The sequence below is a fragment of the Pseudophryne corroboree genome, chromosome 2, assembly GCF_028390025.1.
Source record: "Pseudophryne corroboree isolate aPseCor3 chromosome 2, aPseCor3.hap2, whole genome shotgun sequence".
Taxonomy (NCBI): domain Eukaryota; kingdom Metazoa; phylum Chordata; class Amphibia; order Anura; family Myobatrachidae; genus Pseudophryne; species Pseudophryne corroboree.
In genome coordinates, this window is record NC_086445.1 from 885,608,402 (window position 1) to 885,752,580 (window position 144,179).

The window sequence follows — 144,179 nt, forward strand, 5'->3', positions numbered from 1 at the left end:
GCGATTGCGCTGCGCGCCATGCTCCCATACACAGCGGCACGGTAGGGTGCAGGGCGCCGGGAGAGGGGGGGGGGGCCCTGGGCAGCATTATAAACCTCTGTTTTGGCTGGCAGACTGGAATTGCACTAAATTCATACCCCTGCAGGCATAATTTATTTAAAAAAGAGCGGGCTGAAGCGCGCCATGTAGGGGGCAGGGCTTAGCCCTCACAGCTCACATCAGCGCCATTTTCTCTCCAGAGCATGCAGAGACGCTGGCCCTTCCTCACCACTGATATAACAAGTAACAGGGTGCAAAACAGGGGGGGGGGGGGCACAGTATATTTGGTGAAATATTAAGTGTTTTTAAAGTGCTGCAGGGTCTGAGGCATTATATTTATAGCTTTCTGAACCGGGACAGGCGCTGGGTTGTGAGCTGTCAAACTCCCTCTGTGTTTCTCTGACAGGCTTTACTCTGGGTCTGTCCCCCTTTTGGCCCAGTGTGTTTGTGGGTGTCGGTACAGGTGTGTCGGCATGTCTGAGGCAGAGTGCCCTTCCCAGGAGGAGACTGTGTTGGGGGGCAGAAACGGCTGTGGGAGTGACCCTGTCGGCACCGCCGACTTCTGACTGGGTAAATGTGTTGAATGCTTTGAATGCTAATGTGACTCTTATTAATAAGAGATTAGATAAATCTGAGTCTCAGAACCAGGTATGGAAAAAATCCGTGGAGGAGGTGTCATCACAGGTACAGACCCCCTAGGGGTCACATAAACGTTCGTTTGCGCAGTTAGCAGACATAGATACCGACACGGACTCTGACTCCAGTGTCGACTATAGTGATACCAGATTAGACCCAAAATTGGCAAAGAGCATTCAGTACATGATTGTGGCAATAAAAGACATCTTACACATCACTGAGGACCCTGCTGTTCCTGATACTAGGGTCTGTATGTATAAGGGAAAGAAACCTGAGGTAACGTTTACTCCCTCTCATGAACTGAATGCCCTTTTTGAAAAAATGTGGGAAAATCCTGTCAGAAAGTTTCTGATTCCCAAAAGGATTCAAATGGCATATCTGTTCCGCTCTGGGGATAGAGAAAAGTGGGAGTCACCTCCCGTTGTAGACAAGGCACTGTCACGTTTGTCTAAAAAGGTGGCTTTACCGTCTCCTGACACGGCAGCTCTTAAGGATCCTGCGGATCGTAGGCAGGAAAATACGCTGAAATCCATTTATGTCACCACAGGTACACTACTCAGACCAGCTATTGCATCTGCGTGGGTGAGTAGTGCTCTCGAGAAATGGGTAGATATCTTGTCATCTGATATAGATACCCTGGACAGGGATACCATCCTTTTAACGCTGGGTTATATAGGGACGCTGCAGCCTACCTAAAGGAAGCGGCGAGAGATATTGGCCTCTTGGGATCAAGGGCCAATGCCATGGCAGTCTCAGCTAGGAGGGCATTGTGGATTCATCAATGGAATGCTGATGCTGACTCTAAAAAAGCTATGGCGTCTCTACCGTATAAAGGTGGTGTATTGTTTGGTGAAGGTCTCGCTGAACTGGTATCTACGGCTACCGTGGGTAAGTTGTAATTTTTGCCTTATGTTCCTCCACAACAAAAGAAAGCGCACCACTTGCAGATGCAGTCCTTTCGGCCGAATAAATACAAAAAAGGTTATTCCTTCCTTGCTAATAGAGGAAAAGGAAAAGGTAAAAGATCTCCGGCCATGGCAGGTTCTCAGGAGCAGAAGTCCTCCCTGGCTTCTGCCAAATCCACCGCATGACGCTGGGGCTCCTCTGCAGGAGTCCGCACCGGTGGGGGCACGTCTCAAGCTCTTCAGTCAATTCTGGGCTTGTTCGGCCCTAGACCCGTGGATTGTAGAAATAGTGTCCCAGGGGTACAAACTGGAGCTTCAAGACGTTCCCCGTCGACGTTTTATCAAATCAGCCTTAACAGCTTCTCAGCTTACCATACTACCTCTCGAACAGGGAGGTAGTATGCGATGTAATACAAAAGTTGTGTCTAAATCAAGTTATTGTCAGGGTTCCCCCGGCACAACAGGGAGAAGGCTTTTATTCAAGCCTGTTTGTGGTCCCGAAGCCGGGCGGCTCGGTCAGACCAATTCTGAACCTAAAGTCCCTGAATCTTTACCTGAAAAAATTCAAATTCAAGATGGAATCTCTCCGAGCAGTGATCTCCAGTCTTGAGGAAGGGCATTTCATGGTGTCGGTCGACATAAAGGATGCCTACTTACACATCCCCATATATCCTTCGTATCAGGCTTACCTGAGGTTTGCTACTCAGGATTGTCATTACCAATTTCTGTCCACAGCTCCGAGGATTTTCACCAAGGTAATGGCGGAAATGATGGTCCTCCTTCGCAAGCAAGGAGTCGCGATTATCCCATACCTGGATGATCTCCTGATAAAGGCGAAATCCAAAGACAAGCTGGGCCCAGGAAGAATGGTGAGCATGTGTATTTGCATTAACATTCTATGTTTTTTTTTAATTTAATTCTAATGTGTGTCATGTGACGTTGCATATTACTCCCATCTTCAAGTGTGTGTCAGCAAATACCTTGTTTTTGGTTATGTTTTCTACAAAAGCCAATGTAACATCTTACTTTATTGTATGTCATGTTTTTTCCCCCACTATATTTTCCATGTGTAGTTTGGACTTGGTGTGTCATAGAATTGTCCTGCAATAATGTATTCCTTTTGCACATTTCGAAAGTTTACATTTTGACTAGGTTTGAGATTTATGTTATCCATGTGCAATGTTGTTAAAACTGTGGTTGTCATGTTAGAGGCTGGAGTAGTGGAAAGTGGTTTTAAAACCACTTACATGTGTAATGTCCTTATTACTGAATGTTTTCTTTTTTGACAAAAAAACACTATTTGTTTGTTCAGTTTGAGGCTGTATTTGTATCCAGACACAACACTGTTTTTTATTTTTTTTTATTTTTTGGTGTTGTATTTTTGGTTGCCTCATATAGTGGTAATGTGTGTTTGGAGTGCCACATCACAGAGCAATTTCTATATTGCATATGTAATATTTGACCTTTCATTACCAAATGAAGATGTGTGTGCATTTGGTTGTTATTGACTGTATTTTGACTTGTGTCCTATGTCTGTGTCCTGTACATGTTTTCCTGTGTTGCACTTTCCATAGTGCATATGGCTATTGGACAATCTTTATTGTTTTATGTAGTGGTTTCTTGGTTTACGGTCCTTATGTTTTTTAAAAATGCAAAACACGCTCTTTTTATTTATTTAATGTTTATAAGCATAATGGGTGGATGTATCCACAATAGCATGATTACATGATTTCTTATTTTGGTTTTACAGTGTTGGAAAAAAGCAGTACTGGTTGTCCGACAGTAACTCCCATTACATTTGATGATGTTGACGCGGCGGAAGCAGGTAAAGTGTCCATTGTAGTATAGGGTATGTTTGTAAAGGAATGGCCATAACAACATTTCACTTTCAATACTAGGTCCATCAAAAGAAGTCTGGAGCAGCAGAAGTTGGACTTCAGTAACACAACAGGCAAAAAAAATGGGGCAGCAAAGAAAGCAAGGTCTGATGTCCAGGGCCAACCACAGCAGGCTACCCCGCCACGAAGATTATCGACAGTATGTTCGGGCCCCACACTCCAAATTTTGGACACACCTCCTAGACATGAACCACACTCCCCTCAGCTTGATTGTGAGTATCAAACTGTAAAAATTAAAAAAATATATATTAATCAAACTTTTACTTAAACGCATTAAGTCCAAACACATCAAAATATGATATACTTACCGAAGTCAGTAAAAGATGAAATGGAATCCGAGCAAAATGGCCTTGTCCACATCCTTTAAATATATGTATGTCCACTTCAGCCATACAGTAGCACATTGTGTGTAAGATGCTGCAACAGAAACTCATGTTTATTTTGTGAAAATAGTACGGTAATTTTACAATTTAACACATGTGTGTTTGAACTAACATGGCCAAATACATATAAAACATTACTATGTTTGTTTAAATACAAATATAAGGTAACACATTATGGATTTCAAAGTGTTTTTATGGTGGAGTATGTGTGATCTACAAGAAAACTAATGTGTTTGCTTTCACAATGAAGTAACCAGACCCATTTGCCACAAACAGGCATATGTATGTATTTAAGTTAAGAGTGATGATGTTGCTATGCAGGATATCTGGAAGCAACAGTCAATGACATGTGTTCCATGTGTAGTGATTTGTTAGAATTGATCAAACATATGGCTAGCTAATGTGTTTTTTAAAAAAATTCTGCTTCTAGTCCTGGTAACAGCATCCCTCCACAACATCAGCAAACAAGCAGCAGTTCTGGTACGACTACTCCAAATATCACGCCAATGTCATCACCACCAAGACGCTCCACCAGAGCACGCCAACATGACAGTGGTAAAGGCAAAGGGCAGGACAAGCAGCCAACCAAAATCAATTAACATTGAAAACTCACATTTTTTATTTCAGAGAAGTAAATAAAAATACTTTGTAAGTGTGTTTGTTAAAAAAGATATAACACTTAGCTCCTTGACAATTTGAACAACATCATTAATTAGAAGTGGTACAAACAGCAACAGGAAATTCGTATGCACATTTATTCTTTACCATTTTTGCCATTTTTTGGAGGAGGGAAATGTTTGTGATGCACATAGATGTTAGCAGGAAGTAACCAGACCACTTGTTTTTTTTCTAATCATTACTCTTTCTAGATTCTAATCATTCTCCGATCCTGCACACACAATCATTGCCAGGCAGCCACATAGATATTAGCAGGAAGTAACCAGACCACTTGATTTTTTTCTAATCATTACTCTTTCTAGATTTCAATCAATCTCAGATCCTGCACACACAATAATTGGCAGCCAGCAAGAATGTCTTTAGCAGGAAGTAACCAGACCACTTGATTTTTTTCTAATCATTACTCTTTCTAGATTCCAATCAATCTCAGATCCTGCACACACAATAATTGGCAGCCAGGCATAATCATCCATGACCAATGCAACTTACAATGTGAATTAAAACTGGTTTACATTTCTTCTGTAGATGACTTTACAAGCAAAACACAATAGAGTTGTGTAAAAGTGTCCTAATATGTTTGTGTACATTTATAATTTTTCATAACCAAAATGAATGACATTATTGTTGTGGCATGTTTGTGTGTGTAAAAAATGAGTAATCATATTTAAAAACCTGAGGCACAACCCACAAAATAATAAGAATTTACTTACCGATAATTCTATTTCTCGGAGTCCGTAGTGGATGCTGGGGTTCCTGAAAGGACCATGGGGAATAGCGGCTCCGCAGGAGACAGGGCACAAAAAAGTAAAGCTTTACTAGGTCAGGTGGTGTGCACTGGCTCCTCCCCCTATGACCCTCCTCCAGACTCCAGTTAGGTACTGTGCCCGGACGAGCATACACAATAAGGGAGGCATTTTGAATCCCGGGTAAGACTCATACCAGCCACACCAATCACACCGTACAACTTGTGATCTAAACCCAGTTAACAGTATGACAACAGAAAGGGCCTCTTAGAGATGGCTCCTTAACAATAACCCGAATTAGTTAACAATAACTATGTACAAGTATTGCAGATAATCCGCACTTGGGATGGGCGCCCAGCATCCACTACGGACTCCGAGAAATAGAATTATCGGTAAGTAAATTCTTATTTTCTCTATCGTCCTAAGTGGATGCTGGGGTTCCTGAAAGGACCATGGGGATTATACCAAAGCTCCCAAACGGGCGGGAGAGTGCGGATGACTCTGCAGCACCGAATGAGAGAACTCCAGGTCCTCCTTTGCCAGGGTATCAAATTTGTAAAATTTTACAAACGTGTTCTCCCCCGACCACGTAGCTGCTCGGCAGAGTTGTAATGCCGAGACCCCTCGGGCAGCCGCCCAAGATGAGCCCACCTTCCTTGTGGAGTGGGCTTTTACAGTTTTAGGCTGTGGCAGGCCTGCCACAGAATGTGCAAGTTGAATTGTGTTACAAATCCAACGAGCAATCGACTGCTTAGAAGCAGGTGCGCCCAACTTGTTGGGTGCATACAATATAAACAGCGAGTCAGATTTTCTGACTCCAGCCGTCCTTGCAATGTATATTTTTAAGGCTCTGACAACGTCCAACAACTTGGAGTCCTCCAAGTCGCTAGTGGCCGCAGGCACCACAATAGGTTGGTTCAGATGAAATGCTGATACCACTTTAGGGAGAAAATGCGGACGAGTCCGCAGTTCTGCCCTATCCGAATGGAAGATTAGATAAGGACTTTTATAAGATAAAGCCGCCAATTCAGATACTCTCCTGGCAGAGGCCAGGGCTAGTAACATAGTCACTTTCAATGTGAGATATTTCAAATCCACCTTTTTCAATGGTTCAAACCAATGGGATTTGAGGAAATCTAAAACTACATTTAGATCCCACGGTGCCACCGGAGGCACCACAGGAGGCTGTATATGCAGTACTCCCTTGACAAAAGTCTGGACCTCAGGGACAGAGGCCAATTCTTTTTGGAAGAATATTGACAGGGCCGAAATTTGAACCTTAATGGATCCCAATTTGAGACCCATAGATAATCCTGATTGCAGGAAATGTAGGAAACGACCCAGTTGGAATTCCTCCGTCGGAACCCTCCGATCCTCGCACCACGCTACATATTTTCGCCAAATGCGGTGATAATGTTTCACGGTGACTTCCTTCCGTGCCTTAATCAAGGTAGGAATGACTTCTTCTGGAATGCCTTTCCCTTTTAGGATCTGGCGTTCAACCGCCATGCCGTCAAACGCAGCCGCGGTAAGTCTTGAAAAAGACAGGGACCCTGCTGTAGCAGGTCCCTTCTCAGAGGTAGAGGCCACGGTTCGTCCGTGAGCATCTCTTGAAGTTCCGGATACCAAGTCCTTCTCGGCCAATCCGGAACCACTAGTATTGTTCTTACTCTTCTTTGCCGTATGATCTTCAATACCTTTGGTATGAGCGGCAGAGGAGGAAACACATACACTGACTGGTACACCCAAGGAGTTACCAGTGCGTCCACAGCTATTGCCTGTGGATCTCTTGACCTGGCGCAATATTTGTCCAGTTTCTTGTTGAGGCGAGACGCCATCATGTCTACAATTGGTCTTTCCCAACGGTCTATTAACATGTTGAAGACTTCTGGATGTAGACCCCACTCTCCCGGATGAAGATCGTGTCTGCTGAGGAAGTCTGCTTCCCAGTTGTCCACGCCCGGGATGAACACTGCTGACAGTGCTATCACGTGATTCTCCGCCCAGCGAAGAATCTTGGCAGCTTCTGCCATTGCACTCCTGCTTCTTGTGCCGCCCTGCCTGTTTACATGGGCGACCGCCGTGATGTTGTCCGACTGAATCAACACCGGCTTTCCTTGCAGGAGAAGTTCCGCCTGGCTTAGAGCATTGTAGATTGCTCTTAGTTCCAGAATGTTTATGTGAAGAGACTTTTCCAGACTCGTCCATACTCCCTGGAAGTTTCTTCCTTGTGTGACTGCTCCCCAGCCTCTCAGGCTGGCGTCCGTGGTCACCAGGATCCAATCCTGAATGCCGAATCTGCGGCCTTCTAATAGGTGAGCCTTCTGCAACCACCACAGAAGTGACACCCTTGTCTTTGGTGACAGGGTTATTCGCAGGTGCATCTGCAGATGCGACCCTGACCATTTGTCCAACAGATCCCTTTGGAATATTCTTGCATGGAATCTGCCGAATGGAATTGCTTCGTAAGAAGCCACCATTTTTCCCAGGACTCTTGTGCATTGATGTACTGACACTTTTCCTGGTTTTAGGAGGTTCCTGACCAGATCGGATAACTCCTTGGCTTTTTCCTCTGGAAGGAAAACCTTTTTCTGAACCGTGTCCAGAATCATTCCTAGGAACAGCAGACGAGTTGTCGGGATTAAATGGGATTTTGGAATATTCAGAATCCACCCGTGTTGTCTTAGCACCTCTTGAGATAGTGCTAAAGCTGTCTCCAGCTGTTCTCTGGACCTTGCCCTTATTAGGAGATCGTCCAAGTATGGGATAACTAATACGCCTTTTCTTCGAAGAAGAATCATCATCTCGGCCATTACCTTGGTAAAGACCCGAGGCGCCGTGGACAATCCGAACGGCAGCGTCTGAAACTGATAGTGACAGTTTTGAACAATGAACCTGAGGTACCCCTGGTGTGCGGGGTAAATCGGAACGTGTAGATACGCATCCTTGATGTCCAAGGATACCATAAAGTCCCCTTCTTCCAGGTTCGCTATCACTGCTCTGAGTGACTCCATCTTGAACTTGAACTTTTTTATGTAGAGGTTCAAGGACTTCAGATTTAGAATAGGCCTTACCGAGCCATCCGGCTTCGGTACCACAAATAGAGTGGAATAATACCCCTTTCCTTGTTGTAATAAGGGTACTTTGACTATCACCTGCTGAGCGTACAGCTTGTGAATGGCTTCCAACACCCTCTCCCTTTCGGAAGAGACGGTTGGTAAGGCAGACTTCAGGAAACGATGAGGAGGATCCGTCTCTAATTCCAACCTGTACCCCTGAGATATTATCTGCAGGATCCAGGGGTCTACCTGCGAGTGAGCCCACTGCGCGCTGTAATTTTTGAGACGGCCCCCCACTGTCCCCGAGTCCGCTTGAGAGGCCCCAGCGTCATGCTGAGGTTTTTGCAGGAGCCGGGGAGGGCTTCTGTTCCTGGGAAGGAGCTGCCTGTTGGTGTCTCTTCCCTCTTCCTCTGCCTCGTGGCAGGTACGACAAGCCCTTTGCTCTCTTATTTTTGTAGGAGCGAAAAGGCTGCGGTTGAAAGGTCGGTGCCTTTCTCTGTTGGGGAGTGACTTGAGGTAAAAAAGTGGATTTCCCGGCAGTAGCCGTGGCCACCAAGTCTGATAGACCAACTCCAAATAACTCCTCCCCTTTATACGGCAAAACCTCCATGTGACGTTTTGAATCCGCATCGCCTGTCCACTGTCGTGTCCATAAGGCTCTTCTGGCTGAAATGGACATAGCACTCACCCGAGATGCCAGTGTGCAAATATCCCTCTGTGCATCACGCATATAGATAAATGCATCCTTTATTTGTTCTAACGACAGTAAAACATTGTCCCTATCTAGGGTATCAATATTTTCAATCAGGGATTCTGACCAAACTACTCCAGCACTGCACATCCAGGCAGTTGCTATAGCTGGTCGTAGTATAACACCTGCATGTGTGTATATATTCTTTTGAATAACTTCCATCTTTCTATCTGATGGATCCTTAAGTGCGGCCGTCTCAGGAGAGGGTAACGCCACTTGTTTGGATAAGCGTGTGAGCGCCTTGTCCACCTTAGGGGGTGTTTCCCAGCGCGCCCTAACCTCTGGCGGGAAAGGGTATAATGCCAATAACTTTTTTGAAATTATCAACTTTTTATCAGGAGCAACCCACGCTTCATCACACACGTCATTTAATTCTTCTGATTCAGGAAAAACTGTTTGTAGTTTTTTCACACCATACATAATACCCTGTTTTACGGTATCTGTAGTATCAGCTAAATGTAACGTCTCCTTCATTGCCAAAATCATATAACGTGTGGCCCTACTGGAAAATACGTTTGAATTTCTACCGTCGTCACTGGAATCAGTGCCCGTGTCTGGGTCTGTGTCGACCGACTGAGGCAAAGGGCGTTTTACAGCCCCTGACGGTGTTTGAGGCGCCTGGACAGGCATTAATTGATTGTCCGGCCGCCTCATGTCCTCAACTGACTGTTTAAGGGAAGATAAACCATCACGTAATTCCACAAATAAAGGCATCCATTCTGGTGTCGACCCCCTGGGGGGTGACATCTGCATATTTGGCAATTGCTCCGCCTCCACACCAATATCGTCCTCATACATGTCGACACCACGTACCGACACACACCGCAAACTCACAGGGAATGCTCTAATGAAGACAGGACCCACTAGCCCTTTTGGGGAGACAGAGGGAGAGTCTGCCAGCACACACCACAAAGCGCTATATATACAAGGGATATCCTTATATTAAGTGCTCCCTTATAGCTGCTTTAATATATATATATATAGCCATTAATGTGCCCCCCCTCTCTGTTTTACCCTGTTTCTGTAGTGCAGTGCAGGGGAGAGACCTGGGAGCCGTTCTGACCAGCGGAGCTGTGACAGAAAATGGCGCCGTGTGCTGAGGAGATAGGCCCCGCCCCTTTTTCGGCGGGTTCTTCTCCCGCTATTTTTCCAGTCAGGCAGGGGTTAAATATCTCCATATAGCCCCTATGGGCTATATGTGAGGTATTTTTAGCCTTGTATAAGGTTTATATTTGCCTCTCAGAGCGCCCCCCCCCAGCGCTCTGCACCCTCAGTGACTGCCCAGTGAAGTGTGCTGAGAGGAAAATGGCGCACAGCTGCAGTGCTGTGCGCTACCTTATGAAGACTGAGGAGTCTTCAGCCGCCGGTTTCCGGACCTCTTCACGCTTCAGCATCTGCAAGGGGGTCGGCGGCGCGGCTCCGGGACCGGACTCCACGGCTGGGCCTGTGTTCGATCCCTCTGGAGCTAATGGTGTCCAGTAGCCAAGCAGCAAATCCACTCTGCATGCAGGTGAGTTTACTACTTTCCCCCTAAGTCCCACGTTGCAGTGATCCTGTTGCCAGCAGGACTCACTGTAAAGAAAAAAAAAAAACCTAAACTAAACTTTCTCTAAGCAGCTCTTTAGGAGAGCCACCTAGATTGCACCCTTCTCGTTCGGGCACAAAATCTAACTGGAGTCTGGAGGAGGGTCATAGGGGGAGGAGCCAGTGCACACCACCTGACCTAGTAAAGCTTTACTTTTTTGTGCCCTGTCTCCTGCGGAGCCGCTATTCCCCATGGTCCTTTCAGGAACCCCAGCATCCACTTAGGACGATAGAGAAAAAAAAGATTTTAACTTTTAACACTAATGTGTGTAGTAATGGATATATGTTGAAAAATGTGTATTGACTTTTAAAAGTCCAAATTTACTCCAGCAAACATAAGGCAATACATTATTTTGGATGAGACAAGTTTGTGTCCCTTTTATAGGCATGATAAGTCAGGTGTGAATGATTTGTAAGTGTCAGCACATGTAAACACGGCTGAAAAAAGCAGGTCTATTTTTTTGCAGATTTTTTTAACGAATCGCATAAAAATACGACCGCATTTGACCACTCAGAGACTAACACCCAAATACGAATGAATAGTGAATTCCCGTATTGTATGAAATAACAGCCGCGTTTGACCGATGGTCTATTCATTCGTATTTCTGAACTTTGCTAAACAAACCATTATGAATAGTCAAAACACTGCAGAGATTGGTGCTTAGTGAATTCCCGGATTGGGACTTAGAAAAAAAAACACAAATCGGACAAACTCGAATTCTTAGTAAATTTTGGCCTTGGTCGGGTTCAAACACTTTTGCAAAATTTTACAAGTTTGATACCCTGGCTGATAAGGACCTCATGTTTGGTCAATCGGTGCTGCAGAGTCATCCGCACTCTCCCACCCGTTCTAGAGCTTTGGTATAAACCCCATGGTTCTTGAAGCATCCCCAGCATCCTCTAGGACGTATGAGAAAATAGGATTTTAATACCTACTGGTAAATCCTTTTCTCTTAGTCCGTAGAGGATGCTGGGTGCCCGTCCCAGTGCGGACTCTATCTGCAGTTATTAGTTATGTTTACACACGGGTTGTGTTATATTGTAGTCAGCCTGTTGCTGATGTTGTTCATGCCGTTGACTGGAGTTTTGTTTAATGCCATGTTGTACGTCGTGTTTGAGGTGTGAGCTGGTATGTGTCCCACCTTAGTTACCTATAAATCCTTTCCTCGAAATGTCCGTCTCCCAGGGCACAGTTCCTATAACTGGAGTCTGGAGGAGGGGAATAGAGGGAGGAGCCAGTTCACACCCCTTCAAAGTCTAAAAGTGCCCATGTCTCTTGCGGATCCCGTCTATACCCCATGGTTCTTGAAGCGTCCCCAGCATCCTCTAAGGACTAAGAGAAAAGGATTTACCGGTAGGTATTAAAATCCTATTTATTATTAATCTTTACTGTGCCATTGTATTTCCTCAGTGCTTGCAGAAAATGGCTATTTGAGTTGTATGCAGCTATTAGTGTCTGCTCTGATTTGCTGCCTTTACTGTATATTAATTAGCCTTGTAGAAATAGCTTAGTCTCGTCACAATGGCAATTAATACTGTAGCTGAGAGGCTCACAGCTTTTCTGGGTGTCAATGAGCTGCATTTAGCTGAATCAGGCTGACTGCTCCCTGAGCTAGCTAGTTACTCTGCTTTCTGCTTGGCATAGCTTGGCTAGGGTATCCTACTGTTTCCTTTCACAGGTGCTGAATTAGAAAAGTGTGACCCATTCCCTGTGTTGATCACCGGCTGTTGCTCTGAAGAGGAGGCACCTACAGTCCCACCTATGCTGGGAGGGAAACAGCTGTGTCCACCGCTTCTGGGTTAACTGGAATATGGCTCTTTCTCAGTCTCAACTATCACTGCCGCTATCACTTGCCACAACTATTCCCAGTGAACTGCACAGCTACACACCAGGTTCCTCATCTGCCACTATCAAGCTCTCTCTTCTCTGATCACTGGGGGCACAGCCACCACTCGCAGTACCACTCTTCCTCTCCAAGATGGCTGCCTCACCTCACAGCAGCAGTTTTTAAACCTGGCAGTTAACTGACCCAGCACATACTAGGTCCATCCCATGTGACATGCGACTCTCACTGAACCAGCAGTGTCCCTATGCCACCCCTTTCCCTGCTGCATGTCACAAAGCCTTCAGTCAAGCTGCGTTTGGTTGGGTGAAAAGGGCACAAAAGTCTATAACACATCCATAGAAGCACTGATGGGTGCCACAAGAAGAAATACTACATAGGGGCATTACCACTAGGGGCATTACTACTGGGGGCACAACTCATTTTCCAAGTCTAGGCTTGGGATTGACATCAGTAGACTTCCCAAAAATCTACCTGAGGGCGGGCTCAAGCGGTCACATGACCTTTAGCTCAGAGAGCAGATGTTTGGCTCCGCAATCCTCTGTAGAACAGTAAGAGATTAATATACCTGAATTTTTTACTGTTATTAAAAACACAAATTATTACAATACATTAATAGAACACCGGCCGGCATTTAAAATACATCAGTACAAAAGAAGAAAAATTATTAGTAAATATAAAAGCAAACACTCATCCAGTCCGCATATTTAGAGGCTATTTCAACTTTATCCACTGGGACAAATGCTTAGTAAAATTGATTTTACTTTTGGACAAAATATTAAGTCAAGATTTACATATTGATGACAAGGTGAATTTTAGGAAATCATCCAGTAAACCACCTGGGTTTCATAGATGTGGGAGATTAAATTGTTTAAGCTGTAAACATACCCTAAAAAAGACTATAGAGTTTAGCTCTATGAAAAACAATGAAGTTTTCAAGATCAGGGACTACTTAAACTACGGTTCATCCTTTGTCATATACAGAGCCGGCCTTAGGCATAGGCAAACTAGGCAATTGCCTAGGGCATTTGGTATGCCTAGGGGCATCAACAGCTTCTGCTGATTAAAATGATATGCGGCATGCCTATATTCTGTGTGTAGCATTTCATATGCAGATACATCCACAGTCTCACACAGTATATAGGCATGCTGCATATCATTTTATTCAGCAGAATCTGCTTGTGCATCCTAGCCACATAGCAATGCAAATAAGATGCATTTTCATTAAAAAAAAGGTGCCCGACGTTAGCATTGAGGCAAGATTTATGAGGACACATCTGTATCCAAGTAGAGGCAGAGGTCACAGTGTTAGTGGCAGTGTGAGTGCTGTGTGCATGTGAGTGGGTTGGTTGTGCAGTACTGTTCAGAATATGTGTAAGGAGCATTATGTGTGTCATGTAAAAATGCATTAATAATGTGCGGCATATGTGTAAGGGACATTATGTGTAAAAGGACATTAATAAAGGTTGTCATAATGCATAAGGTAAATTATGTTTCTAAGGACATTAATAATGTGTCTCATGTGTAAGGGGCATTACTCTGTGGCATTATGTGTACAAGGTGCTCTACTATGTGGCATTGGATATAGAAAGGGCACTACTGTGTCGTCTAATGTGAATAAAGAGCAATAGGGTGTGGTGTAATGTGAATAATGAGTAATTCAGTGTGATGTCTTATGAATAAGGGGCTCTACTGTGAGGAGTAACGTTTATAAGGTAAAGTGATACTACTGTGGGATGTAATATGAATTATGGAAACTATCGCATGATCAAATGTGAATAAAGTTGCATTACTGTGTGGCGTAATTGGAATTTGGGTTACTATTGTGTGGCCATGCCCCTTGCCAGCAAAAACACACCCCTTTTTGGGCTGTGTGCCAAATGTGCGAACTGTTCCTATTTAAAATATAGGGGGTACAAACACCAAAATAAGGACTGCTATGGGTGATGGGTGATGGTGCTGGGAAAGAGGTGCAATGACAGAGGCGGAACTAGCGGTGGTGCTAGGGGGCACCAGCCAAAATCTTGCCTAGGGCATCATATTGGCTAGGGCCGGCTCTGGTCATATACCTATTAACATGTGGATGTGGGAAACAGTTTGTGGGCCGTACTACTCGTATAGTCCACATACGTTTCCTAGAACATCAAAGAAATATTATAAAAGGAGTAAGAACACACCCACTTTCCAAACATGTGTCCAGCTGTCAAAATAATGGAATAGAAAAGTTAAATATAGTAGCAATTAAGCACATAAAAAATACCCCAAGGGGTGGAGATAGGTTCAATAAGCTATGTACACGTGAAGTGTACTGGGTTTATAGGCTGGGCACCCTGTTTCCAGGTGGTCATAATGACACAGTTGAGTTAAATAATATTTGAAGGATCTGGGTCTTAGGTCTTGGTATTCTCGGTTTAAGCTCCCCTAGTTGGGGTGGACAGTGACACGAAATCATGAGGTCCCTCTGATCCGTGGAACCTCCTCCCCATCATTGGGGAAGAACAATCTGAGATTAGGGTCCTACATCTCTATTTTGGATATATGTTATAGTATCCATTATGCACTAATAAATTTGACATTGTAGTAATGTAATGTATACAAGAATAACTGGTTTTGACTTGTGTGAAGATCTAAGTTTCCAAACTTTGATAACTGGTTTCAAAATATGATAATAGTAGCTGACTATGAACTGCAATAAGATTGTTACGTAACTCTCTCCATTTCTACTAATATATAAGAACACCCTCTAAATGATATATTACCTGTTAATATTATGTTAGTTGATAGGATGAAAACTATTCTGTTCATTTCACTCTATGCTTTGAGTACATATGTGTGGATGCATCATATGAAAGTGTTATTTGTAATATTATTATTATTATTATTATTATTATTATTATTATTATTATTATTATTTGTAATGGTTGCCATGAAATGGCCACTTTATGTAGAAAAATCTCTGGTCAATATTATTTTAGTGTGTCTGGAGATATATTTTAGAGATTAAATATATTGAATTAATAGGTGATATCTTATAGGGTCTATAGATTTAAAATATATCCGTAGATACCTTCCTGATGATATATTTGCATACATGTGTGTGCAAAAGGGGAAGGGGGATAATAAAAAATTAAAAAATTTAAAAAATTTGATTTAAGGGGCATTGTAATTGTAGGATGTATGCTTCTTGTGATATATTAATTGGTAATTTGTATTCTTTTTTATATGTAGTAGTATTGTTTATATTGACTGTATACAATCAATAATAATGGTAATAAACAATATATAAAAATATATACTATCCGCAAAAATGAGAGGCTAATATATAAAGAGCTTTGATATAAGATCTATATTATTGTACCGCTCCATGTCAGCAAGGTAACTGAAACACTAGTACCTGCATTAAAGAAGGCTTCCAAAACAAGGCTTGACACTCAGGAAGATGTCTGAAATGCTGTACAACTAATTAATATTAGTATGCATGAAAACTGTATAGGATAAAGTGTAAGTCACAGCGGTATATCTGAAATTGACTTCAAACCTGTATAAAGTGGCTCTAAATAAATTAAATATATAGCGGGACGCCTGGGACTAATATTGGCACACGTGTGTTACTGATTTCAAAACGAGGCTTGGTGATCCTGGAACGCAGATGCCTATGCTGATGACAATGCACTGTAATGGCAATGAGCGGAAGTGAGGTAGCGGATCCCGTGGTGGGAGAGCGCCAGTGCGCAGGTGCATACTGGCGAGTACCGGTATTTAAACCTCACAGGGAGACTTACACTCTACAAATCTCTGAGGAAGCCGCTGAACCCCCTAGGAGGTGGAGAAACGCGTTAGAGTCCTAATTCTAACTACCACAAGCCATCACAACACTGTCCACGCTGAGGAGGAGAACATCCCTGAAAAAATCTCTCTCACCAGGTGACTGAATTGGATCCAGAAGGAGCTGGGAGATATCAGGACCCCTCAGGTGGAAGTGAGTGGGCATTTGCCTGACAGTAATCTAAATATTTAAAGTCCTGGCTAGGACTAAGGACTAGTGCGATACCCGCAAAGGCACAGAAGTTTACTTAGCATTGCACTATTTGTCCCAGTGGATAAAGTTGAAATAGCCTCTAAATATGCAGACTGGATGAGTGTTTGCTTTTATATTTACTAATAATTTTTCTTTTTTTGTACTGATGTATTTTAAATGCCGGCCGGTGTTCTTTTAATGTATTGTAATAATTTGTGTTTTTAATAACAGTAAAAAATTCAGGTATATTAATCTCTTTTTGGCGCTGTCTCTTTATATGTGATTTTCTATTTTGGTATATTTAGGTAACAGTATTGCCCTAAAATGGACGGCTGCAGATAGGACATTCAGAATTATCCTCCTTACACACGTATCCAATAATTTCCACTATCTGTGGGTGCAGAGTCTTTTTTTTTTTTTTTGTGGTTTTTCTGTAGAACAAGCTATGAAATTTTTATTTTCACTTAACCTTGTTACAGCAGTAATCGAAAGGCTTGCTCATCCTCCCACCAGCTGATGTTAGGTGGCAATCCTATTCCCTAGAACAAAGAAAGTAACTGTTTTTATTGGTATTGTGTAATGGATTTATGTTGGATTCCTTTAATTTGTTGACATCAGTGTGTTTAGTATTCTGCGGTTTCATATAATAATGGTAATCATGTCATTGTCAGGGGAATTTTCCCTTTGTGTTTTTAGTGTTGTACAGATTTGGTTCCTTTGGTGGTGTGGTTTGTGTTATATGTGCAACTTCTTATATGGTATATTAATATTTGTGTGTTGTTTTTGTGGCTCCTATGTTAGGATGCAGTTATACATCATGTGGATGTGATTATATTGCTGTGTTGCTTTTGTTTTGCCACACCACACATACAGTACCTGTACAGTATGTGTGAAATGGTGAAATTTGTAAAGTTAAAAACCTATGCCGTTTAACATTATTTCCTAATGTCACCTATTATCTTATATCTTGTAAAATGTCATATGACTAAGTAATCATTGCTTAGTATAGGCCTACACCACCTGTGAAGTGTTATGTGCTGTCTCAATACTTCTGTCAGCATGCCTAAACTCAAATTACTAATTAACTTACACAAATAATCTTGATGGCCATGCTGGGACTTGTTGTTTCACAATATCTGTAACTGAAAAGGATGTGTATGGTTGCCTTAAGGCAGTGTTTCCCAACCACGGTCCTCAAGGCACACTAACAGTCCTGGTTTTAGTGATATCCAGGCTTGAACACAGGTGACTTCATTAGTACCTCAGTTATTTTGATTTAACCATCTGTGCTGAAGCCTGGATATCACTAAAACCTGCACTGTTGGTGTGCCTTGAGGACCGTGGTTGGGAATGCCTGCCTTAAGGTGTGTACACACGGTGAAATGCTTGCTATGCCCGATTTTGACTATGCGATTTCCCTTGAACTCCCCAAGAGCTCAGATAGCACAGACAGTACAGATTTTGATTATCTGTGCTTGAGATTTTGTCTATGTACGATTTTGACTAATGGTGTGTACACACGGTGAGATATTTTCTCATGATTTTGACTATATAGTCAAAATCGTAAGAAAAGTTAGTGCAGATCGCAAGGTGAAAGTCACCTTGCGATCCCGATTCAATGCCGATGCGCGGTCCCGCGCGGTCGGCATCGCATGACTAGATAGACTGTTCAGGCAAGTCAATTTTGACTATCTCTATAGAAGAGATAGTCAAAATTGACACTTAGCCAACATCGCACAGTCAGTATCGCAAGCACAGTCATTATGTGCTTGCGATGCCGACCTAGCCCCTGTCGCATAGTGAGAATCGGGCATAGCCCGAATCTCACCGTGTGTATGGGCCTTAAGTGACAATTTTGACTGTACTTAGATAGTCCAGGCTGCCTTGCCTGCACAGTCTATCTAGCCATACAATACCGACCCCGCGGGAGTGCGCATCAGGATAAAATCTGTATCGCAAGCTGCGTAACACCATGAGATATGCACTAACTTTTCATAAGATTTTGACTATATGGTCAAAATCTTACAGATTTATCTCACCATGTGTACACACCTTAACTTATTGCTTACATGTATTGTGTTAAAACCTTACCTATGTTTTTTTAAATAAATTTCTTAACTAAAAATATTTTTAATATAAAGAAAGCCTTGGTTCAGAAATTTGTGTAATACAACCATGCAAGTGTGCATTGCCCACATGGAAGATTTCCGGTGGGCCAAAGTACATGTGGGGCCTATTTTGTTTGTTGGCATGTGAGGGGTGGTGCTGCTGCCATGATTACTACTTCTACTAATGTTTCCAGTGACAATTTAAGTTCCCAATCCGCCCCTGCCCAACTTTGAAAGAGAGTGCAATGAAATATGCTAGCGCTGCATAAATGTTAATAAATAAATAAATAAAAGAGTTGATTAATATATACTGTAGATGTTGCAGTAAAAATTTGAAACAAATTGTAATGCCAAAAGGTATATTTTACATTCATTTTTTTCCCATGTGGGCCAATTTGTTTTATTATTTTCTGCGGCCAATGTGTGTGTGTGTGTGTGTGTGTGTGTTGACAAAGCCTATTCTATACCTTGTATAAAACACGCTAAAAGGTTTAAGAACACAGTACGCAATTGGCGCACGAGGTACCGTAAGGGTACGCTCTTAGCGTAGCGGACACAGTATCGGGAGCGAGCCGCTCGAGCGACACTAACGCTCGCGAGAATACGCTGTTGGTATCGGGCACACTATAGGTGAGCGACTACCGGAATGCTATGCTATCAGCGTAGGGGACGCTCGAGACCACGAGGAGATCACGAGCGGCGCAGACGCTCACAAGATAACAATCAGTAGACCTTGAATGTAACACACAGAAAGGATATTCTTATACTGTAGACCTTGTACTGAAACACTGTAGCGATATAACGCTGCTTAACCTTGTTTATACTAAAGCTGTTTGAGCGATAGAGACGCTCCTATTACCCTCTTCAATATAATGAACACACAATACCGGTCTAAGGGTCTTACGCCTTTTAAGGGAATGAATGAACGTTCAATTGCAAAAGAATAATACAATACAAGTTATACACTACCAAGATAACATAAAATACCTAACCGGATAACTACACATAAAATACAATACAGATACACTTACATTTAAAGGGGGGGGGGGGAGAGAGAATGGCTTATAACATAAAATAAGAGACAATATAGTTGCAGAGAACTTACGCACAAAGGGAAACAATCGCATGTGCCTTCTGGATATCCAGCTCCCGATTATCAGCAATGAGAACCGTTGAAGAGAGTAGAGAGCTGGCCCAGATCGGCTTGTCTTTATATACACTTACACACAGTACAGTACAATGGTCCCTACATTCTTATTGTTCATTGGACACAGGAATTCGTCTTCGCATTATAACAAAAGGTCATAGGTTGATTCATACAGGTGGGCTGTGACTATTTCTAACTGCTCAGGTGGGTGGGAAACTGGGTTTCCCGCCGCATGGATAATAAAGTGCAAATACAGTAAAGTCCATAAACTTCTTATGTCCATAACTATACGCACGAGCGATTAATCTGCTTCAAACCAACACCGGAATATTGCTAATTAAATACTCTTCCGATGGACACTAAACACCACTGTATAACCCCTGTCTGACCCTTCGTGTCAAACAAAGAGGGATCTCTCTGTCTATGAACATGCTACATTAACTAAACTTTCAGATTCTATCAAAGGGACCATAATCTACAAAATACATTATATGGTTAAAATATGTTACGATTGAGTCGCACGCTAGGCGTATACAAACTCTACCGTAAATGCACATACCACGCGCCAATGCGCACGGCCGTAGAAGCTTCATTACGCAGCTGCGAGTATCCGCACGCACGGGAGAGAATGTGCACGTGCAGCGGGCAAGCGCATGAGGTGAATATATGGCAACGTGCAGCATGATATTTTTCTGACTTTGACAGTCCACCCTTTGGCAGTCACCAATAACTGCCACTTCCTAAAACATTTCAAAAAGAGAAAAATATATGTCATGTGTAAATACATTTCTATGGTTGGGTAGGGGAGGAGAGGAGAAGGTAGGAAAAAGGTATGACCTAGTGAGATAGCAGAAGCATGTGTGTATGAATCCATGTTTGGGGGGTCATGTATCATCGTGCCGTACGTGTTTTAAATCAAGCTTCGAGGTATTGCGAAGTATACATTTGAATTCCTTCTTATCCCGTGGTACGGGTCTGTGGATGGGCTGTCAAACTTTACCGAGCTCTTTTCGGCTTTTGGTTGCAACAAAATGGGGGAGCACATTTTAGTTGATGATACATGAATAGGGGAATATGTGAGTGCTGATATCTGTGCCTATATTCCCTATCGACTATGTGTGTTATTACCTGAAGGTTGTAGAGATGAAGATAAAGAACAATTATGGTAAATGCAGTGATAAACTATGTGAGTTTAATATACATTTGCCGATTGAGGTCTTGTCTGGTGTCTTGTCTGTCTTGTCTCGATGTACATGTTGACTGTAGTCTCTTTGTGCTTTTGCCAATAAACGCAAGCAAAGCTTTATCAATGTCCATAGACTTACAAAAAGTGTTGGGCTAGCGTAAAATTTAACGTTACTAGGGATAAGGGGGGTCTATGGCATAGTCCATCTGTTGTCTGTGTACAAGGTTGTCAAACTTCTTCTTTAGTCCATCTGTTGTCTGTATACAAGGTCGTCAAATTCCTCTTTCAAGCGGGTCTTTTTACCTTGGAGAAAAACAAAGGAGAAACAGGTGAAAGAAACGGACCGTGGAATCACATTTTCATCACAACATTGTCTCTATCGTTGGGTCATAAACCAAATCAGTCGTTGTTATTACGGTATCTTCACTCCTTAAACTCATCACTCGGGCGCTACGTTTACACTTTGTTAAAACCCGAATGCATCTAAATATCAGACCGACCAATATGATGACACCCAGAACACACAAAAGAAATTTCCCTACATCCATGATAATTCCTTGAGTCCATTCTCCTAAACCAGAGAACCAATTTCGTGGGTTCAACCATGACACCCAACTGGTCAGCTCATTACCCACAGCGGCAAGGGTGAGATTGTGTTTCCTTCGGAACTCCCATTTTAATTGCAAAATGTCATCCATCTTTTTGTCTATGACCTCGACCGGATCCTCTGTGCTGTTTGTAATATATGTGCAGCACTTTATTCCATACTGAGTCGCTAGGGTAACACAATACCCGCCTGTCACAGCTGTGAGATAATTGAGAATCATCCTATGCTGAACCAGTTCTGTTTTATAAGCTTGGAGCTCCCTTCCGGTATACCTGAATGTGTCATCATACATTTCAGTGATATTGTCTAATAAATTTGCAAGCGCAGATATATATTTATAATTTATCACTCCTCTGGCGGTACGAGTGATATCTAACGCGATTAGGAATTGAATCCCGGTGGATTCATGGATCAGGTCAGAGGCCGGATGCTCTGTTCTTTCTATCAGGTGCCGCTTAACGATGTGTTCGTAATGAGTGTGAGTGTAAGGAGCTTGGGCACTGCGGTGAATATCCTTCATTTTAGTGTGGGATACGGTCATTACCTCAGGCAGTACTTTTCCAATATAACATAACCCTTCTGAGTTTGGGGCAAGCCACTTATACGCCTTCCTCCCGCATATGAAATATGCATCATCGGGGAGAACATATGGGACGGAGTAGGACATTACCATATTACACATTTTCCATATGAAATCTCCTAACCCTAATTCTCCCATCTGTTTAATACATGTATCAGTTTGTATGATACGTGCACAGTATCCTGGTGATACCTCTCCAACTCTCATGGTCCTACTTCCTAGGGTATACCTATATGGGAAATATTTTCCACTACCGGCTATGTGGCGTATAAGTTCTGTATCTGTAGGCATTCTATCGGCTCTGTATGAAAAGGTCATGGTTTGGTTATTCCATGACACTACCCAATTTCCCGGCTTTCGGGGATTGGAAATGTTAAAACATACTAGGGATCTATCCACATGATATTGGTGGAGCTTCAAACTAGGAGGACTGGAGATATTAAACCTCCTGTCCACCGGCCTCCCACCACTTAGCTCAAGTACCTCCCCTATAGTTAAAGGGAAGGGCACTAATCCTGATTTGCTATGGCCTTGAGGTACTTGAGAGCATACCCAACAATCTGTCTGATTTAACACTTTACCCACTAAGGAGTGATAGTCACTCAATGGATGCCGGTCCATGTGGATATTAAAACTGGATTGGCATTTCTTGATACACCCATCCTCAACTACACTGTCACAGAGTCTACAGATACAGTTCTCTTCAGCTAACAATCCTTCACAATTTCTTCTATTGTCAATGCTACCAGATCGTTTTCTGATACTCGCCTTTACTCGGTGATTATGTTGTTCTTGGAAATCTACGCCTCCATCTCTGTCATCAGAACCCATTCCAGAACCTCTCTCGACCTCCATGGTACTCTCGCCGGAACAGACTGCTCTGGTCAACATCATGGTCAACAGGAAAATCTGGATCACAGTCTCTTGGGGCAAGTCCATCTTATAGGAGGAAATGGAGAAGAATGAGAGGGGGAAAGAAATAATTGAGGGAGATGGGATGGGAAGTGGAGAAAAACAATAAAAGGGAACAGGGGATTGACAACTGCCTCCGATCTTATTATTTTCAATGCTCAGGTGCCGTCTCAGTCCTCCTGAAACAGACACCCCAGTGATACAACTTCCTCTACCATCTGTTCTTTATCACGGGACCTCTCTGGATCAGCAACCTTCTTACAATGGGACGAATGGACCCAAGTCTCTCTCTCGGCAACCTTCAATGCTGTCGTGCTAATCAATAAGACTTGGTATGGTCCTTCCCATCTGTCAATAAGGCAACCTGAGCGTAGAAAATTCCGTATCATTACATAATCCCCAGTTCAATGTCATGACAATTACTATCTGGCAAATCAGGAATCGTTAACTTCAGATTGTCATTCTGATTCCTTAGCTGTTTACTCATGTTAACCAGGTATTTTACAGTCACTTCATTGTTACACTTCAAATCATCCTGAGGGTTAATCATAATATGCGGTTGTCGACCAAACAGAATTTCAAAGGGGGACAGATTAAGAGGGGACCTGGGAGTGGTTCTGATGCTGTATAGTACAATGGGTAAAGCTTCTGGCCATGTTAATCCTGTTTCTGCCATAACTTTGCTCAGTTTATTTTTAATCATGCTGTTCACTCTTTCCACCTTCGCACTCGCCTGGGGGCGGTACGGAGTGTGCAGCTTACTATCAATTCCCATCAACTTACACATTACTTGAAAGACATCACCTGTAAAATGGGTACCCCTATCACTTTCAATTATTCTAGGGATACCGTATCTACACACAAATTCCTGCACAATTTTCTTAGCAGTAAACATAGCGGTATTTGTGGCCGCAGGAAATGCTTCGACCCAATTTGAAAACACATCTATACAAACAAGTACATATTTCAAATTTCGACAAGGGGGTAATTGTATAAAGTCAATCTGTATTACCTGAAAAGGGCCGCCTGTAGGTGGGATATGAGATGGTTCTGTTGGTATTGCCTTTCCGATATTCTTCCTCAAGCAGGTAAGGCATGACATTGCTCTCTTACCTGCATGGGATGAGAATCCTGGGGCGCACCAATATGCTCTTACCAACTTGCACATTCCTTCCTTGCCCAGATGAGTCAGCCCATGTGCTGCTTCAGCTAAACATGGGAGGTATGCTCTGGGTGCCACTGGTTTACCCTGTCCATCTGTCCAGAGTCCTGAGGACTCCTGGCCATATCCTTTTGACCTCCAAACTGCCTTTTCCTGTGTGGAACACAAATTTTGCATGTCACACAATTTCTCTGTGTTGACGGTATTAAATACCATCAGTTGTGTGGTGTCTGTCTGTCTGGGGGTACCAGCTGCTAACTTAGCAGCTTCGTCTGCTCGGCTGTTACCAAGTGATACTGGGTCTTGGCTATATGTATGTGCTTTACACTTGATAACAGCCACTTTGTCGGGTTCCTGTATCGCTGTTAGAAGCCTTTTGATGTTTGATGTGAGCTGCATGCGCTACCGGTGTACCAGCTGCCGTCATGAAATTTCTGAGGCGCCATAGGGCTCCGAAATCATGGACTACCCCGAAGGCGTATCTAGAATCGGTGTAGATATTGGCTGACTTGCCCTTAGCCAATTCACATGCTCTGGTCAGGGCAACCAGTTCAGCAACCTGGGCTGAGTGAGGTGGGCCTAGCGGTTCTGCTTCTATGGTGCCTTGGTCATCTACGACTGCGTATCCAGTACACAAGTCTCCCGAGTCCGTCTGTCTGTGACAACTACCATCGGTGTAGAAAGTAAGATCTACATCTTCCAGTGGGTTGTCACTGATGACAGGCCTTGCCGTGAAATTTTGGGTCAAATACTCCATACAATCATGCATGTCATCTCCTGTATTAAATCCTCCTTCCCCATCACTCTCATCCTCCACCCTTTGTGCCTGTGCAGGCACACCTGGGAGATACGTTGCAGGATTTAATGCACTGCATCTCCTTATGGTGATGTTTACGGGGGCCATTAATGCCAATTCCCATCTTGTAAACCGCGCTGATGAGACGTGCCTGGTTTGGGCAGAATTTAGCAAGGCTGACACTGCATGCGGTGTATGGATTGTGAGGTTGTGTCCTAGCACTACATCTTCGCTTTTTGTAACTAGCAATGCTATCGCTGCAACACTTCGCAAGCATGTGGGGAGGGATCGCGCTACCGTATCTAGCTGAGCGCTGTAGTATGCTACCGGCCTGCTGGCATCACCGTGCTTTTGGGTTAGGACTCCTGACGCGCAACCAGCACTTTCTGTTCCGTACAGCTCAAAGGGTTTCCCATAGTCTGGCATACCTAATGCTGGTGCCTGCGTTAGGCACTGTTTAAGTCTCTCAAATGCCATCTCGGATTTGTCTGTATGCGAAATCCGATCAGGTTTGTTTGATGAGACCATCTCCTGCAAAGGTAATGCTAGAATGGAAAAACCTGGGATCCAGTTACGGCAATACCCACACATTCCTAGAAATGTTCTGATCTGTTGCTGGGTTTGTGGCAGTGTCATGTCTCGAATTGCTTGAATTCTATCAGCGGTCAGGTGTCTCAGTCCTTGTGTCAGACAGTGTCCCAGATATTTTACTTTAGTCTGGCATAATTGCAACTTGTCTTTGGAAACCTTGTGTCCTGTGTCTGAAAGATGAAACAGGAGCTGTTTCGTATCTTTCAGGGACGCTTCCAGTGAATCTGAACATAGTAGTAGATCATCCACATACTGTATCAATACTGATCCACTCTCTGGTTGGAAAGACTGTAAACAATCATGCAAAGCCTGTGAAAATATACTTGGGCTGTCTATGAAACCTTGTGGTAATCGAGTCCATGTGTTTTGGACTCCTCTGTATGTGAATGCAAACAAATATTGTCTGTCAGGGTGCAGAGGTACCGAGAAGAAAGCGGAGCAGAGGTCAATAACAGTGAAAAATTTCGCAGTGGGAGGGATTTGCATAAGGATGACAGCTGGATTTGGCACTACGGGGAACTGACTCTCAACTATTTTATTAATCCCCCTTAGATCCTGCACTAGCCTGTAACCCCTCCCCCCACTCTTTTTCACAGGGAAGATGGGACTATTGGCAGTGCTGGATGTTCTTACCAGAATGCCCTGTTGTAGCAAGCGCTCTATTACGGGGTATACTCCTAACTCCACCTCTGACTTCAGAGGGTATTGTGGGATTTTTGGAGCTATCCTACCATCTTTTACTTGCACAACTACTGGAGCTACGTTTGCCATTAATCCAGTGTCTTGTCCATCTTTTGTCAAAAGTGACTCTGGTATTTGGGATGTCATTTCTTCTACCTGGGATGAACTCCTATTTATCATAACGGTCTGTGACATTAATTTTGATGGGGAGTCTAGCATGTCTCGCACTTCCTGAGCGTGATTCTCAGGTATGTCTAAGAATACACCTTCAGGAGTACAATAAATGACACACCCCATTTTACACAATAAATCTCTTCCCAGGAGATTGGTCGGTGCCGATGCTGCCAGCAAAAAGGAATGCTTGGTATGCAAAGGCCCTATTGTAATCTCTGCTGGTTTGCTAACAGGGTAGTGTTGTACTACTCCCGTTACTCCCATGGCTGGAATTGTTTTACCAGTGGTTCTCATGCCCACTGTCGAATTTATCACTGATTTGGCCGCCCCCGTATCTACAAGGAATTTTAATGATTTACCAGCTACATCAATTGTGATCTCGGGTTCACTTTCAAAACTTGCAATCAATTTCACTGGCTGCAGATTACAGGTGTGGCCACACCCCTATTGGGTATGGTGACCTCCCTGAATTGCGCTGGCAGCAATTACTTGTGGTGAGGGTAGATGGGAACTATCAGAGATTTGCCAGTCTCTTCTTGGGGGATACCTTTTTGTTTCCCCTGCATGTGGCTCATAGCTCCGCCCTTTCGGTCCTTGATCCCAATGTCTCGTGTCAGGTCGTTGTCTAGGGGATTGATATGAATTTTGTATTTGTCTTGCTTTACAATCACGTGCTATGTGTCCCTCCCTGTGGCAAAAATAACATTTTATACCTGTTGACTTACCCACAGGGGTCACAGTTCTGGGCTGAGGTGGCCGGGTAGTGAGGGCCTGTATGCTTACAGCCATTAACTTATCACTCTGTGACTCCCTGTGTCTGATGATATTCCTATCATGCCCAGCAGCAGCCTCTCCCAATGCATCCACCGACATACCTCTCCAATCAGGCCTAGTGGTTTGTATTCTATTCCTTAAAACCTCTTTTAAACCGTCCATTAATACTGAAACAGCTACTTCCCTGTGGTGTACATTTGTTTTAATGTCATCTATACCAGTGTACCTAGCCATATCCTGCAGAGCCCGGTGAAAATACTCTGGTGTGGATTCACCTTCTTCTTGTTTTATTGTAAAGATTTTATTCCACTTTACTACTGCAGGAAAATATACCCCTAACTGTAAGTTGATTCTCTTTACATTATCCTGATTATATTCGTCTGTTAGTGGTACTTCCTCATCTAACTTGCAATCAGCGATAAACTTTAACGGATCAACACTGGGGGGTAAACATGCCCTCAAAACTGTCCTCCAATCTTTGTTATTTGGCTCTGCAGAATTTCCTAGCTCTCTAATATACTTTTGACATGCAACTAAGTCTTTCCTAGGATCAGGGAATTCAGACATCATTGATCTTAATTCCGTTCGGGAAAAGGGACAGTGCATGGCGATGTTCCTGACAGGAGTTGCTCCTGAAGCTTCAGTTTTCCCATTTGGCACTGCTATTACCCTAACGGGATTAAGTCCAATGACATCATTCTGGGTAGATTCTACAACATGTGGTGAAATGGTTTCAGCATAATGTATGGTGCCGTACTTACCAGTCGATACGACCTCACCTGTCCCTCCGCTAGGGGCCTTTGATGCTAATCTTACGGGTTGAGTCGTGCCTACTGCTGTTTCTGATATGGTGGCTGCTAGGGAGAGTGCTGATATTGTTGTGGGCTCATCCTCTTGGTCACAATCCTGGGGAAAGTTCAAAACAGGGTACAACTTGCACGGATTAGTGTTAGCATTAATTACTTTGGTTACATTATCCTTAACTTCTACACATTTAACATGACCCTGAGTGCCATTCTCTGCAACCAATTTCTCTCCAGGTATGTATGGTGGTGGGGGAGCCGTGGCTATCAGTTTCCTGATAGGGTTAGATCCAGTGGCTTGCGCCAACCCCCTTTGTATTTCACCTTCCTGTTGCCACAATGTTAAATAATCATAATGTCTAATACGCTTTTTTGAAGACTTAATCAGACAAACTCTTCTCCTTAAATTCTGTAACACTTCTGGGTTAAAACTACCTACCCGGGGAAACCTTTCCCCGTCATGCACAGTCATCCTCTCCCATTCATTGCACAACATTTCTGTGTGATGACCATATTTCTCACACATGATATACCTTGCCGACCCGATTGGTCGGTTTACCAAATCAACCTGAACCTGGGTTGATCGCCCCTTACCTGAACAACTGGCCCCCATCTCTGCAGGTGCTGCTTTCACTACCTCTGACTTCAAATCAGGGTCTCCGGCAACCCTTACAAAAACCAAGATGCTCGGGGTAAGGCTGCGGTGGGGGTTTTGCCTCGAGGTCCGCCCACTTAACTCCGCCCACGCTGGCCAATACGGCGACCAAAGTTCCCAGAGGTTCCGTACCCAACCTAGGGCACCTAAGTACGTCTACTTGCTCGGGCGTGTGGGAGTGTCTTACCCTCCCCAGCAAGTATCAGTCGCTGGAATGTCCCTGAGTGATCAGGCTACTTCCCTTAAAATAAAAAAATTACACAAATCACGTTAACAATGTGCAAGTAGCGTTCTTTTGAATTTAAGACACGCTAATGCACACAATCACATGCGGTACAATCGTATCTGCACATAAGCGACTAATCTTATGTGCGGAACGATCAGTGGAATCGAAAATTTCGGCTGCAAATTCCTTCAGCAATGAGCTTCTTTGGCCTATATGGGTCTCGCACCAACCCCTCTTCGGTTGTGCTCTCTACTTCTAGTCTGCTGTACCTGAATGACCTCCTGGTCTGTGCCTGGTCTGTGACCTCCTGGTCTGTTATGTACAGCAGACTCTACTGCTCATAATATGTCGAGACTAACAAGGGACGCCTCCCAAGCCACCCCACGATATCACTCTCGCTGGTGTACCTCTTTCTACTGGCCTATGGTTCCCACTTCCGTAATAAAAGAGAAATCTTATATATACACACACTCTTACCACATGTACACTTTAATTTTTTTTATTTCTGCGCAGAAATCCTTTCATTCAGTATTAGCCTAACCCAGAAGAATTGCAACAGAGAAAGTCTTTTTCTTTTAACTTTTAAACTTTTGGATTTGAGATAGATGTGTTATTTTCGCGTTATTTCCTTATCGCTTACTAAACTATCATGCGGTTTGTATCATGTGGGCGTATCCGTACGATCCGTTGCGTAATACACGCTCCGTGCGTCGACCCTTGCTGCGTACGCCCTGCCCTTGTAAGGACACGTGTGCACAGACCAAGTACGTCCACAGTTACACACTACACGTTTATCAATGTGAATGATCTTTTTTAACAGTAATCCTTCACTGACCACCACTCAAATCTCCCTTGTATTCTAGGCGAGATTGTGTGTGTGCCTTTTACAATTATTTCCTTAAATATTACTTTTAACTATTAATAACAACAAATGTCTCAACACGTTTATCACTAGTATGTGGCAATCAGGAGAATGAGGCACGAAAACAATACTAAACAAGAAATACAGATGTATATGCTTATTGCTTATGCGTACGTTCGCAAAACAGAAACTAAACAGGTTTTAAAAGACAATAACGTACTGTTCTTACCTTTTTGTTCCGGATTCCTTCAGCACTCTTTACTAAGCGAAGCAGACGCTTATCTGGTCAGCACTGCGAGGGATAGCACCTTCCCGCCTTTTGCTGATCGATAATGTCTGCTGAAATTACCTAGTGCAGATATGTGAAGAGCGGGCGAGTCCCCAATTGACAAAGCCTATTCTATACCTTGTATAAAACACGCTAAAAGGTTTAAGAACACAGTACGCAATTGGCGCACGAGGTACCGAAAGGGTACGCTCTTAGCGTAGCGGACGCAGTATCGGGAGCGAGCCGCTCGAGCGACACTAACGCTCGCGAGAATACGCTGTTGGTATCGGGCACACTATAGGTGAGCGACTACCGGAATGCTACGCTATCAGCGTAGCGGACGCTCGAGACCACGAGGAGATCACGAGCGGCGCAGATGCTCACAAGATAACAATCAGTAGACCTTGAATGTAACACACAGAAAGGATATTCTTATACTGTAGACCTTGTACTGAAACACTGTAGCGATATAACGCTGCTTAACCTTGTTTATACTAAAGCTGTTTGAGCGATAGAGACGCTCCTATTACCCTCTGCAATATAATGAACACACAATACCGGTCTAAGGGTCTAACGCCTTTTAAGGGAATGAATGAACGTTCAATTGCAAAAGAATAATACAATACAAGCTATACACTACCAAGATAACATAAAATACCTAACCGGATAACTACACATAAAATACAATACAGATACAATTACATTTAAAGGGGGGGGGGAGAGAGAGAGAATGGCTTATAACATAAAATAAGAGACAATATGGTTGCAGAGAACTTACGCACAAAGGGAAACAATCGCATGCGCCTTCTGGATATTCAGCTCCCGATTATCAGCAATGAGAACCGTTGAAGAGAGTAGAGAGCTGGCCCAGATCGGCTTGTCTTTATATACACTTACACACAGTACAGTACAATGGTCCCTACATTCTTATTGTTCATTGGACACAGGAATTCGTCTTCGCATTATAACAAAAGGTCATAGGTTGATTCATACAGGTTGGCTGTGACTATTTCTAACTGCTCAGGTGGGTGGAAAACTGGGTTTCCCGCCGCATGGATAATAAAGTGCAAATACAGTAAAAGTCCATAAACTTCTTATGTCCATAACTATACGCACGAGCGATTAATCCGTTTCAAACCAACACCGGAATATTGCTAATTAAATACTCTTCCGATGGACACTAAACACCACTGTATAACCCCTGTCTGACCCTTCGTGTCAAACAAAGAGGGATCTCTCTGTCTATGAACATGCTACAGATGTAGCCAACTTTATCTTGACTGTTTCTCCGCTGAGACGGGCGTTTAGCCACGCTAAGGCGATAGCTGAGTTTAATCACAGGCAGGCGCGTTGAGACGATCTAGATACTCATCATGCATTACACATCTCCACCACTGTGTGGCTAATGCTCCACTAATCCAGTACTTTCGATCGTACAGTATAGCGGCGGATTGATCTACAGCTCTGGCAATACTGTAGGCGTAACGGGAAGCGGTGGAAAAAGTATGGAGTACAGTACTGTATGTGTATGGAGACGCAACTACAGTAATTGTGTAAAAGGAATAATGTACAGTACAATGTATAAACACCGTGCTTTTTAAAATATAAAATATATGAGCGTCTGAGTTCGCTAATGCATAATGGGAATGGAGGACTAGCAGGAGGCGGAGGAAAACACCGTGCTTTACAAATGCGAGCGTCCGAGTCCTCTAAGGCATAAACCAACAGCAATGGGGCGAGGGCCGGGCGCTGTTTGCAGTACTTTCACACATGAAATTAGAAATCTCTCATGAGGCGTCATGGGCTAGGGGTGAAGGCTCCCACCTCCCTCACTGGGGGTCCAGGGTTCGAGACATGATGTGCTTTCTTTCTTTTTTTTTTTTTTTTTTTTCTGTAATAATGCACTGTATTATTTTATTTACATTGTAAGACAGTCAATGGAAGGATGCACACAGGTTTCACATAAATCAAAGTACATCTGCAGGAGCGATTCTTTACGCTAAATGCACCCAAACAGCGTGAATGAAATGAGTGTATTCTGGCGCTACCAACTAAGCAAAACAGTACTGTAGATCTTCAGCGTTTGTGCATTGCACAGGACCTGAATTTCCTCCCTGTGCAGGCCCCCAGGGGGGAAGGGCGATGGGGGTAGGGGGGAGACGATGGAAAATACTGTGCCTTTGAAATGCAATTACATGAGCGTCCGAGTACACTACGGCATACTGTAAACCAACACCAATGGGAAGGAAGTGCCAACCTTATTTTTAATGTGTTCCCGTGACATTCACTTTAACATTTTTTTTTTTCTCTCCAATACAGTACATCCAATGGAAGGATGCACACAGGTTTCACATAAATCAAAGTACATCTGCAGGAGCGATTCTTTACGCTAAATGCAACCTACAGTACGGTACTGTAAGTGAGCAAAATAGTACTACAGTGGGCGTTTGTGTATTGCACATGACCTGCATTCCCTCCCTGTCTACTGCATGATCTGTGCAGGCTCCCATGGGGGAAGGGCAACAGGCTAGCAGGAGGCGGAGGAAAACACCGTGCTTTACAAATGCGAGCGTCCGAGTCCTCTAAGGCATAAACCAACAGCAATGGGGCGAGGGCCGGGCGCTGTTTGCAGTACTTTCACACATGAAATTAGAAATCTCTCATGAGGCGTCGTGGGCTAGGGGTGAAGGCTCCCACCTCCCTCACTGGGGGTCCAGGGTTCGAGACATGATGTGCTTTCTTTCTTTTTTTTTTTTTTTTTTTCTGTAATAATGCACTGTATTATTTTATTTACATTGTAAGACAGTCAATGGAAGGATGCACACAGGTTTCACATAAATCAAAGTACATCTGCAGGAGCGATTCTTTACGCTAAATGCACCCAAACAGCGTGAATGAAATGAGTGTATTCTGGCGCTACCAACTAAGCAAAACAGTACTGTAGATCTTCAGCGTTTGTGCATTGCACAGGACCTGAATTTCCTCCCTGTGCAGGCCCCCAGGGGGGAAGGGCGATGGGGGTAGGGGGGAGACGATGGAAAATACTGTGCCTTTGAAATGCAATTACATGAGCGTCCGAGTACACTACGGCATACTGTAAACCAACACCAATGGGAAGGAAGTGCCAACCTTATTTTTAATGTGTTCCCGTGACATTCACTTTAACATTTTTTTTTTTCTCTCCAATACAGTACATCCAATGGAAGGATGCACACAGGTTTCACATAAATCAAAGTACATCTGCAGGAGCGATTCTTTACGCTAAATGCAACCTACAGTACGGTACTGTAAGTGAGCAAAATAGTACTACAGTGGGCGTTTGTGTATTGCACATGACCTGCATTCCCTCCCTGTCTACTGCATGATCTGTGCAGGCTCCCATGGGGGAAGGGCAACAGGCTAGCAGGAGGCGGAGGAAAACACCGTGCTTTACAAATGCGAGCGTCCGAGTCCTCTAAGGCATAAACCAACAGCAATGGGGCGAGGGCCGGGCGCTGTTTGCAGTACTTTCACACATGAAATTAGAAATCTCTCATGAGGCGTCGTGGGCTAGGGGTGAAGGCTCCCACCTCCCTCACTGGGGGTCCAGGGTTCGAGACATGATGTGCTTTCTTTTTTTTTTTTTTTTTTTTTCTGTAATAATGCACTGTATTATTTTATTTACATTGTAAGACAGTCAATGGAAGGATGCACACAGGTTTCACATAAATCAAAGTACATCTGCAGGAGCGATTCTTTACGCTAAATGCACCCAAACAGCGTGAATGAAATGAGTGTATTCTGGCGCTACCAACTAAGCAAAACAGTACTGTAGATCTTCAGCGTTTGTGCATTGCACAGGACCTGAATTTCCTCCCTGTGCAGGCCCCCAGGGGGGAAGGGCGATGGGGGTAGGGGGGAGACGATGGAAAATACTGTGCCTTTGAAATGCAATTACATGAGCGTCCGAGTACACTACGGCATACTGTAAACCAACACCAATGGGAAGGAAGTGCCAACCTTATTTTTAATGTGTTCCCGTGACATTCACTTTAACATTTTTTTTTTTCTCTCCAATACAGTACATCCAATGGAAGGATGCACACAGGTTTCACATAAATCAAAGTACATCTGCAGGAGCGATTCTTTACGCTAAATGCAACCTACAGTACGGTACTGTAAGTGAGCAAAATAGTACTACAGTGGGCGTTTGTGTATTGCACATGACCTGCATTCCCTCCCTGTCTACTGCATGATCTGTGCAGGCTCCCATGGGGGAAGGGCAACAGGCTAGCAGGAGGCGGAGGAAAACACCGTGCTTTACAAATGCGAGCGTCCGAGTCCTCTAAGGCATAAACCAACAGCAATGGGGCGAGGGCCGGGCGCTGTTTGCAGTACTTTCACACATGAAATTAGAAATCTCTCATGAGGCGTCGTGGGCTAGGGGTGAAGGCTCCCACCTCCCTCACTGGGGGTCCAGGGTTCGAGACATGATGTGCTTTCTTTCTTTTTTTTTTTTTTTTTTTCTGTAATAATGCACTGTATTATTTTATTTACATTGTAAGACAGTCAATGGAAGGATGCACACAGGTTTCACATAAATCAAAGTACATCTGCAGGAGCGATTCTTTACGCTAAATGCACCCAAACAGCGTGAATGAAATGAGTGTATTCTGGCGCTACCAACTAAGCAAAACAGTACTGTAGATCTTCAGCGTTTGTGCATTGCACAGGACCTGAATTTCCTCCCTGTGCAGGCCCCCAGGGGGGAAGGGCGATGGGGGTAGGGGGGAGACGATGGAAAATACTGTGCCTTTGAAATGCAATTACATGAGCGTCCGAGTACACTACGGCATACTGTAAACCAACACCAATGGGAAGGAAGTGCCAACCTTATTTTTAATGTGTTCCCGTGACATTCACTTTAACATTTTTTTTTTTCTCTCCAATACAGTACATCCAATGGAAGGATGCACACAGGTTTCACATAAATCAAAGTACATCTGCAGGAGCGATTCTTTACGCTAAATGCAACCTACAGTACGGTACTGTAAGTGAGCAAAATAGTACTACAGTGGGCGTTTGTGTATTGCACATGACCTGCATTCCCTCCCTGTCTACTGCATGATCTGTGCAGGCTCCCATGGGGGAAGGGCAACAGGCTAGCAGGAGGCGGAGGAAAACACCGTGAAAGCAGTATAAACCATACAGTAAATGCACTGTTAATAATCCCTTGATACGTGATATAATAATGCCATAAATCATTATACAGAGTGTGTACTTTATACTATATACAGTATGTGTGTGTGTATATACTGTATATACAGTATTCTATCCCAAAAGAGATACCTACTGTATAGGCACTCAGAGACAGCAATGAAGCATTGCCGGCTTATTGTGATGATTACATACTGTATACTGTGTGTGTGTGTTTGTGTGTATGTACAGTATGTATATATATATTACTCTGTATGTAACTTAATGTACTGTATGTACAGTTTAATGTATACAGTAGGTATATAATACAGTATACTGCACATACAGTCTACTGTATATACAGTAATCTGTAAATCTGTAATTTCATAAATGTATCTGATTTCATTATTTTTGGCTCTTCACAGGATATCTCCAATGATAAGAGATGTGAATAAAGAAAAGAGAGTGGAACAGGCACGGCGATGGATTGAGAGTGGTGAAACATTTGATGATGTCATTTTCACAGATGAATCGTCTGTTGCCCTTGAGCGGTTCTCCAGAATGTCATTCAGGAAACGTAACCATATCTCTTTAAAACCACGCCCAAAGCATCCATTGAAAATCCATGTATGGGGAGGCATATCACGATTAGGAGCTGGTCCCCTATTATTTTTCGAAGGTACAGTACAGTACTATACTTTATTCTGTGCCTGTGTTCTGTAAAAATACATGTTGTACTGTAGAGTACGTGTAACTGCACAATAAAAGGAGTTGCTTATTAATGAACAACATTTTTTGATTTCTGTAGGAATCATGGATAAGAAATATTTCCAAGAAACAATAGTAGAGAAATGTATGGTGCCATTTGTGAATAAATATTACCCAACTCACCATAGGATATTCCAAGACAATGATCCTAAACACTCCGCCTCAGCCAAATTTATGGAAGAGAAAGGTATGAATTGGGAACGCACACCACCAGAGTGAGTATTCTTTCAACAGTGTACAAGTAAAATTTTGGATAGCACTCTAGTACTGTAAAAAAAATTTTTGTTTAATAAACAGTACAATATTGTATGTTTAATTTTCTCTATTTACTGTAATGTACTGTAATTAATTTTTTCTATACGCTTTTTTTTTTTTTTAATTAGATCACCAGACATGAACCCAATCGAATTAGTGTGGGCTCAATTGAAGAGGTACGTTAGGAGTGTTGCAAAGCCAACAACAAAACAGCAACTGGTGGATGGGATAAAGAAATTTTGGCTAGAAGTACTCACACCTGAACATTGTAATAATTATATAAATCACCTGTATAAAGTATTACCTGTTGTAGTTGAAAGAAATGGTCAAGCCACAAATATGTAGTTCTGTATTTTCTGTTTAAAATTTTAAATTGGTGCATTATTAAAAAAAATGATAAAATTGCCTTTGTCTGATTATTGCATAAACTAATGTAGAATATTATACAGTAGTAATGTTATTGATGTGTACTGTATGAACAGTTATTTTCAGTTTTATAAGTCCTGAATAAGAGTACTGTACATTTTGATCAGTGCAGTACATGGAATCGGATGTTGTAATACTTTATTTTTACATTAATATTGATGTTTTTCCAATAAATATTCAATTTTACAGTATGGTACGGTACAGTACATGAGGGTACCTGTACAGTATGATACGTCATTATGGGGGAGAAATACTGTATCCACTAAATGTACAGTAAAATGTTTTTTTCTTATTACAAACACACAAATGCATCTCAGATGGAAATATGCTATACACAGCAGACAGCTTATGGTGACAGAACTTCCCTACTGTATCCCCACCCATAGTCGTGGTATATTTTAGATTGCCTAATGAGACACTCCTGCAGCATTGCCAATGATTCATGTAAAACCTGTGTGCAAACAGTATCTGTATTGAATGCAAAGTACAGTAAGAGTACAGTATACAGTATTATCAGAGCCAAACCTGACCAACATGATGCCCTAGGCTAGATTTTGGCTGATGCCCTCTTGCACAGATGCTACGTAGTTCCGCCTCTAACCCTGCACCCCTTTCCCAGCACCATCACCCATTTTGGCGCTCCTACCCCCTATAATCTAAATAAGAACAATGTGCACATTTAGTGCCAGCCCAAAACAGTGTACAGTATGTTCTTGCTGGGAAGGGGCATGGTAACACAATAATACCCGAAGATGAAATGACACAACACAGTACTGCAACTTTATTCACATTATATCATGCAGTGGTGTCTCTTATTCTCATGACATCATATCATAGTACCACATTACTCCTAACAGTAATGCCCCTTATTCACATTACACCCCACCACATTCATCTTTATTTACATTAGACCACAGGTTCTCAAACTCAGTCCTCAGGACCCCACACAGTGCAGGTTTTGCAGGTCTCACAGAATCACAAGTGAAAAAATTAGCTCCACCTACTGTATGGACCTTCTAAAATGTGTCAGTTAGTAATGAATACATCTGTGCACTTGCTGGTTTACCTGCAAAACATGCACTGTGTGGGGTCCTGAGGACCAAGTTTGAGAACCACTGCATTAGACCATGCAGTAGTGCCCTTTCCTTATGTTACACCAGAAAATATTGTAGTACACCTTATACACATACAGTACAGTAATGCCACACATTAGTAATGCATTTCATATTTAAATTTTCTGATTTAATTTCATAGAGCCGCAGTCACTCACAGAATATAGGCATGTACTGTAGCATCTCATTTTATTCTGCAGAAGCTGATTATTCCCGTTTGGCTAGTTTGCCGCCTCTGTACAGTATATCACAATAGAAAAAAGTTATAGTGTCAGTGAAAAAAGCACCTCATGACAGATACTGTACACAAGCTCATGTCTAAATACTGTATACTGTAAGCAGTGACATTAAGGGGTACAGTACTGTATATGCAATTGCAGTCGAATTCCGGAAGGAATACGGAAAAAATGGACACGGGATCCCCCATCTTTTTAGAACCAGCACCGGGCTCTGCGCCTGGTCCTGGTGCAAAAAATAAGGGGGACAAAAAAAGCGTAGGGGTTCCCCATATTTTTTGAATCAGCACTGGGCTCCACTAGCTGGACAGATAATGCACAGCCGGGGGAGACTTTTATACAGGTCCCTGCGGCCATGGAATTAAATACCCAACTAGTCACACCTGGCCGGAGTACCCTGGAGGAGTGGGGGCCCCTTAAATCAAGGGGACCCCCCTCCAGCCACTCGATTATCTCTATCACCCCTGTGTATTGTAGCTAGGGGATTGTGACGCTCCTTCAGCATTGCCCCGTAGCCTGCAAAATCTGTGCTGTTATTTGCTCCATAGCTGAGTGCCTCCTAGGAGCTACTGTAGGAGTCACAGGCGGTAGCCATTTCAATTGAGTCTGCCCTGCTATAGAATTGTACAGGTATGTGTACATTACCGTACGGTGCATAGAACCTTTACAGTAGAAACTCTCCTGCAGCTTTGGCCTGCTTTACTGTATGTACTGTAAAACTTGTGTTTTGTCAGTTTGCTATGCGACCGAGCCCGGTGTAACGTACAGTACTGTAATGTGCATAGACCTCGCTTACAGTATCTCTGTGTATTTTGGCTAGGGGATTGTGACGCTCCTTCAGCATCGCCCCGTAGCCTGCACAGCTTATGCCATTTCTCATTCCATACCCAACTGCTGCCTGCCACGAGGTGGGGGTTCAGGAGGTGGGGGTTCATGGGTAGTGGTCGTTTTGACAGTGTGCTATGCGATTGAGTCCGGTGTACCGTAATACTGTATGCAATCCTACAGTAGCTTATCCCTCCCCTGTGTATTTTGGCTAGGGGATTGTGACGCTCCTTCAGCATTGCCCCATAACCTGCACAAGGGTTCAGGGGCGGCGGCCATTTTGCCAGTGTGCTACAGTATGTCATCGAGTCCGGTGTACCATAATATGCATACTGTGTATTTTAGCTAGGGGATTGTGACGCTCATTCAGCATTGCCCCATAGTCTGTACAATCTGGACTATTACTTGCTCCGTAGCCTAGGGCCTCTGTGGGGCAAGGAGTCATAGGTGGTAGCCATTTCTATTCAGTCTGCCCAGCTACAGAATTGTATGTGTACTGTGTACGGAGCATAGTACCTTAACCTGCATAGAACCTGCACATTATGGTACACCGGACTCGATCGCATAGAACCGCTCATGCAGCTACTGTATGCCCTGGTTTGCAGTATGTGAATAAAAAAAATAATAAAGTGTCTGAAAAAAACTACAGTAACATGCATTCGTACAGTACTTAAGGAATCGAACCCTGGACTCTGAGTATAGGAAGCGAAACACTTCACCACTTCGCCGCAGACAAATGTATAAATCCGTTGGTTTTGATTATGCTGTAATGGCTACGGGATTAGGACGATAACACTGTAGAAAATTCCTAATCTTGAGAGGCAATAGTGAACTTGTAACACACATCCATTTGCGACAGTGTACACTACTGGTTTTACAGTACTGTGTTTTGTCTGCGGGACTTGCACGCTCACATACAGTATTCATAAAGTATTGTAGATGGATCATATACTGTATGCTGTACTACTGTATTTGCGTCGGTGTCGTACTGTATATACTGTACAGTACTGTATTAAATATTGCAGCGTAATGAGTACAGTATTTGCTGTATGCAGCGTAATGAGACGCCTTAGTAAAGTAGTCCTTATTATGTATGTCAGTATTGTATTTTACGGGAGACCACACGCATGCGCAGTGGTGATTGTAAAAAGCGACATCTGGTGGCTGATCGCAGGTATTACACGTAAAGGTAACGCCAAACGTCAAATGTCTGTCTCCGTGCGATTAGATAGCCTCTCTGTGGCTAGGCGCGCCTCGCTAAGCCACAGTACGCTGCGTATGGTCGAACGGGACAACCGCCGCGGCCACTCAAGATAAAGGTGGCTACATCTGTACATTAACTAAACTTTCAGATTCTATCAAAGGGACCATAATCTACAAAATACATTATATGGTTAAAACATGTTACGATTGAGTCGCACGCTAGGCGTATACAAACTCTACCGTAAATGCACATACCACGCGCCAATGCGCACGGCCGTAGAAGCTTCATTACGCAGCTGCGAGTATCCGCACGCACGGGAGAGAATGTGCACGTGCAGCGGGCAAGCGCATGAGGTGAATATATGGCAACGTGCAGCATGATATTTTTCTGACTTTGACAGTGTGTGTGTGTATGTGTGTGTGTGTGTGTGTGTGTGTTTGTGTGTGTGTGTGTGTGTGTGTGTGTGTGTGTGTGTGTGTGTGTGTGTGTGTGTGTGTGTGCGTGCGTTTTCTGTGGGGGGGGGGCAATGTGTTTTATTTTTTCTTATGAAATGTTTTTATCTGTGCTTGCATCTGTGCTGCACCACGCATGCATGCACTGCAATGGTGTTCATACAGAGTTGCAGTAGAAAGTCAGACACATGCAGTGTATTAGAAAATATGTTAGGCATTCCTGTGTTGTTGTTGTTACAGGGGGTGTCTAACTAGATGCAGATATAATGTAGTATGGGCATGTTGCTGAAGGTGGTTACATATAGAAACACTGAATCACTCACATTGGAGGCCATATTCAGATGGATGATTTGCACCTGCATAGGGCTGGTGAAAGTTACAATGGTGCGTCTGATGGCTGCGTCTAAAGATGCACCAAGCATGATCGCAGCATCTGAAGACACTGAAATTGAGCATCTCTGACCTTGCATAGGATGTACACCAGGGAAGGGTATTGTAGCAGCATTAACATAAAGTCACAGACGCAACTGGAGCAAAAGATCCCAGGAAGTCCGTAACTACGCCCAACTCATGCTCAGACCCAATGAGGAGGAATCCTGCCCCCTCAACAGACTCCACCCCCACAACAGACCCGCACCCATTAGGACTTCTTCCATAAACTTTCCAGGCTTTCAATCCCAATCCACCCCTGTGAATCACTACAATTTTAAAGTGATGTATGTTTATTAAAACATAATAGTAGCATCCATGATTTTTGATAACAATAGTATTCATTGATAGTAGAGATGAGCGGGTTCGGTTTTACTCGGTTTTACTCGGATTTACTCGGTTCTCAAAACGGCATCTTATTGGCTCACGGACGTCACGTGTTTTGGATAACCAATAAGAAACATCCAGATAAAACCGAACTGGCGTTAATTCTGGCGTTACATTCGAACCTGCTCATCTCTAATTTGATAGTGATACAATATTTCTGCTGACTTTGTTATGACAGTTATGAGTGTTTGTCATTTTTATGCTGACATCACGTGTGACATAATTTTTATGGATTACTTACAAGTGTTATCAAAAGTGAAATATGAGACCATTTCCCAACTAAAAAATAATAAAAAAAAACACGATTGTTATGTTTGTATTAAAATTTCAATTATTTTCAATTTACAGTCCAGAAGTAGTCTTCCACCACCTCTGTCTCTGCAGAGCCCTAGGTTGAGGAGGGAGATGTTGCTGGTAAGTTAAATGACAATGTGTGTTTGGTGATGTTACAAAAAAAAAAAACAAAGTTGTAATAATTGCGATTCCCTTGTTTTTAGGACCTTTAGCACACATCCCTCCACCCCAGCACAGCATCTCCACCATCTTATCCAAGCCACCAAGCAGGATCATGGTATCCCCAGACCACCAGTCACCTCACCTTGTTCTGCACATCTTTTTGGTGAGTATTTTTCCTATAAAGGAATGATAAGTAAAAAAACACACACACCCTTATACATAATGCAAACAATGTACGGGATGTATTTATTAAGATGTGGCATTTTTAAAGTGTGAATGTTGGCTATAGCAAACAATCAGATGTTAGCTATTATGTATAGAAGGTATGAAATAAATGTTGGTTATAATCAGAATGTTTGCTATGGAGAACATTTCCTCTCCTAAACCACAACATACTAAAGAATCCCCTGGGCCTACATTTAAAAACACATTTCTCCGGCCATACTTTGGGATACATTTACAAAAGGTGGTTAAAATAAAAGTGGAGGTGTTGCCCATAGCAAACAAACAAAATCTGTCTTTCATTTGCTAGTATGCAATAGAGACATGATAGACAGATTGTGTTGGTTGCTATGGACAACACCTCCACATTTCATTCATTGAAACTTTTGTCATTAACCACTTAACTGACATGGTCATATCATATGCGACTGTGCCATCACACTGTGTCCTCCAGTTTATCCGCTTTGCAGATATGTATAACATAATAATTATCATCTAAAAAAAATAGCTTTTAAATAAATGTAAAAACACATATTTTACGAATGGTTTTTAAGGGAACAATAGGCAATTAAGTGGTTAAAAACAAAAACATATACACACCAACTCAGCTAACATTAAAAAATTATACTTACACACGACTGTACTTAAATTCCTGAGGAGGACATTCAAAATAACCCACAGCCAGCAGAAGATGGGAGTCAGAAATGGAGGACACTTATACTTACTTTAACTGAAAAAATCTTTGCCTACACCCCCAAAACCTCCCACCTATTTTGTACACTCCAATACCATACATCAGTCCCACATCTTCTGCCCTACAAACAACCCAGGAGCATGTTTTTTGGAACACCTGGTCCACTCAACAAACTACTCACCTGGAGTGGCTTAAATAGCAGGTGGCATATATAGGAAGCCGGACCCGAAACAAATATAGGCTAAACAAAAATGTGAATAGGCAAAATACGCACCTGACATGACTGGCAAATACTGTGGAACTAATGTGGGACGACCACAACAGATTCCACAACATTTTTGTAAGGCTGATGGATGACAACCAAAAACGACACAAAAACTAAATCCATATGCTTGAGACCAACCTGAGAACCCAACAAAGTATGCTGCAGCTGATGGAATTGCAAAATGCAACCACAAGAGACTAAAATACCACCATTGCAAATTTGACCCAGAAACTGGTGGCACAACAAACTGAACAGCTGTGGAGGAACAATCCCTCAAACAACCCCAATGACCTCTCCTCAAAGGTGGACATCCCGCAGATGCACCTCCACCACAACACCAGCCAATGGGCGTAGTAGTTTCAGAGAGCGGGAGGCAATAGGACTGCGAGACTAAATGCCATCTGATTTTTGTTTTGTTTTTATTTTTTTGTGAGAATTTTTTTTTTTATATATGTAATGTTTGTAATGTTGCATTCTTTTCACGATCAATAACACACTTACAATTTGTATGAAAATATTATGTTTGTGCTAAAACATTTAGTAAAAACTGTTCTAATGTAAAAACAAGTGGTGTTTTTCTAAATATAAAGTGAAATGTGTAATGTGTAGTTAATAGTGATGAGCGGATTCGGTTTTACTCGGTTTTACTCGGTTTTACTCGGTTTTACTCGGTTCTCAAAACGGCATCTTATTGGCTCACGGATGTCACGTGTTTTGGATAGCCAATAAGATGCCGTTTTGAGAACCGAGTAAAACCGAGTAAAACCGAGTAAAACCGAACCTCGCTCATCACTAGTTAGTTATATGGGTTGCTAAAGTAATGTATATACTGGTCAATCACACTTACTGCAGTGTTTATGGACTTACATTTATGTTGAAAAGTGTTCCATAACAAACATATGGGGCTAGATGTAATAGGGTGCGATTTTTTAGGTGTCTAAAGAAATCGCACGTTTGTATTTTGCGGGGTTTTTTTGCTAAAATTCGCAAATGTAATAAAGTGCGAATTTTAAGGTTAAAAACAGAATTCACATGTGATTATTTGTGATTTTTTAGTAAAGGAAACATGATTTTTATAAAAAAAAACGTGTTTTTTAGGTCATGTTTTTATTACTTAGTCAGAAGCACGCACAGATCAGTGAGATCCATGCATGCTTCTGCATGAAAAAGTAAAGAAAGTGTTAAAAGTATTAAAAAAACGTGCAGGTCCCCCCCAAAAGCATAACCAGCCCTGGGCACTTTGAGCCGGTCCTGGTTGCAAAAATATGAGGAAAAAATTGACTGGGGTTCCCCGTATACAAACAACTAGCACCGGACTCTTGGACTGGACCTGGTTCCAAAAATATGGGGGACAAAAGAAGTAGGGGTCCCCTGTATTTTTGAAACCAGCACCGGGCTCCACTATCCAGGGAGGGGATCCCGCAGCCAGGCGACACTTTTATATAGGTTCCTGCGGCCAAAGCTTCGCAAACCCCCCAACTAGTCACTCCTGGCCGGGGTTCCCTAGGGGATGGAGGACCCCTACAATAAAGGGGTCCACCCCCTCCGATCACCCAAGGGCAAAGTTTGAAGCCCAGTGCTATGGCCACCACCCCTGGGCTGTGGGTGGCGACTTCATAGTCCATGAAGTGTTAAAAAAAGAATAAAATATTGTCTTTTGCTGTGAAATTACAGATCCCAGCAAGCCTCCCCCACACGCTGGTACTTGGAGAGCCACAAGTACCAACATGTGGGGCATTAAAGGGCCCGCTGGTACCTATAGTTCTATAACAAAATAAATATTACAATAAATACACTGACACCGTGACAGTAAAACTTTAAGAAAACATACCTGCACACTAACACTCACATACATACACACACTTACACATACTTACCTACATCCAATGTAGCCATTCATGTCCAAAGTGTATGCACAACATTACCAATTGAATAATAAAATAGTTTTTATACATCTTAAACATATATACTTGTCCTGTAGCATCCACGATCGCTGCAAAAAAAAAAAAAAATTTACTCACCTACCCCTTGTGTCTAGTACTCTCCTTTCCCTGTAGGCATCCATGAGTTAGAAAAAAAAATAAACTGCAAAAAACCCGAACCCTCGAACTAAAGGGGATCCATGTTTGCACATGATTTCCCTTCCCCCGAATGCCGGGACCCCCCAGGGCTCCTGTCACTAGAGGACCCGGCAGCCGATCAGGAAGCGCCATGTCATAACGCTCTCCTGATTGGCTGTGTGCTCCTGGCCTGTCAATCAGGCAGAGCGCACCGGCTATAATAAAGGATAGCAGTCCTCCATTATAGTCAATGGTGTGAAAATTGAGGTCTGCAGTATACCACAAGGTTTTTTTTTGCTAAAATTCGCAAATGTAATAAAGTGCGAATTTTAAGGTTAAAAACAGAATTCACATGTGATTATTTGTGATTTTTTAGTAAAGGAAACATGATTTTTATAAAAAAAAACACGTGTTTTTTAGGTCATGTTTTTATTACTTAGTCAGAAGCACGCACAGATCAGTATATATATATATATATATATATAGAGAGAGAGAGAGACAGAGAGAGAGAGATGTTATGTGAAAGCATAAAAAAGTATATATGTTTAGTATGTGTATAAAAACTGTTTAATTATTCAATTAGTAATGTTGTGCATACATTTTAAACTGATTTTTTTTTCTTGGTTGAGATGTTAGAAAACATAATTTTTTACTACTCCATTTATTATAAATCAATGCATAATTATTTTTAATTTTGAGTTTAAATTACTATTAGGCTCATTTATCAATGAGTGATAAGTTTCAGTGTGAGTGATAAATTGCACCAGCTTATCACAAAGTCTGTAACATGGCAGTTAGGAACTGATTTTGTGACCATGAGGTTAATTGCTGTCACCCTAAAAATTATGTTTTCTAACATCTCAACCAAGAAAAAAAAATCAGTTTAAAATGTATGCACAACATTACTAATTGAATAATTAAACAGTTTTTATACACATACTAAACATATATACTTTTTTATGCTTTCACATAACATCTCTCTCTATCTCTCTCTCTCTCTCTATATATATATATATATATATATATATTTACGGATGTATGTGTGTATGGGTGTATATATGCTCTAGCATAACTCTGGAATGCCTGGAGCAATATACAGTACACCAAACTTGGTACACATATGACTTACAATCTGGAAAAAATACTGTGGGGGTAAGACACCCCTAGCACCCCTATGGGTGGGGGTGTGAAGGGGGTGACATGCAAAAATCCCTAGTTTTTGGGGTCGCTGAGATGAATAGTGACACTCCTGATGCCGTTTCAGTCCAAGTTCAGCCCCCATCAGCATGGGGGTTGAGAAGGGATGAAAAATAAAATGTCCAACATGACCGACATTAGTGTCAAATCCATAGTTTTCGTGGTCGCTATGCTGATTGGTGATAGTCTCGATGACATGTATGCCCAAGTTTAGTCGAATAGAACTACTAGAACTATAAATACCCAGGCAATGCCGGGTAAGGAACGTTTGTTTATTTGTTTGGTTGTTTGTACAAGATAAACTCAGGGACTCCTGAACACATTTTTAAAATTGATAAGTTCCTTAGACTGTCCATTAAAACATATGGGCTAAGGTGATCATTCCGAGTTGATCGCTAGCTGCTTTCGTTCGCAGCGCAGCGATCAGGCAAAATACCGGCAGTTCTGCACATGCGTATGCGGCGCAATGCGCACATGCGTTGTACTCTTACAACGAATGATGTCGTTTCACACAAGGTCTAGCAAAGCTTTTCAGTTGCACTGCTGGCCGCAGAGTGATTGACAGGAAGTGGGTGTTTCTGGGTGTCAACTGACCGTTTTCAGGGAGTGAGTGGAAAAACGCAGGCGTGCCAGATAAAATCGCAGGCGTGGCTGGGGAAACGTAGGCATGGCTGGCCGAACGCAGGGCGTGTTAGTGACGTCAAAACAGGAACTGAATAGTCTGAAGTGATACCAAGCTAGGAGTAGGTCTGGAGCTACTCTGAAACTGCACAAAAAATGTTCGTATCCGCTCTGCGATCCTTTCGTTCGCACTTCTGCTAAGATAAAATACACTCCCAGAGGGCAGCGTCTTAGCATTTGCACGGCTGCTAAAAGCAGCTAGCGAGCGAACAACTCGGAATGAGGGCCTATGTACCTTCACGCTAGTTCTGTTAGGGGTTGGGTAGTGAACTTAAACTTGCAGATGGGTACAATGAAAATAGTCGATAACATTTCCATGCGGGCGAAGCCGCGGGCAAAAAAGCTAGTACTGTTTGTTATAAAATGTTAACTTATATATGTGATAGAGTAGGCATACCTCCCAACATGACCCTCTCCAGGATCACAATCCTATTCCCTAGAACAAAGAAAGTTACTGTTTTTATTGGTATTGTGTAATGGATTTATGTTGGATTCCTTTAATTTGTTGACATCAGTGTGTTTAGTATTCTGCGGTTTCATATAATAATGGTAATCATGTCATTGTCAGGGGAATTTTCCCTTTGTGTTTTTAGTGTTGTACAGATTTGGTTTCTTTGGTGGTGTGGTTTGTGTCATATGTGCAACTTCTTATATGGTATATTCATATTTGTGTGTTGTTTTTGTGGCTCCTATGTTAGGATGCAGTTATACATCATGTGGATGTGATTATATTGCTGTGTTGCTATTGTTTTGCCACACCACACATACAGTACCTGTACAGTATGTGTGAAATGGTGAAATTTGTAAAGTTAAAAACCTGTGCAGTTTAACATTATTTCCTACTGTCACCTATTTTCTTACAGCTTGTAAAATGTCATATGAATAATCATTGCTTAGTATAGGCCTACACCACCTGTGAAGTGTTATGTGCTATCTCAATACTTCTGTCAGCATGCCTAAACTCAAATTACAGTACTAATTAACTTACACAAATAATCTTGATGGCCATGCTGGGATTTGTTGTTTCACAATATCTGTAACTAAAAAGGGTGTGTATGGCTGCCTTAAGGTATGTACACATGGTGAGATGCTTGCTATGCCCGATTTTGACTATGCGATTTCCCTTGAACTCCCCCAGAGCCCAGATAGCACAGATAGCATAGATTTTGACTATCTGTACTTTCGATTTTGTCTTGTATGATTTTGACTAAGTGCCAATTTTGACTATACTTTATACTAGATAGTACACTAGATAGTCAAGATTGAGTTGCCTGCAGAGTCTATCTAGCCTTACGATACAGACCCTGTGGGAGTGTGCATCGGAATCAAATCTGTATCGCAAGCTGCCTAATGGCCCATACACATGGTGAGATTCGGGCTATGCCCGATTCTCACTTTGCGACAGGGGCCAGGTCGGCACATAGTCAGTATCGCAAGCACATAATGAGTGTACTTGCGATACTGACTATGTGCGATTTTGGCTAAGTGTCAATTTTGACTATCTCTTCTATAGAGATAGTCAAAATGGACTTGCCTGCACAGTCTATCTATTCTTGCGATGGCGACCGCGCGGGGCAGCGCATCGGCATCGAATCGGAATCGCAAGTTTACTTTCACCTGTGCGATCTGCACTAACTTTTCTTACAATTTTGACTATATAAAATCTCACCGTGTGTACACACCATAACACCATGAGATATGCACTAACTATATATCCAAAATCTTCTTACAAATTTATCTCACCGTGTGTACACACCTTAACTTATTGCTTACATGTATTGTGTTAAAACCTTGCCTATGTTTTTTTAAATAAATTTCTTAACCAAAAATATTTTTAATATAAAGAAAGCCTTGGTTCAGAAATTTATGTAATACAACCATGCAGGTGTGCATTGCCCACATGGAAGATTTCCGGTGGGCCAATTTGCATGTGGGGGCCTATTTTGTTTGTTGGCATGTGAGGGGTGGTGCTGCCGCCATGGTTACTACTTCTACTAATGTTTCCAGTGACAATTTAAGTTCCCAATCCGCCCCTGCCCAACTTTGAAAGAAAGTGCAATGAAATATGCTAGCGCTGCATAAATGTTAATAAATAAATTAATTAATTAATATATACTGTAGATGTTGCAGTGAAAATTTGAAACAAATTGTAACGCCAAAAGATATATTATTATACATTCATTTCTTTCCCATGTGGGCCAATTTGTTTTATTATTTTCTGAGGGCAATGTGTGTGTGTTTTTTCTGTAGGGGGGCAATGTGTTTTATTTTTTCTTGTGATATGTTTTTATCTGTGCATGCATCTGAGCTGCACCACGCATGCATGCACCGCAATGGTGTTCATACAGAGTTGCAGTACAAAGTCAGACACATGCACCAAGAAGTGTACTAAAAAATATGTTAGGCATTCCTGTGTTGTTGCTACAGGGGGTGTCTAACTAGATGCAGATATAATGTAGTATGGGCATGTTGCTGAAGGTGGTTACATATAGAAACGCTGAATCACTCACATTGGAGGCCATATTCAGATGGATGATTTGCACCTGCATAGGGCTGGTGAAAGTTACAATGGTGCGACTTATGGCTGCGTCTAAAGATGCACAAAGCATGATCGCAGCATCTGAAGACAATGAAATTGAGCATCTCTGACCTTGCATAGGATGTACACCAGGGAAGGGTATTGTAGCAGCATTAGTATTAGGGATGAGCGGGTTCGGTTCCTCGGAATCCGAACCCGCCCGAACTTCATGTTTTTTTACACGGGTCCGAGCGACTCGGATCTTCCCGCCTTGCTCGGTTAACCCGAGCGCGCCCGAACGTCATCATCCCGCTGTCGGATTCTCGCGAGGCTCGGATTCTATCGCGAGACTCGGATTCTATATAAGGAGCCGCGCGTCGCCGCCATTTTCACACGTGCATTGAGATTCATAGGGAGAGGACGTGGCTGGCGTCCTCTCCGTTTATAGAGAAGAGAGTGAGACAGTAGAGAGAGACACAGTAGTAATTTTGGGGAGCATTAGGAGGAGTACTAGTTACTTGCTGAAGTGATAGATAGTGTGACTGTATATTATCTGACTTGTGGGGGAGACACTGACAGTGGGGAGCAGTTAGAGTCTGAGAGCAGGACTCAGGAGTACATATAACGTACAGTGCACACTTTTGCTGCCAGAGTGCCACACTGCCATTGTGACCACACTGACCACCAGTATAATATATATTGTGATTGTCTGCTTAGGAGTACTACTTGCAAGTTGCTGATAGTGTGACCAGTGACCTGACCACCAGTCACCACCAGTTTAATATATATATATATATATATATATATATAATTGTATATAATATATATATAATATTGTATACCACCTACCCGTGGTTTTTTTCTTTTTTCTTTCTTCTTTATACATACTACTATAGTAGCTTACTGTAGCAGTCTGCGGTGCTGCTGAGCTGACTGTGTCCAGCAGGTCCGTCATCAGTCATTACATAATAAATATATATACCTGTCCGGCTGCAGTACTAGTGATATTATATATATATATATTGATTTCATCTCATTATCATCCAGTCTATATTAGCAGCAGACACAGTACGGTAGTCCACGGCTGTAGCTACCTCTGTGTCGGCAGTCGCTCGTCCATCCATAATTGTATACCACCTACCCGTGTTTTTTCTTTTTCTTTCTTCTTTATACATACTACTATAGTAGCTTACTGTAGCAGTCTGCGGTGCTGCTGAGCTGACAGTGTCCAGCAGGTCCGTCATCAGTCATTACATAATAAATATATATACCTGTCCGGCTGCAGTACTAGTGATATTATATATATATATATTGATTTCATCTCATTATCATCCAGTCTATATTAGCAGCAGACACAGTACGGTAGTCCACGGCTGTAGCTACCTCTGTGTCGGCAGTCGCTCGTCCATCCATAATTGTATACCACCTACCCGTGGTTTTTTTTTTCTTCTTTCTTCTTTATACATACTACTATAGTAGCTTACTGTAGCAGTCTGCGGTGCTGCTGAGCTGACAGTGTCCAGCAGGTCCGTCATCAGTCATTACATAATAAATATATATACCTGTCCGGCTGCAGTACTAGTGATATTATATATATATATATATTGATTTCATCTCATTAGCATCCAGTCTATATTAGCAGCAGACACAGTATGGTAGTCCACGGCTGTAGCTACCTCTGTGTCGGCAGTCGCTCGTCCATCCATAATTGTATACCACCTACCCGTGGTTTTTTTTTTCTTTCTTCTTTATACATACTACTATAGTAGCTTACTGTAGCAGTCTGCGGTGCTGCTGAGCTCACAGTGTCCAGCAGGTCCGTCATCAGTCATTACATAATAAATATATATACCTGTCCGGCTGCAGTACTAGTGATATTATATATATATATATTGATTTCATCTCATTATCATCCAGTCTATATTAGCAGCAGACACAGTACGGTAGTCCATGGCTGTAGCTACCTCTGTGTCGGCAGTCGCTCGTCCATCCATAATTGTATACCACCTACCCGTGGTTTTTTTTTTTTTTTTCTTCTTTATACATACTACTATAGTAGCTTACTGTAGCAGTCTGCGGTGCTGCTGAGCTGACTGTGTCCAGCAGGTCCGTCATCAGTCATTACATAATAAATATATCTACCTGTCCGGCTGCAGTACTAGTGTGATATAATATATATTGATTTCATCTCATTATCATCCAGTCTATATTAGCAGCAGACACAGTACGGTAGTCCATGGCTGTAGCTACCTCTGTGTCGGCAGTCGCTCGTCCATCCATAATTGTATACCACCTACCCGTGTTTTTTTTTTTTCTTTCTTCTTTATACATACTACTATAGTAGCTTACTGTAGCAGTCTGCGGTGCTGCTGAGCTGACAGTGTCCAGCAGGTCCGTCATCAGTCATTACATAATAAATATATCTACCTGTCCGGCTGCAGTACTAGTGTGATATAATATATATTGATTTCATCTCATTATCATCCAGTCTATATTAGCAGCAGACACAGTACGGTAGTCCACGGCTGTAGCTACCTCTGTGTCGGCAGTCGCTCGTCCATCCATAAGTATACTAGTATCCATCCATCTCCATTGTTTACCTGAGGTGCCTTTTAGTTGTGCCTATTAAAATATGGAGAACAAAAATGTTGAGGTTCCAAAATTAGGGAAAGATCAAGATCCACTTCCACCTCGTGCTGAAGCTGCTGCCACTAGTCATGGCCGAGACGATGAAATGCCAGCAATGTCGTCTGCCAAGGCCGATGCCCAATGTCATAGTACAGAGCATGTAAAATCCAAAACACCAAATATCAGTAAAAAAAGGACTCCAAAATCTAAAATAAAATTGTCGGAGGAGAAGCGTAAACTTGCCAATATGCCATTTACCACACGGAGTGGCAAGGAACGGCTGAGGCCCTGGCCTATGTTCATGGCTAGTGGTTCAGCTTCACATGAGGATGGAAGCACTCAGCCTCTCGCTAGAAAAATGAAAAGACTCAAGCTGGCAAAAGCACCGCAAAGAACTGTGCGTTCTTCGAAATCCCAAATCCACAAGGAGAGTCCAATTGTGTCGGTTGCGATGCCTGACCTTCCCAACACTGGACGTGAAGAGCATGCGCCTTCCACCATTTGCACGCCCCCTGCAAGTGCTGGAAGGAGCACCCGCAGTCCAGTTCCTGATAGTCAGATTGAAGATGTCAGTGTTGAAGTACACCAGGATGAGGAGGATATGGGTGTTGCTGGCGCTGGGGAGGAAATTGACAAGGAGGATTCTGATGGTGAGGTGGTTTGTTTAAGTCAGGCACCCGGGGAGACACCTGTTGTCCGTGGGAGGAATATGGCCGTTGACATGCCTGGTGAAAATACCAAAAAAATCAGCTCTTCGGTGTGGAAGTATTTCAACAGAAATGCGGACAACATTTGTCAAGCCGTGTGTTGCCTTTGTCAAGCTGTAATAAGTAGGGGTAAGGACGTTAACCACCTCGGAACATCCTCCCTTATACGTCACCTGCAGCGCATTCATAATAAGTCAGTGACAAGTTCAAAAACTTTGGGCGACAGCGGAAGCAGTCCACTGACCAGTAAATCCCTTCCTCTTGTAACCAAGCTCACGCAAACCACCCCACCAACTCCCTCAGTGTCAATTTCCTCCTTCCCCAGGAATGCCAATAGTCCTGCAGGCCATGTCACTGGCAATTCTGACGATTCCTCTCCTGCCTGGGATTCCTCCGATGCATCCTTGCGTGTAACGCCTACTGCTGCTGGCGCTGCTGTTGTTGCTGCTGGGAGTCGATGGTCATCCCAGAGGGGAAATCGTAAGACCACTTTTACTACTTCCACCAAGCAATTGACTGTCCAACAGTCCTTTGCGAGGAAGATGAAATATCACAGCAGTCATCCTGCTGCAAAGCGGATAACTGAGGCCTTGGCATCCTGGGTGGTGAGAAACGTGGTTCCGGTATCCATCATTACTGCAGAGCCAACTAGAGACTTGTTGGAGGTACTGTGTCCCCGGTACCAAATACCATCTAGGTTCCATTTCTCTAGGCAGGCGATACCGAAAATGTACACAGACCTCAGAAAAAGAGTCACCAGTGTCCTAAAAAATGCAGCTGTACCCAATGTCCACTTAACCACGGACATGTGGACAAGTGGAGCAGGGCAGGGTCAGGACTATATGACTGTGACAGCCCACTGGGTAGATGTATGGACTCCCGCCGCAAGAACAGCAGCGGCGGCACCAGTAGCAGCATCTCGCAAACGCCAACTCTTTCCTAGGCAGGCTACGCTTTGTATCACCGGTTTCCAGAATACGCACACAGCTGAAAACCTCTTACGGCAGCTGAGGAAGATCATCGCAGAATGGCTTACCCCAATTGGACTCTCCTGTGGATTTGTGGCATCGGACAACGCCAGCAATATTGTGTGTGCATTAAATCTGGGCAAATTCCAGCACGTCCCATGTTTTGCACATACCTTGAATTTGGTGGTGCAGAATTTTTTAAAAAACGACAGGGGCGTGCAAGAGATGCTGTCGGTGGCCAGAAGAATTGCGGGACACTTTCGGCGTACAGGCACCACGTACAGAAGACTGGAGCAACACCAAAAACGCCTGAACCTGCCCTGCCATCATCTGAAGCAAGAAGTGGTAACGAGGTGGAATTCAACCCTATATATGCTTCAGAGGTTGGAGGAGCAGCAAAAGGCCATTCAAGCCTATACAATTCAGCACGATATAGGAGGTGGAATGCACCTGTCTCAAGCGCAGTGGAGAATGATTTCAACGTTGTGCAAGGTTCTGCTGCCCTTTGAACTTGCCACACGTGAAGTCAGTTCAGACACTGCCAGCCTGAGTCAGGTCATTCCCCTCATCAGGCTTTTGCAGAAGAAGCTGGAGACATTGAAGGAGGAGCTAACACGGAGCGATTCCGCTAGGCATGTGGGACTTGTGGATGGAGCCCTTAATTCGCTTAACAAGGATTCACGGGTGGTCAATCTGTTGAAATCAGAGCACTACATTTTGGCCACCGTGCTCGATCCTAGATTTAAAACCTACCTTGGATCTCTCTTGCCGGCAGACACAAGTCTGCTGGGGTTCAAAGACCTGCTGGTGAGAAAATTGTCAAGTCAAGCGGAACGCGACCTGTCAACATCTCCTCCTTCACATTCTCCCGCAACTGGGGGTGCGAGGAAAAGGCTCAGAATTCCGAGCCCACCCGCTGGCGGTGATGCAGGGCAGTCTGGAGCGACTGCTGATGCTGACATCTGGTCCGGACTGAAGGACCTGTCAACGATTACGGACATGTCGTCTACTGTCACTGCATATGATTCTCTCCCCATTGAAAGAATGGTGCAGGATTATATGAGTGACCGCATCCAAGTAGGCACGTCACACAGTCCGTACTTATACTGGCAGGAAAAAGAGGCAATTTGGAGGCCCTTGCACAAACTGGCTTTATTCTACCTAAGTTGCCCTCCCACAAGTGTGTACTCCGAAAGAGTGTTTAGTGCCGCCGCTCACCTTGTCAGCAATCGGCATACGAGGTTACTTCCAGAAAATGTGGAGAAGATGATGTTCATTAAAATGAATTATAATCAATTCCTCCGTGGAGACATTGACCAGCAGCAATTGCCTCCACAAAGTACACAGGGAGCTGAGATGGTGGATTCCAGTGGGGACGAATTGATAATCTGTGAGGAGGGGGATGTACACGGTGATATATCGGAGGATGATGATGAGGTGGACATCTTGCCTCTGTAGAGCCAATTTGTGCAAGGAGAGATTAATTGCTTCTTTTTCGGTGGGGGTCCAAACGAACCCGTCATTTCAGTCACAGTCGTGTGGCAGACCCTGTCACTGAAATGATGGGTTGGTTAAAGTGTGCATGTCCTGTTTATACAACATAAGGGTGGGTGGGAGGGCCCAAGGACAATTCCATCTTGCACCTCTTTTTTCTTTAATTTTTCTTTGCGTCATGTGCTGTTTGGGGAGTGTTTTTTGGAAGGGCCATCCTGCGTGACACTGCAGTGCCACTCCTAGATGGGCCCGGTGTTTGTGTCGGCCACTAGGGTCGCTTATCTTACTCACACAGCTACCTCATTGCGCCTCTTTTTTTCTTTGCGTCATGTGCTGTTTGGGGAGTGTTTTTTGGAAGGGCCATCCTGCGTGACACTGCAGTGCCACTCCTAGATGGGCCCGGTGTTTGTGTCGGCCACTAGGGTCGCTTATCTTACTCACACAGCTACCTCATTGCGCCTCTTTTTTTCTTTGCGTCATGTGCTGTTTGGGGAGTGTTTTTTGGAAGGGCCATCCTGCGTGACACTGCAGTGCCACTCCTAGATGGGCCAGGTGTTTGTGTCGGCCACTAGGGTCGCTTATCTTACTCACACAGCTACCTCATTGCGCCTCTTTTTTTCTTTGCGTCATGTGCTGTTTGGGGAGTGTTTTTTGGAAGGGCCATCCTGCGTGACACTGCAGTGCCACTCCTAGATGGGCCCGGTGTTTGTGTCGGCCACTAGGGTCGCTTATCTTACTCACACAGCTACCTCGGTGCAAATTTTAGGACTAAAAATAATATTGTGAGGTGTGAGGTATTCAGAATAGACTGAAAATGAGTGGAAATTATGGTTTTTGAGGTTAATAATACTTTGGGATCAAAATGACCCCCAAATTCTATGATTTAAGCTGTTTTTTAGGGTTTTTTGAAAAAAACACCGGAATCCAAAACACACCCGAATCCGACAAAAAAAATTCGGTGAGGTTTTGCCAAAACGCGGTCGAACCCAAAACACGGCCGCGGAACCGAACCCAAAACCAAAACACAAAACCCGAAAAATTTCAAGTGCACATCTCTAATTAGTATAAAGTCACAGACGCAACTGGAGCAAAAGATTCCAGGATGTCCGTAACTACGCCCAACTCATGCTCAGACCCAATGAGGAGGAATCCTGCCCGCTCAACAGACTCCACCCCCACAACAGACCCGCACCCATTAGGACTTCTTCCATAAACTTTCCAGGCTGGTCTTCAATCCCAATCCACCCCTGCATAGCAAACAATCAGATGTTAGCTATTATGTATAGAAGGTATGAAATAAATGTTGGTTATAATCAGAATGTTTGCTATGGAGAACATTTCCTCTCCTAAAAGCCCACAACATACTAAAGAATCCCCTAAGCCTACATTAAAAAACACATTTCTCTGCCCATACTTTGGAATACATTTACAAAAGGTGGTTAGAATAAAAGTGGAGGTGTTGCCCATAGCAAACAAACAAAATCTGTCTTTCATTTGCTAGCATGCAAAAGAGACATGATAGACAGATTGTGTTGGTTGTTATGGACAACACCTCCACTTTTCATTCATTGAAACTTTTGTCATTAACCACTTAACTGACATGGTCATATCATATGCGACTGCGCCACCACACTGTGTCCTCCAGTTTATATCGAGAAGATCCGTTTTGCTGATGTGTATAACATAATAATTATCATTTGAAAAAATAGCTTTTAAATAAATTTAAAAACACATATTTTATGAATGGTTTTTAAGGGAAATTCCTGAGGAGGACATTCAAAATAACCCGCAGCCAGCAGAAGAGGGGAGGCAGAAATGGAGGACACTTACACTCACTTTAACTGAAATACCTCCACCTTTGCCTACACCCCCAACACCTCCCACCTATTTTGTACACTCCAATACCATACATCAGTCCCACATCTTCTGCCCTACAAACAACCCAGGAGCATGTTGCGGGACTAAAAGCCATCTGATTTCTGTTTTGTTTTTGTTTTTTTTGTGAGAAAAAAATAAAAAATGTTATATATGTAATGTTTGTAATGTTGCATTCTTTTCACTGACAATTTGTATGAAAATATGTTTGTGCTAAAACATTTAGTAAAAAACTGTTCTAAAGTAAAAACAAACAAGTAGTGTTTTTCTAAATATAAAGTGAAATGTGTAATGTGTAGTTATATGGGTAACTAAAGTAAAGTATATACTGGTCAATTACACTTACTGCAGTGTTTATGGACTTACATTTATGTTGAAAAGTGTTCTATAACAAACATATGGGGCTAGATGTAATAGGATGCAATTTTTTAGGTGTCTAAAAAAATTGCACGTTTGTATCTTGCGTTTTTTTCTCTAAAATTTGCAAATGTAATAAAGTGCGAATTTTAAGGTTAAAACGGAATTCACATGCGATTATTTGTGATTTTTAGTAAAGGAAACGTGATTTTTAGTAAAAAAAAACGTGGTTTTAGGTAATGTTTTTATTACTTAGTCAGAAGCATGCACAGATCAGTGAGATCCGTGCATGCCTCTGCATGAAAAAGTAAAGAAAGTGTTAAAAGTAAAAAAAAAAAATGACGTGCAGGCACCCTCCAAAAGCCGGTCCTGGTTGCAAAAATACGAGGAAAAAATTGACTGGGGGTTCCCCGTATACAAACAACTAGCACCGGACTCTTGGACCGGTCCTGGTTCCAAAAATATGGGGGACAAAAGAAGTAGGGGTCCCCTGTATTTTTGAAACCAGCACCGGGCTCCACTATCCAGGGAGGGGATCCCGCAGCCAGGGGACACTTTTATATAGGTTCCTGCGGCCAAAGCATCACAAACCCCCCAACTAGTCACCCCTGGCCGGGGTTCCCTAGGGGATGGAGGACCCCTACAATAAAGGGGTCCACCCACTCCGATCACCCAAGGGCCAAGTATGAAGCCCGGTGCTATGGCCACCACCCCTGGGCTGTGGGTGGCGACTTCATAGTCCATGAAGTGTTAAAAAAAGAATAAAATATTGTCTTTTGCTGTGGAATTACAGGTCCCAGCAAGCCTCCCCCACACGCTGGTACTTGGAAAACCACAAATACCAACATGTGGGGCATTAAAGGGCCCGCTGGTACCTATAGTTCTACAACAAAATAAATATTACAATAAATACACTGACACCGTGACAGTAAAACTTTAATAAAAACATACCTGCACACTAACACTCACATACATACACACACTTACACATACTTACCTACATCCAATGTAGCCATTCATGTCCAAAGTGATTGCACAACATTACCAATTGAATAATAAAATAGTTTTTATACATTTTAAACATATATACTTGTCCCGTAGCATCCACGATCGCTGTAAAAAAAAGAAATTCTCACCTACCCCTTGTGTCTAGTACTCTGCTTTCCCTGTAGGCATCCATGAGTTAAAAAAAAATAAACTGCAAAAAACCCGAACCCTCGAACTAAAGGGGATCCATGTTTACACATGAATCCCATTCCCCCAAATGCCAGGACCCCCCAGGACTCCTGTCACTAGAGTACCCGGCAGCCAATCAGGAAGTGCCACGTCATAGCGCTCTCCTGATTGGCTGTGTGCTCCTGGCCTGTCAATCAGGCAGAGCGCACGGGCTTTAATAGAGGATAGCGGTCCACCATTATAGTCAATGGTGTGAAAATTGAGGTCTGCGTTATTTTTTTAATGTTTTCACATAACATATATCTATCTATCTATCTATATACGGATGTATGTGTGTATGGGTGTATATATGCACTAGCATAACTCTGGAATGCCTGGAGCAATTTACAGTACACCAAACTTGGTACACATATGTGGAGATTACAATCTGGAAAAAATACTGTGGGGGTAAGACACCCCTAGCTCCCCTACGGGTGTGGGCAGGAAGGGGGTGACATGCAAAAATCCATAGTTTTTGGGGTCGCTGAGATGAATAGTGACACTCCGATGCCGTTTCAGTCCAAGTTCAGCCCCCATCAGCATGGGGGGTGAGAAGGGGTGAAAAATAAATGTCCAACATGACCGACATTAGTGTCAAATCCATAGTTTTCGGGGTCGCTAAGCTAATTGGTGACAGTCTCGATGACATGTATGCCCAAGTTTAGTCGAATAGAACTACTAGAACTATAAATACCCAGGCAATGCCGGGTAAGGAATGTTTGTTTATTTGTTTGGTTGTTTATTCAAGATAAACTCAGGGATTCTGCACATATTTTTAAAATTGATATGTTCCTTAGACTGTCCGTTAACATATGGGCTATGTACCTTCACGCTAGTTTTGTTAGGAGTTGGGTAGTGAACTTAAACTTGCAGATGGGCTCATGAAAATAGTCATTAAAATATCCATGCGAGCGAAGCCGTGGGCAAAAAAGCTAGTACTGTATGTTATAAAATGTTAACATATATATGTGATAGAGTAGGCATACCTCCCAACATGACCCTCTCCAGGAGGGACAGAATGCTCTGTTCCTGTACTTCCCTATTAATATATGATTGCCATTACCTGTGTTGAAGTAGTTGTTCAATAAAGAAGGTGTTTCACCACAGGTGATGGCAATCATTAATTAAGAGCATTCTGTCCCTCCTGGGGTGGGTCATGTTGGGAGGTATAGAGTAGGACTTGCAGTGAAATGGGGTGCCTTGATGTGGGCTGCAAGCTTAAATGCATTGTACAATTCATGAACTAAAACCCCATTATTCATCCAGTTATATATTTAAATATTAAGGTGAATGAAATTACTAAGGAGAGTGCGAGGTTCTCGGTATGTGTGTGTGTATGTGTGTATGTGTGTGTGTGTGTGTGTGTGTGTGTGTGTGTGTGTATATATATAGCAGCAAATGACAGGCGGCACTCCAAGGGTTGGAAACCCTTGGAGTGCCGCCCGTCATTTGCTGCTGTCTGCTGGTTCTTGTAGTGCCGTGGGAAGGCACCCAGATACTTAAGTGTTTAAACGGAGTGCCGGTCATATCTACGTTTATTGTGTGTGTGTATATATATATATACAGTGGGCAGTGGCGTGCGGTGAGGTCAGTGGCTGGTGAGGCATGTCTGCTACCACCGCCGCTATGGCCACTGCCAGTGCCCGCTACTGTACTGCCGCCCATGCCAGCTGCCAATGCCTGCTAAAGTCGCCCCGACAGCTAATTTCCAGTCCGATGCCGCTGCCAATGCCAGCGAAGTCTGGGAAATAGCAGCAGCAGCCAGGGCCGGTTAAGTAGAGCAGTGGAGGGTCTGCCTGGAAGCGGGATTACAGCTGCAGGCCGGTTGATAAAGACAGTAGTAGTAATTGTTTCCCTCTCCTTATACCCCGGCACACACACAGTAATTACCCCCCTCCTCTTATACCCCAACACACACAGTAATCACCCCCCTCCTCTTATACCCCAACACACACACAGTAATCACCCCCCCTACCCTTATGCCCCAGCACATATCCAGTAATCACCCCCCCTCCCCTTATGCGCCAGCACATATCTAGTAATCACCCCCCCCCCCCTTATGCCCCAGCACATATCTAGTAATCACCACCACCCTCCCCTTATGCCCCAGCTAATATCCAGTAATGACTCCCCTTTTCCCCCTGGCACATATGGTGTACTTGCCTGCCCCCCCCCCCCCCCCATACCCTGGCACAGTGCGCACATCTCCTTGCTGAGCGCTGTTGTGTATGGTCCATGTGCTGCCCTGCTATCTGAAGCACAGAGCGCAGGGCAGCCTATGGTCTGTAGTACACAGCAGCGCTCAGCACGGAAACGGGAGATGGCGTGACATCCGGCTCTCTACAGTGGCGCGGACACTGACATGTGGAGGGGTGGAGGATGGTAGAGTTTGTTGGGCTGCGCTGACATGTGGAGGGGCGGAGGATGGTGGAGTATGTCGGGCTGCGGTGCCCCTGACGCTGGCCCTTACCTGGAGCAATGGTCAATCCTGGCAGCAGTGAGAGCGGGACCCGGCAATCAATGAGAGGTGACTCAGGTGAGTAGACCATGGGAACAGGTGCACTGGTGCAGGAGCCTCTCTCAGGGTGGAGGGTGGGCTGGATCCCAGGGAGAGCTGTGATTCTGGTGCCCAATTGTATCTGCCTCAGTGACAGGAGCGTGCTTTGATATGGGCTGAAAGCACACCCCTGTCACTGAGGCACTCACACTAGTGCTGCTTACAGCGCTTTTTAAATGGGCTTTTTACTGCCCATTTCTTACCCCCCCCCTCCCCCCCGATTCCAATCCTTTATAATTGTCCGCGGGAGGCTCTGCTCTCGGTGCCTCCTACACTAATTTAAATCTATTTTTACAATGAAAAAATGAATACAATAATATAAAGCATTTACTTATGACACAGAATGTGTCATAAGTATCTTCGTATTACAGGTTGAGTATCCCATATCCAAATATCCGAAATACGGAATATTCCGAAATACGGACTTTTTGAGTGAGAATGAGATAGTGAAACTTTTGTTTTTTTGATGGCTCAATGTACACAAACTTTGTTTAATACACAAAGTTATTAAAAATATTGGCCCTCATTCCGAGTTGATCGGTCGCAAGGCGAATTTAGCAGAGTTACACACGCTAAGCCGCCGCCTACTGGGAGTGAATCTTAGCTTCTTAAAATTGCGACCGATGTATTCGCAATATTGCGATTACTAACTACTTAGCAGTTTCAGAGTAGCTTCAGACTTACTCTGCCTGTGCGATCAGTTCAGTGCTTGTCGTTCCTGTTTGACGTCACAAACACACCCAGCGTTCGCCCAGGCACTCCCACCGTTTCTCCGGCCACTCCTGCGTTTTTTCCGGAAACGGTAGCGTTTTCAGCCACACGCCCCTGAAACGCCGTGTTTCCGCCCAGTAACACCCATTTCCTGTCAATCACATTACGATCGCCGGAGCGATGAAAAAGCCGTGAGTAAAATTACTTTCTACATAGCAAAGTTACTTGGCGCAGTCGCAGTGCGAACATTGCGCATGCGTACTAAGCGGATTTTCATTGCGATGCGATGAAAAATACCGAGCGAACAACTCGGAATGAGGGCCATTGTATTAAATGACCTTCAGGCTGTGTGTATAAGGTGTATATGAAACATAAAGGATTTGTGTGAATGTACACACACTTTGTTTAATGCACAAAGTTATAAAAAAATATTGGCTAAAATTATCTTCAGGCTGTGTGTATAAGGTGTATATGTAACATAAATGCATTCTGTGCTTAGATTTAGGTCCCATCACCATGATATCTCATTATGATATGCAATTATTCCAAAATACGGAAAAATCCGATATCCAAAATACCCCTGGTCCCAAGCATTTTGGATAAGGGATACTCAACCTGTATTGTAATCATTAATGACAGGGGAGGCATTGCCTCCTCTGCCTCCCCTGACTGCACGTCCTTGACAGTGTGGCCAGCTGACGTCAGGTATAGAGATGGCTACTGACTCACTGGGGTATATTTACTAACATTCGTAATTCTCCCGATTTGGTGGGAGAATAATCACGAATGACATCGAAAGTGTAAAACTGCAACTTTTTGAATTTATTACGACGAATTTACTAAGCTGCCGTATTCTGCATTTTCGGGTTTTCCGATGTCGATGTCATTCGTGTTTTTTTTTAGTTTTTTACGGCAGTGATTAGCAAAACACTGCCGACTTTTTCTAAATGAATCTCGGCCGGATTTGTGTGATCCGTGCTGGGGTTCTTTTTTTTTTTTAAATAAGCACTGAAAAACTGTTAAAAAAAATGGCGTGGGGTCCCCCTTCCTAAGCATAACCAGCCTCGGGCTCTTTGAGCCGATCCTGGTTGCAGAAATATGGGGGGAAAAATGACAGGGGTTCCCCCATATTTAAGCAACCAGCATCGGGCTCTGCGCCTGGTCCTGGTTCCAAAAATACGGGGAACAAAAAGCGTAGGGGTCCCCCGTATTTTTAAAACCAGCACCGGGCTCCACTAGCTGGACAGATAATGCCACAGCCGGGGGTCACTTTTATACAGTGCCCTGCGGCCGTGGCATCAAATATCCAACTAGTCACCACTGGCCGGGGTACCCTGGGGGAGTGGGGACCCCTTCAATCAAGGGGTCCCCCCCCCAGCCACCCAAGGGCCAGGGGTGAAGCCCGAGGCTGTCCCCCCCATCCAATGGGCTGCGGATGGGGGGCTGATAGCCTTTTTGTAAAAGTGATTGATATTGTTTTTAGTAGCAGTACTACAAGGCCCAGCAAGCCTCCCCCGCATGCTGGTACTTGGAGAACCACAAGTACCAGCATGCGGCGGAAAAATGGGCCCGCTGGTACCTGTAGTACTACTACTAAAAAAATACCCAAAAAAAGACAATACACACACACCTTGAAAGTAAAGTTTTATTACATGCATCCACACAAACATACATACATACTAACCTTATGTTCACACGAGGGTCGGTCCTCTTCTCCAGTAGAATCCATGGGGTACCTGTTGAATAAATTCTACTCACCAGATCCAGGGTACCAGGCTCCTCGGATAATCCTTTTGTAATCCACGTACTTGATTAAAAAAAAAACGGAGACCCGAGCCACGCACTGAAAGGGGACCCATGTTTTCACATGGGTCCCCTTTCCCCGAATGCCAGAAACCCACTCTGACTGATATCTAAGTGGGTTTCTTCAGCCAATCAGGGAGCGCCACGTTGTAGCACCCTCCTGATCGGCTGTGTGCTCCTGTACTGTCTGACAGGCGGCACACGGCAGTGTTACAATGAGGCGCCTATGCGCTCCATTGTAACCAATGGTGGGAACTTTCTGCTCAGCGGTTGAACGAAAGTGACCTCACCGCTGACCACAAAGTTCCCACCATTGGTTACAATGGAGCGCATAGGCGCTACATTGTAACACTGCCGTGTGCCGCCTGTCAGACAGTACAGGAGCACACAGCCGATCAGGAGGGTGCTACAACGTGGCGCTCCCTGATTGGCTGAAGAAACCCACTTAGACATCAGTCAGAGTGGGTTTCTGGCATTCGGGGAAAGGGGACCCATGTGAAAACATGGGTCCCCTTTCAGTGCGTGGCTCGGGTCTCCGGTTTTTTTTTTTAATCAAGTACGTGGATTACAAAAGGATTATCCGAGGAGCCTGGTACCCTGGATCTGGTGAGTAGAATTTATTCAACAGGTACCCCATGGATTCTACTGGAGAAGAGGACCGACCCTCGTGTGAACATAAGGTAAGTATGTATGTATGTTTGTGTGGATGGATGTAATAAAACTTTACTTTCAAGGTGTGTGTGTATTGTCTTTTTTTGGGTATTTTTTTAGTAGTAGTACTACAGGTACCAGCGGGCCCGTTTTTCCACCGCATGCTGGTACTTGTGGTTCTCCAAGTACCAGCATGCGGGGGAGGCTTGCTGGGCCTTGTAGTACTGCTACTAAAAACAATATCAATCACTTTTACAAAAAGGCTATCAGCCCCCCATCCGCAGCCCATTGGATGGGGGGGGACAGCCTCGGGCTTCACCCCTGGCCCTTGGGTGGCTGGGGGGGGGGGACCCCTTGATTGAAGGGGTCCCCACTCCCCCAGGGTACCCCGGCCAGGGGTGCCTAGTTGGATATTTGATGCCACGGCCGCAGGGCACGGTATAAAAGTGACCCCCGGCTGTGCCATTATCTGTCCAGCTAGTGGAGCCCGGTGCTGGTTTTAAAAATACGGGGGACCCCTACACTTTTTGTCCCCCGTATTTTTGGAACCAGGACCAGGCGCAGAGCCCGATGCTGGTTGCTTAAATATGGGGGAAGCCCTGTCATTTTCTTTCCCATATTTCTGCAACCAGGATCGGCTCAAAGAGCCCGAGGCTGGTTATGCTTAGGAGGGGGGACCCCACGCAATTTTTTAACACAAAATTAACACTTTCCCACCCCTTCCCACTGATATACATGCACGGATCTCATGGATCCGTGCATGCCTATCCAAACACGGCTCAAAAAAGCAGGTCTGTTTTTTTTTAGCACTTTTTAACGATTTGTATTTTTTCACGGCAGTGTTTGTTTTTTTTTTGCTTTGCACTTCTTAGTAAATTACCGAGATTCATACTTAAACAGCCGCGTTTTGACCGATGGTGTATTCATTCGTATTTTTTTTGTTGGACTTAAAAAAAAATACGAATGCCCTCATCACTGCCGAGATTTGAGTTTAGTAAATTCCCGAGATGACACTTTGAAGAAAAAAACGGCATCTCGGTCAAAATCGGGACCTTAGTAAATATACCCCACTGTCTCAACACAGTGACTCGAATCATCAGGAAGTGTGAATGATTCGAGTCACTCACTGTTTAATGAGTTGAGACAGCTGCAGCAGCAGCAGCCTCTCTCAGAAAGAGGGAGGAAACTCAGTGTGTCCTTCAGTTAGTGTGTTCTGCTGAGTGTCTTTAGCTGTGATTGGCCAGAGGCTATACCAGGTGACACCCAGTGGGAGGGGGCAGGGAGCAGTCACGACTCACCAGTCAGTGAGTGCTGTGCTGCTGTGCCTGATCCATTTCATGAATCATGATTCATCCTGAGTCTGCCAGTGAGTTGAGACAGTTGTACACTGGGGGTAATTCCAAGTTGATCGCAGCAGGAAATTTTTTAGCAGTTGGGCAAAACCATGTGCACTGCAGGGGGGGCAGATATAACATGTGCACAGAGAGTTAGATTTGGGTGAGGTGTGTTCAAACTGAAATCTAAATTGCAGTGTAAAAATAAAGCAGCCAGCATTTACCCTGCACAGAAACAAAATAACCCACCCCAATCTAACTCTCTCAGCAAATGTTATATCTGCCTTCCCTGCAGTGCACATGGTTTTGCCCAACTGCTAAAAAATGTCCTGCTGCGATCAACTTGGAATTACCCCCACTGTGTAGACTTAGTGACTCAGTGGATGGATCGGATTCATGCAGCATAAGCCTGCAGGAGGTGGAGCCCCTGTGGTACAGGGCTCTCAGCTCAGTGCTCACTGATCCTGCTCAGTGTGATTGTGGGCGGCAAACTCCCTGGAGGCTAGATAGTGGATAATATAATAAATCCAAGTCCACCTAAAATTATCCAATTAGCAAAGTATGCAAAGTAAAAAAAAAAAAAACGTTTTTATTTGGTTTAGTTACAGATTGAATGATGTGTTTCATGGCTGTTAAGCTTTCTCTCCTCAACCAGAAGTAATGTGCATATTCTGTAACTAGTATGCAATAAGTCAGAGCCGGCCCTAGCCAATTTGATGCCCTAGGCAAAATTTTGTCTGGTGTCCCCTAGCTCCGCCGCTAGTTCTGCATCTGTACCTGCAACGCTCAGGTAGTGGGGCCCACCGGGGGGTTACCCTGTGGGCCAGTTCAACTCTGCACAATGCCACACAGTAATGACCATAATACATATAATTCCACACAGTAAAGGAACCTTACACATATGCCCCACATTAGTAATGCCCATAATACACATAATGCCACACAGTAATGCACCTTACACATATGCCCCACATTAGTAATGCCCATAATACACATATACTGCCACAGATACTGCCACACTTGCTGGTTATACAAAAAGATCAGTATCAAACATGTAGAAACTGTCCATTCTCTTCACTATTCAGTGTGTTTGCTGGTGTCTGTTACTCTCGTTAACTGCATGCCCTTTACTTTATACTGTGGGAGCTAAATGCTCTGCCCTCCAGTCTGATGTGTCCGAAAGTCACGCTGCACTGATGTTTCATATAGAAATAGCACAACGCAACTTACTGACCACGTTACAGTGCTAGATGGCAGGGGAATTTTACGGTATGGACTGACTAGGAAATAAAGTGTGGGGAGAACACTGCCCATGTTATGTCCCTGCAGACACCTGGGGTTTGCACAGGGATAAGGGACAAACACAGGATGGCAGGGTCCCCCTCCCCCATGTGCACAAGCAGTATAGGTGATGTCAGGTTTCTGTGAAGCAGTCTTCCAATATACACATGTGTTATCATAAGAAGCCATCCAGTAATAACCTTATATAGTCAGTAAAAATGTCACAGGTCCAGGAATTGCATTTACTGGGCTTCTGCTGTCTGTCTGAGGTCTCACAAGTCAGGGGCATTCAAGCATGTCGGAGGAAGTTTAAGGCACAGTGTGCATTTTTTTGACAAATGTAAACAGCAGTGTATACAAGTACTGATTGAATACATTTGGAAAGTAACAGTTAGTTTGCGGACTGTCCCTCTCAGCATGAGATACTGCAGGGACATGCTTGGATGCCCCTAGACATGCTTGAATGCCCTAGGCAAATGCCTAGCCTGCCTATAGCTAAGGCCGGCTCTGCAATAAGTGGTTATTAATAATATATCAACATAACAGTGAATCTATGTTAATATATATTATTAAAAATCAGTGCATAAGCAGCTGCCTCCCCCAGATGCACTGCACACAATCACTGCAGCTGAATAACTCCATCCATGAGTCCAGCACTGATCTGCCAGCACTGGCAACTCACTGATTCATGTGCAGTCTCTGCAATACATTCCAATACAAATGAGTCATGACTCATGTGCCGAGACACTGACTCGAGACACTTCACTGAACTGAGTCATGTGTCTCAACTCAGTTCAGTGAATCACTTTGCCCATGACTAGTCAGGTATTCATGACTTGTAACACGCCAGAGGATAGTGGGCGTGATTTATGGGCGTGGCAAATTGAGCTATGTTAAGTAATCCGTCAGAGTGCAGCGGGCGCGATTTCTTGGCGTTAGCTGGCTCGATATCCCTGATGCTAAAATCATCTGAGTGGGCGCGGCCGTGGACGCGATTGGTGGACCTTTCTGGATGTAGACAGCGCCAGGGTTACCATAGTTACGGCCCAGCCGCATGGCCACTGGCGGAACATACGTCGGAGACAGAGAGGAGGTTGTCCCTGACGATTTTTTCATCAGAACCAGCTCATCCAATTACATGCTGCTGTATAACATTCTAGTCAGGTGGATATGACTTCACTGGGCATCGACGGTATGCGTTCCAGGTGGGATCTTCTATCAACCTAATAAGGTGGTTTCTAATCATATATTACATATTTAACACATGTGGGTAGTCATTTTTATTTAAGAATTCAGTAGGTGGTCCATCTGAACCTAAAACTATATTCAAAGTTCCTTTTTACTTCTGAATCAGTTTCTGATTAGAGGAAGTGATGTAATTCTGAAGGGAGCTTAAATAGCAGCTATATGGAGTAACCCATTATTCTGCTACTTCCTCACTTGTGGGTGCTTTTGAAACTATATGGGTAAGTGTACAAGCTATTCATTTTACATTTATTTTTATGGGCTTCAGTTAAAAACTGTAGAAGTTCTTATAAAGAACTCCTCACTGTTAAACTATATGTATCCTAATTTAGTTCCTTTATTGTCTTTGTTCCTAAAGATCTTTTGTGAACCTCATTGAGGAAGTTTCAGTATTCATGTCCCTATGTCTGTTACAACAGCTATATTTTTTTGGTATGTATATTTATGTGTGTTTGGTGTGGCCTATATTGACTGACATACTCCACGTCATATAATGGGTTAATTTTGATCTTTTTAGATTTATGTACACTTACAGTATACCAAAGTCTGAGCCAGATCATTTATGATAGTAGGAGTCGTATAATTCAATCAGGTATGTGCTTTTAAATCAGCCATCTATTTTCACTAATTTCTCTATCGTCCTAAGTGGATGCTGGGGTTCCTGAAAGGACCATGGGGAATAGCGGCTCCGCAGGAGACAGGGCACAAAAAAGTAAAGCTTTACTAGGTCAGGTGGTGTGCACTGGCTCCTCCCCCTATGACCCTCCTCCAGACTCCAGTTAGATTTTGTGCCCGAACGAGAAGGGTGCAATCTAGGTGGCTCTCCTAAAGAGCTGCTTAGAGAAAGTTTAGTTTAGGTTTTTTTCTTTACAGTGAGTCCTGCTGGCAACAGGATCACTGCAACGTGGGACTTAGGGGGAAAGTAGTAAACTCACCTGCATGCAGAGTGGATTTGCTGCTTGGCTACTGGACACCATTAGCTCCAGAGGGATCGAACACAGGCCCAGCCGTGGAGTCCGGTCCCGGAGCCGCGCCGCCGACCCCCTTGCAGATGCTGAAGCGTGAAGAGGTCCGGAAACCGGCGGCTGAAGACTCCTCAGTCTTCATAAGGTAGCGCACAGCACTGCAGCTGTGCGCCATTTTCCTCTCAGCACACTTCACTGGGCAGTCACTGAGGGTGCAGAGCGCTGGGGGGGGGCGCTCTGAGAGGCAAATATAAACCTTATACAAGGCTAAAAATACCTCACATATAGCCCATAGGGGCTATATGGAGATATTTAACCCCTGCCTGACTGGAAAAATAGCGGGAGAAGAACCCGCCGAAAAAGGGGCGGGGCCTATCTCCTCAGCACACGGCGCCATTTTCTGTCACAGCTCCGCTGGTCAGAACGGCTCCCAGGTCTCTCCCCTGCACTGCACTACAGAAACAGGGTAAAACAGAGAGGGGGGGCACATTAATGGCTATATATATATATATTAAAGCAGCTATAAGGGAGCACTTAATATAAGGATATCCCTTGTATATATAGCGCTTTGTGGTGTGTGCTGGCAGACTCTCCCTCTGTCTCCCCAAAAGGGCTAGTGGGTCCTGTCTTCATTAGAGCATTCCCTGTGAGTTTGCGGTGTGTGTCGGTACGTGGTGTCGACATGTATGAGGACGATATTGGTGTGGAGGCGGAGCAATTGCCAAATATGCAGATGTCACCCCCCAGGGGGTCGACACCAGAATGGATGCCTTTATTTGTGGAATTACGTGATGGTTTATCTTCCCTTAAACAGTCAGTTGAGGACATGAGGCGGCCGGACAATCAATTAATGCCTGTCCAGGCGCCTCAAACACCGTCAGGGGCTGTAAAACGCCCTTTGCCTCAGTCGGTCGACACAGACCCAGACACGGGCACTGATTCCAGTGACGACGGTAGAAATTCAAACGTATTTTCCAGTAGGGCCACACGTTATATGATTTTGGCAATGAAGGAGACGTTACATTTAGCTGATACTACAGATACCGTAAAACAGGGTATTATGTATGGTGTGAAAAAACTACAAACAGTTTTTCCTGAATCAGAAGAATTAAATGACGTGTGTGATGAAGCGTGGGTTGCTCCTGATAAAAAGTTGATAATTTCAAAAAAGTTATTGGCATTATACCCTTTCCCGCCAGAGGTTAGGGCGCGCTGGGAAACACCCCCTAAGGTGGACAAGGCGCTCACACGCTTATCCAAACAAGTGGCGTTACCCTCTCCTGAGACGGCCGCACTTAAGGATCCATCAGATAGAAAGATGGAAGTTATTCAAAAGAATATATACACACATGCAGGTGTTATACTACGACCAGCTATAGCAACTGCCTGGATGTGCAGTGCTGGAGTAGTTTGGTCAGAATCCCTGATTGAAAATATTGATACCCTAGATAGGGACAATGTTTTACTGTCGTTAGAACAAATAAAGGATGCATTTATCTATATGCGTGATGCACAGAGGGATATTTGCACACTGGCATCTCGGGTGAGTGCTATGTCCATTTCAGCCAGAAGAGCCTTATGGACACGACAGTGGACAGGCGATGCGGATTCAAAACGTCACATGGAGGTTTTGCCGTATAAAGGGGAGGAGTTATTTGGAGTTGGTCTATCAGACTTGGTGGCCACGGCTACTGCCGGGAAATCCACTTTTTTACCTCAAGTCACTCCCCAACAGAGAAAGGCACCGACCTTTCAACCGCAGCCTTTTCGCTCCTACAAAAATAAGAGAGCAAAGGGCTTGTCGTACCTGCCACGAGGCAGAGGAAGAGGGAAGAGACACCAACAGGCAGCTCCTTCCCAGGAACAGAAGCCCTCCCCGGCTCCTGCAAAAACCTCAGCATGACGCTGGGGCCTCTCAAGCGGACTCGGGGACAGTGGGGGGCCGTCTCAAAAATTACAGCGCGCAGTGGGCTCACTCGCAGGTAGACCCCTGGATCCTGCAGATAATATCTCAGGGGTACAGGTTGGAATTAGAGACGGATCCTCCTCATCGTTTCCTGAAGTCTGCCTTACCAACCGTCTCTTCCGAAAGGGAGAGGGTGTTGGAAGCCATTCACAAGCTGTACGCTCAGCAGGTGATAGTCAAAGTACCCCTATTACAACAAGGAAAGGGGTATTATTCCACTCTATTTGTGGTACCGAAGCCGGATGGCTCGGTAAGGCCTATTCTAAATCTGAAGTCCTTGAACCTCTACATAAAAAAGTTCAAGTTCAAGATGGAGTCACTCAGAGCAGTGATAGCGAACCTGGAAGAAGGGGACTTTATGGTATCCTTGGACATCAAGGATGCGTATCTACACGTTCCGATTTACCCCGCACACCAGGGGTACCTCAGGTTCATTGTTCAAAACTGTCACTATCAGTTTCAGACGCTGCCGTTCGGATTGTCCACGGCGCCTCGGGTCTTTACCAAGGTAATGGCCGAGATGATGATTCTTCTTCGAAGAAAAGGCGTATTAGTTATCCCATACTTGGACGATCTCCTAATAAGGGCAAGGTCCAGAGAACAGCTGGAGACAGCTTTAGCACTATCTCAAGAGGTGCTAAGACAACACGGGTGGATTCTGAATATTCCAAAATCCCATTTAATCCCGACAACTCGTCTGCTGTTCCTAGGAATGATTCTGGACACGGTTCAGAAAAAGGTTTTCCTTCCAGAGGAAAAAGCCAAGGAGTTATCCGATCTGGTCAGGAACCTCCTAAAACCAGGAAAAGTGTCAGTACATCAATGCACAAGAGTCCTGGGAAAAATGGTGGCTTCTTACGAAGCAATTCCATTCGGCAGATTCCATGCAAGAATATTCCAAAGGGATCTGTTGGACAAATGGTCAGGGTCGCATCTGCAGATGCACCTGCGAATAACCCTGTCACCAAAGACAAGGGTGTCACTTCTGTGGTGGTTGCAGAAGGCTCACCTATTAGAAGGCCGCAGATTCGGCATTCAGGATTGGATCCTGGTGACCACGGACGCCAGCCTGAGAGGCTGGGGAGCAGTCACACAAGGAAGAAACTTCCAGGGAGTATGGACGAGTCTGGAAAAGTCTCTTCACATAAACATTCTGGAACTAAGAGCAATCTACAATGCTCTAAGCCAGGCGGAACTTCTCCTGCAAGGAAAGCCGGTGTTGATTCAGTCGGACAACATCACGGCGGTCGCCCATGTAAACAGGCAGGGCGGCACAAGAAGCAGGAGTGCAATGGCAGAAGCTGCCAAGATTCTTCGCTGGGCGGAGAATCACGTGATAGCACTGTCAGCAGTGTTCATCCCGGGCGTGGACAACTGGGAAGCAGACTTCCTCAGCAGACACGATCTTCATCCGGGAGAGTGGGGTCTACATCCAGAAGTCTTCAACATGTTAATAGACCGTTGGGAAAGACCAATTGTAGACATGATGGCGTCTCGCCTCAACAAGAAACTGGACAAATATTGCGCCAGGTCAAGAGATCCACAGGCAATAGCTGTGGACGCACTGGTAACTCCTTGGGTGTACCAGTCAGTGTATGTGTTTCCTCCTCTGCCGCTCATACCAAAGGTATTGAAGATCATACGGCAAAGAAGAGTAAGAACAATACTAGTGGTTCCGGATTGGCCGAGAAGGACTTGGTATCCGGAACTTCAAGAGATGCTCACGGACGAACCGTGGCCTCTACCTCTGAGAAGGGACCTGCTACAGCAGGGTCCCTGTCTTTTTCAAGACTTACCGCGGCTGCGTTTGACGGCATGGCGGTTGAACGCCAGATCCTAAAAGGGAAAGGCATTCCAGAAGAAGTCATTCCTACCTTGATTAAGGCACGGAAGGAAGTCACCGTGAAACATTATCACCGCATTTGGCGAAAATATGTAGCGTGGTGCGAGGATCGGAGGGTTCCGACGGAGGAATTCCAACTGGGTCGTTTCCTACATTTCCTGCAATCAGGATTATCTATGGGTCTCAAATTGGGATCCATTAAGGTTCAAATTTCGGCCCTGTCAATATTCTTCCAAAAAGAATTGGCTTCTGTCCCTGAGGTCCAGACTTTTGTCAAGGGAGTACTGCATATACAGCCTCCTGTGGTGCCTCCGGTGGCACCGTGGGATCTAAATGTAGTTTTAGATTTCCTCAAATCCCATTGGTTTGAACCATTGAAAAAGGTGGATTTGAAATATCTCACATTGAAAGTGACTATGTTACTAGCCCTGGCCTCTGCCAGGAGAGTATCTGAATTGGCGGCTTTATCTTATAAAAGTCCTTATCTAATCTTCCATTCGGATAGGGCAGAACTGCGGACTCGTCCGCATTTTCTCCCTAAAGTGGTATCAGCATTTCATCTGAACCAACCTATTGTGGTGCCTGCGGCCACTAGCGACTTGGAGGACTCCAAGTTGTTGGACGTTGTCAGAGCCTTAAAAATATACATTGCAAGGACGGCTGGAGTCAGAAAATCTGACTCGCTGTTTATATTGTATGCACCCAACAAGTTGGGCGCACCTGCTTCTAAGCAGTCGATTGCTCGTTGGATTTGTAACACAATTCAACTTGCACATTCTGTGGCAGGCCTGCCACAGCCTAAAACTGTAAAAGCCCACTCCACAAGGAAGGTGGGCTCATCTTGGGCGGCTGCCCGAGGGGTCTCGGCATTACAACTCTGCCGAGCAGCTACGTGGTCGGGGGAGAACACGTTTGTAAAATTTTACAAATTTGATACCCTGGCAAAGGAGGACCTGGAGTTCTCTCATTCGGTGCTGCAGAGTCATCCGCACTCTCCCGCCCGTTTGGGAGCTTTGGTATAATCCCCATGGTCCTTTCAGGAACCCCAGCATCCACTTAGGACGATAGAGAAAATAAGAATTTACTTACCGATAATTCTATTTCTCGGAGTCCGTAGTGGATGCTGGGCGCCCATCCCAAGTGCGGATTATCTGCAATACTTGTACATAGTTATTGTTAACTAATTCGGGTTATTGTTAAGGAGCCATCTTTAAGAGGCCCTTTCTGTTGTCATACTGTTAACTGGGTTTAGATCACAAGTTGTACGGTGTGATTGGTGTGGCTGGTATGAGTCTTACCCGGGATTCAAAATGCCTCCCTTATTGTGTATGCTCGTCCGGGCACAGTACCTAACTGGAGTCTGGAGGAGGGTCATAGGGGGAGGAGCCAGTGCACACCACCTGACCTAGTAAAGCTTTACTTTTTTGTGCCCTGTCTCCTGCGGAGCCGCTATTCCCCATGGTCCTTTCAGGAACCCCAGCATCCACTACGGACTCCGAGAAATAGAATTATCGGTAAGTAAATTCTTATTTTTTCATCCATTCCAAATTGGTCCTTGCCCATATTCGGTTTTCTTTTCTGCTAGGTGGCTTGATTGACACGTAAAGATAGCTACCACCTCTCCTTTGGAGAGCTTTAGACAAATTATCATCAACAGGCACACAGGAGATGAAATATTCCATCTGCAAAGTTTGTTCCCTTGTTTAAACAAGTTTATGGACATTTAACACCAGTCAATGAACACATTTAAAATACTGTGTTCTTTCCTTTTAGGATGATTCCTTGCACATAAACCCTTATTTTAACAAGTCCGATTTTTATATCGGTAGCTACCTACCTCAAGTAAAATTTCTTTAAATTCTTGAAAATTCCTTAGAATTTTCTACATCATATTCGGTGTTGTTTTCAAGGAAATTATTTTCCCCTTTTTATCCCCAAACAAGTTACCCCTGATGAAGTCATGTAGACGAAACGCTTTGGGTTTGTCAGTCATAAGCTATTTAACCAGTCTGTGAGAATACTCCCTGTTGAGCTCACACCTTGAAAAAAGGTGAGGGAGTACTTACTGCATATTGAACATACTGGATATAATTTACTGGCATTTGTATCTTTTATATGTAAAGACTGTAAAAAATATTTTTTAACTTTTATGTGTATAAATTGTGATATTAAACCAATATTTTTCACTAATTGGCCTCTTATTTGGGTGACTATCTGGTGAGGGGTTGTCTGTTACAGGTCCCCCAGGAACCAATATTCTCCAGTGCTTACTATACATCCACTCGGATTTCCTTTGAGAAATTGTTATAATTACATCCACTATAGCGCGCTTGAGAATTGTGTTTTATATTGTATGTAATTGAGGTCTATCAACAGAGATCTCTCCTGTAGCGCTGCTTTTGCACAGGCGCAAGATGTTGTTTTTTTATAAGTGTATATATATATATATATATATATAAAATTTGTTTTTTATTTTTTTGCCATCATAATTGATATGTTTGTGTTGCTACAGGGTCCCCACATGTCAAACATGCCAGCCAAAAGGTGTTCTGTTTGAAAGTTCTATTTATGTACAAATTCCATCCTGCTTCAGTGTTTGTGTGATGTTCAGCCATGATTGAGAATACGAATCCTTGGTAAATTCACGTGTTCTGTGAGGTGTATGTTAAAAAACCAACTGTGTTTGGCTGATGGTCTATTTCTTTGTACATGTCTGGTCGGCCATGTACTGTATCTCAATTCCATATTGGACAAACACTTCTATGTTTGGTACGAGCTGCATTTTACGGATGTGAATGCAATCTCGAATGAACACGAATGAGAATAAATTTACCCCTAGGAGTCTCAACATATCAGACACTGAGGTACAGGATATGAGCCTTAAATGCAGACACTGGATTGTGCCCAGAGACATCCTTATATAGGAAATGGATCAAATTTGTCATCAACATGACGTCATCTTTTGGTGCACTTTCATTTAGAATAGAGTGTCATGCACATCCTTATGAGAGCAGCAGTCGCCTGTAACAGAGCCACCCAGATGGTAGCCATGCATGGCAGGTGGCCATTCAAATGACTGAAACCATGAGGTTTTTGTTATTCACAGAGAGAAGCTATATATGTATACACATATAGCTCCTCTATGTCCGGCTGGTACATGTCACATATTTTTATTTTTAACCCCCATGATGCCTGCTGGAGAAGAGGACCCAATAAGCGCAAGGGTAGATGAGTATGGATTCCACCCATGAACCATATTCTACTGGAGAAGAGGCTGATTCACCACACACAAAGTGAGTATACAGTGAGTGTGAGTGCATGTATGTATTAAAGTCATGTTGTGTGTCTTGTGTTAATTTTAACACTTCTTTTACAGGGGGACTATAGGTACCGGCAGGCCCTTAATGCACCGCATGCTGGTACTTATAGTAGCATGTGAGGGAGGCTTGCTGGAACCTGTAGTCCTCCTGTAACATACAATATTTAATTGCTATCACCTTGTCAACTTGGCACTCACCACCCAGGGATGCCGGGATAGGCCCAGCCTTCAACCCAGGCCTTGGGTGCTCTGGAGAGGACATCCTCTTTATTGGTGAGTCCCCCCTTCTCCAGGAATCCCCTGCCTGAGCTAACTAGTTAGGGGGAATAAATGCTTCCACCGAGGGACCCTGTCAAGTGTTTCCACAGGCTGTAGCATTACCCCACTGCTAGTGGAGCCAGTGCTGTTTCTAAAAAATATGGAGGACAACTACTCGTTGTGTTCCCCATAGCTTTAGAGTCAGGGTTGGCTGATTCATTAAATACAGGGGAACCCTACACATTTTGTCCCCTGTATTTTTTGAACCAAGGACAGCTCAAAGAGCTCATGGCTGGTTATGCTTTTGGGGAGGGAACCCCAAGACTATTTTATTTTCTGATCCCCTGTGTTATCTACCCCACCCTCTGGTGGTAATAGATCCCAGTGGCAGAGCCACCTCACCCCAGTGTCTATGGGCCCCCACTGTTTACTGCACATGCAGAGTTCAGGTGCATCTGCTCCAAAATGCTGCTTGCAAGGAATTCTGGGGTGTAATTGTGACAGTGATGACGGCAGTCACAGACCACAGTGTCACTCCCAGGGGGGCCTACTAGGGAGACCCAGCCCAGGCTAACTTTTACTCCATCTGATTGGGATCAGTGGGAAACAAAATGGAACCACTGATACTTCAGGGATCCCATTATGAACAGTGAACACGGTAGCATTATAATAAAAGTGGGAAGTTTCAGTCTACAACTATCCTGCTGCAGGACTGCATGAGAAAGGTCAGCTGACTTTTGTCCTATAATATGCCCACCTACACTTCTATCTGTCCACAACACTCTGCTTTACATTATACATTATACTCTAGGTTGTACTCTGATGCAAATAAGCTAACAAAAGTTTGTATTGATTTCCAAGGTGCTAATTTAATACCAAATCTGTTTGTTATTTAAAAATCAGTTGTTTTCTTCTTACTTTAACATGGTTGATCTTTTTAGACCAAACTTTTTCAGTCTATAAAGGACAGCTCTGTTTCACTTCTGGACTATATCTATGGTATTTCTTACACTCATAGCACATCGGCCTGAACATTTTTGATAGCTCTGCAACCACATCAGTAAAATTCAGTGACGTGTGGTGAGGTCATTGGCTGGGGAAGCACTGAGATAGATACATATATATAAGAAATAGAATGTCCAAGGGAGCTATGTATATGATTTCTTAAAGGAATCTCTTCCAAAATTGTGACCACAATTAACTAGAATCTTCAATTTATTCACATATCAACATTGAACAATGTATACAAATTGTTGCATCAATGTCATATGGTTAACACATCCACATTTAAAATACAGACATCAAAACCATTGGTGGTGAGAAATAAATACAAGTTCTTATCCCAATGGTGTTTCCCAATCAATGGATGTCTGATGATATAGCATCCGAACTAAACCCAATGCGTTTCATCCGAATGGACTTCATCAGGGGTTCATATCTAGATAACAAATGTATCGATGGTATGAATATTTATACAAATCAAACCATAGTGGTCACATTCTAAGGTGGTAGTTGTATACATACCAAATGGATTGGAAGAGCTCTATGGGGTAAATGACCAACCTTATGGTCGTGCTATTCCCACAGTAAAAAATCTGAAAGAACCATATCACTATATGAAATAAATTTATATAACGGGGAGAGGAGGTCTAAAAAATAATTCAACATATTTAATTCTATGTGGAGACTGTTAATTAACTTCATTATATATATTGTATGTCAATATGACATTAATTCATTATCCATAGTATCCATACTTTTAGTCATTATGTTAACGATGATTGCCCATATTTGTCTATACATATTCCAAATAATCAAGTGGATATCATATGGGATAACACAAAAAACATATACATAAAAATATACAAGGAGGGAGGTACAGAAGATAATGTATCAATGTTGAGGAGATGGGAATTTTTATCCAGCAGGAAATTATACATACCAGTATGATAATGTAATAATAAAAACAATGACGCTGAGATTCACTAATAGCCACAATCACATTTGTGTTGATCTAGCCTATAACAAAAACAATGTCATCATGTAACAATTTTTCTTATTATGAGTACAGATGAGAATATATAATAGTATCTTAAATTCTCCTCTCATTTGATATGATCTTAGTACTCTTATTCACCACATGTCTATCAAATCCTTCTGAAAATATTATTAACTAAAAGAACTGTTACAGTCTTATTGTAGCCAACACTGGTTATGCAGTCTAAAATGAATTCAAAAGAACTGTTACAATCTTAATCTGGCTATTACTGGTTATACAGTCTGAACTTCGGTGTAAACAAACTTCAATGTGGCAGCCGAGTCTTCAATAAAAATGGCAACAATGTTAGTTACTTCCCAGAGTGAGTGGCTCTCCTGATCAGCAGTACAGGCTATATATTAATTGCACCTCCCTGTCCCTACAGCCAGAGCCGGATTAAGAGGGGTTCTGGGGGTAAGTACCCTTGGGCCCCACAGTGTGAAAGGGCCCCCCGCAGCAGATCGGATCTCTACCACCGATCCGATCTGCGCTCCCTGCTTACCCCGGCCCACTGACAGCTGTCAAGCAGCCACCGCCAGCGCTGCAGACTTTTACTGGGCAGTCGAGCCAAACGACAGCTCCGCTGTCCAACGATGAGTGAATCTGCAGGCTCTGTGACTGGTTGGAGAGCAGGCTGCAGGGCAAGAAGGAGGCGTGATCCCGGCCATGCACAGCCTCGGCGTGGGTGGAGGTTATTGTACCCGACGGAGGAGCGAGTGGATCAAGCTCTCCACCTGTTCAGTGTGTGTGTCACAGCCTGTCTTTCACAGCAGTGCAACAGTAAGACACGCTGCATTCACTTTTTATCATGTCACAAAAATGTGAAGTCAATGTTCTCCTATATATATAATATATATATATATACTGTATATATATTTCTCTAACATCCTAGAGGTTGCTGGGGACTCCGTAAGGACCATGGGGATAGACGGGCTCCGCAGGAGACATGGGCAATTTAAGAAAGGCTTTGGCTCTGGGTGTGCACTGGCTCCTCCCTCTATGCCCCTCCTCCAGACCTCAGTTTGATACTGTGCCCAGTGGAGACTGGGTGCTTTCAGGGAGCTCTCCTGAGTTTCCTGTCAGAAAGTATTTTAGTTAGGTTTTTTATTTTCAGGGAACCTGCTGGCAACAGACTCCCTGCATCGAGGGACTGAGGAGAGAGAAACAGACCTACTTCTCTGAGTTTCAAGGCTCTGTTTCTTAGGCTACTGGACACCATTAGCTCCAGAGGGATTGGTACGCAGGTCTCACCCTCGCCGTCCGACCCAGAGCCGCGCCGCTGTCCTCCTCGCAGATCCGGAAGATAGAAGCCGGGTGAGTATGAGAAGAAAAGAAGACTTCAGAGGTGGCAGAAGACATCTTGATCTTCATAGAGGTAACGCACAGCAGTGAAGCTGTGCGCCATTGCTCCCATTCACCTCACACACATCTGTCACTGTAAGGGTGCAGGGCGCAGGGGGGGCGCCCTGGGCAGCAATATAAACCTCTCCTGTGGCAAAAGTACATATATAAATGTACAGCTGGGCACTGTACATGTATATAAAGAGCCCCTGCCATGTTTTTAAGAATTTTGAGCGGGACAGAAGCCCGTTGCCGAGGGGGCGGGGCTTCTCCCTCAGCACTCACCAGCGCCATTTTCTCCACAGCACAGCGCTGAGAGGAAGCTCCCCAGACTCTCCCCTGCTTACTCACGGTGACAGAGGGTTTTGAAGAGGGGGGGGCACATAATTGGCGCATATACATACATAAAGGCGCTACTGGGTAAACATTCTGTGTTTTTCCTGGGTCATATAGCGCTGGGGTGTGTGCTGGCATACTCTCTCTCTGTCTCTCCAAAGGGCCTGGTGGGGAACCTGTCTTCAGAAAAGAGCTTCCCTGTGTGTGTGTGTGTGTGTGTGTGGTGTGTCGGTACGCGTGTGTCAACATGTCTGAGGTTGAAGGCTCACCAAAGGAGGAGGGGGAGTGTATGAATGTAAGGTCTCCGTCGGCAGCGCCGACACCTGACTGGATGGATATGTGGAATGTCTTTAGTGCTAATGTAAATTTATTGCACAAAAGATTAGACAAAGCGGAAGCTAAGGAACAGCCAGGGAGTCAAACCATGTCTGTCGCAATGTTGCCGGGACCTTCGGGGTCTCAGAAGCGCACACTATCCCAAATAGTTGACACAGATACCGACACGGATTCAGACTCCAGTGTCGACTACGATGATGCAAAATTGCAGCCAAAAGTGGCTAAATGTATTTGATATATGATTATTGCAATAAAAGATGTTTTGCATATCACAGAGGAACCCCCTGTCCCTGACACGAGGGTTCACATGTATAAAGGAAAGAAGCCTGAGGTCACCTTTTAATCCTCACATGAGCTGAACGAATTATGCGAAAAAGCTTGGGAAACTCCAGACAAAAAACTGCAGATTCCCAAAAGGATTCTTATGGCGTATCCTTTCCCGCCAATGGACAGAATACGGTGGGAATCCTCCCCTAGGGTAGACAAAGTATTGACACGCTTATCAAAAAAGATAGCGCTGCCATCCCAAGATACGGCTACCCTCAAGGATCCTGCTGACCGCAAGCAGGAGGTTACCTTGAAGTCCATTTACACACATTCTGGTACGATACTCAGACCGGCAATTGCGTCGGCCTGGGTTTGTAGTGCTGTAGCAGCATGGACAGATTCCTTATCAGCGGAAATTGAGACCCTAGATAAGGATACCATTTTAATGACCCTAGAGCATATAAAAGATGCTATCTTATATATGAGGGATGCTACATTAGTTTACTGGGTTCCAGAATAAACGCTATGTCTATTTCTGCTAGGCGAGTCTTATGGACCCGACAGTGGACAGGTGATGCCGACTCAAAGAGGCATATGGAGTTTTTACCTTACAAGGGTGAGGAATTATTTGGAGAAGGCCTCTCGGACCTCGTCTATACAGCTACGGCAGGTAAATCTAATTTTTTGCCTTAAGTTCCCTCACAACCTAAGAAAGCGCCTCATTATCAAATGCAGTCCTTTCGTTCAAATAAAAGCAAAAGAATACGTGGATCGTCCTTTCTTGCCAGAAGTAAGGGCAGAGAGAAAAAGCTGCACAACACAGCTAGTTCCCATGAACAGAAGTCCTCCCCGGCCTCTGCAAAATCCACTGCATGATGCTGGGGCTCCCCTGAGGGAGTCCGCTCCAGTAGGGGCACGTCTTCGACTTTTCAGCCACATCTGGGTTCACTCACAGGTGGATCCCTGGGCAATAGAAATTGTTTCTCAAGGATACAAGCTGGAATTCGAAGAGGTGCCCCCTCACCGGTTTTTCAAATTGGCGCTACCGACTTCTCCCCTAGAAAGGGAGATAGTGTTACATGCGATTCACAAATTGTGTCTTCAACAAGTGGTAGTCGAGGTTCCCCTGCTTCAAAGAGGGAAGGGATACTACTCAACTCTGTTTGTGGTCCCGAAACCGGACGGTTCGGTCAGACCCATTTTGAATTTAAAATCCCTGAACCTTTACTTAAAACGGTTCAAGTTCAAAATGGAATCTCTCAGAGCGGTCATCGCCAGCCTGGAAGGGGGAGATTTTATGGTATCTCTGGACATAAAGGATGCATACCTGCATGTTCCCATATATCCTCCTCATCAGGCATACCTGAGATTTGCGGTACAGGATTGTCATTACCAATTTCAGACGTTGCCGTTTGGGCTTTCCATGGCCCCGAGGATTTTCACCAAGGTAATGGCGGAAATGATGGAGCTCCTGCGCAAGCAGGGTGTCACAATTATCCCATACTTGGACGATCTCCTCATAAAAGCGAGATCACGGGAGAAGTTGCTGAACAGCGTATCACTTTCACTGAAGGTGTTACAGCAACACGGCTGGATTCTCAATATTCCAAAGTCGCAGCTGAATCCTACGTCTCATTTGACCTTCTTGGGCATGATTCTGCACACAGACCAGAAAAGGGTTTTTCTTCCGACAGAAAAAGCTCAAGAACTCATGACTCTGGTCAAGAGCTTATTGAAGCCAAAACAGGTGTCAGTGCATCACTGCACTCGAGTCCTGGGAAAGATGGTGGCATCATACGAAGCCATTCCCTTCGGCAGGTTCCATGCGAGGACTTTCCAATGGGACCTACTGGACAAGTGGTCCGGGTCACATCTACAAATTCATCAGCGGATCACCCTGTCCCCCAGGGCCAGGGTATCTCTCCTGTGGTGGCTGCAGAGTGCTCACCTCCTAGAGGGCCGCAGGTTCGGCATTCAGGACTGGGTCCTGGTGACCACGGACGCGAGCCTCCGAGGTTGGGGAACAATCACACAGGGAAGAAATTTCCAAGGTCTTTGGTCAAGTCAAGAGACTTGTCTCCACATCAACATCCTGGAACTAAGGGCCATATACAACGCCCTACGTCAAGCGGAGGCATTACTTCGCGACCAACCAGTTCTGATCCAGTCAGACAATGTCACCGCAGTAGCTCATGTAAACCGCCAAGGCGGCACAAGGAGCAGAGTGGCGATGGCGGAAGCCACCAGAATTCTTCGCTGGGCGGAGAATCATGTAAGCGCACTGTCAGCAGTGTTCATTCCGGGAGTGGACAACTGGGAAGCAGACTTCCTCAGCAGACACGACCTACATCCGGGAGAGTGGGGACTTCATCAGGAAGTCTTCGCGCAGATTGCATGTCAGTGGGGACTGCCACAAATAGACATGATGGCGTCCCGTCTCAACAAAAAGCTACAAAGGTATTGCGCCAGGTCAAGAGACCCTCAGACGGTAGCTGTGGACGCCCTAGTGACACCGTGGGTGTTCCAGTCGGTCTATGTATTTTCTCCTCTTCCTCTCATACCCAAAGTGTTGAGAATAACAAGAAAAAGAGGAGTGAGAACAATCCTCATTGTTCCAGATTGGCCACGAAGGACCTGGTATCCGGATCTGCAGGAGATGCTCACAGAAGATCCGTGGCCCCTTCCTCTAAGACAGGACTTGTTGCAACAGGGGCCCTGTCTGTTCCAAGACTTACCGCGGCTGCGTTTGACGGCATGGCGATTGAACACCGGATCCTAGCGGAAAAAGGTATTCCAGATGAGGTCATTCCTACACTAATAAAGGCTAGGAAGGACGTGACATCAAAACATTATCACCGAATATGGCGAAAATATGTTTCTTGGTGTGAGGCCAGGAATGCTCCTACGGAAGAATTCCATCTGGGCCGTTTTCTTCACTTCCTACAAACTGGAGTGAATTTGGGCCTAAAATTAGGATCTATTAAGGTTCAGATTTCGGCCTTATCCAGTTTCTTTAAAAAGGAATTGACCTCTCTCCCAGAAGTACAGACGTTTGTGAAGGGAGTACTGCATATTCAGCCTCCTTTTGTACCTCTGGTGGCGCCTTGGGACCTTAACGTGGTGTTAAGTTTCCTTAAGTCACATTGGTTTGAACCACTTAAAACCGTGGAGTTGAAATATCTCACTTGGAAAGTGGTCATGTTGTTAGCCTTGGCTTCGGCTAGGCGAGTTTCGGAATTAGCGACTTTATCACATAAAAGCCCCTATCTAGTTTTCCATATGGATAGGGCGGAATTGCGGACCCGTCCTCAATTCCTACCTAAAGTGGTCTCATCTTTTCATATGAATCAACCTATTGTCGTGCCTGTGGCTACGCGTGACTTGGAGGATTCCGAGTCCCTTGATGTGGTCAGGGCTTTGAAAATTTACGTGGCCAGAACGGCTAGAGTCAGGAAGACGGAAGCACTGTTTGTCCTGTATGCAGCCAACAAGGTTGGCGCTCCCGCTTCAAAGCAAACTATTGCTTGCTGGATCTGTAACACCATTCAGCAGGCGCATTCTACGGCAGGATTGCCGTTACCAAAATCGGTTAAGGCCCATTCCACTAGGAAGGTGGGCTCTTCTTGGGCGGCTGCCCGAGGGGTCTCGGCACTACAGCTGTGCCGAGCTGCTACTTGGTCGCGGTCAAACACCTTTGCAAAGTTCTATAAGTTTGATAACCTGGCTGAGGAGGACCTCCTGTTTGCTCAATCGGTGCTGCAGAGTCATCCGTACTCTCCCGCCCGTTTGGGAGCTTTGGTATAATCCCCATGGTCCTTACGGAGTCCCCAGCATCCTCTAGGACGTTAGAGAAAATAAGATTTTAAACCTACCGGTAAATCTTTTTCTCGTGGTCCGTAGAGGATGCTGGGCGCCCGTCCCAAGTGCGGACTATTTCTGCAAGACTTGTATATAGTTGTTGCTTACATAAGGGTTATGTTATAGTTTCATCGGTTTTGGACCGATGCTATGTTCTTTTTTCATACTGTTAACTAGATAGTACATCACAAGTTATATGGTGTGTTTGGTGTGGCTGGTATGAATCTTGCCCTTGAATTAACTAAAATCCTTTCCTCGTACTGTCCGTCTCCTCTGGGCACAGTTTCTCTAAACTGAGGTCTGGAGGAGGGGCATAGAGGGAGGAGCCAGTGCACACCCAGAGCCAAAGTCTTTCTTAAAGTGCCCATGTCTCCTGCGGAGCCCATCTATCCCCATGGTCCTTACGGAGTCCCCAGCATCCTCTACGGACTACGAGAAAAAGATTTACCGGTAGGTTTAAAATCTTATATATATATATATATATATATATATATAGAAAGGAAATTGGCGCCCAAAGGTTATTTTAACCTATAAATACAGGGAACCCAGTGGGTTTCACAATTAACATTGATTTTAAAACATAAACATGAACTGTTCTTTTATAAAAATGTATTAAAATGTACAGAAGCAAAGAAGCATGTCCATCATATTACACAGACAAAATGATCAGTCCTAAGGGTTTGAATGATGCCATTACTTTCTCTACGTTTATTTGAATCTCTATATCTGTCTATGTGTTAGGCTGAAGTATATGACACCATTATATTAACCTGTTGGTTGTGGAGCTAGTGTTGCCTTACACTGATCATGTATTTGCTCTCTTTTTACTATTGAATGTATCATTATCATTTCTTTCATGTTTTTTCTTGATACAACTGAGTTGTGTTGTGTTACCATGGTAACTATCGACCTGCATGGTAACTACGTATCTATGGTGTTGAATCCAGCATTGTTATGCATGACCAGGACTTTGATTTAATGATTACTTTGTGTTGTAGTGGGATGCATTATTTGTTCAGTTTCAAAATTGTTCAATGCATATGGTGTATTTACATATGCTGTCATGGCAACATTGATCTCTTTAGCAGTTTGTTGACAGATTATAGTGGGGCAGCGGTTATTATCGGTCCTCTTTTGTTTACAGCCGCCAAGTTGCCATGGCAGCATTGGACGTGCGTCGCGCGGATACGCGATGACGTCACCACTCGGCGACAGTGTTTGCGGACTCCCGCGCTGGAGCGAGCAGCCGTCCACCTGGGGGTCATTGGTGAATGGGGATATAAGGTGAGTTTTTGTTGTACATGTTTTATGCTTGTTCCTGACGAAAATCCATAAAGAGGATTGAAACGTTGATCATACCTGAACCGGGTCTGTGACTTATTTTCAAAAGTGTTCGTGAGTGCCGCATCTTTGCCTGTTTATATTCTTTTTATGAGGGCACCAGAACCAGCTTCATTATAGGTGGAGTGCCGGGTAATCTGCATTGCTAATATTGGTTTGTGTGTGCTACATCACACAAACGAACCAGGGCACCCTCGCCATACCTTTACTTGTATCCTTGGAACATTTGCTTTTTGACTATTGACTTTCTTGAAAGGAGATAGCTGTGTGAGTCACACTGCACTTTTCTTTTATTTGCACTATTTGCACGGATTGTGGAATATATGTATGGTTGGTGGATTTGACTGCAATTTGTGATTAATATGGCAGAATCAGCCGATATTAATGAGGAACATTTCAACCCGCTGCTAGTTCCACTGCATGACACCTTTAGCTATTCTGAGACTGAAACAGAAGGCATTTTACATGAAGAACATATGGTGGATCAAACTGAGGGTTTACCAAATGAGATTATTTATCGGGATCTATTAACCCTAAAAAAGAAGGAGATTGATTTTCATCTCCACGCAGTTTCATTGAGTGACTATTTCCGTGCCAAGCAGATCCCAAGGGGATTTAGGGTTCGGAATTGCCCCACAATAGGTCGTTTTGATCCCAGTTTCTGCAAGAAATGGATCAATATTTTGAATAAATGCTCATTCGACCTTATGCTATTAGTTGTGGAACAATCCAAGAAAGAACACTCTAATATCCAGAGCAAAATTGTGACCTTTGAGTCTAAACATTTGCCTTGTCTGCAAACTGACCCGGATAATGACTGGTTGAGCAAATTGGGTAATCAACTTGCCATATATAAAAGAGATGTGCTGAAATATAAACGTGAGAAATTATCTAAAGTAACCCTTGATTACGAACACCATCAGGTGTATAGATGGTTAACAGGGAACAACTCGAGGGGCCAGCAGAATACGGAACGTAGACCCTTTTTCCGCAGAAACCGGTACCCTAAAGGCAATTTAGATACAGAATCCTCACAAGAAGGAGGTAACAGCACGGCGAGTGAAGCTGATAAACCCAAATCATACCGCAGAAGAAATAAGGAATTCATCCCTTTAGCGGCAGCAACCAGGAACCGGGGAAGAAGAGAACCAGACGATTCAATAGGCGAGGGGGCCAGAACAGGAGACAAAAACCCTGGCACCAAACCACCTGTGCAACTCAAGAAGAAATAGTTTTTAATCTCTCATCGCACGATTTAAGTCCCAGTGAAACAAGCCTTCTCTCCAAAGGACTTTCTTTTATTCCATCTACTGGCTTTAATGCATTTGATTGGCAAATGGAGAAATTTTGCCTTCAGAAACAACTAAAAGTCAAAGAATTCTTTCACAAGAAGGAGGTTCCTCTTACAACATCCATACAAAATCCTATACCACCACAACTTAAACGCCTACAGAAAGGTTCTAATTTTGATCCACCATCCAATAATGCATCCATAAAAACATTCATCAGGCTACTTGATCAAAATGTCATGTCATACAATAACAAGGAGCAGAGTGAGCAGAATCTTTCACACCTGAATCTCACCAAATTAGAACGGGATGCCATTAAATCTCTCTCTTCTAACCATCAATTGGTGATTCGTCCGGCGGATAAAGGGGGTGGCGTGGTCCTGCAGGACCTATATGATTATAAGTTGGAAATCTACCGCCAATTGGAGGACAGCCAAGTTTACCAACCTCTTACTAATAATCCTACAACCGCCTTTATGACGGAGCTTCGTGAAGTGTTAATACATGCCAGAGATATCAAATTGATTGATGATAGGATCTTTGATATTTTATTGCCTAAATTTCCCATTACTCCGCTACTCTATACTTTGCCGAAGATCCATAAAGGTCTGACTCCTCCACCTGGTCGCCCTATTGTGTCGGCCAGGGGTTCCTTGTTCCAGCCCACGTCCATATTCCTGGACTCTGTTCTCCAACCGTTAGTTCAGCAGCATTGTAATTTCTTATTGGACACCACCTCTCTGCTGAATAAATTGGAAGCTGTGGGGTCTATTCCACTGGGGGCTTGGCTTGTTACGGCTGATGTTTCCAGCCTCTACACAGTCATCCCCCATGTGGACGGGATCGCTGCAGTGAGGGGCTTACTCCTGCAACATAATGTGTACCCTGAGATTCATGTAGATTGTTTGTTGCAAATGCTGGAATTAGTGTTAAAGCGCAATTTCTTTATGTTTGACAATAAGTTTTTCCTTCAAATAACTGGGTGTGCCATGGGATCTTCCGTGGCCCCCAGTTATGCTAACACATACATGTTTGATGTAGAAAAATCATTATTCTTTGATAATCCGGCTGTGGCTGCTAAAATCTTGTTGTATACCAGATTTATTGATGATTTGCTATTTATCTGGGTAGGTTCAGACACTGAGTTGAAATCATTACTGGAGGCTCATAATGTCTCTACCTCACCGGTTAAATTAACTTTTGAGATGAGCCAATCTAACATCAAATTTCTGGATGTAAAAATTATTTTACAAGGGGGTAACATCGTTACCACACTATTTTCTAAAGAGACAGATAGGAACTCACTCCTTCATTTTCAGAGTTGCCATCCACTGAATTTAAAAATGGGGCTCCCCTTCTCTCAAATGGTACGCATCATTAGAATTAATAGTGATATATCCCAAGCATCTGACCAGATTGATTGGCTTATTGGTAAATTTCTCCATCGGGGATATCATCTAAAATCTTTATTGCAAGCTAAAAATAAAGCAATGTCTCTGGATAGACAAACATTACTACTTAAACAGATACCTAAACAAAACTCCAATAGATTGCACTGGGTTAATAAATTTCATACCCAATCATCTAAGATTACTCATGCATCTAGAAAATTGTGGCCAATTATAACATCAGACCCAGATATAGGACTGGCCAATACTTCATTAATGACGTGTTATTCACGACCAAAAAATTTGAGAGATCTATTGGTCAGAACAGATATATCAATGCATAGAAGTAATGACAATAGAAATTTTTTGGCTAAAAAACAGAATGGATGCTTTAAGTGTCCTTGCACTACCTGTAGCTTTCTTATTGTAGGGGACACTTTTTGTCACCCTCATTTGGGTACAAAATACAAGATCCGTTTTCACTTGACTTGTGAAAGTTCTTATGTTGTCTACCAACTACTGTGTCCCTGTGGTCTTTCCTATATTGGGAAAACCCAGAGAAAATTTAAAGAAAGGATGGGGGCACATCGCTCTGCCATCCGTTTAGCCATTAATAATGGCTCAAGTGAGCAACCAGTGGCACGACACTTTTTGTTAGCTAAGCACCCCTTAAATAGCCTCAGATACAGAATGATCGATCATATCCCCCCGCTACGTAGGGGGGGCGATCGCAATGCAATGTTACTCAAACGGGAGGCTGAATGGATCTTTCGCCTAGATGTGATCAGTCCTAAGGGTTTGAATGATGCCATTACTTTCTCTACGTTTATTTGAATCTGTATATCTGTCTATGTGTTAGGCTGAAGTATATGACACCATTATATTAACCTGTTGGTTGTGGAGCTAGTGTTGCCTTACACTGATCATGTATTTGCTCTCTTTTTACTATTGAATGTATCATTATCATTTCTTTCATGTTTTTTCTTGATACAACTGAGTTGTGTTGTGTTACCATGGTAACTATCGACCTGCAGGGTAACTACGTATCTATGGTGTTGAATCCAGCATTGTTATGCATGACCAGGACTTTGATTTAATGATTACTTTGTGTTGTAGTGGGATGCATTATTTGTTCAGTTTCAAAATTGTTCAATGCATATGGTGTATTTACATATGCTGTCATGGCAACATTGATCTCTTTAGCAGTTTGTTGACAGATTATAGTGGGGCAGCGGTTATTATCGGTCCTCTTTTGTTTACAGCCGCCAAGTTGCCATGGCAGCATTGGACGTGCGTCGCGCGGATACGCGATGACGTCACCACTCGGCGACAGTGTTTGCGGACTCCCGCGCTGGAGCGAGCAGCCGTCCACCTGGGGGTCATTGGTGAATGGGGATATAAGGTGAGTTTTTGTTGTACATGTTTTATGCTTGTTCCTGACGAAAATCCATAAAGAGGATTGAAACGTTGATCATACCTGAACCGGGTCTGTGACTTATTTTCAAAAGTGTTCGTGAGTGCCGCATCTTTGCCTGTTTATATTCTTTTTATGAGGGCACCAGAACCAGCTTCATTATAGGTGGAGTGCCGGGTAATCTGCATTGCTTATATATATATATATATTAGAAAGGAAATTGGCGCCCAAAGGTTATTTTAACCTATAAATACAGGGAACCCAGTGGGTTTCACAATTAACATTGATTTTAAAACATAAACATGAACTGTTCTTTTATAAAAATGTATTAAAATGTACAGAAGCAAAGAAGCATGTCCATCATATTACACAGACAAAATGATGTAATTTATCTTCGAATACTCCATCTTTGAAGTTGATAGAGGAATATCGGCAACTTAGTGCAATATCTTTAATCTTCCTCATATGCTATTCAGAGATAACATCAAATATAACAAACCAACGCGTTTCGTCTAGTAACTAGACTTCATCAGGGGTATGTCTTTTGGTATTAACATTTATCAAAATGTGATCAATCAGAATGGACACTCAGAATTTCTCTAATGACCTAGTGGATGCTGGGGACTCCGTAAGGACCATGGGGAATAGACGGGCTCCGCAGGAGACAGGGCACTTTAAGAAAGAATTTGGAAACTGGTGTGCTCTGGCTCCTCCCTCTATGTCCCTCCTCCAGACCTCAGTTTGAATCTGTGCCCGGATGAGCTGGGTGCTACTTAGTGAGCTCTCCTGAGCTTGCTAGAAAGAAAGTATTTTGTTAGGTTTTTTTATTTTCAGAGAGATCTGCTGGCAACAGGCTCTCTGCTACGTGGGACTGAGGGGAGAGAAGCAGCCCTACTCACTGAAGATAGGTCCTGCTTCTTAGGCTACTGGACACCATTAGCTCCAGAGGGATCGTACACAGGATCGCACCCTTGGTCGTCCGATCCCGGAGCCGCGCCGCCGTCCCCCTTGCAGAGCCAGAAGACAGAAGCCGGCGTCAGAAGCAAGAAGACTTCGAAATCGGCGGCAGAAGACTCCAGTCTTCATATGAGGTAGCGCACAGCACTGCAGCTGTGCGCCATTGCTCCCACACTAAACCCACATACTCCGGTCACTGTAGGGTGCAGGGCGCAGGGGGGGGGCTCCCCGGGCAGCAATTAGAGACCTCTTGGCAAAAGTAGCATATATGCAGTTGGGCACTGTATATATGCAAGGGCCCCCGCCATATTTTTACACAGAAACGCGGGATAGAAGCCCGCCCCTGAGGGGGCGGGGCTTCTTCCTCAGCACTCACCAGCGCCATTTTCTCTCCACAGCTCCGCTGAGAGGAAGCTCCCCAGGCTCTCCCCTGCAGAATCACGGTAGAAGAGGGTAAAAAGAGAGGGCGGCACATAAATTTGGCGCAAAAACAGTATATACAGCAGCTACTGGGTTAACACTAAGTTACTGTGTGATTCCTGGGACATATAGCGCTGGGGTGTGTGCTGGTATACTCTCTCTCTGTCTCTCCAAAAGGCCTTGTGGGGGAACTGTCTTCAAATAGAGCATCCCCTGTGTGTGTGGTGTGTCGGTACGCGTGTGTCGGCATGTTTGACGAGGAAGGCTATGTGGAAACAGAGCGGGAACAAATGAATGTGGGGTCGCCGCCGACGGCACCGACACCCAATTGGATGGATATGTGGAAGGTTAGATAATGTTACTTCCTTGCATAAAAGGTTGGATAAAGCTGAAGCCTTGGGACAGCCTGGGTCTCAGCCCATGCCTGATCCTATGTCGCAGAGGCCGTCAGGGTCTCAGAAGCGCCCACTATCCCAAATTGTTGACACAGATGTCGACACGGATTCTGACTCCAGTGTCGATGGCGATGATGCAAAGTTACAGCCTAAAATGGCTAAAGCCATCCGTTACATGATTATAGCAATGAAAGATGTGTTGCACATCACAGAGGAAACCCCAGTCCCTGACAAGAGGGTTTATATGTATGGGGAAAAAAGGCAAGAGGTGACCTTTCCCCCTTCACATGAGTTAAATGAGTTATGTGAAAAGGCTTGGGAATCTCCAGATAGAAAACTGCAGATTTCCAAACGGATGCTCATGGCGTATCCTTTCCCGCCAACGGACAGGTTACGCTGGGAATCCTCCCCGAGGGTAGACAAAGCTTTAACACACTTATCCAAGAGGGTAGCCCTACCGTCACAGGATACGGCCACCCTAAAAGATGCTGCAGATAGAAAGCAGGAGGGTATCCTGAAGTCCATTTATACACATTCAGGTACCCTACTAAGGCCGGCGATTGCGTCGGCCTGGATGTGTAGTGCTGTAGCAGCTTGGACAGATACCTTATCTGAGGAACTTGATACCTTGGACAAGGATACTATAGTACTGACCCTGGGGCATATAAAAGACGCTGTCCTATATATGAGAGATGCTCAAAGAGACATTAGCCTACTGGGCTCTAGAATAAATGCAATGTCGATTTCTGCCAGAAGGGTAATGTGGACTCGGCAATGGACAGGCGATGCCGACTCAAAAAGGCACATGGAGGTTTTACCTTACAAGGGTGAGGAATTGTTTGGGGACGGTCTCTCGGACCTGGTCTCCACAGCTACGGCTGGAAAGTCAAATTTTTTGCCATATGTTCCCTCACAACCTAAGAAAGCACCGTATTACCAAATGCAGTCCTTTCGATCACAAAAAGGCAAGAAAGTCCGAGGTGCATCCTTTCTTGTCAGAGGCAGGGGTAGAGGAAAGAAGCTGCACAATACAGCTAGTTCCCAGGAACAGAAGTCCTCCCCGGCTTCCACTAAATCCACCGCATGACGCTGGGGCTCCACAGGCGGAGCTAGGCCCGGTGGGGGCGCGTCTCCGAAATTTCAGCCACAAGTGGGTTCACTCCCAGGTGGATCCCTGGGCTATAGAGATTGTGTCTCAGGGATACAAGCTGGAATTCGAAGAGATGCCCCCTCACCGTTACCTCAAATCGGCCCTGCCAGCTTCCCCCTTAGAGAGGGAAATAGTGTTAGCTGCAATTCACAAATTGTATCTTCAGTAGGTGGTGGTAAAGGTTCCCCTCCTTCAACAGGGAAGGGGTTACTATTCGACCATGTTTGTGGTACCGAAACCGGACGGTTCGGTCAGACCCATATTGAATTTAAAATCCCTGAACATATACCTGAAAAGGTTCAAGTTCAAGATGGAATCGCTCAGAGCGGTCATCGCAAGCCTGGAAGGGGGGGACTTTATGGTGTCTCTGGTCATAAAGGATGCTTACCTTCATGTCCCCATTTATCCACCTCATCAGGCGTACCTCAGATTTGTGGTACAGGATTGTCATTACCAATTCCAGACGTTGCTGTTTGGTCTCTCCACGGCACCGAGAATATTTACCAAGGTAATGGCGGAAATGATGGTGCTTCTGCGAAAGCAAGGGGTCACAATTATCCCATACTTGGACGATCTCCTCATAAAGGCGAGGTCCAGAGAGCAGTTGCTGATCAGCGTAGCACGCTCTCGGGAAGTGTTACAACAGCACGGCTGGATTCTAAATATTCCGAACTCGCAGGGCATGATTCTGGACACAGACCAGAAGAGGGTTTATCTCCCGATGGAGAAGGCTCAGGAGCTCATGACACTGGTCAGAGACCTATTAAAACCAAAACAGGTGTCGGTGCATCACTGCACGCGAGTCCTGGGAAAGATGGTTGCATCATACGAGGCCATTCCCTTGCGAGGACCTTCCAATGGGATCTGTTGGACAAATGGTCCGGATCACATCTACAGATCCATCAGCTGATCACCCTGTCCCCCAGGGCCAGGGTGTCTCTCCTGTGGTGGCTGCAGAGTGCTCACCTTCTCAAGGGCCGCAGATTCGGCATTCAGGACTGGGTCCTAGTGACCACGGACGCAAGCCTACGAGGGTGGGGAGCAGTCACACAGGGAAGAAATTTCCAAGGTCTGTGGTCAAGTCAGGAGACTTGTCTTCACATCAACATCCTGGAACTAAGGGCAATATACAACGCCCTACGTCAAACGGAGACCCTGCTTCGCGACCGACCGGTGCTGATTCAGTCAGACAACATCACCGCAGTGGCTCATGTAAACTGCCAAGGCGGCACAAGGAGCAGGGTGGCGATGGCGGAAGCCACCAGAATTCTTCGCTGGGCGGAGAATCACGTAAGTGCACTGTCAGTAGTGTTTATTCCGGGAGTGGACAACTGGGAAGCAGACTTCCTCAGCAGGCACGACCTCCACCCGGGAGAGTGGGGACTTCATCAAGAAGTCTTCACGCAGATTGCAAGTCGGTGGGAACTGCCACAAGTAGACATGATGGCATCCCGCCTCAACAAAAAGCTACAGAGGTATTGCGCCAGGTCAAGAGACCCTCAGGCGATAGCTGTAGACGCTCTAGTGACACCGTGGGTGTTCCAGACGGTCTATGTATTTCCTCCTCTTCCTCTCATACCCAAGGTACTGAGAATCATAAGAAGAAGAGGAGTGAGAACAATACTCATTGTTCCGGATTGGCCAAGAAGGACTTGGTATCCAGAGCTGCAAGAAATGCTCACGGAGGACCCATGGCCTCTGCCTCTAAGACAGGACTTGTTGCAACAGGGGCCCTGTCTGTTCCAAGACTTACCGCGGCTGCGTTTGACGGCATGGCGGTTGAACGCCGGATCCTAGCAGAGAAACGCATTCCGGAGGAGGTTATTCCTACGCTGATAAAGGCTAGGAAGGACGTGACGGCTAAACATTATCACCGTATATGGCGAAAATATGTTGCTTGGTTTGAGGCCAGGAATGCCCCTACGGAGGAATTCCAGCTGGGCCGTTCCCTTCACTTCCTACAGTCGGGAGTGACTTTGGGCCTAAAATTGGGTTCTATTAAGGTCCAGATTTCGGCCCTATCCATTTTCTTTCAAAAAGAACTAGCTTCTCTTCCTGAAGTTCAGACGTTTGTAAAGGGAGTGCTGCATATTCAGCCCCCTTTTGTGCCTCCAGTGGCACCTTGGGATCTTAACGTGGTGTTGAGTTTCCTGAAGTCACACTGGTTTGAGCCACTTAAAACCGTGGATTTAAAATTTCTCACGTGAAGGTGGTCATGCTATTAGCCTTGGCTTCAGCCAGGCGTGTGTCAGAATTAGCGGCTTTGTCACATAAAAGCCCCTATCTAGTTTTCCATATGGACAGGGCGGAATTGCGGACCTGTCCGCAATTTCTGCCAAAAGTGGTGTCATCTTTTCATATGAACCAACCTATTGTGGTGCCTGTGGCTACTCATGACTTGGAGGATTCCGAGTTACTAGATGTGGTCAGGGCTTTGAAGGTTTATGTAGCCAGAACGGCTAGAGTCAGGAAAACTGAGTCACTGTTTATCCTGTATGCACCCAACAAGCTGGGTGCTCCTGCTTCAAAGCAAACTATTGCTCGCTGAATATGTAACAAGATTCAGCAGGCTCATTCTGCGGCGGGATTGCCGCTGCCAAAATCAGTAAAAGCCCATTCCACAAGGAAGGTGGGCTCTTCTTGGGCGGCTGCCTGAGGGGTCTCGGCATTACAGCTTTGCCGAGCAGCTACTTGGTCGGGTTCAAACACTTTTGCAAAGTTCTACAAGTTTGATACCCTGGCTGAGGAGGACCTTGTGTTTGCTCATTCGGTGCTGCAGAGTCATCCGCACTCTCCCGCCCGTTTGGGAGCTTTGGTATAATCCCCATGGTCCTTGCGGAGTCCCCAGCATCCACTAGGACGTTAGAGAAAATAAGATTTTACTTACCGGTAAATCTATTTCTCGTAGTCCGTAGTGGATGCTGGGCGCCCGTCCCAAGTGCGGACTTTTTCTGCAATGCTTGTATATAGTTATTGCTTACATAAGGGTTATGTTATAGTTGCATCAGGGTTGATCTGATGCTCTATTGTTGTTCATACTGTTAACTGGGTAAGTTTATCACGAGTTATACGGTGTGGCTGGTATGAGTCTTGCCCTGGATTCCAAAATCCTTTCCTTGTACTGTCAGCTCTTCCGGGCACAGTTTCTTTAACTGAGGTCTGGAGGAGGGACATAGAGGGAGGAGCCAGAGCACACCAGTATCCAAATTCTTTCTTAAAGTGCCCTGTCTCCTGCGGAGCCCGTCTATTCCCCATGGTCCTTACGGAGTCCCCAGCATCCACTACGGACTACGAGAAATAGATTTACCAGTAAGTAAAATCTTATTTTTTCAAAGAATAACTTCAAAACATCAAAGAGGAGACTGCCGAAGCTTCAAGCCAGTCTCATATATTCGATTGATCAGAATTCAGCTATTTCCTATGTTTCTAACTTTCAAAAGGAAGGTGAAAACAGCAAGATCCTGCCAAAAATGGACCTCGCAAGGACACTGGAGTACTACTGGCTGTTTGTTTGGAAAGTTTTTTCCTGTGTGAATCTGTATGGACAGCTTACCCGTATCTGTTTTTCATGTTTGTGTTTGACACGAGGTCCATTTTTGGCAGGATCTTGCTGTTTTCACTTTCCTTTTGAAAGTTAGAAACATAGGAAATAGCTGAATTCTGATCAATCGAATATATGAGACTGGCTTGAAGCTTCGGCAGTCTCCTCTTTGATGTTTTGAAGGGTTTGGATTCCATATAAGGAGCCGCGTGTCGCCGCCATTTTAACTCTGGCATTGAGGAGTGTAGCGAGAGGACGTGTCTCTGTCCTCAGTGTCCTGCATCAGTACAGTGGTAGTGTCTTCTGCTGCATCAGTCCAGTCACAGTGGTGGAGTCCTCTGCTGCCGTATGTCCTGTGCTGCTGTATAAATCCAGTCCAGTGGTGGTGTCTTGTGCTGCATCAGTCCAGTGGTGGTGTCTTGTGCTGCATCAGTCCAGTCACAGTGGCGGTGTCCTCTGCTGCCATATGGCCAGTGCTGCTGTATAAATCCAGTCCAGTGGTGCTGTGTTGTGCTGCATCAGTTCAGTGGTGGTATATTGTGCTGCATCAGTCCAGTCACCGTGGTGGTGTGCTCTGCTGCAATATGTCCAATTCTGCTGTATAAGTCCAGTCCATTGCAGTTGTGCTGTGTTATCCTGCATCAGTCCAGTGGTGGTGTCCCTGTGTGACTGTATATGTCCAGTGGTACTGCCATATATGTCCAGTGATACTGCCGTATATGTCCAGTGATACTGTCATATATATGTCCAGCGGTACTGCCGTATAAATCCAGCGATACTGCCGTATATGTCCAGAGGTACTGCCATATAATTCCAGTGATACTGGCGTATAAATCCAGTCCGGTGATACTGCCGTAAATGTCCAGTGGTACTACCGTATAAATCCAGTGATACTGCAGTATATTTCCAGTGGTACTGTCATATAATTCCACTGATACTGCCGTATAATTCCAGTGATACTGACGTATAATTCCAGTGATACTCCAGTATAATTCCAGTAATACTGCAGTATAATTCCAGTGATACTGCTGTATAATTCCAGTGATACTGGTGTATAAGTCCAGGAATACTGCCGTATAAATCCAGTCCAGTGGTACTGCCGTATAAATCCAGTGATACTGCCGTATAAATCCAGTCCAGTGATACTGCCGTATAAATCCGGTGATACTGCCATATAAATCCGGTGATACTGCCATATAAATCCGGTGATACTGCCATATAATTCCAGTGATACTGCTGTATAATTCCAGTGGTGCTGACGTATAAATCCAGTGATACTGCCGTATAAATCCAGTGCAGTGGTACTGATGTATAATTCTAGTGGTACTGCCATATAATTCCAGTGATACTGCCGTATAATTCCAGTGGTAGTGGCATATAAATCCAGTGATACTGTCATATAAATCCAGTCCAGTGGTACTGCCATATAAGTCAAGCGGTACTGCCATATAATTCCAGGGATACTGCCGTATAATAGCAGTGATACTGCCGTATTATTCCAGTGGTACTGCTGTATAATTCCAGTGATACTGCTGTATAATTCCAGCGGTACTGCCGTACAAGTCCAGTGGTGTATATTATTTACTCCATTTAAAGGGGTAATTAATATTTAATACAAATCATTTTTACAGGGTTTTCCCTGTGTGGTGCAGTGATACGCTGTCCTGTGGCGCATATTGTGTTATATAACTCCAGAAAAATAATGGAGAACAAAAATTTTGGGGATAAAATAGGGAAAGATCAAGAACCACTTCCTCCTAGTGCTGAAGCTGCTGCCGCTAGTCATGACATAGATGATGAAATGCCATCAACAGCGTCTGCCAAAGCCGATGCCCAATGTGATAGTAGAGGACATGTAAAATCCAAAAAGCCAAAGTTCAGTAAAAAAGAACCCAAAAAATAAATTGAATGGTCTGAGGAAAAACGTAAACTTGCCAATATGCCATATACGACATGGAGTGGCAAGGAACGGCTAAGGCCCTGGCCTATGTTCATGACTAGTGGTTCAGCTTCACATGACGATGGATGCCCTCATCCTCCCGCTCAAAAAATGATAACTAAAGATGGCAAAAGCACAGCAAAGAACTGTGCGTTCTAAGATGGTATCACAAATCTCCAAGGAGAATCGAAGTGTGTCGGCGGTTGCGATGCCTGACCTTCCCAACTCTGGCTGGGAAAAGGAGCCTCCATCCAACATTTGCACGCCCCCTCTGCAAGTGCTGGAAGGAGCATCCACAGTCCAGTTTCTGATATTCAAATTGAAGATGTCACTGTTGAAGTACACTAGGATGAGGATTGGGTGTTGCTAGCGCTGAGGAGGAAATTGATGATGAGGATTCTGATGGTGATGTGGTTTGCTTAACTCAGGCACTGGGGGAGACACCTGTTGTCCGTGGGATAAATAAGCCCATTGTGATGCCTGGGCAAAATACCAAAAAAGCCACCTCTTCGGTGTGGAATTATTTCTCCACAAATCCGGACAACAGGTGTCAAGCCGTGTGCTGCCTCTGTCAATCCATAATAAGTAGGGGTAAGGATGTTAACCACCTAGGAACATCCTCCCTTATATGTCACCTGCTGCGCATTCATCAGAAGTCAGTGTCAAGTTGTGAAACTTTGAGTAAAAGCGTAAGCAGTCCGACACCTAAATCCCTTCTTCCTCTTGTACTCAAGCTCCTGCAAGCTACACCGCCAACTCCATCAACGTCAAATTCCTCCTCAGTCAGAAACGTCAGCAGTCCTGCGGGCCATGTCACTGGCAAGTCTGAGGAGTGCTCTCCTAACCGGGATTCCTCCGGAGGATCCTTGACTGGTGTGCCTACTGCTGCTGTTGCTGCCACTGCTGTTGTTGCTGCTGGTACTCAATCGTCATCCCAGAGGGGAAGTCTGAAGACCACTTGTACTACTTCAACTAAGCAATTGACTGTCAAACAGTCCTTTGTGAGGAAGATGAAATATGACAACAATCATTCTGTTGCAAAGTAGATAACTGAGGCCTTGACAGCTATGTTGATGTTAGACATGCGTCTGGTATCCACCGTTAGTTCAGTGGGACTTAGAGAATTGATAGAGGTACCAAATCCCATCCAGGTTCCACTTCTCTAGGCAGGCGATACTGAGAATGTACAGAGACGTCAGAAAAAGTGTCCTCAGTCTCCTAAAAAATGCAGTTGTACCCACTGTTCACTTAACCACGGACATGTGGACAAGTGGAACAGGGCAGACTAAGGACTATATGACTGTGACAGTCCACTGGGTAGATATATGGCCTCCCGCAGCAACAAGAGGAGCAGCACCAGTAGCAGCATCTCGCAAACGCCAACTTGGTCCTAGGCAGGCTATGCTATATATCAGCGCTTTCCGTAAGAGGCACACCGCTGACAACCTCTTACAGAAACTGAGGGACATCATCGCACAATGGCTTACCCCACTTAGACTCTCCTGGGGGTTTGTGATATTGGACAACGCAACTAATATTGTGCTGCATTACATCTGGCCAAATTCCAGCACGTCCCATGTATTGCACATACAATTAATTTGGTGGTGCAGAATTTTTTGAAAAATGACAGGGGCATGCAGGAAATACTGTCGGTGGCCCGAAAAATTGCGGGCCACTTTCGACATTCAGCCACCACGTACCGAAGACTGGAGCGCCAGCAAACACTCCTGAACCTTTCCTGCCATCACCGGAAGCAAGAGGTGGTAATGAGGTGGAATTCAACACTCTATATGTTTCAGAGGATGGAGGAGCAGCAAAAGGCCATTCAAGCCACATCCACCTACAATATAGGCAAAGGATGGGGAACGCACCTGATTCAAGCACAGTGGAGAATGTTTTCCGGCTTGTGCAAGGTTATCCAACCCTTTGAACTTGCCACAAGTGAAGTCAGTTCAGACACTTCCAGCTTTAGTCAGGTCATTCCCCTCATCAGGCTTTTGCAGAAGCAGCTGGAGAAATTGAAGGAGGAGCTAAGATGGAGCGATTCCGCTAAGTATATGGGACTTGTGGATGGAGCCCTTCATTCACTTTACCAGGATTCAAAGGTGGTCAATCTGTTGAAATCAGAGCACTACATTTTGGCCACCATGCTTGATCCTAGATTTAAAGCCTACGTTGTATCTCTTTCCGGCAGACACAAGTCTGCAGAGGTTCAAAGACCTGCTGGTGAGACAATTGTCAACTCAAGCGGAACGTGACCCGTCAACAACTTCTCCTTCATTTTCTACCACAACTATGGCTGTGAGGAAAAGGATAAGATTTCCTAGCCCACCCACTGGCAGTGATGCAGGGCAGTCAGGAGTGAGTGCTGACATCTGATACGGACTGAAGGACCTGCCAATGATTACTTACATGTCTACTGTCATTGCATATGATTCTGTCACCATTGAAAGAATGGTGGAGGATTATATGAGTGACAGCATCCAAGTAGGCATGTCAGACAGTCCATACATATACTGGCAGGAAAAAGGCAATTTGGATGCCCTTGCACAAACTGGCTTTATTTTACCTAAGTTGCACCCCCTCCAGTGTGTTCGAAAGAGTGTTTAGTGCAGCCGGTAACCTTGTCAGTGATCGGCGTAGGAGATTACTTCCACAAAATGTAAAGAATATGATGTTCATCAAAATGAATTATAAATTCCCCTGGGAAGACCTTTACCAGCAATTGTCTCCAGAAAGTACACGGGGACCTGTGATGGTGGATTCCAGTGGGGACGAATTAATACTCTTTGAGGAGGAGGATGTACACACTGAAAGGGGTGAGGAATTGGAGGATGAGGATGAGGTCGACATCTTGCCTCTGTAGAGCCAGTTTGTGCAAGGAGAGATTGATTATTTTTTTTTGGTGGGGGCCCAAACAAACCAGTCATTTCATCCACAGTCGTGTGGCAGACCCTGTTGCTGAAATGATTGGTTTGTTAAAGTGTGCATGTCCTTTTTATACAACATATGGGTGGGTGGGAGGGCCCAAGGACAATTCCATCTTGCATCTCTTTTTCTTCTTTGCATCATGTGCTGTTTGAGGACTAGTTTTTAAAGTGCCATCCTGTCTGACACTGCTGTACAACTACAGGGGTACTGCTGTATAAGTCATGGGGTACTGCCGTATAAGTCCAGTCCAGTGGTGCTGTCTTGTGCTGCATCAGTCCAGTGGTGGAGTCTTGTGCTGTATCAGTCCAGTGGTGGTGTCTTGTGCTGCCATAAGTCCAGTGGTGGTGTCCTGTGCTGTATATTATTTACTCCAAAAAAAAAGGCTTCTTATATTATTATCCAAATTATTTTTACAGGGTTTGCCCTGTTTGGTGTAGGGGTATGCTCACCTGTGCTGCATATTATTATAATAGCTCCAAATAAAAGGGTTATTATTATCCATATTAATTTTACAAGGTTTGCCGCGTGTGTGTGGTTTAGGGATATGCTCTCCCGTGCCACCAATATTGTGCGTGTATTACATCTGGGCAAATTCCAGCACATCCTATGTTGTTTGTGCCGCACACTTGTGTTGCTTAGCTTAGTCATCTAGCTACCTCATTGCACCTCTTTTTCTTCTTTGCATAATGTCCTATTTGGGGCCTACTTTTTTTTAAGTGCCATCCTGTCTGCCATTGCAGTGCCACTCCTAGATGCGCCAGGTGTTTGTGCCGCACACTTGTTTCACTTAGCTTAGCCATCCAGCTACCTCATTGCACCTCATTGCACCTCTTTTTCTTCTTTGCATCATGTGCTGTTTGGGGCCTATTTTTTAACTCTGCTATCCTGTCTGCCACTGCAGTACCACTCCTAGATGGGCCAGGTGTTTGTGCCGCACACTTGTGTTGCTTAGCTTAGTCATCCAGCCACCTCGGTGCAACCTTTTGGCCTAAAAACAATATTGTGAGGTATAAGGTGTTTAGAAAAGACTCGAAATGAGTAGAAATGGATGTTATTGAGGCTAATAATACCGTAGGATTAACAGTACCCCCAAATTCTGTGATTTTAGCTGTTTTTATGTTTTTTTCAAAAATCATCCAGATCCAAAACTAAAACCAAAAAACTAAAGGGTGGTTTTGGCAAAACCAATCCAGATCCAAAGCACGAGCATGGAACCAGAACCAAAACCAAAACATAAAACACAAAACACGAAAAGTGCCCGCCGCACATCTCTACTTCCCACCCAGTCAACCTGCACCCTCCTTTCTGACCTGGGTGGTCCTGGGCCCCAGGTCTGGGAGAGTGTAGGTGGCAGTGAATCACCGGCGGTGATGCTACTGCATAGGAGGGCAGATGAGGAAAAAGGAGAGGTGAGAGCGCTGGCCGCCGCTACACGTAATTTCTGGGGTTCCCGCTGGCTCCGGGGCTGCCACTGCTGTAGTGACAGTTCCACATTAGTAACACCGGGTCCTGCTGGCTTCAGGGCTGCTGGGTCCCACTGCCGCTTCACACATTAGTCGTGCCAGGTCCCGCTGCTGCTTCACCCCACCGCGTATGGGTGATTGGAGCAGCTGATCCAGCACTGGATCCGCTGTCCAATCACATCTGCCTCGCGTGTTTTGATGTGGCTTGAAAACTCGTCCCTGTCAGTGAGGCCCTTGTATAAGTTCCGCTTTCTCCTCTGTTTTTAATGGTCTTTTACAGCACAGTGCTCCCCCCCCCCCCCCCCGCACTTTAACCTGTTCCTATTGTAAATGGGAGGCACTGCTATCGGTGCCTCCCAAACTAATTTTAAGCACTAAAATGGTTAGCATAATATAAAGAAATTACTTATGACACAGAATATGTGTCATAGGTATTTTCTTTATATTATTTTAATCATTAATGACTGCTCATCTCTGGTAAAATTCTGCCTTCCTATATGTATGTGACACTCTGGACTGGATCCCCTTTGTACTACAAAGGGTATGCATTGCAGGCAACTGTCGGACTGGATATGAGATGAGTAAGGTCCCCTAATTTTCCTCTTGCTGAGCTTCGATTACTATCCATCCTGTTAATGCTGAAGGGGTTAACACTCCCTTCTGCTGTTGCCTGGGAGACGCCAGCAGGGCCAGTGAGCAGACAGGCACTAGGACCCTTGGACTTACTTATAATGGAGTAGGGAGTGAGAAGGCTGATGGAGTTTTGATTGGCTGTGGTAGAGCGGGAAAAAGAGGAGGCGAGGTTCGCAAGAGTGTGTGTGAGGAGACACGCTGTGGAGAGCGGAGCTGCTGCTGAGGAGACCGCGGTGAGGGAATGCTCTGAAGAGAGTGGAGCCTTCGTGAGAACAGCATGAGCCATTACAGGAGAGAACCTATCCGAGGGGCCCCGAGCTGCCGGCGGCTGTGGAGACCGGCGTCGGAGATCCAGCACCGCTGCTTGTGCCGTGACACACTGAGTGGGAGCTGCTGCCGGTGAAAAGTCCACTGCTGCTGAGGACTGAGAGGCTGGGGAAGCCAGCAGAGTGTCCCGCTGAGAACCACACCGTGTTCCCTGGCCGCCGCAGAGAGGAATCGCTGAGGAAAACCGCCAGTCTACTCACCACTGAGGGAAGCTGAGATGCAGCGGAAATGGAGGAGATGCGCTGGGGACCCGGCTGACCACTGCTGCTACCGACAGGTACTTACCACAGCCGCACTAACACCTCAGCCAGCATCCCCAATCAGTGACACTTCCCACAACTGCGCAGTGCTCAGAAGGAGTCAGAGAGAGAGATAGACTGAGTTAATCTACACAGTGCAGTTGAGACTTGAGAGTGCCCCTATCCGTACTTGATCTAACCCTGCACCAGTGCTTGAAACAGCATAATTGAAAGCACGTTCCCAGGTTAATTGCAAATTAGGAGAGGCTGGCGTCAGAGAAAACCCTGTACTCTTCCAGTGTGTGAGTTAGAACAGGACTCTTTATGCACTACAGGGCACCCCAAGATGTACACTTACCAAGTTTACTTTCCACTGGTATAGAACTGTTGCTCTGCTTATTTCTTATCCGAACATTGATACCTGCATGCCATATGCTGATAGATTCTGCCAAACCCGACTGCCTGTCTGTTATGTCTGCTAGAAATCTCCTCACTAATACCTGCCCTGGCTTATGAGAGGGTATCCGCTACAAACTGCTATGTTCCCTCATAACATTCCGTCACCTGCCTAGCCCTGGTACTGCATTATTTCTTCTCACTTAGAAGGAGCCGGCGCTGTTCTTCTACCGAGTTACTTGTTTTCTCCAATTACAGACATATATGTCAGCTTAATGCATGCTTTGACACTGACTGAGCCGTGTTAGGAATCTGCATGCCATTCTTTACCTGCACTGAACCGCTTGCTCTATACTGTTTACCTGCTACTGCTAATCCGCACTATGGAACTGTACTTTATATATACTGTGCTATTAATTTTTAACTACCAGCTTTACCTGCTATCCTTAAGACTGTGGATTACAACGGGTTCTCTTAAATTGACTTCTCCGCTACCTAGGGTAGCTATAAACTGAGTACATACCTAAGTTTAGGAGCAGGTTAAAGTGACAGTTGATGTAATGTTGCCACTGTGTGCACATGTTAGAATATTACAAGTGATTAGTACATGCACAGTGTAAGGAGGTAGTATACCAATACATTGACTTTGTATTCTTGTTTTGTCATATGATTGCATATTCTTATTTGCATTTTTTCTTCATTGGTGGAATTGTATTTGCGTGATAACCTATTAATTCTATAGCGGTGACCAATTGTTCCTGAATAATAAATCATATGTCACCATCCTAATGTGTGGTTACCTTTTTATTTGGTCCTCTGGGGTTGGGGTTTCTCATCTCTCTGCCTAGGATTCCAACAACGAGATCAAGTGCAAGAGGTGATCCCGGGCAGTGCAGTGTCCACATGGGCCTGTAGCTGAAAATCAGGAAGGGCCTATTGTGTGCTGCTGCAGGGGGTGTGACAAGCACTATGGTGGTATGACTAGTGATGTGGGGGCATGGTCTACATAGGGGGTGTGACCTGTGCTATGGGTTTCTCCATATTTCTGCTAGTGTTCATCCACGCACACCTAGCCACTGCATTAAATTAATTAAATTAATAATGCAGACATTATTGCATTGATGCCATATAATACAGAGAACATTGCAGTGAATCCCATATAATACAGAGGGCATTACAGTGACTGCTAGATAATACAGAGAGCATTGCAGTGACATTGACATTCATCTTATACAGAGAGCATCAGTGGCCACTGCTAAAACAGAGTGTACCGTAGTGCCCATCACATTATACACCAAGCATCCAAGTGACCTCCAAACAATACAAAGAAGTAACGTATAAAATAGAGAACTCCAACTACCATCATAAAACACAGAAGACATCACAGCCACACACCATGGCCCGTGAAATGAAATAAATCAGTCAGAACCTATATCTATCTATGTATCAATCTATAAACAGGACTTATTGGAACTCACACTTTTTAGCGTTGGGCTCTGGTAGAGGCTTTGGTCAGGCACCTCACTGGAAGAATGGGTAAACACAGCACACCAGGCACCATATCAGCTGCATTTTCATCTGTATCACAGTGATACTAAACGAAATGAAACAAAAAATGTAGCTGTTAATTTTTATTACATGGTGCCCAAAATATTACACATATATTAACTGTATATATCTCTATATATACACACGCTGTATATAGGGGGTGATTCAGATCTAATCACTGGGCTGCGTTTTTTGCTGCCCTGTGACCAGATTGTCGCTTCCTACAGGAGGAGGGTGAAATTGCTGAGCAAATGTCTGCGTTCGGATGTGTAGTAGAGCTGCACACACTGATTTTTTTGCAGTCTCTGCTCAGCCCAGGACTTACTCAGCCGCTATGATTGCTTCTTGCTGTTCGGGACAGGATTTGATGTCAGACACCCTCCCTTCAAACGCTTAGACACGACTGCCTTTTTCCAGACACTCCCTGAAAACGCTCAGTTGCCACCCACAAATGCCCTCTTCCTGTCAATCTCCTTGCGAACGCCCATGCGATTGGATCCTTCGCACCATCTCATCGCAGGGCGCCGACCCCGTAGCAGCAGCCCATCGCGCCGGCGCAGTGCAGCTCAGATGCTTGCGTAGTTCGGATCAGATCGCACGCTGTGCAAAAACGCACAGCAATGATCAGATCTGAATTACCCCCATAGACACCAGGGCTTTTAACCACTTAACTGACGATTTATTTAGCAAAAAAAGCGCCAAAATTGTCGGGGTTTTTATGAGTGAATTAGGTGAAGAACATGAATTTAACCCTATCCCAAATGATTTTAGTAAAAAAAAAAGGGAATTTTTTTTTTAATTTTTCTTCTTCTCCCAAACATCGATAGGGAACATTGCGACCATCGGAACATCGCGACCATCGTGGCTGTCATTTTGAAAGCTGAGACAGCCTCGAGGTATGCAGGGGGGGTCTGGGGGCAGCTAGGGAGGGTTTATTTACACTCCCCAGCGGCTGCCGTTGTCTGCAGCCGCTGGAGGGGACAGATCCTGCCGTGCTGACCGATCAGCAGTGATCGGCACCACGGCAGACACGGGGAGAGTGCAGGGAGGCAGAGGGACCTTCCGGTCCCTCTGACAGCAGCAGTGGAGGGAAGTTTCTCTTCCCTGCCGCTGCTAACACTCTCTATCTGACTGGTCGCATCCCGTGCGACCAGGTCAGATAGAGCACTTGCAGGCATGGTCGCATCTGATGCGACCATGCCAGGCAAGTGGTTACGAAGGGTGGTGTGGAGGCAGCCATACTCACCTTCTGCCACAACCTGTGCACCCAAGATACGCGGAAAAGGTGCTCTTTCCCACCCTCCCCATGGTGCACAGATATAATGGTGCTGCTTTTGGCCTGCGCAAGGCGCACTGGCGACTTGTTTTGAAACTGATACACACAAATACATAGACAGGGAAGAGGGCACACTTTATACTGACCTGTGGGAAGGTTCTTAGGGCATGCCTGCTGTGGTCTCCAAACATCCAGCGACAGCTGCATATCCTCCTATGCTGGGCAGCTCAGACTCTGTGCTCCTCCCACAGCAGCTCTGACTTGCATGATTAGTGCTCTGCTGCCAGCTGAAATCAGATGCTGAGGAACGGTGGGGGCCGTGAATGGACTTCAGGTGACTGAGGGTCACAGCTTCAGACAAAGGGGGCGGAGTTTCAGATGAACAGGGGGCAGAGCTTTGTACGGCCAGGGGCGGAGCTTTGGACAGCCCCGTGGATGTAACCGCTGCTCTGCTGCTCAGTGGGGGGGGAGACTGGGTGAGGAGGAGGTGAGGATAGGGAGGGGAGCTGCTGGGAGATGAGTGGGCTATTGCTATCACCACTGGCTGCACAGCACTGCAGAGGGATCCTGTGGGCCTGTTTGCATGGGCGGGCCTGGAGCTGCAGCTCCACCCACCTCCTTGTTAATTCGGCCCTGATCCCGGGCAAAGAATCCAGGTACGTCCACCGACACCTACAGTATACTCACAACAATACTCCACCATACCTACCTGTTACATGTACAGTATGTTTATCATAATAAATATAATTGCAATGGACATCATGTATCACAGATCACCACTGTCACAGCTCACTCCTGTCACACATGTGATGGCACTTTGGTGAAATTGTTGGATTTCAGTCTTGCATTCATTACCACTGACGGGATGTTGCCAGGAACAAGCCGATAGATTTTTCTGTTCCTATTTTCTGAATAACCAGAGTATGTTTGCGTTTCATGTAATGACCAAGTGCTGGTTCCCTCTCAGAAATAGCAAGAAATAAAATTGACATTCTATTCCTTGTATGTGTTTTTGTCAGTAAAGGAATTATTGCTGCTTCTCTAAAATCTATTATAAGGCTGACCATGGAGAAAGCTGTGTCTTTGGCTTGTGTAAATAATAAGTTATGGGGCGCTTACCTTCAGAAGCGTCACCGAGTATGGTGACACCCGGAGCGCACTCTGTATTATCACCCCCCCCCCCCTCGCGGGCGCCACAGGCGTCCCAAAAGAGGGCGTGACCTAATCAAAAAGGGGCGTGGTCTCATTTATCTTTTTTTTCTTCGCTCCGGGGGAATGTTTAGCTTCCTCGAAGATGCTGGCTGCCCCCAGAGGCTGCTCAGCGTGCAGTGCCGGCTCTTATCTGGGACAGGAGCCGAGTGCTGCAGGGGTTTATCTCACTGCAGCACTTGGCTCCTGTCACTATAGAAGAGCTGGCACTTTGGTGTCATTCCTTCCGAGGGGGACACCCGGGTGCGGGCCGCACCCCCCGTATCCGCCTTCTGATGCCACTGCTTACCTATACCCCTTTTCCACTGCCGCTATAACCCGGGTTATTGCCATGAGTTGCAGCTCAGTGGAAATGGACCCCTAAAAACATTCCCGGTCCAGTGGCCCATGAATCGTACCCAGAGTTGGACCCGAGTGAGCTTCCATTGTAAATGGGTAACCCGGGTCACCCGACTCAGGTCCCTTAAAAACAGGCCAGTCTGGGAAGAACCTGGGTCGAAGCCGCAGTGGGAACAGGGTCTGTCCTGAGTCTGACCCGGCGGATTGTAACCATGTTTGGTGCTAAAGGGGTATTAGAGGTGAAATGCTGAGTTTTTTGTTGCTCGTTAACTAACACTAAAGTACCAACATGATGATGATGTGTTACTCTCCAGTTCTGTTGCTGCAGCCTGACATTTTCCAGAATGACATTTCACAGTTTTGCAAAATTTTGTGCATGTGAAGTGCCCCTGATGCAGTATTACATCAGAACTAGGCTGATGCTATAAAACCAGGACAGAGGTCACCAGAGGGATGAGTTATTGTAACAACTGCCCAGCAACTCTTTTTTTATACTATACATCTTAGTACTAAGACATCCTGCATACTGCTATGAGTCGCAATGCACCCATCCAGATTAGGGTCAGTTATGCGAGTTGTGCAGGGCAGGGGGGACACATTAAAAAGAAACCAATCCCAGGTATCCCGGGAATCCCAGGATTATTTTTTAAACCAGGATAATTTTTCAATCCAGATTCCCAGGATTTAAAAAAATGGCCCGGGATTGGCCACCCTAGCCATGGTTCTTGAATAGGTTGTGTTAATGCAATAAAAATTAATATCCTGTTGCAGCTTCTGTACCTATTCCAGATGCTCCCCATTCAAGTGCCAATCTACGTTCTCCAGTCTTTGCATAATTCCTGTTAACAATTTTCCTGGAACCAATGAAAGTCAAGGCTAATTGAGAGAAGTTTGCATACTAAAGTGAAGCTTGAATACTTAAGTGAATTGTGAGTTTAAAACAGAAGCAGGGGAGATATAATACACAAACAGGATTCTAAATATTGCCAATACCATTAACATCTGATACAATGTTTGGGCTAGTGCAGTGCAGTGGGTGTAGGGTCTTATTCAGGTTTGTTAGCAAACCAAAAAAGTAAGCAATTTGGCAAAACTATGTTGAACCACAGGTGGGGCAGAGATTTAGATTTGGGTGGGGTGTGTTCAAACTGAAATTTAAATTGCAGTGTAGAAATTAAGCAACCAATTTTTACCATGCACAGAAACAATATAACCCACCCAAATCTAAATATAACCCACCCAAAGTTTATTTGCCCCACCTACAGGCATTCTGGAGGATGTGATAGCTAAACTGCATGTTGATATATGTAGGATGTCAGAGAGCCACCAGAAGACATTCTGCATGGATTATTGTTGTCTTTCAAAGGCAGAGATTTCCAGAGGGACACAGACACCATCCACAAAACTCATATGCTGCTCTTGCAGGGCTGGAAGATACAACTAACATAAGTGCTACAGAACAGGAGGATATGAGGACTTTATACTAACTCTAGGAACAGGAAAGGGAATAAGTACAGGAAAATTACATCTCCAAAAAGGACTGCACTTCTCCAAGGGATAAAGAGTGCATGCTTAGAATTGTGACAGCAGCAATAAAAGATGGAGAGGTAGATGTCATTGTCCACCTAGGGACAAATGACCTGGCTAATGCTGAAGTCAGTCATAACTGATTAATTTAGAACGTTAAAGATGGCCCTGAAGCAGGTGACAACCACTGTAACTTTTTCAGAAGTATAGCTAGTACACAGAGGGAAAAAGAGAACTCATCACATCAGAAACTTCAATCTTTCGCTAAAGATGTGATGCAATGAGGAACGATTTGGATTTATAGGCCATAGTCACACCATCTGGCAAAATAAGAGCTTAAACAAAAGTGATGGCCTACACCTATCTTCAAGGAGAACGATAATACCGACTAAACAGTTTGGACGCTTCATAAAGAGCTATTAAAACTAGCATGGGGGATGGGGGGGGGGGGCAGTGAACCAAATAGGAATAAAGCAATCTGCTCCCCCAACCCAGAGGTATTGATTCTGCAGGCAAATGGAATAGGAAGCATGTTAAGGGTTGTTAAGGGGTTCTAAGGGGATGCTTCACTTTGAAGTGGTTGCCACCATCTATCTTCATTGTAGGACCTATCCCAAATGGGTCCAGAATATTCAAAGAAAAAGAGGGTGGTATGAAGAAGATGGCGCTACCGCATCTAAAGACGTGGAGAGAGATAGGAGACCCAAGATGTATTTATACTTATCTAAAAAGATCAGTAATGGGCCCTCTGTCCACGGATGATCTTCTTCAATCAACTGATTTGACTCTCAAGGATACATAAAAGATATAACATGAGAGAAAATAATATAGTGTAGTATTTTCATATTTAAATGAATATTTGTATATTACTTGAAGATCGGTGGATTAGCAAAGAATTATAAAATTCTTCTTTCTTTAGATTTGAGGTATATTGAGGTATATTTTCAAACAACACACCTCACTTACACAACTAGGGGTGTCTTATCAGCACATCAAGGTATCTTTGTACTGTTATTAACAGGTGCGTACCATTTACTCACAATGGCAGTAGCGTTGTTCCTCATATAGTGGTTTCTTTTGTATTTCGGCTCTCCAAATAACAATGGAATACGATATGGTAAACATGTTTAATACAATGAGAATAGGAAGCATATTCACAGCAACAGAAGATAATTCAGATCAAAACCAAATAAACATAGGCAGACAGATTAACATAGATAAATAGGAACAGTAAAAGCACAAACAAAACTCTAAGAGCTATATGTGCAAATGCTAGGACCTTAGGAAATAAAATCTCGGAACTAATTGCAATAATAATCTAGATATTGTGGCTCTTACAGTCATGGTCATGGTGCAATCAAAATCTTGACTGGGACATAGTTGTACCGGAATATACTTTATTTAGGAAGGACAGAATGGGAAGAATCAGAGGAGGGGTAGCAATGTACTGTATGTAAGCAAAAAAAAGAAGCATAAATACTACCTGAATACAAAGTATTATAAAGTGCAATACTAAAGGCAACAGACCTTTGTATTAAAAGGGTTAAGAAAAATACAAGGAAAAGGAAACCTGAGTGGCTTGCAAAATAAGTAGCAAGTATTGTGAAATCAAAAAAATATGGCTTTTAGGAAATATAAAGAGATACAAAATAATGAACACAAGGGTATATCTTGTTAGACAGAAGGAGATTTACGGTGGGTACACATGGAGAGATCAGTGCTTAAATTCTAAGCAATCTGACTAGATTGCTTAGAATTTAAGCATGGATCTCTCCATGTGTATGCTCCACCGCTGGGTGTAATGAGCGCCCCCCACCCCCTCGCTCAGCACACATCGCACTGTGCTGAGTGGGGGGGGGGAGATGTGTGCTGAGCGTTCACTGATAGATCGCTCAGCACACATCTCTCCCCGTGTGTACGGGGCTTAAGAAGGTAATCAGATGTGCAAAAGCACAAGCTGAGGAGAAAATGGCCCAGTCAGTGGGTAAAGGAGGCAAAACATTTTTTAGGTATATAAGTGAAAGAAAAACAAAAGGCAGTATGATAAACCTAAAGACAGAGACTGGCAGTGTTGTTGAGGGAGACATTGTAATAGCAGATCATCTTAATAATTATTTTTGCTCAGTACTCACTACTGTAAGAGAGGACAAAGGCCCACAGTTAAGTTACAGTGATATTTAGAAAAATAAAACAAGTACATTTACATAAGAGAAGGTCCTACCAGAACTCTCAAAACTGAATGTGGATAAATCAATGGACCAGATGGAATACATCCAAGGTTACTAAAATAACTTAATGGGGTGATTCAACCAGTCACTAGCTACAGGAATAATTTCAGAGTGAATGTAGTCCCACTGCACAAACGTAGAAGCAAGGAAGAGGCCAGCAACTACCAACCAGTGAGCCTTCCATCAGTAGTAGGGAAATTGATGGAAAATCTCTTAAAAGTAAGAGTTGTAGATTATTTCAAAACAGCATGGAGTCACTGGGAGGAGATCATGTCAAACAAATCCTATTGACTTTTTTGACTGGGTGACTAAAGAAATAGATAAAGGTGGGGTTGTAGATATATTTTATCTAGACTTTAGTAAGGCTTCTGACGCTGTCCTAGATTGCAGACTGCTAAATAAACTCGAAAGCATGGAAATTGACAGTAAGATGGTTAAATGGATAAGATTGTGGTTACAGGATGGAAAACAGACAGTTGTAAATGGAGTACATTCACAGGAAGGAAATGTTACTAGTGGATCTGGACCAGTGCTTTCTGAATATCGTTATTGGTGACGTTGCAAATGGCATCAAAGGGAAAGGATGTCTTTTTGGAGATGACACAAAGGTATGCAGCATGTTAGACACACCACAAGGGGTAAAACAAATGATTGATGTTCTAGGTAGACTGGAGGAAGGGTCAAGAGCATAGCAATTACAGTTTAATGACAAAAAATAATAAATCTTGCAATTGAGTCTCAAAATCCATATGCTAAATATAGTATTAATGGCACTATACTGGAAACTACTGAGTAGAAAAGGGTTCTAGGAATTACTATTTCAGGTGTCTGAAAGGCAGGTAAGCAATGTAACAAAGCAATAATGAAGGCTAATCAAATGCTTGGTTGCATAGGGAGAGGAATCGGCAAAACAGAAAGAGAAAGTAATATTGCCACTGTATAGGTCAGTGATGGCTAACCTTGACACTCCAGCTGTTGTTGAACTACATATCCCAGCATGCCCTGCTACAGTTTTGTTATTTGGCCATGCTAAAACTGATGCAGGGCATGCTGGCATGTGTAGTTCAACAGCAGCTGGAGTGTCAAGGTTAGCCATCACTGGTATAGGTCATTGTTACGGGCTCATCTAGAATACTGCATTCAATTCTGGAGGCCATATCTTCAGAAGGATATTAATACATTAGAGACTATACAAAAAAGGGCAACTACAATGGTGCATGGCCTACACCACAAAACTTACCCGGAAAGATTAAAAAAACTTAATATGTATAGTTTGGAGCATAGAAGGGAAAGGGGGGACACTAGAGAAACTTTCTGTCATGGCTAAGGTTGTTTGTGAATCCAAATAGAGTGTAGTTCCCCAGCTCTCACTTTAAACAATAATTACCAAAGCATGTATATACAGGTTGAGTATCCCATATTCAAATATTCCGAAATACGGAATTTTTTGAGTGAGAGTGAGATAGTGAAACCTTTGTTTTCTGTGGCTCAATGTACACAAACTTTGTTTAATATACAAAATAATTAAAAATATTGTATTAAATGACCTTCAGGCTGTGTGTCTAAGGTGTATATGAAACATAAATGAACTGTGTGAAACCGTGAATGTACACAAACTTTGTTTAATGCACAAAGGGGTTCATTCCGAGTTGTTCGCTCGTTATTTTTTTCTCGCAACGGAGCGATTAGTCGCTAATGCGTATACGCAATGTCCGCAGTGCGACTGCGCCAAGTAAATTTGCTATGCAGTTATGTATTTTACTCACGGCATTACGAGGTTTTTTCTTCGTTCTGGTGATCGGAGTGTGATTGACAGGAAGTGGGTGTTTCTGGGCGGAAACTGGCCGTTTTATGGGTGTGTGCGAAAAAACGCTACCGTTTCTGGGAAAAACGCGGGAGTGGCTGGAGAAACGGAGGAGTGTCTGGGCGAACGCTGGGTGTGTTTGTGACGTCAAACCAGGAACGACAAGCACTGAACTGATCGCACTGGCAGAGTAAGTCTCGAGCTACTCAGAAACTGCACAGAGAAGTCTTTTCGCAATATTGCGAATCTTTCTTTCGCAATTTTGATAAGCTAAGATTCACTACCAGTAGGCGGCGGCTTAGCGTGTGCAAAGCTGCTAAAAGCAGCTTGCGAGCGAACAACTCGGAATGACCCCCAAAGTTATTAAAAATATTGTCTAAAATGACCTTCAGGCTGTGTGTTTAAGGTGTATATGAAACATAAATGCATTCTGTGCTTAGACTTGGGTCCCATCACCATGATATCTCATTATGGTATGCAATTATTCCAAAATATGGAAAAATGCGATATCCAAAATACCCCTGGTCCCAAGCAGTTTGGATAAGGGATACTCAACCTGTATTAAAATAAAGAATTTTTTTTTTTTACATAAATGAGATAACTATGCAGTGTATGAATTAAATGAATAACAAATTAATGAAAATTAAAATTATGTGTATTACTTGTTTGCCCTAATACCGGTATACCAATAAAAACATAAAAACATTCACTTGAATCTATACTTATAGGGGAAGTGGAAAACCCTATCTCCACATAGATGCTATTTGTATAACAATTAAGTATCAGCGCAGTCCTCTATCCAAATTTTGTTTGTGAATCCAGACTAGGTTGATCTGCTGGATTTTGGCTCAAGATATCAGGATGGAATTGGGCAGGCTTAATATAGGATCTACTTATTCATAGACATGGCAGTTTGGCTATTCAAGAACACCTTACTGGATGCTGTTTCAGGTGAGTAGAGTTGGAAGTGTGGTACCAGCTATATGCGGAACTGGAACACTGGGGTATTGGCTTTCCAGTGTAGTAGAATAGCTGGGAAGTTCATAACACTGAGGGATCACTATTACTGGGATGAGATTAACCAAATAATCTGGAAATCCTGCAATGGATTTGCAGGAGCAGCTTTTCAGGAATGCTGGGATAGGCTGTACCAGTGAATTGGGAAATGCTGCAGTGGGGTTACAGGAGCAGCCCTTCAGAAATGCTGGGATAGGCTGTACCAGCAAATTGGGAAATGCTGTAATGGAGTTGCAGGAGCAGCCCTTCAGGAACAATGGGATAGGCTGTCCAGCGAATTGGGAAATGCTGCAATAGAGTTGCAGAACCAGCACTTCAGGAATGCAGGGATTGGTTGTACCAGTGAATCTGGATATGCTGCAATAATAACCTGAGCAGCCCTTCAGGATCACAGGGATTGGCTGTACCGGTGAAACTGGATGTGCTGCAATAATTAAGCCAAGCAGCTATACAGGTTAGCTCAGGAAGCCAGGAAGTGCTAGAGATGGAAACTATAGTTGTCTAGAATCCAGCAGGAGAGTCAGGAGCTCACAGCAGGTTGATAGACAACAAAGCACTGGCGATTTGCCTGTGCTTGGAATCAGGATTTATACCATTGGCTTGCTGCTGATTGGTGGTGATAATCACACAACTGTGAAATGGTGCCTGATTGGACTCTGTGTGGTCAGCTGATCAGAACTGTCATGGCACCATCCATGACTGCTTTTGGAGGGAACTGCCAGTGGAGTGGGCAGTAGAGACCGACAATGGCCGCCAGGCCTGGGAGTGCCGGGAAGACACAGTGCTGTGGCAGACAGTGCAGGACGTCAGATGTACCTGTGGATGATGGACAGTTCCTCAGAGTTGAGATAAGAGAGAGCGTGGCTGGGGAGTGCTGAATACCTCCATTTTGTAACAGTATCCTCTCCCCTTTAGGAGCGTCTTCTGGACACTTCTTTTTGAGGAAACTTAGAATGGCACATTTTAATGAGTAAAGGAGCATGAACATACTCTGTGAAAACCCGAGACCATGAGGGTACACACCTTGGGACCAGAGGGTGTCAATTATTGGAACCAATTGAGAACCAGAGACTTGAGCATGGATACATGGAAGGAGTTTGGAATGCAGAGATATGAAGAAAGTTTAAGCTGAAAGGCAAAAGGACTGATTACCTTCAGAATGGTGAATGGCCCGATGTACCACCGTGCAAATTTCATAGAGGGTACTCTGAGGCGAAGATTCCATGTAGATAACCATACCTTATGACCAGCTTGAAGTTTAGGTACAGCTTTTCTTTTTTGGTCCACAAATAATTTATTGTGCTTTGAAGATTTCTTTAATGTGGAATGAACTTCCTTACAAATCATGATAAAATCCTGAAGAGTATCTTGAGCAGCAGGAACATCCAGAGGGGGAATGGACTAGATTTCCTGAACTCTGGGATTTTGTTTGAAAAAAGTGAATAATGAAGGTGAACCTGAAGAAGAATGGTAAGTATTGTTATGAAAGAATTCAGCCCAAGGAAGGAGTTTGACCCAATTTTCTTGAGAGGAACTGAGAAACATACGAACAAATATTTCCAAATTCTGGTTGATCCGCTCAGTCTGTCCATTACATTGAGGATGTTAGGCCGTGGAAAATTTTAACTTGATTTGCAAAGATGAACAGAGGGATCTCCAAAATTTTTCCACAAATTGGATTTCTCGATCCGAGACTACAGATGTGTCCACATTTACCTTTCTGAAAAAAGTGTCACAGCCTGACATTCATGGCACTAGATAATCTTTCCTGCCAAGACGTATATGGCAGGCCATGTGTAAAGCATCTGAAATATAGTGCAATACCACTTTTCAGACAGCAGGTGGCATTTTCAGAAACTGTGTAAGCACAAAGTCTGAGAGGAAGATTCTGTTCAGTGATACTGCAGGCAGGCTTAGAAAATGCTCTGCAGACTTTACCTAGATATACTGTACAGTAAAAGGTCCTACTGTAACTGCTATCACCATCTGATACTAGCGATTGTTAAAAACTGTTTTCAGTTTTTGATATCTAATTTGAAAATAGTGAAGTGTCAGTCCATTTTTACTATGTAGGAATCAAAAGATAGTGGTTTTTCACCTACAGTTATTGTGGTATAGTGGTAAAGTCACTGCAAATCATAGAAGCTGCTTGGGGTTCAAATCCAAGTATCTGTGTGTAATTTATTTTAATTCAAGAATAGATTTATACAGTACAGTATATATTAATATCATAATTTTCTTGTCAACCATTTATTTTAATTCACATATACCAATACTCGATCTGCACCCACTTTCATCTCCTTTTACAAGTTGACCCATTGCTTGACTCAACACATAGGGGTAACAAGGTATTCATTTGTAGAGACTTAATTCTTTCCACAGAGAGACAAGTAGATGTACAATGTCTAGGTAGACAGGAGATAGGTTGACACCATATGGTCATTATTACACTTTATATGTTACATGCCTTTTTGTTATATGTTTTGAGTCTGTACATGCTTTCTAGAACATCATGTTTTTTTAAAGAAACATGAGACCCAGGGCCTGACCAATCAATAGGCTGATCAGGCTGCAAACCTGGAGGGCTGGGTCCTGGGGGGGGGGGGGGGGGCGCAGCACCGACACAATAGACGCTTAGGCTCTACCTACTACGGGAAGCCACAGCGGTGGGAGGGGGCGGGTCTCTGAAGATTCCATGCGGAATGGAAGATGGCCCTTCAAAAATGGCAGCTGCCTTTTAGAAGACAGATGCCAGAGGTATTCGTAGATTACCCAGCTTTACACACTACAAGATGACACGCACAATTTCAAAGAGTGTAAGCCAAATCATTGCTAATATGAAGAAGGAGAATAAGAAAATAAGTGAGATAAAACAGTGGCTGCAATACAGTGGTACTGAGGTCAGTTTACCCACGGTTCGTTATCATGCCTTTGAGAGGACTTTACTTAGAATCAACACACCTACCAAATGCACATGGGTGGTCATTCCGAGTTGTTCGCTCCTTGCCGATTTTCTCTATATTGCGATTAGTCGCTTACTGCGCATGCGCAATGTTCGCAGTGCGTCTTGCGCCAAGTAAATTTGCTAGAAAGTTAGGTATTTTACTCACAGCATAACAAGGATTTTTCATCGTTCTGGTGATCGGAGTGTGATTGACAGGAAGTGGGTGATTCTGGGCGGAAACTGGCCGTTTTATGGGTGTGTGCGGAAAAACGCTGCCGTTTCTGGGAAAAACGCTGGAGTGGCTGTAGAAATGGGGGAGTGTCTGGGCGAACGCTGGGTGCGTTTGTGACGTCAAACCAGGAACGAAACTGACTGAACTGATCGCAGTGGCAGAGTAAGTCTGGAGCTACTCAGAAACTGCAAAGAAATTTCTGTTCGCAATTATGCGAATCTTTCGTTCGCAATTCTGCTAAGCTAAGATTCACTCCCAGTAGGCGGCGGCTTAGCGTGTGCAATGCTGCTAAAAGCAGCTAGCGAGCGAACAACTCGGAATGAGGGCCATGGTACATATAGTCATTTTCAATATCTGTTGTTTCACTTTTTACTTTAGAGTTTCAAAATATTTAATATTATGAAGCCAGGAAATCACATTCTAGTTAAATGACTGTGCACTATTTAGACATACAGTAAAATTAGTTCTTCAAAATATGGTACCAAACAGTATTTCATACACTGGTGCTCGATATACAGTATACGTAATTAAATTACTGACAGTGATTTTGTGACTTTCATCCACTGTTTGCCTCAACACACAGGAAGGAGCAATTAATTTGGAGACAGTGCACTTTCCCCAGACAAGCAACTAATTAGGGGGCAGATTTATTAAGCTCGGTGAAGTGATAAATTGGAAGGTGATAAAGGACCAGCCAGTCAGCTCCAAAAAAAATTTTCAAACCCAGCCTGTGATATGGTAGTTAGGATCTGATTGGCTAGTCCTTTATCACCCTCCACTTTATCACTTCACCGAGCTTAAGAAATCTGCCCCTAGGTTTCTATTTGCCCTCCCCCTGCCTGTTGTTAATACTCATTGATGTTGCCTTTGTATTTTGAGACACTTTTGTACAGTCTTTTATTAAGTAAGTTTTATTAATATATTGTAGCGTACTTTCTCCAACAGTACTCAAGGCGCTTTACAGACATCCAAAACAATGCACATAATACAGAGGATGCAGGTAGTACAGTAATAGACAGTCACAGACATAAAAGAAAACCTTGAGCACACAGAAAGCATAATACAGGATTGGAGCAGGCATTTTGGATAATAACTTCCATTACTCCCAAAGTACTGTAAAGGTGCATATACACTGGGCGTTTTTGCCCAGCGTGTATGCACAGCGATGATCGCTGACATCGCTGGGCTAAAAATCGCACAATTTTCCCACTGCCCAGCGATGTCAGCGGGGGTGAACAGCTTTCCGTAGCAGGATGCTATGCAAAGCCATTCACCCCACCATTCATCTGCTGGTAATACCAGCAAATAAACGGCAGCCACTGGCGATGAAGCAGGGAGGGCGCATCAGCTCTCACCGCTCATTGCTTGCTCATACACACTGGGCGGTTTTGATCTAAAAGCAGCTCAACACACCAAAAGTGAGCTGCTTTCAGTTCAAAATTGCCCAGTGTGTATGGGCCTTAACAAATGCACAGGTACATTGCTGGGGGAGGGAGCACCAATACACATACAGTACTGTACACCCTTGTCATTTGTTTTTATTTAACCCCTTTGACAGTACTGTACTCAGTGTCGGACTGGGGCATGTAGGGTCCACCGGGGGAATGCAGTGGTATGGGCCCATGTTTAGGGGTGTGGCCAGTATCTAGAGGGGGTGTGCCCAGCCACCACTTTGGTTTGCCTAACCATTTTGCAAGTGTTGGTCCCCTAGATAAATATATACAGTAAATACTGTAGTGCATGCAAGATAATGTACTAGATTAGTAACAGCACAGTCTGGAACCTGATCCCTAGAGGAGGGGGTGGGCCCCCAAGCAAGTAGGGCCCACCGGTGGTTTCCCCTGTACCCCTGTGGACCAGTCCAACCCTGACTGTACTCTTGCTGAATTGGCATTGATATATTGTAGATAGTACTTTACATTTTTATTATAATCTCTTATTTTTCATTCATTGTACTTTAGGAGAGTCAAGAAAATAGTAGATGAGCTGACTGCTGTTAATGATGAGCTTACTGCCATAGAACTCCGTAGCATTCTGCAAGCTGAGTATGGCCTTGACATCTCCTTTCTCAAGATTTTCGTAAATGTTCTCAGACATAGCAACTGTCTCAGGGATGGATAATGGGAAAGTTCTTCCTCTGGGTGGAGACTTGCCTGGTGTAAGGTCTATGGGGCAGTCCCATTCTCTATGCGATTGTAACTTGTCCGCTCTTCCCTTACTGAAGACATCAGCAAAATAGTGGTATTGCTCAGGGAGGTTGACAGGAATGGGAACATCTGACTTCCGAACTGGAATTACCTTTTTGAAAGCACCTGTAATGACTGGCTGAGAAGCCTTAGGGATGACCAGAAGAGATAGGACTTCAGAGTGTAATACTCCAATGTGAAGAGACAGGTTGCAGGTTTCTTGGGAAATAGTCCCGTGAGGTATAGGACTACTGACTACTGGTTATTACTTGCGGACGTCTTGGTGGAAATCTGGATTTGGATTCCAGGTCCACTGAGATCAAATTCCTTGCAGCACTGGAGTCCAGAACAGCAGGAATGGTCACAACTCTGGTAGGAAATTACAGGGATACAGAAATTATATAACCCTTCTTGATTGGAGAGATTCTCAGAATTCCTAGCTTCAACTCTCCTCTGGAAACTAGGAACGCCTGTTTTCTGAATGTTTGGTACAGGTTGTCAACATATGGTCACTCTCCCTGCAGTACTTAGATTCATCAGGCGGCGACGTTGTCTCTCCTTTGCTGAGAGTTTAGAGCAATTAACCTGCATAGGTTCAATGTCTGCAAAGGAAGAATTGGGACGAGGAGCTGAGTGTGGTCTAACTTGTTTCACATCTCTTGGAGACGTACAGGTAGGTCGATTTTATTGCACAAGGACATAATGTCTTTAAGAGTGGATGGCATATCACAGGAAGCTAGCTCATCCTTAATCTTTTCTGAGAGTCCATGTGAGAAGGCCGCAGTCAAAGCTTCCTCGTTCCATTGCAGCTCTGATGCCAGAGTTTGAAATTCTATAATGTTTTGACCAACTGTTCTGGAACCTTGACGGAGTCTCATGATGTCGATGGAGGCAGATGTGGAGCATCCAGGTTCATCAAAAATTCCACAATAAGACTCCAAGAATTTAGAGTAGTCACTGCATATGAGGTCATACCTCTCCCACAAAGGGGATACCCACTATAAGGCTTTCCCGGACACCAGGGATATGATGAATACCACTTTGGCCTTATAGGTGGGAAAGTTTCCAGGTAGAAGTGTAAAGTGCACATCACACAGATGTATGAAACCCACAGAAAGGCACAGAAAGATTCAGAGCTGGGTCACAAACAGCAAACTGGGGAGAAGTTGCCAAGGTTGCCTGAAATCCGTCTTGATGAGCAGAGAGATCCTGTAGGCCTTTTACCATCTGTCGCTGTATAGTCTCAAGTCCTTTCAGATGGACTGCAATAGCCTGCAGCACACCTGTGCTTAGACCAGCACTGCCTGCCAGATCCATGTGGCCAGTGCTTACTGTCACGCCTAAGGTTGTTGTGAATCTGATCTAGGTTAAGCTGCTGGGTTTTGGCTTGAGATATCAGGAAGAAATTGGTCAGGCTTAATATAGGATCTACTCATTCATAGACATGGCAGTTTGGCTATTCAGGAAAACTTGACTGGATGCTGTTTCAGCTGGAGATGTGGTACCAGCCATATGCTGAACTGGAATATTGTGTTATTGGATTACCAATGTAGTAGAATAGCTGGGAAGTTCATAACACTGAGGGTTCACTGTCAGATTAACCAATGTATCTGGAAATGCTGCAATGGATTTGTAGGAGCAGCTTTTCAGGAACGCTGGGATACGCGGCACCAGCGAATTGGGAAATGCTGCAGTGGAGTTGCAGGAGCAGCCCTACAGGAATGGTGGGATAGGCTGTACCAGCGAATTGGGAAATTCTGCAAAGATTAACTGAGCAGCCCTTCAGGATCACTGGGATTGGCTGTACCAGTGAATCTGGATATGCTCTGATAATGAACTGAGCAGGCCTTCAGGATGCCTGGGATTGGCTATACCGGTGAATATGGATATGCTGCAAAGGTGAACTGAGCAGCCCTTCAGGATCACCATGATTGGCTTTACCGGTGAATCTGGATATGCTGCGATGATGAACTGAGCAGCCCTTCAGGAGCACTGGGATTGGCTGTACCGATGAATCTGGATATGCTGTGATGATGAACTGAGCAGCCCTTCAGGAGCACTACAATTGGCTGTTCCAAAGAATCTGGATATGCTGCGATGATGAACTGAGCAGCCCTTCTGGATCACTGGGATTGGCTGTACCGGTGAATCTGGATATGCTGTGATGATGAACTGAGCAGCCCTTCAGGATCACTGGGATTGGCTGTACCAGTGAATCTGGATATGCTGCGATGATGAACTGAGCAGCCCTTCAGGAGCACTGGGATTGGCTGTACCAGTGAATCTGGATATGTTGCGATGATGATTTGAGCAGCCATTCAGGATCACTGGGATTAGCTGTACTGGTGAATCTGGCAGGGCCGGCGCCACCATTAGGCAGCTTTAGGCAGCTGCCTATGGGCGCCGGCCACTAGAGGGCGGCGACTCCCGCTCGCGGAAAAAAAAATGATTACTTTATTATTAGTGTAGCAGTAGCTGAGCTCCTTAAGAGATGAGGAGCGAGCAGGGACGGCCGCCCAACTGTTTATCAGCCAGCCGCCAGCACAGCCACAGACAGTGTGTGTAACCAATCGGCTCTTATGTGCGCTGTCTGCAGCTGCTCCCTCCCTCCTCCGCAATCCTCGTCCTCACCTCCCCTTCTGCGCGCCCATAGCACCCGGCCGGCACACACCCTCGTATATGCAGAGTGCAGTGTCCCACATGTTACCCCGCGCTGGCAGCCGCTGGCGCGCGCCCCCCCCCCCCCAAGATTATGCCTCCCACCCCACGATCGCATACCTGTATATATTCTCCCCCCCCCCCCCCTCCCTACCCTTCATGATCCATTCCAAACATGCTACGTGCCTATTTTGTTCAAGAGGCACATGGGGTCTGGGAGTCTAGCACAGGGATTAAAGAAAAGGGGGCAGCAGTGGCTCTGGGGGTATGTAACAGATAGGGTACCCCTTTCTGTTACCAATGAAATGTATGTATATTTTTGGCTATATACTGAATATATATATATATATATATATAGGAAGTAGTTGGCGGCACTCTCAGGCAATAATGGAATCCAAAACTGTATGACTTGAAGTCATACTGTTTTGGATTCCATTATTGCCTGTGCGCCACAAACTACTTCCAATATATACAAACAGTGGTAGCTGCCACTTCGTACAGTTTTTGTGCTTCTTAGCTGGCTGGCTGTGGGAGGCAGGTAGAGAGGGATGTAGTTCGTATGCCGGCGCTCGGGATCCCGGGGGTCAGCATGCCGACACCGGAATCCTGAATGCTAAAAATGCCACCCCCTGTCGGCATTCTGTATGCCGGGATCTCGGTGTCGGTATACTGAGCGCCGGGAACCCAGCAGCCGGCATACCATACCCAACCCCCCTAAGCTCCTCTGGCTGAGACTCAGGTGTAATGTGCACGCACGTCAGGCTGCTGTGCGGTGTGTGTGACACTGCTGGGGAGCTGAGCAAGCTGTCATTGGGCAGGAACAGCTGAGCAGCCACGGAAGAACAGGACGCTAGGCCAAAGTACAGCTGGTAAGTTTTCTTATGCTACTGTGGGAGGTGATGTGGTGTTATTATTGTAGGGGCTGTATCTGTCAGTGTGGTCAGTCCTGTATGTATACGTATCAGTGTGGCCAGTCCTCTCTGTATGTGTATCAGTGTTCCTGGTCTGGATGTATGTGTGCCAGTGTGGCCTTTCCTGTCTGTATATGTGTCAGTGTGGCTGGTCCTTTCTGTGTGCATTTCAGTGTGCCCGGTCCTGTGTGTGTATGTGGCCGGTCCTGTGTGTGTATGTGTCAGTGTGACTGGTCCTGTGTGTATATGTATTAGTGTGGCCATCCTGTCTCTGTATATCTGTCAGTGTAGCCATCCCACTTCTGTATATCTGTCAGTGTAGCCGTCCCACTTCTGTATATCTGTCAGTGTAGCCGTCCCACTTCTGTATATCTGTCTGTGTGGCCAGTTCCGTCTCTGTATATGTGTCAGTGTGGCCAGTACCATGTCTGTAAATCTTCGTGTGGCCAGTCCTGTGTCTGTGTGGCCGATCCTGTATTTAAATCTGAAAAGCCAGGGCCACTTATTTGCGTTTGCCCCGCTGGCTGAAAGTTGCCACCCTGCCCCTGGTAATCACCATGTTATATATTTTCACTAATGGCATATAGAGCATTACCCCTCCTGTCACAATCCACGGATGTTTTTCAGATTACATCTCACTCTGGGAATGGAAAAATGTGATAAAACCCTGTTTCCAGGGTTTTACAGCATTTACCGTATGTACTAAGACCTGGCCTCCAGGCTTCCGATAGCGAGGTTAAAGCCAGCTAAACCTGACATCACCCGATAGAAGCCTATGGGATTCTTTCCTCATTAGTGCTCTCTGAGGGATCCATCAAAGAAGTGCAGTCCCAATAGATATTGGTATTATATTGCTGGCTTATTGGCAGGAATAATACAAGTTGATGGTCCCATATCCAAATATTCCGAAATACAGAATTTTTTCCTTTGTTTTCTGATGGCTCATTGTACACAAACTTTGTTTAATACACAAAGTTATAAAAAATATTGTATTAAATTACCTTCAGGCTGTGTGTATAAGGTGTATATGAAACATAAATGAATTGTGTGAATGTACACAAACTTTGTTTAATACACAAAGTTATAAAAAATATTGTATTAAATGACCTTCAGGCTGTGTGGATAAGGTGTATATGTAACATAAATGCATTCTGTGCTTAGATTTAGGTCCCATCACCATGATATCTCATTATGGTATACAATTATTCCAAAATACGGAAAAATCCCAAATCCAAAATACCTCTGGTCCCAAGCATACTCAACCTGTATTTGTTATATTTTTCTCCTAGTCTTCAAAGTGTTGGTGTAATCTTGATGTTATGAATTTTTTTTTTTTACGGTAGTTGGTATCCAAATTAATATTTTATGAGCTGTCCTATAGTGGTTCTTGTTGTGCAGTAGTGTGAACATGTATGATACCAAAAAGCAGTGTTGCTATATTATGAATGTATATTGGACTTTTCTGGACCCTGAATGCTGTGTGGAGAGATTAGGAGCCATCCCGGTGCGCACTTTGGGAGCTGTTTACCCCGGTGCCACAAATCGTTGGTGCTCCACCCCTGATACGTCACACGTCGATGTGCCGATGTGCAGGGAAGACTTCCCTGCACATCGGCCCGCGATTGAGGCAGGGGCAAGCCACCATCTCTGTCCAGGTCACCACTCCCAGCAGTCCTAACCTGATGGCGGCCTTGTATATGTGTGTGTGTGTGTGTGTGTGTGTGTGTATATGTGTGTGTATATATGTGTGTGTGTATAGATATATATATATAGATATATATATATATATATATATATATATATAGATATATATATAGAGAGAGTGTTAATCGGCTAAGCAAATTTTTGGTGAGAGTAGCAACTCCTGCATGACAACCCTGATTTTGATGGTTTGTGTGTTGTTTGATAGTGTGTTATGTAGATTTGCAATAAATTCAGCGAATGTTAACAAATGGTCAGGTTGTTGGGAAATAATGCATGCTCAATTATGAGCAACTGTTGACTAGTGTGTCTATCTATCTATCTATCTATCTATCTATCTGTCTGTGTGTATATATATATATATATATATATATACACACACACACACACACACACACACGGCCAAGTCACAGTATTATGACTAATAGCCAGAGTAACTGCTGTGCGCAGCATCATGGAGGGCAGCTAGATGGAGCGGAGCTGTTGTTTTAACCCCAGATTCACTGTGTCGGTGAGCTGCTCCACTGTAGTGTGTCGGTCGGCCCTCGTGCATCTTCGCAGCCAACATTCACCTCTCACACCAGTGGCACGTAGTGCTCCGCAGTTTCCAGTTTCCACGTCAATTATTTGCAATGTTGCCATTTGTCCAGTCACAGTACACCTGCAGCAGCACATGGACAGTTCACACACTCCGCTGTTTCAGAAATACTGCCGCCCTTGGCCCAAAAGCTAATAATCATCCCTTTTTGCAACTCTGATGAACCGCCTCTTTTACCAATGACAGCAACGAGTGATATGTGTGCAAACGGCACACCTTATATACCCACGAAGCCAGCGCACAACACGTGGCATACTTCATGGTCTACATGCTGCCAACATCACATGTAGGAGGGGGTCATAATAATGTGACTCCACCGTGTATAATTATTTCAAAGGTAAGTGCAAGCTTGCCTTTGGGGTAATTCAAGCTGTTTAACTGACATATGCTGAAGGGTTTTTTTACTTTAAAAAATTTATAAATTGTTCCAAGGTTATTGCTGTTACTATTACAGTGTTATTTATTGTTGTTATAATTTATGTTGTAAATCTAAAAATAAATCTAATACTAATTTAAAAAGTCAAGTGTGTACAGTATGTGAGCAGCTGGGGGGAGGGTATAGGTGAAGGCAGGGGCACTATTGTGCAGCTTTGCCTAGGGCGCCTAGAAACCTTGCACCGGCCCTGGAATCTGGATATGCTGCGATGATGAACTGAGCAGCTGGGGGCTTCTTAACAACATCATCAACGAGTTTCATGCAGTCTGGGCCTCATGGTTTGCATAACATGGGGGATCACTGCCTGGTTCCTACTGATTTGTTTCCTAACCGTCCTTCCTCCCACAGCTACCCTTTATACCTCTCGGATCATTTTCATGTTAATTTTTTCATTTTCATGTTACTCACCTCCAAACACACACACATACTAATTCCCAAACAAGTTACTTGCTATTCCTGGTTGATCAGTGATTGATGTACTTTGTCATTATTGTCAATACACAATGGCCCTCATTCCGAGTTGTTCGCTCGGTAAAAATCTTTGCATCGCAGCGATTTTCCGCTTAATGCGCATGCGCAATGTTCGCACTGCGACTGCGCCAAGTAAATTTGCTATGCACTTAGTAATTTAACTCACGGCTTTTTCATCGTTTTGGCGATCGTAATGTGATTGACAGGAAATGGGTGTTACTGGGCGGAAACAGGCCGTTTTATGGGCGTGTGGGAAAAAACGCTACCGTTTCCGGAAAAAACGCAGGAGTGGCTGGAGAAACGGAGGAGTGTCTGGGCGAACGCTGGGTGTGTTTGTGACGTCAAACTAGGAACGACAAGCAGTGAAATGATCGCAGATGCCGAGTAAGTCTGGAGCTACTCAGAAACTGCTACGAGGTGTGTAATCGCAATATTGCGAATACATCGTTCGCATTTTAAAGATGCTAAGATTCACTCCCAGTAGGCGGCGGCTTAGCATGAGCAAATCTGCTAAAATCCGCTTGCGAGCGACCAACTCGGAATGAGGGCCAATGTTTTCCATATTCTTATATTGTGATACGCTCTGCTGTTTATGACAATAGATATAAAAAAAAGTCAGGGCAGATAGGGATAATAGATGTTGGTCGTTGAGTTTATTGGTAGTTTGTGTGTTGTTGTTAAGGTCCAATGGCAGGGGCACATTGGAATGGAAAACCAGCCCAGGAAATTGATGGAAGCAGCACTAATGGGGGTGGGGTCTGTTAAGGGGGTGGGGTCTGACAAGAGAGGCGGAAGCCCTACTTATAGGCCCTCATTCCGAGTTGTTCGCTCGCTAGCTGCTTTTAGCAGCATTGCACACGCTAAGCCGCCGCCCTCTGGGAGTGTATCTTAGCATAGCAGAATTGCGAACAAAAGATTAGCAGAATTACGAATAGAGTAGCTCCAGACTTACTCCTACACTGCGATCAGTTCAGTCAGTTTCGTTCCTGGTTTGACGTCACAAACACACCCAGCATTCGGCCAGACACTCCCCCGTTTCTTCAGACACTCCCGCGTTTTTCCGCACACTCCCATAAAACGGCCAGTTTCCGCCCAGAAACACCCACTTCCTGTCAATCACATTCCGATCATCAGAACGATGAAAAATCTTCGTTACGCCGTGAGTAAAATACCAAACTTTTGTGCTAATTTACTTGGCGCAGGCGCACTGCGAACATTGCGCATGCGCAGTTTGCGACTAATCGCTCCGTAGCGAAAAAAACTAACGAGCGAACAACTTGGAATGACCCCCCCATAGGGTCTGATCCTGAGTTGGACACACTTGCAGCCTTCCTTGCTGCAGATGTGTCTGTGACTTTATACTAATGCCGCTACAATGCACCTACCTGGTGTACATGCGTCTGAATATGCAAAGACTGAAACACCCGCCGTGTCTATAGATGCTGCAATCATGCTTTGTGCGACACACACACACACACACACACACACACACACACACACACTGGCCTTACAGAAAACAAACATATTAGACCCTACAGAAAATAAAAAACAATGTCCCCCACAGAAAAAAACAACTATAAACACACTGACCCCCGTAGGAGATTAAAATAAACACATTGGCCCCCACATAAGAAAACACATTGGCCCCTACATAAAAAATTTTATTGGCACACTCAATAAAAAAATGGGGGGTGGATAGTGTATGTACATGGATTTGGGGGGGTACTCTGTCTAGGGGGCTAACACCCAGACAGATGCTGACACACAGATGCTGACAAAGTTAGGCTGACACAGTGACACACAGACAGATGCTGACACACTGATGCTGACACAGACACACAGAAAGATGCTGACATACTAGCACAGACAGATGCTGGCACATAGAAAGATGCTGACACACTGACATTGACACACAAGCAGATGCTGACACCGATGCTGATACACAGAAAGATGCTGACACGCAGACACTGAAAGATGTTGACACACTGATGCTAACAGACACTGACACACAGAAAGATGCTGACACACTGACACAGACAGATGCTGACACACAGAAAGATGCTGACACAGACGCTGATGCTGACAGATGTTGACATGCAGATGCTGACACTGATGCTGACACACAAACAAACACTGACACACAGATGCTGACACACTGATGTTGACAGACAGCTGCTAACACAGTGACGCTGACATATAGATAGATGCTGACACTGGCAAACAGGCGCTGACACACAGACACTGACACAGATGCTGACTCACTGACACAGACACTGACACACTGAAGTTGACACGCAGGTGTTGACAGACAGATGCCGACACACTGACAGATGCTGACACACACACAGGCAGACGCTGACACTGACCATTTTACCTTCCCATGATGTGTCCCATGCCTCCCCACATGTAGCTGCCAAGTGGGCTAACTTTAGCTGAGCAGCTCCTTAAACTGAACTTTTAACACCTCTCACACTCTGTGCTGTGCAGAGGAGCTGTATGACCTGCCCTAGGCTGGGAGCTGGCTGCATGGAGAATTCAGGAACAACTTTACTGAAACTGCAGCTCTTCCAGGCACCCAACCCCCGACCTCCTATAACAGCACAGCCCCATCTTTCATACCCCTTTCATACCAGAAATGCAGGGGGAAAACCCAGGAATACTGCCACGGGCTCATGCAGGGACATTCCCGGGTTGGCACCTTTCATACCAGCATTTGGAGCCGAGACAGCCTGGGTCTGCACCTTTCATACTGAACCCAGGATGGCCCTGCATTTTCAGAAAATGGGCGTCTCAGAAAAAACACAAGACCAGGAAGTGCCCTGAATAGCCAATCAGCATCAGCAGAGGCAACCCGGGAAGGTGGGACATGTCCCTGCACCATTCACACTGTCCAGGTTCCAGGGAAGAACCCGGGACCAAGCCTGGTCGATTGCAGGGTTGAATTGCAGGGACAGAAATCCCGGGATTTTGTCCCTGTACCCTTTCACACTGAGGAATTTCCCGGGTTGATGTGCGTTCATGTGTTTTAACACGGAAAATTTTGGCCTGTGTGAAAGGGGTATCTCACTGTGCAGCTGAACAATCCAGATAAGGGAAATGGAAGGATGCACTGCAGAGAACACTTGCCTACTCTCCTGAATTGGCTTCCGGCCCCCCAGAAGGTCAGGCAAGTTTCCCGAAGCCACCCCATTCTCCCCGCAGCAACCTGCACCCACCTCAGCCGACCTGCAATGTGTGGGCGGTCCGGGGAGGCAGATAACGCGATTTGCATCATCATAGTCCCGCCCCCGCTATTTAATGATGGTAATCGGCATTGAATAGCGGGGGTGGGGCCTTGATGATGTGATCGTGCATCCACACCCCTGTACCGCCCAATCATGATGAGACCACACCCCGTTTGACCGACCTGGCTCTCCCCTCCCGCATGGGGCAGCTGTCATTGTGGCACTATCCTGTGGTGTTCCCACTACAGTACAGGCCCATGCCTAGCAACGCAGCACTGCATAGGTTAACTATCCCCTAACTTTTAGTGATGTCAGCAGGAGCTGACAGGGGGGGCACTAGGACCCAGGGGAGTCAAGTCTAGAACCAGAGGAGCCCAACTGTCACAGCCAGAGAGCTGGGAGAAAAGTACCCTGCGATTGGCTGACCCCATGACCTTTACAGAGCGGGAAGCTGAGGAGGCAGGGTTACAGCTCTGAGGGGAGTGTGTGAGGCTGCAGTGTGGAGAGTTGTCGTCCAGAGAGCCCTAAAAGGGGTGACCAGCGGCGAAAGGAGAGCGGTCGCAAGTGGAGCCCTCTGCGCCCGACAACTGAGTGAGACGCTAGGGAAGGAAGCGTCACAGCTGCTGAGAGAGAAGTGCTGACAGGAATCATATCAGCGTGCGAGCCGTAAGTGAAGCAGCATGAAGTCTCTGTCATCACAGCTGGGAAGCACTGAAGAGGCTGCCTGACAGTGAGAGGATGGAGTGCAGCTGCGGGGAACAGTGAGTAACCTTACCCCTTCACATTGTGTCTGTAACAGTGCCTCAGCACAGCCAGCCATACCTCAGTGACAGTGCCTCAGCACAGCCAGCCATACCCCAGTGACAGCCAGAACCCCTTTTTGTGTCATTCTCCAGTCAGCCCTGTTTAAGTCTGTCAGCACAGCCTAAGACCCCTGTCACCCATCACCTGAGGCTGCCAGGGTCAGACAGACAGTTAGAGGTGTTGTCAGTCAGTGAGGCCATTTCAGCAGCAGCTCAACTTGACAGCCAGCCAACCCTTGCCAACTCAGCCAGGTGCTTCCCTCATGCAGCAATATTCCCATTTGTTACTACAGACAGAGAGGGGAAGAGCCCTGAGATATATGACACCTGTCAGCCAACCAGTACCGCAGCAGCACAGCCGTGTCCGACAGGCAGAGCCCAGGGGGAGAATTTGATGCTTTTAATCTACGCAAGGTCACCCGGGGACAGCGACAGTGTTGTGTTCAAGGAATGAGAAAAAAAGGTTACTGCCTATTAGGAGTTACCTTAAAGAAGGTGATATTAGTTAGCACTAGTACCGACAGAACCAGCCCGTGCGAACAGTATTGATCCCCCCTTACCCTAAATAGACTGATTACTATAGCAAATTCCTGGTCGTTGCCCCTGTTCGTGACTTGACTGCTAAAACCACCGCAGAAGTATTCCTCAAGAACTTTGCAAGGCCCTATGGGTACCCCGATCGGATCTTAACTGACCAAGGCCCAGCATTTGAGTCACAGCTGTTTCAGGAGTTGTGCACCCTATATGGATGTCGGAAGCTGAGGACGACGGCCTATCACCCTCAGTGTAATGGACTGTGTGAGAGGGCAAATCAGACGGTCATCAACATGCTGCGAAGCCTATCTGCTGAGAAACGCTCACAATGGCCAACACTGCTACCTGAATTGGCCTACCTGTACAACAATACTGAGCATTGTTCCACTGGCTTCACCCCTTACTACCTTATGTTTGGACGTCAAGGAAAGCTTCCGAAGGACCTCGAGTTGACTCCTGTAGTGACTGAGCCAATGATTCCACAGAATGATTGGGTGCGGGAGCACCAACACCGTATTGAATCCGCACGAGAATTAGTTAATCAGCGCATGGAAGCAGCACATCACCGTCAAGAGATGGGCTATAACAGCAATATCCATGCTACACCCCTGCAACTCGGAGATTGTGTATGGAAAAAGAAAAATCACCGTTCGAGTAAGCTTGATGCCATGTGGGAGGATACCCCGTACATTGTGGTGGGAGTCCCCACTGATGGCCTGTATGCCTACAGAATTCAAAAAGGAAAAGAAGGTCCCATCAGCACAGTACCTCGTGATCAGATTAAAAGATGTAGCACCAAGGTGTGTGAATCCAAGCGAGAGGATGTACCTGTGGCAGAGGAATGCGGACCTTCAATGGGTGCCCCACTACATGACCCCATAGAGCTACTTCTCTTCATGTGTGGCTCAGTTCCTTCAGGCCCATCAGGGGTCATCACCCTAGAACAGCCAGTACCCAGGCCTGTTGATAATCCAAGTGGTCCCAGTCATGCTGTTGAGCAATCTTTCAGTGATGTACCTGACCCTGCAGTCAGAAGGTCAGAAAGAAGCACCCAAGGTGTCTTGCCCCTAAGGTATAGGGAATAAATGTGTATGTGTTCACTGTATACATACTTACCTGTGATTGTAAAAATTGCATTCTTGATGTACTTTGTATTCATGCCAATTGAACTCTTAAGTAATGCATGAAGGACTACTTAACAAAGTGTTTGGACATCCAATTTTAAAGTTAGATGTTGTGTATGTTGCTATGAGAAAGACTGTCAGGACATTGTACATAAATGTTGCTTTTGCGTGAGGACACGCAACCTTCAAGTGGAGGAATATGTGGCACTATCCTGTGGTGTTCCCACTACAGTACAGGCCCATGCCTAGCAACGCAGCACTGCATAGGTTAACTATCCCCTAACTTTTAGTGATGTCAGCAGGAGCTGACAGGGGGGGCACTAGGACCCAGGGGAGTCAAGTCTAGAACCAGAGGAGCCCAACTGTCACAGCCAGAGAGCTGGGAGAAAAGTACCCTGCGATTGGCTGACCCCATGACCTTTACAGAGCGGGAAGCTGAGGAGGCAGGGTTACTGCTCTGAGGGGAGTGTGTGAGGCTGCAGTGTGGAGAGTTGTCGTCCAGAGAGCCCTAAAAGGGGTGACCAGCGGCGAAAGGAGAGCGGTCGCAAGTGGAGCCCTCTGCGCCCGACAACTGAGTGAGACGCTAGGGAAGGAAGCGTCACAGCTGCTGAGAGAGAAGTGCTGACAGGAATCATATCAGCGTGCGAGCCGCAAGTGAAGCAGCATGGAGTCTCTGTCATCACAGCTGGGAAGCACTGAAGAGGCTGCCTGACAGTGAGAGGATGGAGTGCAGCTGCGGGGAACAGTGAGTAACCTTGCCCCTTCACATTGTGTCTGTAACAGTGCCTCAGCACAGCCAGCCATACCTCAGTGACAGTGCCTCAGCACAGCCAGCCATACCCCAGTGACAGCCAGAACCCCTTTTTGTGTCATTCTCCAGTCAGCCCTGTTTAAGTCTGTCAGCACAGCCTAAGACCCCTGTCACCCATCACCTGAGGCTGCCAGGGTCAGACAGACAGTTAGAGGTGTTGTCAGTCAGTGAGGCCATTTCAGCAGCAGCTCAACTTGACAGCCAGCCAACCCTTGCCAACTCAGCCAGGTGCTTCCCTCATGCAGCAATATTCCCATTTGTTACTACAGACAGAGAGGGGAAGAGCCCTGAGATATATGACACCTGTCAGCCAACCAGTACCGCAGCAGCACAGCCGTGTCCGACAGGCAGAGCCCAGGGGGAGAATTTGATGCTTTTAATCTACGCAAGGTCACCCGGGGACAGCGACAGTGTTGTGTTCAAGGAATGAGAAAAAAAGGTTACTGCCTATTAGGAGTTACCTTAAAGAAGGTGATATTAGTTAGCACTAGTACCGACAGAACCAGCCCGTGCGAACAGTATTGATCCCCCCTTACCCTAAATAGACTGATTACTATAGCAAATTCCTGGTCGTTGCCCCTGTTCGTGACTTGACTGCTAAAACCACCGCAGAAGTATTCCTCAAGAACTTTGCAAGGCCCTATGGGTACCCCGATCGGATCTTAACTGACCAAGGCCCAGCATTTGAGTCACAGCTGTTTCAGGAGTTGTGCACCCTATATGGATGTCGGAAGCTGAGGACGACGGCCTATCACCCTCAGTGTAATGGACTGTGTGAGAGGGCAAATCAGACGGTCATCAACATGCTGCGAAGCCTATCTGCTGAGAAACGCTCACAATGGCCAACACTGCTACCTGAATTGGCCTACCTGTACAACAATACTGAGCATTGTTCCACTGGCTTCACCCCTTACTACCTTATGTTTGGACGTCAAGGAAAGCTTCCGAAGGACCTCGAGTTGACTCCTGTAGTGACTGAGCCAATGATTCCACAGAATGATTGGGTGCGGGAGCACCAACACCGTATTGAATCCGCACGAGAATTAGTTAATCAGCGCATGGAAGCAGCACATCACCGTCAAGAGATGGGCTATAACAGCAATATCCATGCTACACCCCTGCAACTCGGAGATTGTGTATGGAAAAAGAAAAATCACCGTTCGAGTAAGCTTGATGCCATGTGGGAGGATACCCCGTACATTGTGGTGGGAGTCCCCACTGATGGCCTGTATGCCTACAGAATTCAAAAAGGAAAAGAAGGTCCCATCAGCACAGTACCTCGTGATCAGATTAAAAGATGTAGCACCAAGGTGTGTGAATCCAAGCGAGAGGATGTACCTGTGGCAGAGGAATGCGGACCTTCAATGGGTGCCCCACTACATGACCCCATAGAGCTACTTCTCTTCATGTGTGGCTCAGTTCCTTCAGGCCCATCAGGGGTCATCACCCTAGAACAGCCAGTACCCAGGCCTGTTGATAATCCAAGTGGTCCCAGTCATGCTGTTGAGCAATCTTTCAGTGATGTACCTGACCCTGCAGTCAGAAGGTCAGAAAGAAGCACCCAAGGTGTCTTGCCCCTAAGGTATAGGGAATAAATGTGTATGTGTTCACTGTATACATACTTACCTGTGATTGTAAAAATTGCATTCTTGATGTACTTTGTATTCATGCCAATTGAACTCTTAAGTAATGCATGAAGGACTACTTAACAAAGTGTTTGGACATCCAATTTTAAAGTTAGATGTTGTGTATGTTGCTATGAGAAAGACTGTCAGGACATTGTACATAAATGTTGCTTTTGCGTGAGGACACGCAACCTTCAAGTGGAGGAATATGTGGCACTATCCTGTGGTGTTCCCACTACAGTACAGGCCCATGCCTAGCAACGCAGCACTGCATAGGTTAACTATCCCCTAACTTTTAGTGATGTCAGCAGGAGCTGACAGGGGGGGCACTAGGACCCAGGGGAGTCAAGTCTAGAACCAGAGGAGCCCAACTGTCACAGCCAGAGAGCTGGGAGAAAAGTACCCTGCGATTGGCTGACCCCATGACCTTTACAGAGCGGGAAGCTGAGGAGGCAGGGTTACTGCTCTGAGGGGAGTGTGTGAGGCTGCAGTGTGGAGAGTTGTCGTCCAGAGAGCCCTAAAAGAGGTGACCAGCGGCGAAAGGAGAGCGGTCGCAAGTGGAGCCCTCTGCGCCCGACAACTGAGTGAGACGCTAGGGAAGGAAGCGTCACAGCTGCTGAGAGAGAAGTGCTGACAGGAATCATATCAGCGTGCGAGCCGCAAGTGAAGCAGCATGGAGTCTCTGTCATCACAGCTGGGAAGCACTGAAGAGGCTGCCTGACAGTGAGAGGATGGAGTGCAGCTGCGGGGAACAGTGAGTAACCTTGCCCCTTCACATTGTGTCTGTAACAGTGCCTCAGCACAGCCAGCCATACCTCAGTGACAGTGCCTCAGCACAGCCAGCCATACCCCAGTGACAGCCAGAACCCCTTTTTGTGTCATTCTCCAGTCAGCCCTGTTTAAGTCTGTCAGCACAGCCTAAGACCCCTGTCACCCATCACCTGAGGCTGCCAGGGTCAGACAGACAGTTAGAGGTGTTGTCAGTCAGTGAGGCCATTTCAGCAGCAGCTCAACTTGACAGCCAGCCAACCCTTGCCAACTCAGCCAGGTGCTTCCCTCATGCAGCAATATTCCCATTTGTTACTACAGACAGAGAGGGGAAGAGCCCTGAGATATATGACACCTGTCAGCCAACCAGTACCGCAGCAGCACAGCCGTGTCCGACAGGCAGAGCCCAGGGGGAGAATTTGATGCTTTTAATCTACGCAAGGTCACCCGGGGACAGCGACAGTGTTGTGTTCAAGGAATGAGAAAAAAAGGTTACTGCCTATTAGGAGTTACCTTAAAGAAGGTGATATTAGTTAGCACTAGTACCGACAGAACCAGCCCGTGCGAACAGTATTGATCCCCCCTTACCCTAAATAGACTGATTACTATAGCAAATTCCTGGTCGTTGCCCCTGTTCGTGACTTGACTGCTAAAACCACCGCAGAAGTATTCCTCAAGAACTTTGCAAGGCCCTATGGGTACCCCGATCGGATCTTAACTGACCAAGGCCCAGCATTTGAGTCACAGCTGTTTCAGGAGTTGTGCACCCTATATGGATGTCGGAAGCTGAGGACGACGGCCTATCACCCTCAGTGTAATGGACTGTGTGAGAGGGCAAATCAGACGGTCATCAACATGCTGCGAAGCCTATCTGCTGAGAAACGCTCACAATGGCCAACACTGCTACCTGAATTGGCCTACCTGTACAACAATACTGAGCATTGTTCCACTGGCTTCACCCCTTACTACCTTATGTTTGGACGTCAAGGAAAGCTTCCGAAGGACCTCGAGTTGACTCCTGTAGTGACTGAGCCAATGATTCCACAGAATGATTGGGTGCGGGAGCACCAACACCGTATTGAATCCGCACGAGAATTAGTTAATCAGCGCATGGAAGCAGCACATCACCGTCAAGAGATGGGCTATAACAGCAATATCCATGCTACACCCCTGCAACTCGGAGATTGTGTATGGAAAAAGAAAAATCACCGTTCGAGTAAGCTTGATGCCATGTGGGAGGATACCCCGTACATTGTGGTGGGAGTCCCCACTGATGGCCTGTATGCCTACAGAATTCAAAAAGGAAAAGAAGGTCCCATCAGCACAGTACCTCGTGATCAGATTAAAAGATGTAGCACCAAGGTGTGTGAATCCAAGCGAGAGGATGTACCTGTGGCAGAGGAATGCGGACCTTCAATGGGTGCCCCACTACATGACCCCATAGAGCTACTTCTCTTCATGTGTGGCTCAGTTCCTTCAGGCCCATCAGGGGTCATCACCCTAGAACAGCCAGTACCCAGGCCTGTTGATAATCCAAGTGGTCCCAGTCATGCTGTTGAGCAATCTTTCAGTGATGTACCTGACCCTGCAGTCAGAAGGTCAGAAAGAAGCACCCAAGGTGTCTTGCCCCTAAGGTATAGGGAATAAATGTGTATGTGTTCACTGTATACATACTTACCTGTGATTGTAAAAATTGCATTCTTGATGTACTTTGTATTCATGCCAATTGAACTCTTAAGTAATGCATGAAGGACTACTTAACAAAGTGTTTGGACATCCAATTTTAAAGTTAGATGTTGTGTATGTTGCTATGAGAAAGACTGTCAGGACATTGTACATAAATGTTGCTTTTGCGTGAGGACACGCAACCTTCAAGTGGAGGAATATGTGGCACTATCCTGTGGTGTTCCCACTACAGTACAGGCCCATGCCTAGCAACGCAGCACTGCATAGGTTAACTATCCCCTAACTTTTAGTGATGTCAGCAGGAGCTGACAGGGGGGGCACTAGGACCCAGGGGAGTCAAGTCTAGAACCAGAGGAGCCCAACTGTCACAGCCAGAGAGCTGGGAGAAAAGTACCCTGCGATTGGCTGACCCCATGACCTTTACAGAGCGGGAAGCTGAGGAGGCAGGGTTACTGCTCTGAGGGGAGTGTGTGAGGCTGCAGTGTGGAGAGTTGTCGTCCAGAGAGCCCTAAAAGGGGTGACCAGCGGCGAAAGGAGAGCGGTCGCAAGTGGAGCCCTCTGCGCCCGACAACTGAGTGAGACGCTAGGGAAGGAAGCGTCACAGCTGCTGAGAGAGAAGTGCTGACAGGAATCATATCAGCGTGCGAGCCGCAAGTGAAGCAGCATGGAGTCTCTGTCATCACAGCTGGGAAGCACTGAAGAGGCTGCCTGACAGTGAGAGGATGGAGTGCAGCTGCGGGGAACAGTGAGTAACCTTGCCCCTTCACATTGTGTCTGTAACAGTGCCTCAGCACAGCCAGCCATACCTCAGTGACAGTGCCTCAGCACAGCCAGCCATACCCCAGTGACAGCCAGAACCCCTTTTTGTGTCATTCTCCAGTCAGCCCTGTTTAAGTCTGTCAGCACAGCCTAAGACCCCTGTCACCCATCACCTGAGGCTGCCAGGGTCAGACAGACAGTTAGAGGTGTTGTCAGTCAGTGAGGCCATTTCAGCAGCAGCTCAACTTGACAGCCAGCCAACCCTTGCCAACTCAGCCAGGTGCTTCCCTCATGCAGCAATATTCCCATTTGTTACTACAGACAGAGAGGGGAAGAGCCCTGAGATATATGACACCTGTCAGCCAACCAGTACCGCAGCAGCACAGCCGTGTCCGACAGGCAGAGCCCAGGGGGAGAATTTGATGCTTTTAATCTACGCAAGGTCACCCGGGGACAGCGACAGTGTTGTGTTCAAGGAATGAGAAAAAAAGGTTACTGCCTATTAGGAGTTACCTTAAAGAAGGTGATATTAGTTAGCACTAGTACCGACAGAACCAGCCCGTGCGAACAGTATTGATCCCCCCTTACCCTAAATAGTGAGTGGCTATCTGGCAGAATTGCATCCAGTTATTTTAGTCCGTATTTACCTCAGGATTTATACTGAAAGCCTTCCTATAAGATATCTGAGATAATATACAAAACTCAGTTACTAGTCACTGCCGGATTGTACTCCTACACCCTCTAGTGGACACTTGAGATACTGTAAGGAACACTACGGTTAATAGTAATTCTACAGCCACCGTGTGGACACTTGGGACACTAATTTGGACCCCGTTCCTGGTTACTTGCTGCCAGTCAATTGGTAGACATTTAAGGTTATGGTTAATAGTGACGTTATAGTATACGATAAATAATTTGTGAGAAGTTCATTTACGAGTATATTGAAGAAATACTTGCAATTGTGAGTTCTCCTAAAAGCCGTGAATTTGTTATATGTAACTAAAATGTTTAATGCTTGACTATATTACCTGTGATACCATATGATCTCGAACTGCTGATCTGCATATTGATCTGTTCCTATAGATAGTGACATTGCTTAATTTCAATTCTACCCTACTAAACCGTTTAACACAATAGCAGTGACACCTTATTGGTGATAATAAAATACCAGTCACTGTCCAAAAGTGTGGTGACTTGTTTGTCTGGGGTCTGTTTGGGGGCCTCATCCTTCTGCTGGGTATCCAGAGGTGACAAGAAAGCAAAGTCCAAGAAGACTGGGACCGACATCATCAGGGGAAATTAAGGTACGAAACACCGCCACTTCACCACCCGGTGGCCTGTGACATCATGTCAGAAAGTATGCTGCAGAGTCAGACACAGAGGATCAAGGAGTCACCAGCACTGACCTGTGTACACATGCTTCCATCTGACGACAAGGTTGTGCTACCAGTTCCTGCAGGCTGCAAGGTCCTAGTGCCCAAGGGCTGTATGGATCCAGAGCCCCCCCCCCCCCCCCCCGTACAATTACATGGCTTGCCTGGCCCTAGACACCTTGCTCCTTAGTACCCTGGCTGCCCCTGGTCATTTGCCTTGAGGGCCGCACACACTAGCTACATTGCCGTGGGTCCGTCTTGAATGAGTTTCTGCGCAAGCCAGAAGCTCAGATCACGGCAGCCGTGGATAGAAGAATCGGTCAAAGCATGAGGGAAGCACAGCCACTGAAGTTAGCATGGGGGCCAGCCGACCGGTGGACTATCCTGGCATATCGGCATCCCAATCCGCCCCTGTCCAATGGTATAGCAGTGTGCGGGATGTGGTCAACATGCCGACTGTCAGGATCCTGGCAAATGAAATACCAATGCCAGAATAACAACACCTGTTGGAATACTGATGCCAGAACTCCAAAAGGGGCAGGAGCTTAACAACAGAATCCGAACAGCCGGCATCCAACTGTAAGTACAGCCAGCAGGTTAGGTTTAGTGACGGTAAGTGGGGGTTTGGTTTAGGCACCACACGGTGGGTTAAAGTTAGACTGCGGGGAGGGGTATAAGGATTAGCCACACCTGTGGGGGTTAGGGTTTAGGTAGCGGGATTCAGGGTTAGTTTAAGGCACCTGCGGGGGAGGGGGGGTAGAGCCAGGCACTAAGGGGGAGGTTAAGGTTAGGCAGCGGGAACATAGGGTTAGGGGTTAGGAGAAAGGGATTCATTCATTGGGATCCCGGTGTTGATATTATAGGGGCGGGATACCGTGTGCCATCATTAGATACTGATTCCCAGTGGGCAGTGTTAGGGGTGTGTTATCTCCTTAACAGTGTTTGTCAGTTATTTGCACTGCCTCTTTCTGGTGACTTTACCACCCTCCCTTCCCTATTGTGTCTTGTTTGTTGGCTTTTATTCATCTTTAGTTGGGCAGGAAAGAACAGTCCAGCTTCCAACTTGCTGCAGTTTGAGAGTACGCTCCCCAGACCTGATTCTAATTTGGAAGTAAAGCAAAAAAAGCAAGTTACTGTGTATCTGGAACAAACCATGTTACAGTGCATGGTAAACAAATGCATTTATGTTTTTTCTGGCTGCTTTTGCAATTAGCCTACAAATGTTATACCCCTTTCATCCCGGGTTAATACCAGGTTGTTGCCGGGTCGACCCGGGTCGAGGTGCAGTGTGAAAGCGCCAAAGTGAATAACCCGGGTCGAGCAACCCTGCATTTCAACCCGGGTTAAAAGAAGGGTTAAACACGGGTTGGACCCGGGTCACTGTGCAGTGTGAAAGCCTCTGACCCAGGATATTTAACCCGGATCTCAGAGTAGTCCACAGCGCCTCCTTTTATTTCCTTTGAAACCTCATCAATGTGAGCTAGAAAAGTCTATTTTAAATCACATCACAGTGTTGACCATGATCATGATCATGATCATGGGTGACCCAGGTTTAGGGATATATTCAATTAAGGTCGAAACTGCCGTCTTGTCGAAAAGACAGCAGTTTTTTACTTTTTCAGGTCGGAAAGGGGTTCCGACCTATTCAGTCCCCAGCTTTTTTATTCGACAAGTCGGGGAATACGATTTGTCGAATAGTACGTGAATTGGCGGTATAGCTGCCGATGCACATGCTTCTGAGAGAAACAGGGACAAATTCGACAGGTTTTGGCCCCGTTTCCGACCATCTCAGTCCGAATTAAAAAAAGTTGAACTGAGATAAGAGACCTGAGAGGAGGAGAGGGGGGAGAGCCGCGGGGAGACGAGGGAGAGCTGCGGGTAGACGGGGGACAGCAGCGCTACAGCACAGCGCTGCAGGAGGATGTGTCATAGCCGCCGCTCACGGCAGCGTCCACCCGGCTCCAGCAAGTGAGGTCCCGCTTGCTGGAGCTGGGTGGACGCTGCCGTGAGGTCTGGCGGCTGTGCCACATACTCCTGCAGCGCTGCTGTCCCCCGTCTGCCAGCAGCTGTTCCTTGTCTCCCCGCTGGTCTCCCCATTCTCCGGTCCCTCATCTCAATTCGACTTTTTTAAAGTCGAATTGATATGTGCATTGAATAGCCCTTGTCGGATCCATTTAGACAAATGCATGTCAGAATGGATCCGACCTCAATTGTATATACCCCTTAGTATAAAAGGCACCACACCGGGAATAACCCAGGCTGGAACTGCGATGTGAAAGGGTCTGAGGCTGCTCGGAGCCGGGTCGGACCCAGGTTCAAAATCCGGGTCTGACCTAGGTTTGCAATCTGAGACAGCTTTATTTTTACACTGCAATTTAGATTTCAGTTTAGCATTTGGACACACCCCACACAAATCTAGACCTCTCTGTTCATGTCACAACTGCTCCACCTGCAGTGCAACATGATTGTGACAAATTGCAAAGGTACTTGCCTTTTTTTGCTTTACTTTCAAATCAGAGTCAGGCCCCCTTTATTTCACTGGGTCAGCGACACCTCTCACCCAAAAGGGGCTGGATAGTATAATGGTATAAGTGTAGGAAACTTTCCATTTCTTGCTTTGAAAACAAATTTTGAAATTAAATGATAAAGGATAAAAACTCTTTCTCCATTCTCCATTCCAGTTGGTCATAAAAGGCCCATAAAAGGCCCATAAAAGGCCCATGATCATTATTCATCCCAAGCTTTCATTGCCACCTGTTTTGGGCACTGTGATTGTGTATCTAAGGGACACCTTTGTTTTGTTTACTACAACATAACTTTGTACTCAAAGATTTTTCTACAAGTGTTTCCTGCTGCATTGTTCCTGTAACTAGAAAATCCCCACATTCAATCCTTTTGTGTGTGTTATTGATTGTTTCCAAATTCCATAAATTCATTTTGTATTTAATTAACTATTTTACATCTAGGTTTTAGCGACAGACGTATATTTTACCATCATATTCTTAATCTCCACATGGTATATATTAAATATAGTATATATACTTTTATGTAAAGCTTTATTAAATATTTGTTGTATGAACAAGATAAGGCTTGTATAGCACGGCACCAAAAATAAGAGTGCAGCTGTTTACAGGTTACATACAAGGTAATAAAGTAAGGCAACCTTTGCCCTTACATATTATTCATGTTATTGACGTATCTACTGTATAATGGGTGAAGTGTGTGCACACGGCCCTGGGTCCAAGGGGGCCCACACCGCACATTCTGCACCTATGTTTAATTACTTACCTTTCTGGAGTCCACATTGTCGACGCTGCTGCAGCTGCCAAAATCACTGGCAAAATTCCCGCAGCGCATGCGTTGCAGTGATTTGTCGCTGGGGGGGGCATGTTTCCGGAGACCTGCGCATGAGCAGTAGACTCTGGCACAGTCTACTACACTCTGGGGAGGGGGAGTAATGCCAGCAGAAACCCCAATGGCGGGAGAGATTCATCGGGTTTTCCAGCCCTGTCACTAAGAGCCATGATGGCAGGAGAGTCCAGCAGTGTAAACTGTAGGTGTTAACTTCTGGTCCGGAGGTTTATATACATACAACTAGTTCTGTACATTATTGTCTTGTTCAGTTATACCACCAGAATATGCACATGTACATTGATTTCCATTATGCCCAAATCCGCCTATTTGTCCGAGAACTTATACATAGGCACACCTCCCAACTGTCCTGATTTTGGCGGGACAGTCCAGTTTTTCACGGTCTCTTCCACTGACTGTTCCACCCG

The 144,179-nt window shown here is 44.8% G+C and overlaps 1 long non-coding RNA gene across 1 annotated transcript; it reads right to left on the minus strand.

The window, feature by feature from the left end:
• Positions 1 to 3,266: 3,266 nt before the first annotated feature.
• On the minus strand, positions 3,267 to 110,058 carry LOC134986459 (uncharacterized). Its single transcript, XR_010192336.1, has 4 exons — positions 109,761 to 110,058; positions 106,087 to 106,202; positions 3,787 to 3,895; positions 3,267 to 3,702 (listed from the first exon to the last, which is right to left on the minus strand). It is a non-coding gene; the product is annotated as an uncharacterized LOC134986459 (long non-coding RNA).
• Positions 110,059 to 144,179: the final 34,121 nt, after the last annotated feature.